General features: G+C 47.6%; 1 protein-coding gene across 1 annotated transcript; it reads left to right on the forward strand.

Annotated features, from left to right (window-relative positions):
- Positions 1 to 52,830: 52,830 nt before the first annotated feature.
- Pxylp1 (2-phosphoxylose phosphatase 1) lies at positions 52,831 to 111,162 on the forward strand. The gene is made up of 8 exons (XM_026385018.2): positions 52,831 to 52,875; positions 53,332 to 53,433; positions 70,790 to 70,846; positions 80,013 to 80,145; positions 93,667 to 93,825; positions 94,715 to 94,841; positions 103,678 to 103,817; positions 108,915 to 111,162. The coding sequence occupies exons 4-8, from the start codon at positions 80,067 to 80,069 to the stop codon at positions 109,850 to 109,852; spliced, it is 1,443 nt and encodes a 480-aa protein (XP_026240803.1). The 5' UTR covers positions 52,831 to 52,875; positions 53,332 to 53,433; positions 70,790 to 70,846; positions 80,013 to 80,066; the 3' UTR covers positions 109,853 to 111,162.
- Positions 111,163 to 123,162: the final 12,000 nt, after the last annotated feature.

Consider the following 123,162-nt stretch of genomic DNA (forward strand, 5'->3'; position numbering starts at 1 on the left):
GGTCATCTGCATCCAGGACTGGCTCCTTTGTGGGCCATCTTTCACTAAGAAATGAGGACTCCAACCCCTCACAATCACACACACACACACACACACACACACAGCAGCAGCAGCAGGTAACAGGAAGCCCGGTTCTATGGTGACTGATTTGTGTCAGGGCAGCTGACTCTGCTCCCCAGGCCTCACCCCCAGCCACAGCCCCTGAACTGACAGAGGACCTACTTTGTAGGAAGTTCCCCAGTGCACAGGCCCTTCCAGTTAAATCAGGATTTCCAGCAGGGGAGGGGGCAGGGTTGTTTTTCAACCTCCTCTGGGGATTCCAGCCTGCAGGGAGGGCCAAGAACCGCTGCACCCGTCGCCTGGTTAAGGGGTCTCCGTGGAGAGGTGGTTGATAATGGTGAGAATGCACAACCTAGACCAGGGACCCAGGCCCAGCCCACCCAGCATTTCCAGAGAAGGGAGGACCCAGCGGGATCCGATCACCAGCATGCTCAAGTCCAAAGCCAAGGAATCCTGCCAGCCCCTCTTTCTTCTTTCCAGTGATGCCAAGCCTGTTGCTTTCAGGGAGGGGGGAGGACACCAGCCACTTCTGTCCCCATGCTACGAAGATCTCAATGCACTGAGCATGGCCCTCCTGCTCCCTGACCTTGAGACCACAGTTCTTGACCTTGAGATCATAGTTTTCTGTGGAGAGCTTCCCGGAGGCCACTGTGATGAGCAACTGGAATAACGTCAGAATAGTAACTAAAGAGGAGACTGGGAGCGGCTTGGTCTTGAATAGGCTGTTTCAAATAAAAGAATTTGAGCTGGCAAGAGCTTGATTGCTAGCATTTCCAAACCTCCCTTCCTTAAGCAGGAGAACGCACACGGCCAATCAGGACCACATCAGCCTCCACTTCTCTGATTCGAATAAAGTAAGCCAGTGACAAGCCAGCCAACCGTAATGTGACAGCAGTGTCCCCACTGGCTCTGTCTGGCCAACCAGCAGGGCTCTTTCCCTCTGAGGAGCCCGGGGCAGTCTGCCCAGGCAGGAGGGTCACAGTAGGTTATTTCTCTCCATGTCAAGCAGTGCAGGGGCTTTGGGAGCACTGTCCCTGGACCTGGGGACCTTTCCATCCAAGGGAGATAAGACATTGGTGACCGATGCACAAGGATCTTATTGGAAGAGAAGAGCTACCTCTTAGCCATTACTTGAATTCAACAAATGGCTCCATCAAGCTCTGTCCCTGACCCCAGGGCCCCCACACACCTCGGTGGGAGACTGACGTGCACACAGGGCGGTGTGGTGCCCTTTGCCTGCTGATGACCTGAGGGACAAGGCCAGAGCAGAAAAGGCAGAGCAGAAGCAAAGGCTGGAGGTGGGGGGAAGGGCTTAGCACATGGAGGGAATGTTGGTGGGGACCAGCTGCGTGGGTAAAGGACACAGTGATGAAGGATGGGGGCTTAGAAGTCACAGCTGGGTGTGGTGGCGAAAGCCTGTAATCCTAGCAGCTTGGGAGGCTGAGGCAGGAGGATCACAAGTTCAAAGCCAGCCTCAACAATTTAGTAAGGCTCCAAGCAACTTAGTGAGATCCTGACTTAAAATAAAAAATAAAAAGGCCGGCGGGGGCGGGGGTTATGGCTTAGTGATAAGTACCTCTGGATTCAATCTCCAGTGCCCACCCCCCCAAAAAAAAAGTCACACTCAGGAGTGAGGGCTTGGTGTGTGTGTTAGTCACCTGGGGCTGCTATAACAAACTACCATTAAACTGGGTGGCTTATAAACAGCTGAAATTTTAAATATTTCTCACAGTTCCAGAAGCTAGAAGTCCAAGATCAAGGTGCCAGTGTAAGGGTCCGGCGAAGCGTCGGAGGAAGAGACCACGCAAGAGACTGGCTTCATGCAATTGGCAAGAGGGAGTTTATTGAACCAGCATGCTGGGGCTCAAGGCTCACTCAGGAAGGGAGAGCAGCCCAGAGCCCAGAGCAGAGGTCAAGCAGAGCTTAAGTACACTTTTAGAGGAGGGCGGGGGGCTTTGCATACATCAGAACAAATCATCATGAGGCACGGGAAAATTGAACAACAACTCTGAGACATGATTAGTACATTCATTGGCGGGAACAGGCTGGACAGGGGTGATTGGTTACTTCTAAGCGGGGTACACATTCAAACTGATTGGTTTTAGGGCCTAAAGGACTACGTGACATACTATACAGAGTCCCAGGTTATTAGACAACCAGTGGAAACAGTGGAAATATTTACTGGGCAGTTCCAGTATTGTCCTAACAGCTACAGGGATTATAGGTTCTGGGGGTAGGAGGGGAATTTTAACAATACCTAGTCTTTCACTTTTTAACTCAGGCCTTGCAGTTTAGAAACTTTTCAATGCCCGATCTTTTACACTTTAACTCAGGCTTTGCGGCTTAGAATCAGCTTAGAAATTTTACCTTTACACCAGCACAGTCAGATTCTGGTGGAACTGTCTCCCAGGTTGCTGGCTGCTGACTTCTCCCACGTGGCAGAGAGGGCCCCTTTTATAAGGGCACTAACTGGCTTCCTGGGGGCTCCGCCCTCCTGACCCAGTCACCTCCCACAGGACCCGCCTCCTGACGCCGTCACATTAGGGGTTAGGTCTGGACTTGTGAATATTCAGCTCCTCACAGCACTAGAGAGAGGCAGCGACCAAGGAAGCATCTTCAGAGGTGTGGGCAGCCTTGGGGCAGCCTGGGGGAAGCCGGGGAAGCCCTGGGCCAGCAGCGCTTCTGTCTTGGTGCAGCCTTGCTAGGGGGTCTAGGGAGCAAGCAGGGGTACAAAGGGGACCTGAGGAAAGGCCGGGAGGAGAGAAGGGAGGGCCGAATGGGGCCTGGGAAAAAGCTGAAGAGAAGAGGAATCAGGCCCAGATTCGAGGACACCCGCGATTTGCTCACTCACTCACACACACACCCAGGGACTATTCCCCAGGGTCTGCCACAGGCCACCCACTACTGCTGGTGCCGGACACTCTGCACCTCACGGAGCTCAAGTTCTGGTGAAAAAGACAGATGAGTCAGCCCGGTGGATGTGGACTAAGCCCCGCAGCTGGAGGCCAGGAAGGGAGGACGGAGTAGAGGCCAGGTAGCCACCTGGTGGGCTTGGTGCCATGTGACCACCAGCACCGGGATAAACAGAAAGCCCCCTTTTGGAGTGTTTGCTGTCTCCATAATGGAAGCCCACCATCGTCAACCTAAGTCCAATGTGACGGCATTGAAGACAGAGTTGGGAACCTCTACCCTGCGGTATCTGCACCATAGAGATTCGACAGATGTAAATTACCCGAAAAGCAAAGGTAATAGGGGAATGACAAAGTAAAATCATTTAAAAGTACTGAATTTCGAGTGTTTATTAACACGCTATTTTAAACATAACATCTAATTATAAGTTTATGTCATTTAACTTTGAATAGTGGCTGTAATCAGTGAGCAGCTTGAAAAATTCCTGAAGTCTGTTGAAAGCCAGAACGAGGTAGCGCCAGGATCCCTCTGGGTTGGTGGGCTCAGGACCACCCCCATGCAGTTCGGAGCATGTCTGGGTGCTCTCCTAAGCTTGAACACATTTCACTGGGTCTAACATGAAAGTGGCCTCTTTTCTATGGTGCCCCTGACAAGAGATGAAGAGAAGCTGGATTAGAGCAGAGAAGAGTGAGGGAAACCAGTCCTCAGTGAACCGTGACATACGCAGAGCTGGACCCATGTACAATCAGAAGTCTATCCATCTGACCGCTCCAGGGTGCCTACAGCACACACCACATTGCCAGACACTACTCAAAAACAGATGCAAAAAAAAAAGATATATATAATATATATTATATATATTATATATATTATATATATATATATATATATATATTAAGATGCTAGCAAATCAAATTCAGGTGAATGTAAAAAGGTTTATCACAACCCATGTAGATTTATTTTATGAGTTCAAGTTTGGCTTCATAACCAAGAAGTGACAGAATTTCATCAAAGGGTTTAAAACAGCCTCTCATTTATCTTAATCACTTTCTGGTGCTGGAAGAGAATATTACAGGCTGGATAATTTATAAGCAAGAAAGGTTCCTTTAGGCTCACAGTTCTGGAGTCTGGAAAGTCCAAGATTGAGTGTCTGAATCGCATGAAGACTTTATGCTGCTTGAACTCCCGGCAGAGAAAGGGCAGACTTGCATGTGATGTGTTCGAGCTTAGGGGAGCACCCAGACATGCTCCGAACTGCGTGGGATGGTCCTGAGCCACCATATGAAGCAAGATAGGAGGGGCAGCCTCATTTTAAAAGAACCTGCTCTCCTGGTAACTAATCTAATCCTGTGAAAGCAAGAACTCACTCGTGAGGAAGGCATTAATCCACTCAGGAGGACTCCACCCTGTGGCCCAGACACACCAGCTGTCTCCACCAGGCCCCAGCTCCCCACATCATTGAACCAAGCCTCAACGTGAGTTTTGGTGGGGACAAACCCTACCGGAGCCATAGTATCCATAGACATAGAAAAAGCACTGGCCACAAGTCAACACTGGTGGACGATTATTAAAACACTTTGATAAACTAGAAGAGGTAACCTTTCTTAATCTAGTAAAAGACATCTATAAGATACTTACAGCTAACATCATATTTAATGATGAAGTGTCCAATGTCTTCCTTTTCAGGTGAGGAAGGAGAAAGTCTGTCTACCGTGACCTCTTCCACCCAAGCTCATGCCGGAGGTCCGAGGCAATGTCATAAGACACACAGGAGCACTGAAAAGTTATGAAAAATGGAATAGAAGATATCACCCCATCATTACTTGTAGATGACACCATGGGACACAGAGAGAAGAATCTAGAAAAGTGTGTGCACTAATAAGGAATTTAGAAAGCTCACTGACACCAAGGTCAACATTTAAAAAGTGGTTATGTGAACATATGAGCGACAGTTTAAAAATCAAATTTAAAATAATGCCCTTCATAGTCACAAAAAAAAAGGACGATCTGATGAAGACTATGCAAGATCCTACACTGAAGAAAACCCCAGAAAATGGGGATATACCACGTCGGTGGGAAAACCCACAGAGTTAAGATGTCACTTCTCTCCAAAAATATCTATAAAGTTTATGCAATAATAATAAAGATTTTTTGTTTTCCTTTGCAAACTGGTAAGTGGAGTCTAAATTCATTTGAGAATACAAATCACCTAAAATATCTACAACTATCTGAGAAAATAAAAACAATATAGGGAGCTGCCGGGTTTCTGTTCATGACTAAAAGGCTCAGGGGTCACTCCAGTTGAACTGGGCTGACTGGGCTGCATGAAATAACCACACAAGAGACACAAATACCTTTTCCTTTGGGGTCGCTGTGACAGCTCCTCTGACCTTAAGGATCCGCAGAAAGAGAGAGAGAGAGAGCATGTGCTGAGCCCTTTTATTGAGAAGTTATTCAAATGAGGCAAGGGGTCAGGTTTCAGGGGGCTGAGTCTATCTTCATGATGTCCACTGTCAGCAGGTTGACTGACACCTGGGTAGGCCACACCCAAGGGCACAGTAAGAGGAGGGGACACACACAAGGCACTTCCATGGAAGATTCTATCCTAAACAGGGCAAGGGGTTATATTACAAAGGAACAGGTGAGCGTAGCTTCACCCATGGGGCTGTAGCAAGACACACCCATGCACGAGACACCGACCCTTGCACCCAAGAAGGGTGGGGAAAGCTCTACCACATTTCTGCGACTGAGCGCCTCAGCACCCAACCGGGGAGTGTGACTCAGTCATGTGCAAGGTTGATCTCCCACAGGGAGCCTTCATGACTGGAGATCTACTAAGGACATAATGATTAAGAAAGTGCAGCATTGGCTTAAGCATCAACAAACAGATCAGGAATGGAATACAGCCTAGAAACAGAACTTCATTTTTGTGGTCAATGAATTGCGCTCCTGCAGTTCAGTAGCGGAAAGATGGTCTTTTCGATATACGGTGCTCTATCACTGAATATCCGTGGAGAGAAAACAAGAATCATCACCTTGACCTCACAGCATAGACAAAACTCCAATCTGCAGTGGCTTTGAACATAAGCCTGAAAGACAAAACAACAATAAGGATCGACCTCCCAGAACACACAAGCAAAGCCTTCAGGGCCTCAGATTAGCAACCCTTTCTTAAAGAGAACTCAAACCACAGAGCAAAGATGAACATATTGAACGTCATCAAAACGGATACCTCCTGTCCATCAAAGAACACACTAAGAGGGGAGAGTCGGGCACCATGTGGAAGCAGAGTTAAAGTACACATAACTGGACCAGGGTAGCATTACTTTTTTTTTTTTTTTTTTTTTTAGAGAGAGAGAGAGAGAGAATTTTTTAATATTTATTTTTTTGTTTTCGGTGGACACAACATCTTTATTTTATTTTTATGTGGTGCTAAGGATTGAACCCAGCACCCCGCGCATGCCAGGGGAGCGCGCCACCGCTTGAGCCACATCCCCAGCCCCGCATCACTATTTTTAATAGCCCCAATTGAAACAACCCAAATAGGATCAAGAGCACGGGAAAAGAAATAAATAGTGGCATATTTGTGCAACAGGACAAAAATAGAATAATAATTTAACAAAAGAAACAAACCACTGCTGTGCACAGCGTGGACGGATCTGGTGGCAAGGCTGGGAATGAGAGGAACTGGACGTGACAGAATGCGGGCTTCCACTGGGGGGATTCAGGGACAGGCAAAAGTCATTGGTCGATGCCAGAGGAGTGTCACCTCAGAGGAGAGAAGTCTCTCTTGATTTGGGGGATGAGCATGAAAGGGTTTGCTGAAAAGTTCCACTTTTTTAAAAATCTTGGTGTTAGGGTTTGGGTAAGTATCCCCAAAAGTCCATATGTCACAAGCTTGATCCCCGGGGAAGGTCCATTGGGAAGTGGTGGAGACGTGAGGAGGGGGCATCTAGAGAGAGGTCTGTAAGTCATTGGAACTCTGCCCTCAAAGGGATTGCATGACCCAGCACCTTTCCCTTTTCTGTTTCTGCTCTCTGGACCACGATGCGGTGAGTTTTGCTCCACCATATCCTCCCGCCATGATGCGTTGCTTTGCCACAGGCCCAAGAACAATGGGGCCAGTTGATCATGGGCTGGAACTACTAAAACTGTGAGCCAAACCCTTTCTCTTTATAAGTTAATTTTCTCCAGGATTTTGTTATAGTGTCAGAAAGTTGTCTAACATTTGGTGATTTTTTTTTCATGAATAAATACATATGGAAAAATTCATCCAACTATATGCATAGAATTCATGTGGGGTTTTTGTGTGTGTGTGTTCACAAACACAGATTATTATTGTGTGTGTGGAAGGAAGGTGCTGGAAATCAAACCCAGGGCCTCATGCATGCTAGGCAAGCACTTTACCATCGAGCTACATCCCCAGCCCAGTATACTCACATTAAAAAAAGAAGCAGGAGGAGGAAGGAGAGAGTAGGATCTCCAAACTTTTGTTTTTCCCAAGTTATTTCCTTCTCACTAGAAATGCTTTGGATTCAGTGCAGTGTCTCCCTCCACAGGTCATGGAGCAGGGAATTGGTTCTACAGCAGAAAAAAGATGTGAGGGCTTCCAAGAACAAAGCATCCTGTTGTCTGCTGGAGACGCCTCCCCAGGGCTCTGTCCTGGAACCACTCACAGAGCAACATCTGCTCTTTGCCACCGGATCAAGTGGCCTCCCGCAAAGCCCGCCGTGCCTGCCGTGGGTTCTAGAATTGCACATTTCCATCCAAAATGTACAATCCTTCCAAGGATGACGGTCACGTTACACAGCAGCCTCTGAGGCTTCCACAGAGAGTCAAAAGGACACCGCTGCCCCTCGCTACAGAAACCTCAGCCTCTTGCTTTGGAAACAGAGGAGATAAGCTGTCTCTTTTTCCTTCTCTTCAGAAAATCTCTTGGCACGTCAATGGCTTTTTCTTTCTCCGGGTGGAAGCTGTCCCACCACGTCTCTCGACAGCTCCTCCAAGATTTTCAGATGAACTTGCCAGGACCGGCTTCAAGTTATTAGAAATTTAAAACAGAGCTGAAAAGAATCCTTTTCTTGTAGAAAAGCAAACCAATATTTTCAGATGAATGACATAATATTGGGGTTGGGGGCAAGGGAACAGGGATGGTGATGAATCGATAGAACAGGATTGGCAAGGGCTGAAAGTAGTCGAAGCTGGGTGACAGGATGCTCCCTTTATTAGGCTGTTCCTCCTGTTTTTATAGTTTGAAATTGTCTGTAATAAAACAGGAACAGATCATCCGCAGATGTATTTCTTTGGAAGGAGGAATATTTACATCTGATCACATGAGTGATCATGTGATAATCAGGGAGATTCTGTCTGTTGAAATCAACTTGCCACTTCTCATCAAGCTTTGAGAATGAAGATCAAACCCCCTGATTTGATCTCTGAGTCAATTTTCTCTGCCGTCAATGTGTTCTTGACTGACATATTTAAAGTTAAATCGTGCTTTACTTCTGTTTTTGATTGCTAAAGAACATATTTGGTTTTTATGTATTATTTTTTTTAATCTGGATTCTTCCAGATAAATAATTCAGTGTTAGTGTTTTAAGATTCTTTCATGTTTTTAATGTGTAGCAATAGTCGATTCCTTTTTCATTGCTGAGTAGCAGTTCATTGGACAGATACACCAAGGATGTGTTTATCCATTCACCAATGATGGACGTTTAGCTTGATTTTGGTTTGGTGTTATTACAAAAAATTTGCTAGGATCTCTTTTGTTAGGACACAAGCTTACTTTCTTCTTGCATAAATACCTAGGAGTAGAATACTGCATAATATGGTAGGTGTATTTTGAACTTTTTAAGAAACTGCCAAATTTTTGTGCCGAATTGTGTCATTTTACATCCCGCCCCCCCCCCCCCCCCGCCAGTAGCACATGAGAATTCTAGTTTGTTCACTCCCTTCCCGACACCTGGTGAGGTGATCAGCCTTTGTCATTTTAGGTGTGAGGTAGTGTTCATTGAGGTTTGATGATGAATGATGTTGGGTATCTTTTCATATGCTTATTTACATCTATATAGCTTCTTTGCTGAAACATCTATTCGAATCCTTGGTCTATTTTTAATGGGGTTGTTTGTTGTTTATTAAGTTTTGAGGACTCTTTACATATTTTGGATACACTTTCGTTAGCTTTGATAAAGTCCGGGTCATTAATTTGTTTGTTTATTTTTGCTTTTTATTGTTGTTGTTTTGGTACCAGGGATTGAACCCAGGGGTGTTTCAGTCCTGAGCCACATCCTCTTGTATATTTTTTATTTAGAGACAGGGTCTCACTAAGTTGCTGAGGCTGGCTTTGAACTTGTGATCCTCCTGCTTTGGCTTCCCAAGTTGCTGGGATTACAGGTGTGCACCACCATACCCGGCTAATTTGTTTTTTTTTTTTTTATGAACTATATACTTTAGGTGTCATATGAAAGAAATCTTTGCCTTACCCATGATCCTAAAGATTTCCATCTGTTTTCTTCTAGAAGTTTCTAGTTTGGGGTTTTACACTTAGTTCTTAATCTACTTTAAGTTGATTTTTGTATTTTGCCTTACAGGCATTGGTCAAAGCTATTTTATTGCATGTGGATTTTCAACGCTTGGGTATCTGGAACACTTCCAGCAGCATTTGCTGAAAAGACTTTGCTTTTCTCTACCCAGTCGCCTTTGCATCTTGCTGAAATCTTGATAGACCGCCGAGCCTCCTTCTGGACTCTTGGTTGCCTGTTCCTCTGCTCTATCTGTCCAGCCTGAAGCCAGGACTTTGCTGTCTTCTCTACTCTGACTCTGTGGAAACCCTTGAAGTCAGGAAGTACTAGCACCCCAACTTTGTTCTTCTTTATAAAAGTCATCCAGACTATTCTAGGTCATCTGTTTTCTGTGTAAACTTTAGAATCAGTTTGCCAATTTCTCCCCCGCCCCCAACCCTGAAAAAAGAAAACTAAAACCCACTTAGATTTCAGTAGGGACTGCCTTGAATTGATAGATCAATTTAGCAAGAGTCAACGTCTTAAGAATATTGAGTCTTTTGACTTGTGGGAAAAGGAGGTTTAAGTCTGCGTTCACTCTGTTCTTCTCTAATTTTTCTTTCAGAAGGGTTTAGTCGTTTTAGTGGACAAGTCTTTCACATCTTTTGTAAGATTCAGCTCTAAGCATTTCATATTTGTTGGTGCTCTTGTAAAATTTTTAAACAATTTGCTCCTCTGGGTCACTGGTTACTAGTATGCAGAAGCACAGTTGATTTTTATGTAAGATTTTATGTCTTTTAACATGGTCACACTCACTTCCAGTGTCTTTTTGTAGATTTCATTGGTTTTTCCACATGAATAATCATGCTCTCTGCCAATAAAAATAACCCTCCTCTCCATCACCCATCTGGATGCCTTCTCCTTCTCCCCTTGCTTTATTGCACTGGTGAGACCCTGTAGTGCACTGTTGAATAGAAGCAGGGAGAGACCATGTTCTTGCTTTTCTCCTGATCTAAGATGTATTGGTTTAGACTTTTAATAGATGTCTTTTGTTGTTGTTTAGTCTTTTTGGTACTGAGGATTGAACCCAGGGTGCTTAACCACTGAGCCACATCTTCAGCCCTTTTTTAATTTTATTTACAAACGGGGTCTCTCTGAGTTGCTCAGGGCCTCACTAAGTCTCCAAGGCTGGCTTTGAACTTGTGATCCTCCTGCCTCAGCCTCCCGAGCCTCTGGGCTTACGGATAACTTGCCACCATCCCCTGCCTCACAGACGTCTTGAAACAGATTGAGAAAATTCCCTTTAGAAGAACTGCTGTTCGGGGCTGGAGTTGTGGCTCAGTGGTAGAGCACTCGCCTAGCACAGGCGGGACTCAGGTTCGATCCTCAGCACCACATAAAAGTAAAGGCATTGTGTTGTGTCCATCTACACCTAAAAATTAAGTATTAAAAAAAAAGAAGAAGAAGAAGAATTGCTGTTTGCTGTGACTTTTTCTCAGGAGTGGATGTTGGATTTTATCATGTCTTTCTGAATGTGTTGAGGTGGTTGTTTTGTTTATTAATGTGATGGACTGCACTGATCAATTGTGACATGTTAAACCAACCAGTGTTATCCCATTCCCGGGAAAAACTCTACCTAGCAATGATGGATCACCCCTGTCACACATTTTTTATTGAATATACTAATATTTTGTTTTGAATTTTTACAGTTATGTTTGGAGGAAATATTATCCTGGAAGTTTCCATTCTTTGAATTTTTTTTGGAGGGGTCCAGCTTTAACATTATTATGGTTTTAATCTGACATGTCCACAAAGCTCATGTGCAAAGACTTAGTCACCCACCCTTGGCACCGCCAAGAGGTGGGGGTGTAGGGGGAGGAAGTGGGTCACAGGGATGTGTCCTTGAAGCACATTTACTCTCTCATTATTTGGGAATTTTCCAGATATCTTTCCGAGTGTTGATTTCTGATTCAATTCCACTGTGGTCAGAGAACATGACTGTGATATCATAGAATATTTTGGGTTTCCTCCACAGTCCTGGGCTCCGAACTCCCTCCCCAAAGCAGACTGTAGGACCCAGAATTTCTCGGGGTGGGCCATACACACCCCAGACACCCCCACCTTTCTGTCTTGGAGCTGGCCATAAAGACCTCTTCTGATCCACCCTCTAGAGTAGGTCATAAGACCCTCCTCAACCCAGAGGGGTCCTGCCCCATCCCCTGGAGGGAGGAAACTGTGCAGAGCACCAACAACAACCTAAAAGACAGCACCTGTGGGCTTCCCCACCCATCCATTAGCAAGCACACCCAGGCAATGGTCTCCATAAGCACCCAGGAGGATGGGGCTCAGAGAATTCTGGGGCAGCTAAACCCATGGAGTCCCCTGGAGGGTGTCATGCGGGGGGGGGGGGGGGTACATGAGAGCTCCGGGCCTCGTCCCCCGCCCTCGCCCTATGCATCTCTTCATCTGCAGCCTTCATAATATCCTTTATAATTAGCTGGTTTTCCCTGACTTCTATGAGCTGCTCAAGCAAACTAATCAAACCCAAAGAGAGAAAGGTGGGACCCCTGATCTATAGCCTGTCTGTCAGGAGCATGGATGAAAGAGCCCAGGGCTCAAGACTGGCATCTCCAGTGGTGGGGGAGGAGGACTGTCTTGGGGACGGAAACTTGGACCTGTAGGATCTGATATGGTCTCCAAGTAGATGGAGTCTGAACAGAACTGATTTATGGGGCGCAGCTGGTGTCTGCCACAGAACTGCTCCCTGGCTGGTGGGGAGAAGTCCCCACACACCTGGGGTCAGAAAGCGTCTGGGTTGACCATGCTACCAGCAGAGGAGAAATGGACGTTTTAAAACTTGAATCTCTTCAAATAAATTGAGAAATGTTCTGCACTTAAAATATAATGGACTGTAATAAATATTCCATGGGTACATCAGAAGGGTGGTTATTATGTTGGTTTTTATGGAATGAGCTTTAAATGTCAATGAGGCCAAGTTAGTTGATCGCTTACGTCTTCTCCACCCTTGCCCACTCTCTGCTTATTCTATCAATTGTTATGGACTCGTCAAATTTATGGAAATTCTTTTATGAGATGCATAAGTATTTAGGATTATTATGTTTCTTTATAAAAGACCCTCTTTAACCACAGTAATAGTCATTGCTCTTTAATCTGCTTTATGTGATATTAATATAGTTACTCCTGACTTTTGTTACTGTTATTCTAGATTTTATTTTTAGAGAATTTTCAGCTTCTTTTTGGTCAGCATTTGCATAGTTAACTTTTTCCATATTTAAAAAAATATCTTTCTATCTCTCTCTATGCCTTAGTATTCAAAGTGCATTTCTTTTGGCAGTATATCGCTGGGTCTTGCTTTTTTGTTCACTCTGACAATCTCTCGACCTTTACATTGGGGTTTCATACCATTTACATTTAGTGTGACTATTGAACTGGTTAGGTTTCAGTCTACCCAAAGGACTTTCCTTAGCATTTTTTGCAGTTTGGGTCCAATGATATTAATTCTTTCAGCTTTTGTGTATCTGAAAATTCTCTTGGTTTTGCTTCTATTTTTAAGTGATGCGTTCATTCAGAGGTAAAGGGTTCTAGATCTGTGGTGTCTTCTTACAGTATTTTGAAGATGTTCTCCCACTCTTGTATGGCTTGCATTGTTCAAACAAGAAATCAATTGCGTTTATCTTTGTTCTTCTTTTTTTAATATTTATTTTTTAGTTGTAGTTGGACACAATACCTTTATTTCACTTATTTAACTTTTATGTGGTGCTGAGGATCCAACCCAGGGTCTTGCACGTGCGAGGCGAGTGCTCTTCCGATGAGCCACAACCCCAGCCCTCTTTGTTCTTCATCACGTGACAGGCCTTTTCCCCCTGGTTACTGTTAAAATTTTCTCTTTATTCCTAATTCTGAGCAATATGACTGTTATGTGCCTTAGCATTGTTTCCTTCATGTTTCTTTTGCTTATTTTTTGGTCATTTATTTTCATGTTTGTTTTTTTCTGTCTCCCTCTCCCTTCAAGAGCTATAATTACACATACATTTAGGCTGATTAAAATCACCACACAGTTCACTAATGTTCATTTTATTTTTATAAATTATCTTTCTCTGTGATTTTCATTTTGAATAGCTCCCATTGCCTTGTGTTCAAGTTCATTAATCCTTTTTTCTTCAGTGTCTAATGCAGTTAACTCTTAATCCCAGAAATATTGTTTGCTCCTTCAAATTACCTGTGCATATCTAAATATACATCCATATTATATTTTATATCTGTTATTTGTGCTTTATCCGATATATGTCACACATCTCTTAATGATGGGGATATACTCTGAGAAATGGTCATTTAGTAATTTTGTTATCATGTGAACATTATAAAGTACACTTACAAACTAAGATAGCTCCATCACAAGGTGACATCATCTTATGGAACCACCATTATATACATTGACTTAAACAATGAATGAATGTGTTATTGTGTGTGTGTATATAAAGACACATAAAATCTTCCTACTTAGCTTTTTGAATATGTGTAATGTAGTTAGTAAAGCTTCTTTTTATGTCTAAATTTTGTCTGCTAATTCTAACATTGGTGTCAATTGTGGTCAATTTTGGTTGATTGAATTTTAAAAATTTTTCTCCTCATGGTGGCTGTGATTTCCTGCTACTTTGCATGCCTGGTCATCTTTTATTGTGAGCTATGCATGTAATTTGTACATTCAAGAATACAGAAGGGGCCTGACCTAACAATTGTTCACCTCAATGGTTTTCCAACTCTCTGGTGGTATGAAATTGTACCCATATGACCACTCATTTTTCCATTCTCAGGGCAGTAGTCAATAAATTACATGCTATATTCATCATTTTGTTATAAAAAAGACTTTGAGTTATATGATTTTGCCCAAGTTATATGATTTTAGGCCAATGTAAGTGCTTTGAGCCATTTCAGGTAGGCTAGCCTGAGCTGCCATATTGGGTGAGTTGGGTGTATGGACACATTTTCCACTTGCCATGTTTTTTACTTACAATGGGTTTGTGAGGATATGACCATTGAGGAGCATTTGTATTTTTGTATTCCTATAAATATTTGGGGGATTTGTTCTGGGTGTGCAATTAAGTGGGAAAAGTTCCATCCTTTTGGTTTTTCCTTAAGATTTGGTAAGCAGTGCCACAGCAGCATTTATTCTGAGGTTAATTATTTCCCATGACTGAAGCAAGACCTTTCTGAGATATACTCAGTGATCCAGTGAATTATGGGTTGTTATTTTTTTTCCCTATTCTTGCTGTGGGAGCAGGCTCCTGCCCTGCCCTGTGGGAGTGCGGTACTGATCTGTCTTAGGCTGTAGGTGGCTCTTTCCCAGGCCTCGGGTGGTCCTTCAAATGCACGTGCTCATCCACACTCTGCTGAATACTTGAGGTGCACCCTCTGGGGGTCACCAGGTTTTCCCTCTGTGCTGCTCTCCTTCAGGCTCCTTAGGGTCTCTGGACTCTGCTCCAGGTCCTCAGCTCAGAGAGACCCCTGGCTCCCCTTGATCCTTCTCTCTGCACCATGGCCTGCAGACTCTCTTAAGGCAGTGAGCCACAGCCATTGTTTGCCTCCTGCTATTCAGATATCATATGTCACTGTCCTTTGTTGCCAGATATATGATGTCTTCTTTCATATATTTTGTCTTTGTTTTGTCCTCTCTCTCTCTCTCTGTCTTTTTTTTTTTTTTTTTGGCTTTACACAGGAAGGGAATCTAGTCCCAGCCTTCCACTGTTCCCAAAAGAGCAATTCTCCATCAACCTATTTACAACATTGCCATGGCAATTCAATAGAGTAAGGGAAGATTTTTTTTTCAGCAAACAAGGTGAAAAAAACCAATGCACCATACACAAAAATTTACTTCTATTAGAAAACTCATGAAAAAAATTGCTATCTTGAGATAGGCAAAGATTACTTAGGGCAAGAAAAGCATGAACTATGAAGCAAAATGTTGATGAATTGAACTTGATCAAAACCAAAATCATTTTTCTCCAAAAGGCATGTTTTTTTTTTTTTAAAAGAAGCAGGTTGAATTTACTATCCGTGTGCCTGAAATTTATATCCAGAATATACAACGAATTTATACAACTTAGTATAAAGTTAAGCAAACCAATATCAAAATGAATAGGGTATTTTAAAAGAAGCTTCCACAACAATTTACAAATAAGCAGTAAACACACAAAAAGATGCTTAATACCATTAGCTTCCAGGGAATGTAAATTAAAAGTACAAGGAGAACAGCTAAAGTTTAACAAGCAAATTAAAAATGCTAACAAGACCCAGTGTTAGTCAGGATGTGGATCATTTGAAATTTAAACTCCACTGGTGAGATGTACCCTGGACAAACTACCTTACAAAGCCTGTATGAATGTTTAATAACTGAGTGTCCCCTTACCATACAACTGAGCCATTCAACTCCCAGATATTTTCCCAAGAGAAATGAAAGCATGTCCACAGAAAGACATGTTACACATATTTATAGCAGCTTTATTAAAAACATCCATCAATAAGCGAATGAATGCATAAGCAAAATATGGTGTTTCTATTCATCGAGATTTACTCAGCAGTAAAAATGAATGAACTACTGATAACATGAAAATACAGATGAACCTCAAAATGTGAAGTGAAAAGTCATGCTTAGAGAGTCTATTCGTATCATTCTATTTACATGAAATTCTAGAAAACATCAACTAACCTATAATTACAGTTCAGTCCTCACCTGGGGCTGGTGGATGTATTGCAAAGAGCATGAAGAAATTGGAGGTGGGGGTGGTAGGAAGCCCTGCGTCTTGAATGAGGTGCTGGCGCCACTGGTGTGCACACTTTAAACGGATGCACTTCGTTGTACACTGTCTGCTCTCATTCAGGATATCGAAAGTTACAAGACAAGATTCCTGGAACTATAAAAATGAGATGTTGGACTACCAAGAAGTCAAAAGTACACCCACACGAATGCACCAGAGAAGGAATGGAATCAAAGCAATGCCTACAAATTTACATAAAAGATGAAAACTAACCAAAATTAAAAGGATCTGCCAGAAAGAAATGCAAAAACAAAGAAAATGCACATAAAAGAAGGCAAAGTGTTTTTTACAGTTAAAAAAAATAAACATAAAAAGGGTTCTGCCAGTCATTGAACCAAATTCACACATTTAAAACAACCGTGTGAAAATAAAATGATAACAGAAGACAAACCACGGACGCAGGAGGTTCAGGGGAGCTACTCCGGGTGTGTCAATATCCTACAAAACAAATTCCTAACCCAAGAGTGTAACCAGAGATAAATATGAACACTTCATAGACAGGTGTGGTGCACGAGACAGGTGTGGTGCACAAGATGTGGACCTACCTAACCACAGAGCTCTGAAACACAGGAAGGAAAACTGGTGAATTGAGAAGAGCCGAGTCCATAATCCCAAGGGGTTTAACCACGGAGCCACATCTCCAGCCCTATTTATTTATTTGTTTGTTTGTTTGTTTGTTTTTAATTTTGAGACAAGTTCTCTCTAAGTTGCTGAGGGTCTCCTAAATTGCTCAGGCTGGCCTCGAATTTGCAATTCCCCTGCCTCAGCCTCCCAAGTGGCCGGGATCACAGGCATAGGCCACAAGGGCTTGGCTTCTGCCACTATGCTCTTTACCTAAGTCCCAGCTTGTTTCTCCGCATTGCATACAGGCCCCAGCACAAGCAGATCACGCACGCACTGCGGATAGTGCCCTAATCTGCCCGCCCAGGGGGCGTTCATTGCCCTTATTCCCATTTGCTCTCAAGAGTGTCTCGGTCCGATCCAGGGAAAAGCAAAGGATTCTTGGACTCGACCCTTAACCATGATCCTTAAAATGAAAAAAAAATAATAAATTGGACTTCTGCAAAATTTAAAACATTTACTCCAATTAAAGACCCTGTTAAGAGGATAAAAAGACAAGCTATGGAATGAGAGAAATATCTGTAGACCACGCATTTGACAAAGGACTGGTATTTGGAAAATATAAAGAGCTCTCAAAACTCCATAAAAATAATCAATTAGAAATGGACAAAATGGGGCTGGGATGGTGGCTCAGTGGAGGAGCACTTGTCTAGCATATGTGAGGTACTGGGTTCAATCCTCAGCACCACATAAAAACAAATACACAAAATAAAGGCATTGTGTCCATTTACAACTAAAAAATAAATAAAAAGAAGAAGGACAAAAGACATGGATGTTTCACTGAAGAGGATAAATGAGGAGTAAGTGCAAAAGAAAATCAAAGGAGGAATCACTACACAGGTGTCAGAATGGGAGCGTTTGCAACAGGGACAATATCAAACGTGGTGAGGGTGTAGAGAACTGGATCGCTCCCGTGTTGCTGATTGCCATGTAAAATGATGAGGCTTCCTTGAGATTTTGCAATCTCTAAAAAAGTTAAGCATGAAGCCAGGTGCAGCAGCACACACCTGTAATCCCAGCTGCTCAGGAGACTAAGGCAGGATTGCAAGTTCAAGGCCAGCCTTAGCTGCTTAGCAAGGCCCTAAGCAACTTAAACCCTGTTTTTAAATGAAATATATAGAAAGGGGATGTGGCTTAGTGTTTGAACTCCCCTGGGTTCAATCCCTGGTACCAAGAAAAAAAGCTAAGCATGAAACTACCACATACAGTGATTGCACTCTTGAGCATCAATGAGCATCAATTCCAGAAAAATGAAGAATGTTCACACAAAAACCCACACATGAATATTTATAGTAAGCGTTAAGTCATTATAGCCCAAACCTGGAAAGAACCCAGAGTTTCTTCAGTAGTAAGTGGTTGAATAAACTGTGATGCATCCATAGCATAGAATATCACCCAATACTACAAAGGAATGGATTGTTGATACATGCAACAACCTGGATGAATCTCCAGCACATTAAGCCACATGGGAAAAGCCAGCTCTGAAGGTTGCATAACATATGACTTTGGTGATATAACATAGTTTATATATATAACATTGTTTCATTTTGTGGAGCTGGGGATTGAACCCAGATCCTCGAGCATGCTATGCAAGTGCTCTACCATTGAGCCACATCCCCAGCCTTTTTAAATTTTATTTTGATACAGGGTCTCGCTAAGTTGCCCAAGCTGAACATGCCATTCTCCTACCTCAGCCTCCAGAGCTGTGATTATAGATGTGTGCCACCATGCCCAGCTACATGACATTTTTTAAATGACAAAATTATAGAAATAGAGAAGAGATTAATGGTGGCCAGGGATGAAGCAGAGGCTGGGTGGGAGAGAAAAAGGTGGGCTGTGAAAAGGGAGCATGCAGGATCCCTGTGGCAGAGCATCCCGACCTTGTCCTGTTGGAGTCAATGTCTGGGTTATGATGCTGTCCTAAGGCTCTGTCGGATGGGAAAATGGAATGAAGCGCACATAGGTTCTCTCTCTGTATGATTTCTTACACATAAATCTACAACTCAAAATTAACTACAACTCAAAATTTAACTCAAAATTACAAAGTTTAAATTGGCCAGGTAAGGTGGCACCCGCTTGTAATCCTAGCAGCTTGGGAGGCTGAAGCAGGAGGATCATGAGTTCGAAGCCAGCCTCAGCAACTTAGGAGACCCTGTCTCCTCAATAGCTACAGGAAAACTGCTGTGGAGTTGGGCTCAGGTGATCCTCACTGGCAAGGCCAGTTGTCATTGTACTGTCTTTGGATGCCACCACCACTGGGCCCAACTGCCCTGCCTAACCCTGTCTGTTGACTTTACTTCCTGAAGATTCAAGAATCTTGGGGCTGGGGTTGTGGCTCAGTGGTAGAGCACTTGCCTCGCATGCATGAGGCACTGGGTTCAATCCTCAGCACCACATAAAAATAAAATAAATAAAATATTATATCTATCTACAACTTTAAAAAAAATATTTGCAGAGGGCTCAGGGGTAGAGTGTTTGCCCACCATGCAAGAATGCCCTGGGTGCAGCCCACAGCACCAAGAAAAATTTAAAAATCTGTGCAGGAATATCCAGTTGGCTGAATCCCAGTGACAGGCTCAAGCCTCAGCTTGCAGGGGCTGCAAGAGAGTCCTCCAGCCTCCACACGCAGGAAGAGCCCTCTCTCCCACCAGTTACGTACTGGAGGATTCCCTACAGACAGAAAGCAGGTTCTGATATTGGGTAACCAAAAAAAAAAAAAAAGGAGAACATTTACTGAAATACTGAAAAGCACACAGAATACAGAATGCCCCCATCTCCGTCATTCAGGGACAACAGTGTGAGAGGTGGATTCGTTGTCCCTAGCGTTAGACCCCAAGTGCTTCCTCCAGTGCATGTGTGAACCCTCAGCCTTCTCTGAAGTCACTCTCAGCTCAATTTCCAGTTTCAACGGAATCAAGTCAGCCATCAGCCTGAGATCCAGAGGAGGATGTGACCGCGGTGACGATACGATATTCAATATTTGATGAGCACCTACTTTTCCCCAAATATGATTCTAAATGCTCCATGGTGTTTTATCTAATCTTCACAAAAACCCCATGAAGTAGATACTATTTTATACTCATTTTAAAAGTGCAGCAACTTGCCTAAGGTCACACAGGGAGTAAGTGACAGAGCTGAGATCTCGTCTTAACCACCAAGACACGCTGCCTTTTGGGGGCAGCTGTGATACCAGGGGTCTGAGGTGGATCCAGCCCCTCTGCAGGATGAAGAAGTGCTTTTCAAGTTTGCATTTGCTGGAAACTCTGCTCCTGTGAGGACAGGCCCCGATGCCTCCCTCAGCCCTGGGGGCGCGGGGTGTGGTGGTGGTAAATAATTAGCATCCGTACAGGGAATTGGCTCTTGGACTTGTTGAACATTCTCTTGGCTTCTCTTTTTACCAAAGGTTGGAAGCACATTTCCTTGAGTTTAGGTGAATGAATGGACGGAAGTTAAATGAGCGTTAATGGCTCTTTAAACCCTCCCAACCTGTTGTTTTATTTTTCAAAAAATTCACGCGATCTAGACCAGGCCTGTGGACACTCTGGCAGCATTTGAGCAAATCCTGGGGCTGGGAGCCTAGGTGCACCTTGCGGAGAGTAATGAACCAAGAACCACTGCACCCCAAACTCACGAGACAGCTACACTGCCTGCAGGACACTGGCGAGGCCAAGTCCCTAGAACCCCCACCCACCAGGCCCAGGGCCAGGGGACCCCATGGTGCATATCTGTGGGTTCTTGGGTGTGGGAACTGGTGTGCAGAGGGCTGTGTGTGTGTGTGTGTGTGTGTGTATGTGTGGAATGTGGTTTAGATGTGAAGCATCCCCCCAGGAGCTCAGGTGCAAGACAACATAAGAATGTTCAGAGGTGAAATGATTAGATTAGGAGAGGTGTAACCTGATCGGTGGATTAATCCCCTGATAAAGATTAACTGAGCAGTAACTGTGGGCAGGTGGGGTGTGGCTGAAGGAAGTAGGTCACTGGGGATGTGACTTTGGGGTCTATCTTTTGTCCCTGGGGCGTGTCTCTCTCTGCCTCCTGGTGTCCATGTCCTGAGCTGTTCCTTCCACCACGCCCTTCTGCCACAATGCTCTACCTCACCTGGGGCCCTGAGCTATGGAGTTGGCTGAAGAGGAGAGCCAAGGAACTGCCAAAGAAAAGTCTCAGTAACGGTGATAAAAGGAACACAGGGATTGAGTGTTTACTTGTTGTTTTATGCAAATAAGGAGGAGCCATGAGCTTGAGACTGTGCGCTCAGAGCCCCGCATCAGCACACGGGAGCTCAACTTGAAGACATTCTCATAATGCATTTAAAAATAAAAAGCTGAGCTCCCACCAATCACAGCCAGCCCATAAGCTGGTTGGGCACATAACGAGGGACCTCCCATCGAACCCAAATCAGGCGAAGGCCTAGCCGCAGTCGGCTTCATTTCCACATTCAGCCTGTAGAAACTTGCTGGTCTCCCTGCTGGGGTGGAGCTCCCCAGCCTCTTCCCAGGAGTCTGACAGTTTCCCCCAGGTGTGTCTCCCCAGCAGCAGACCCCGGGACAAGTCGCCAAGTGTGGGCCATGGGCCGGCATCTGAGTTAAGTGTAGCATGTTTTCCACGTATTCTGCTGCTATCTCAGTGGCCCTTATTAACTGACCCCAGGCCCCCTAGCCTTCCCTTTCCTATGTGCCGCAGTCTGGCTGGGCACAATTAAGGAGACACTTATCAAGCAGAAACAAACTTTATTTTAAAAACACACACACCAAACCACAGGAGCTCTTCAGGAATTCCCTCAGAGCCCAACTGCCACCACCGGCTTCCGGCAAGCCTCTCAATGCCCCCCCCCCCCCACTCCTCCTGCTCTTGAGGCTGATTGGCTGGGTCCCTGTGGGCAGAGCCAAAAAATGTCCCCCAATGAGCAGCTCCGTGGTCTGAAAGGGCGGGGAAACAGCCCAATGAGCATCACCGCAGAGGAGCCAATCAGCTGGCAGCTAGAAGTTTGCTGGGGCCGCTGTGAGCCAATCATCAACTGGCAGCTGGAAGTTTGCTGGGGCCCCTTTGGCTATGGCTCTCAACACCTATGGCTCCACTGGCTATAGTGGTTTTACAAACTGAGATGAGTGCCCCAAAATTTTAATTCCCCAAGTAACTTGCCTGCCCTTGCTAATCCCCCCGGGCTTCCCTTCCAACCTCTGCCCTCTCTCCAAGTGGCCCGCTGCCCTGGGGAACACAGGATTTCCTGCTCCTCGGAGCGTCTAGAAATCTGTCATGAGCTCTGAGTCCTCTTCTTCGTCTTCTCCATGACTTGGCACACTTTGTGTGTCCTTCAGGGTGGAAGAGATGCCTTCTTTATTTTTTCCCCCCACTATTACTTAGAAACCGCCCTCTGCTTTGTGCTAGTTTCTGTGCCTGAATAAGAGAGCCCTCTTTTCACGTGCATGTGCCGGGCCCTCAGGATCTCCACACAACTGTTCAGCCTTGGCGTTGTCAAGTTTTAAGTTTTCCTTGCGTCTGATTTCAAAACTCCTCACCCCAAACACTGGAGCAGGTTTGTGTTTTCTCCATGACAAGAAACATGATGTTACTTTCTTTCTTCCTAATTTGCATTCTATCTTATTTGTCAGGGCAATGAAATGCCCAACATAACTCATTATTGGGGACACTATCCTTAGGGTCACCCAGGAGACAGTGGGACTTGCACAGTTCTGAAAACTTGGGGAAACATCTCTGGTCTTCAGTGCATCTTGAGATTCCCATGGTCGAAGCAGTCCATTTGAAATGCATAGTATCATCTCCTCCTGCTCCCTAATATCTCATCCCAGAGAGTCCAGCCACCAATAACTGTGTATCAGCTTCAGAGGTCCTGATGTGAGGCTGAGATTCCACTCTGATCATGCATGGGCCTCATCACCATCACCTTCCCCTCCACCCCCAGGAGTCACCCAAGACGTCAAACTCTACTCCTCCCAATCATGAAGAAGTCAGCCCCAGTGGAGACGGACTCCTGGGTGCTAGGTTGTGTTATTCAACTTTCCAATACTATAACAAAACACTTGAGATAAACAACTGAGAAGAAGGAAAGGCTTATTTTTTTTGGCTTACGACTTCAGAGGCTTTAGTCCATGGTCAATTGACTCCATGGCTTTCAGGCCAGTAATGAAGCAGAACATCATGGCGGCAAGTGTGTGGGAGTGAAGCAAATCTGCTCACCTCATGGTGACCAGAAGCAAAAAGAGCAGGGATAGAACTGGATCTCAATGTCCCCTTCAAGGGCACTTCCTCAAAGACCTAACTTCCTCCCATTAGGCTCCACCTTTTAAAGGCTCCAGCACCTCCCAAAAGCTCCACGGGCTAGTGACCAATCCTTTAACACATGGGCCACTGGGGGTCACTCTCCATCTTCAGCTCGCTGTAGCAGTCAGTGTAAATAAACGCCCCTGACCCCAGAACTCACCTTTCTGGGGAAGCCCAGGATGGCTTCCTACAGGCCCTTGGGACTTCCATGCTGTGTGGGGTGTGGGAGGTCGATGTCACAAAGGAGAAGTGCCCAGAAGTTCATCTCCTGGGGGCGCCCTCTTACTCGGCGTCACTTTCGTTGGCATCCATTCACCAAATAGTCATGGCTCACTTGCAGCCATGAGCAGGGCAAAGGCAGGATCTTTTATTCCATTTCAGTCTTCATTACTAATATCTTTAACAGGAAATTACTAATAGTTATATAACATTATGCCATCGACAGTATCTATAGTATCTGGAATTCTCAAGTCACACGTCACACGTAGTGACATATAGGTTCCAGAGGGGCTAACATTTACAGGGGCCCACAGGATTTACAGAGACAGAAGTGAAAGCAAAGGCAGAAAAGTGACACCATTCAAGTCACTCAGGTGGTCAGATCAGATGACAAATGACCCAAAGAACTTGTTCGGGGCCCAGAACATGTTCTAGGCGAGGGTCCAGGTGGCGGGCAGTTTTGAAGTGGGCCATCTCAAGCAGGGAGATGAAGCTGAGCAGAAGCTCTGGGCCAGTCAGGAGTTTGGTTCCCATGCCCCTGAGGTATGTGCACCAGGTGGTCTGACAAGATGCCTGGCATGTGCCGCTGTACCGAGGTCTCAGGTGTCTCTTCTTCAGTGTGTTTCAGGTTGCAGGGGCTGTGTCACTTGGTGTGGCCTGGTGTGTTTGATGAGCTCACAGGCCTGGGTTCTCCGATTTGGTTTGACACCCCCCTCTGCATCTATGTGCTTCTGATTTAATGTGATAAGTTCCCAAGTGGTCACCTTTGATTAGCATGATTGACTTATTCATCAACTGGGATATGCAGCTGAGGGTTATTCTTTTCAGTGAGTTCAGTGCTTATCAATTTGCCCAGATAAGTTGCCAATGGAGGAGCTCAAAACACAGTCCTGCTTTATAAAATAGAGTACCTCCAGCCCTGCTGAGAGCAGGCCCCAGCCCGCCCTCCACAGAGCCTCCCCCCTACGGAGAACGAGAGAAACCAACAGCACAGACGTCTTCCTGCATAGAGCCACGACTTCCCGACACCTCCTGCAGACCCAGCCTAATGCACCGCCATCTAGGGACAGAGAAGAAGAAGGAGACGGTGCTGACGGTCCAATCCCAGGCGAGGGAAATCAATATTCCTGGAGCAATGTTCCTGGCACACCTTGTCTGGCCACCTGTCAGTCCCAGCCTCGGGTACTTGTTGGTGAAATAGGAGTGTAGTGGCCTGCTCAAGCTGCAGGTCACTCAGGCCAAATTTGGTGTGACCCAATGGTGACCAGCAAGGCCTGTGCCCACTACAGCGGCTCTGGGCAGCTAGGAGGGGATGATCTTGGCAGAACTGGTGTGAGCCTTCCTCACCTGCAGCCCCACGGGGTCCTCCTAGGAAAGGTGTGACTCAGAGAAGAGAAGGGGACACTCAAGAAATGGATCAACAACACTGTGGCCAACACCTGGCATTGCCCACTAGAGTATGTAAGGGTCCTAGACAGAAGAGAGAAGGGAGAGACACCACCTCCACCTGCCACCGCCATGTTCAAGTCAGCAGGAGTCACAGTCACTGGGGCTGGGGACCCAAAGGACTCCCGGACTCTTCGTGTCATTCTGGCCTTTTTGGCTGGGACTTGTGGACAGAGGTCATAAATGAGGCACTGAGGGCTGTGTCTGGCCGTGCCAAGGCCCCTTCTCAAAGCTCCTTCTGCTCAAGGCCAAGAGCTTACAAACACTGCGAAGTGAACCGTGCATTAAAATTTTATACACTAATATATATTTTACTGAACTTTTTAATAACCCAGGGAGAAATGGCTTTAAATAATTCAATATGGTGTTGGCCCCTAGCTGAACTATGCTATAAGTAACCATGTATAAAATATGACACTCCTATTGCGTACCTTAATATCATAAACGCTTATCTCCATAATCAGCTATTTGAATTCTAGGAACGCGTGAGTTACGGTTGCCATGGCGCAGCCTTGTTAAGGTTTTAAATGAGACATCAACAGGAATGGACACATAAATACGCACGTTCATCTGCTCGCCGTTTATATGGCACCAACTGGACAGTGAATGGCTTATTCATCAATAAAAGTTTTAAATGCTGTTTATGAAGCAATTCGATGACTGGAGGAAGTGTGTTCCCCAGTAGTGTAGGTTTTTTTTTTTTTTTTTCTTGGAACCAGCTTCGGGATTTTACAGAAAGTCTAGCATGAGGACAGAGGTCAGTCTCACCACCCTACAAGGAGGCCATTGTCAGAGGAGGGTTCCACCGACACATAGTAGGTGCTCAGTAAATCCTTGTTGGTGGAGTCCACAGGAATATCACCCCAAGTTCCACAAAAAAATTTACCTTTCCTTAAATTCCTGCAAGATTCTACAGCATAGAATCTTAATGGGAAGAAACCCTAGAGATGACCTAATCCAACCCTCTAAAAGCACATAGCAAAATTGAAGGACACACTAAGACTCAAATTCAATTGGCTAAGTCCCATGCCCAAGCCCCCAAGCTCTTTGCCCTAAGGGCGTGTCTCCAAACTGAACCCTTCAGGACTTTGTTACAAGTGCCAGCAACTAAATGTAAGTCTGTTGAAGCAAAAACTGCAGGGCTTCAGGAATAGCTGGATCCGGGCAGGGACTAAGATGATGTCATTGGGATTCTATCTCTTTCCATCATCTTCCAGCTCTATAATCCTTTGAGTTAGGTCATGCCTAGCAGCCTTTCTCTACCAGGTGGCCTCAAAGTTTCTAGGCTATATCCCAGCTAAAAACACCCTCTGTGTCCCAGCAGTAACTGCAGAAATCTCAAGACTCCCTGGTTCTACTTGAATCTCATGTTCATTCCTGAAGAGACCACTGTGCTCCGAGAGATGCAACCTGGGGTACCTGGGGTACCCAGGACAGGGTAGGGCTTAACTGCGGATCTGGAGAGTGGAGAGGGCTGGTTCCCCCAAAGGGAAATGGAGCCACTGGTCCCAGAAAGGGACAGGGGAACAGCAGAACAGCATCTCCTGACCCCACAGGGCCAGCAGTGTGCAAAGTCACGGATAAACCCAGGCCTTAGCCTGCAGTCTCCATTCCACTCACGGGAAGTCATTTTAAGACATCGACGTGACATGGAAAGGAGCCTGGAAGTGGGGGGCAAAATCATCAGGAGTTTTTAATGGACTGGGGTTGTGGCTCTGCGGTAGAGTGCTCGCCTAGCCCGTGCGAGGCTCTGGGTTCAATCCTCAGCACTGCATAAAAAACGAATAAATAATATAAAGGCATTGTGTCCAATTACACCTAAATTTTTTAAATTATCATGATGAAGCAGGTAATTCAAAGAGCCCCCCAGCTTGCCGCAGCAGCAGGACCCTCAGAGGGAGCCCAGTGCCGTCGCTGGTAGATCTGGGAAGCCCGTGTCCCGCAGTCTGAAATGACCTGCCTGTTTAAATTGTTCATTCTTTGCCCTTTTTATAAACCCGAACCTGGTTATAACTGCCTCGGGCAGGAACCTGCCCCTCTACCCTCCTCAGCCTTTCTTTGTGCGGAAGGATCTGAAGACCCCACTCACCCCTCAAGCCTCAGACACACTGCCCAGACTGGGTCCCACTGGAGACCAGATAGGGGGGTCTTCCGTGGGCTTTGAGCCCAAGCTGGGGACAACCGTTTTAGTCCTGGCACCACCTAGCCACCAAGCACCGCAGTCCCTGGATTCCTTTTCTCTCACTTTGTCAACTGGGCGAGAGGCCATGGATGTGAGGCCTCCCATCTCAATGAGTGCCAGATCCTATTAGAGATGAGCATGGCGATATTCTGAGCAGAGAGTGGAGCTGGGTCTTAAGCATCAGGGACCACCATGGATGGTTGTACCGATTGAGCACTGCCAAAGGCCCTAACTAAAGGGGCCCAGCCAGTCAGCACTCATTTGCTTTTCTGTGAACTTTGGTGCACAGTTGTCAGCCTGGAAGGAGAAGCACAAGAGCATCTTAGCACACACCCTGGGGCAAAGGGACTGAACGTGGGCAGTGGGAATAGGAGAAAGTAATGAGCCAGGACAGTTTTGGGGTTCAATGATGAAGCTCTAGGGATCCCACATTCCCCAAAAGCAGGAAACTTGTCCATCTGCTCTCTGATCCGCCACTGGCCCCTCCCTGCCTGCCTTGTGTTGCAGGAACTGTCTTCCACAGTCTCTCGGGTAGCACAAAGTTCCTCGCTGCTGGTCCAGCCTTGGCTACATGCTGTTCCCTTCAAATTGAATATCTTGCTCCACCAGCCCTACATGACTGCTGCCCTTAGGCAGCACCTGCTCTTGGAAAGCGTTTCCACCCCCACAGGCTGGGCTGTGACCCTCCTCTGCCCTCCCCCCAGCTCCCCTACCTCCCTGTCCTAAGGACCACACTGTGCTATCTGATGATGGATTCTCCCGGTCCCAGCCCCAGCTCTGAGACTGCAGGGGGCAGAGCCTCATCTCCAATCTCTGTATCCCCAGAGTCTGGCATGGGACGGGATGCAGCAGCTACAGGCCGGGTGCTCTCTGTTTCCTCAGGGATTTGAACCTCGGTTCTCACTGGATAATCAAATGACTGGTGTTGATCCACAGAGGACATGCAGTGACTGGCCAAAAGTCACTCTGCAAAAAGTGGCTCTTGGTCCCCAGCTCTTCCCAGTTGCTGAATGGAGTCTCCAACTGTTTTCCTAGGAATCTGGAATGAGCCCAAACCCTCCCAGGGTGGATGACATCACCACCAACCTCACTAGGGAGACCTCTGAGTTTTCAGAAGACTGTCTGGGTTCAAAGCCCCGTTCTGCCAAAGCAGCTTGATCTCTTCCGTTTTGGCTTCTTCATCTGTAAAATGGGCTAGGCGGAGTCCCCACCTTGTAAAGTCTTGTGAAGGTCAAGTAGGACAAGATGTGCAAAGTCTTAGCACACACCCTGGGGCAGAGGGACTGATCATGGGCAGTGGGAATAGGAGAAAGTAACGAGCCAGGTCAGTTTTTGTAACTCACTGCTTCTCAAACACTAGCATGCCTGTGGATAATTTGGGTTTCCTAGAATTGGGTGCTGTCACGGGGAGTCTGGAGGGGAGCCCCAGACTGCATTTCTGATGAGCTCCTGGGTGAGGCTGTGGGGTGAGCCCCAGAACCCCCTGGAGTAGCAGGACTGATAAGCAGGGCTCTGACAGTCCGGGCCTGGCAGAGTCGCAGTGAGTTATCTTGGAACCTGGGGCCTGTCACCTGATGGGACAGGAAGCTGGGAATCTGGGGGGTGATTCTGGGGTAGACAGAAGGGGGAGTCGGAGGAGGGGTGGGAGGGAGCCCTGATGACTGGTGTCCTTAGCTCTCCAGACTGGGAAAGAGGGTCAAGAGGGTAGGGAAGGCTGGGGCCGCCCTCCCACCCCCAGACGGGGTTTCCTGCACTACAGGTGCAAGTGTAGCTCCCTCCTCTGTCCTCAGGAAGGGGTGCTGGGGCCACAGAATGGCTGGGAACCACAGGCCGCTGTTCCAGCAGGTCTGGAAGAGCCCCTCCTCCTGCCCTCCATCCCAGTTAGGTACCCTAACTACAAGTAAGTTTTCTTTTCTTTGTTTACAGGCTTAATCTAAAACTTGAATCACATTGAAAGGCAAATATTGATGGCAGCTTAGCCAGCCCCTGTGATGTACTATGAGCTTAGCACCTTTCTTGTAAGCTTTCTGTTTCTCCTGGAGTTTCTATTTGCCTTTCTTTTCTCTTATCCTATTTGTTTACATCATATCCTCAGATTTTTCAAAATATCATATATTCTAATGAGTAAGAAATCATACTAAAATATTTAATTAGCAACTGACCCAATTTAATCAAATGTGTGGGGATGATTTATAAAGCAGAGAACAATCAAAATAGATAAGGCACTAGTCATGTTGGAAGCCCCCTGCTGTGCCACCATTAATTCCTTAGAGTCTGGGTCTGGATGAGGAGGAGGGGATCCTAAGAAGGGACTGAGCAGTGGAAGAAGGGGGGCTCCCCATTAGCTGCTATTCGCCAGCCAATTCAAGTGCTTCAGTTGGTACATCCTTACTATGCTTCAGGCCTGCTGCAAGCCGCTCCCCAGTCCTCCCTCTATCAGCTGCATGTGAACTGGCTGCTCTCTGCCTTGCAAGCTCTCTGTTCTGCTGTGCTGTCAGGGATCCCCCCCTCCCCGCCCTACATCCCAGGATTCATTCTTTGCTAAGCACAACACTCAGTGTGCCATTTGGCATTCAAGTCAGAGTATGATATTAAACATATTTAACCAAGAATTCATTCAAAATCACTGGGGACCATGTTATCAAGTTACACAGAGGTTCTGATACTTGAAAATCTCACTTTAATAAAATCAACATTGGTGAGTCTTGTATGTAAGGAACTTTTGTGTTGCAACTGCCTAAAAGTCTTCAAACCAGAGAAGTGGGTCATAGCACTGCATTCACAGACCAGAACTCCCAAACTCCTCTCAGGATGCTTCATGTACCAGGGGTGATGCAAGACCTACAATACGTCAGCTGCACCATTATCAAGCTGGTAGATGATTAACTGTGTGCCTGTTATTTATTCAAATCTTAAATGCAAACAGAAGTTTTAAAAACAACCCCACCCCATATCCCAGTCTCACAGGAGTCCTAAAGTGCCCAGCTCCCACTTTGGGCACCATTGCTTTATTCAACAAGTACTTACTGAGTCTCCTGGGCCCCTGATCCTTTACAGGAAGCTCTCTGTTAAGGAGTGACCTCTGCTCGTGCTGGTAGGACACAGACATGAAGGTTACAGGACATAGCAGAAAGGGGATCAGACAAGAGAATAGACCTTACAATCAGAGCGATCAGGATGAGATCAAAGCACAAATAACTGTAGGAGAACTAACAAAGGACCCCCCCCCCAGAGGAAGGAATGTCTAGACAATTATCTAGATGGACATACATGGTGCATGGATGCATGGTAGTCAGGTGGATGGATGGAGAAATAGATGGATGAATGGATGGATGGATAGAATGGGTGAAAGGGTGGATGGATGGATGGATGGGCAGGTGGATGAATCATGGATGGATGCATGCATGAATAGGAAGGTGAATGGATCATGGATGGATGGATGGATGGATGGATGGATGGATGGATGGATGGATAAGTGGATGGATGGATGAATGGATACATGAATAGGTGGATGGATGGATAGGTGAATGGATGGATGCATTCATAGATGAATGGACAGGCAGGTGGACAGATGGATGGATGCATGCATGGATGGATTCATAGATGGATGCATGCATGGATGGATTCATAGATGGATGCATGCATGGATGCATGGATAGATGGGCAGATGGATGGGTGGATGGATACATGGGTAGATGGGTGGATGGATGCATAGATGGATGGATGCATGCATGGACAGGCAGGTGAATGCATGGATAGGCAGATGTATATATGTAAGGATGGGCAGGTGGATGGATGCATGAATGTGTGGATGGATGAATGCATTGGAAATGGTGAATGGATGCATTGATGGATAAATGCATGCATGCATGCATGGCCAGGCAGATGTATGGGTGGGTGGATGGATGGATGGATGGATGGATAGGCAGGTGGATTCATACATGAATGCATGGATAAATGCATGGATGGGTTCATTCGTGGATAGGCAGGTGGATGGATGCATGAATAGGCGGGTGGATGGGTGATTGGATGGATGGACAAATTGATGAGTGGGTCAGTAAGTAGATGGATGAATGAAGCAACATCAAAGAAAGCTTTTGGGAATGAGGACATGGTCCTGATTGGGGCGATCATCCTTCCCCTAGACTGCAAGCATCTGAAGGTAGAGACAGTAGCTACATCGTCCTTGTGTTCAAGCACCTGAAGTCAATGTTCAGTAAATGTTTGTTGACTATGAGAATCAGTAAGAATTAATGAGCACCAGGCAGTTCAGAAAACTCAGCCAAATCTCTTCCCCTGCCTGGGCTTCAGTGTCTCCCTGTGTAAATGGAACGTGAAGACCATGTCATGGGGATTTAAAATGGTATTGGTGCTGCAAAATGGGATTGTGCTTCGGAGCCTGCTTCAGACCTCACTGTGTGATAGTCTTGGGGACCAGCATCTCTGTCCCTCCACTCCCTGAGGCAAGTCCCTGAACTCCATGTACATGGCCTATTCAATGCAGGGTAGGCATTGTTGAGACAATGCCCATTTGACAGATGAGGCTACTAAGGATCTGAGAGGCAAAGCAACTTTGAAGTCAGACAGATTAGGGTCAAAATCCTGGCTCTGCTTGTAAACTTGAACAGGTTGCTTCACCCTCTGAACCTGTCAGAGATAAAGATGAAATAAGTCATGTAAACACCCGGCACACAGGGGCCATTAACAGGGGTTTTCTTGGTTGTCCAAGCCAAGAGGTTGCAGTTGGATTCTGTTGTTTCTACCAGCCATGTTGATGCTCTTGAGCTAATTAATAGGAATGATGACAGTTATACTTGGGATATGTAAGAAATATTTCAATGACACATTTTGGAGCCTGTAATATTTAGAATAACTGAAATAATCCCAGAGCTGTTGCAGCCTTCCTCACCCCAGGGTAATGAGGTTCCCCAGTCCCTGGCTGCTCTGCCTCCCCTGATCAGCCCTATGTGCCATTTCTTTCCCCAGCCTGCCCCCTAGTGGTGAAGGTGGGCTAGCAGGCTCAGCATCCCATCAGCATTCCACTCAGTAAAAGAGGGCTCATGGCCACCTCCAGATGCCACCTAGTGACTGTTGTCAGCATGTAGTAGCAGGAAAGGTGTATGTCCCATGGAAATGTTTTATTAAAGTGCAGCGACTGGACCCCACTACCTGCTCCCTTGCTCTCTGACACTTATCTTCCTTGAATGTTAATTTTGTCATGGGTTAAAAGGGTAATACGCCGATCTCAAGAGAGTTTTGTGATAAATAACAGGTAAAACACCTGGTACAAAGCCACGTGTGGTGGCACATGCCTGTAATCCCAGCAGCTCAGGAGGCTGAGGCAGGAGGATCGTGAGTTCAAAGCCAGCCTTAGCAATGGCGAGTCACTAAGCAACTCAGTGAGACCCTGTCTCTAAATAAGATACAAAATAGGGCTGGGATGTGGCTCAGTGGTCAAACGCCCCTGAGTACAATCCCCAGGACCAAAAATTAAAAAAAAAAAAAAAAAAAAAGCCTAGACGCTCCATAAAACTTAGTTCCTTTCTTCTATTAAAATTAAATATAACGTGATTAAATTTTTGCCATCTGGCTTACTGGTTTCATAGCAAGTAAAAGGTCTGGGTAGAATGGGCCACAGGGTCAGAGGGAAAAGGGCAAAGGGGATTGTTGGGGAAATTCAGGGCTTGGGGCACAGCTGAGGAGTGCAGGTGAGGTGTCTAGAGCACATTACTGATCCAGGCCATGACCTTGAGGGGTGACCTCTGCTTGGGCTGTTAGGACACAGATGTGCAGGTTAGAGGGCACAGCTGAAAGGAGATGGACGTGCAGATGGGCAGGTGAATGGATGGATAGGTAGGTGGAGGGTTGGGTAGATGGATGGAAGGATGGACAAGCAGTGGCAAGGGTTCCAGCAGGACCTGAAAGGACTATGGGATGGGCTAGTCATGAAGGGCACATGGGGACTGAGGAGGGGGACTCCAATTTCAGCCTAAAAAGATTAAAGCAGCCTCTCTGGGCTTTGGCTTTAAAATAAGAATTTTTAATAGTTGCACAAGGGACTTTATCCAGATATTTATTCAGGTTTAGGATAATTGGTAGGGTGGAAAAGAACAGGGGTGTGGAGCCAGATCGAGATAGGGCCAATCCCAGGCTTTTCCTTTTGAACCGCACAAACTGGGGAAGTCATTTCACTTCTCTAAGTCCCAATGTCACCTCCTCTAGCATAGGTATGATAAACACTCCCCCCACAAAAGATGTTGTAGGCACCCAGCACGGTGCCTGGCACAGGACAGGTGCTTAGTAGAAAGCAGACTAGACCCAGGATGCCTGGGGTCCCCTGTTGCCCTTACCTGTGTTCCACCTACACAACCCTGGAGTTGCTGATTAGCTCCCCAAGAAGTGTCTGGAAGTGATTTGGGGTGAAAGAGGGAATTTCCCAGGAAGGAACAGCTGCACATATCCAAAAAGCAAAAGATCCAGCCCAGATCTTCCTTACCAGGAGGCAGAAGAAATGATGAGACAGACAGGCTTGTCCTGGGATCCCATGTCCCTTGAGGGGGTCTTCCTGCCTCTGCCCAGCCCCCAGGCACCTCACCTCCTCTTTTCCCCATTGGTCTCAGGTAAGGCAGGCCCAGCACCCAAAAGAGCTGAATTCAGTAGCCTCCCAGAAATGGGATCCTGAAGTCCAGGGGTTGAGGGTGATGGTTTATGGTGGCCTGAATCAAGGCCCTGAGGTAGGAATGACCGGACTTGAGTATGGAGGACTCAGAGTTGACTCCTGGTTCCTCCTGGTTTGGACAAGAGGGGGGTGAAAAGAAAGAAGGTGGGGGACAGTAAAACAAAAAGGAGGAGTAGATTGGGGGAGGGGAAGATCATCAATTTCTTTCAGCAATTGGAGAAGAGATGTATCAGAATTATCCGTTTCAGCTCCTTGTTCACATTCTGTTTTGTTTGTTTTTTCTTCTCCCACTGAAGAAACCCAGGTAGACATCCAAGGTGGGTCTTGTGGCTCTAGGACATTTTAAGGATCCAGATAGCTCCGTCTTTCCACCTCACCACGTGTGTGGCAGCCATCCTCAAAACCTCAGCATGATCCAAGGTGGCAGTGGAGACAGGCGTTGCCTCTCATTCCAGGTGATGGGAAAGAGGAAAGGGAAAGGTAGACCAGATGTGACTCCAAGTTAAGGAAGCTTATTTAAGGACCTCTCTGAGACGCCCACATGACATTTTCACTTCTCATTGGCCAGCAGCAGATCACATGACCACAACGACTTACAAGGGATGCTGGGAGAGAGGATCTGTATGGTGGACAGTCACGTGCCCAGCTAAGAATCAGGGATCTGGGCTGGGGATGTGGCTCAAGCGGTAGCGCGCTTGCCTGGCATGAGCGGGGCACTGGGTTCGATCCTCAGCACCACATAAAAATAAAATGAAGATGTTGTGTCCACCAAAAACTAAAAAATAAATATTAAAAAAATTCTCTCTCTCTAAAAAAAAAAAAAATCAGGGATCTGTGACTAGGTTAAAAAGGGGAGAATAGACACAGGAAGGCAGTCAGCAGCTCTTGCTGTAATCACCACTCCAAAGATGCCCAGAACAGTCCAGAAGGAAGTTGGACTTGGGAAAATGAATGATTATCAAGAGCTACTTTGCTCATGAGAGCACGCTGAGAGCGGAGATGGCTGAAGTCAGAGCCCTGCAGAAGTAACACTCAGGCATGAGTCGGGAAGGGAGCCTGAGATGAGGAAGGGACATCAAGTTGCCAGAGAGGTCCCCTGTGATGAGGAAGGAGCAGATTTCACTGGAGCAGGGATCCGACGGGAGAATCCGAACTGAGAGCACGTGGGTCCCCAGCAGAGTCAGGTTTTGCAGATCTTGACTCTGAGTGAGAGGAGAAAGGTGGAGCGGTAGCTGACGATGAAAGAAGAGATCTAAAGAGGCTGTAGGGGAGGAGAAGCTTCCTTTTCCTCCAGCCATTGGTTGGGTCTCTGCAAATTAGACTAACAAAATACAGATTCACAAGAGAAAAGCAAACCAAAGTCCATTTCACACAGACACATGGCAGCCCTTGTGACAGTCGCTCCAAGGGGTGTGTAGAACATCTTAGCAAAGAACAAAGACTGTGCAGAGAAGGGACAAGTCAAAGGAAAGAACTCGAAGCTTCAGGGTGGAAAATTGTAGGAAGACAAAAAAAAATGGGGAAACTAGAGGTAGACAAGGAGCAGCTTCGGCCAGGTACGTGATGGAGCTTCCTCGGGTTCCGTCTGCAGGGCCTGGGGTTGTCTGTGGGGATTGACCCCTGTGCTTCCTGGTAGAGGGGGAAGGAGATCCCTTTTCAAATTTATGTCCTGCTTTTGGGAGAATAGGAGGAGGAGAGGGAGCTGTTCATAGATCTGCTTCTTTTCAAGTGTCCTCAGCGTGTGAGGGGCAGGTATAATGGTCACAAGGGCAAGGTGGAAGGCCACAGGCAGTGTGGGTCAGAGATGCTGGCAATGGGGAGGTCTGCAGTGTGGCTGTGGGAGTGAGTGGCCTCAGGCAGAAAAAAGGTGACCATTCCCAGAAAATGGGGCCACTGAGCGCCCAAGAGGCTAAGGTGTGGGGTGGGTTGGCCCTGCGGGCAGTAGAGACCCCAGGGTGAGGATGGTGGATGGGAGGGAGACAGAAGCAGCGAGAGGAAGGAGCCCAGGAGGAGGGTCATGTCAGCACTGAGCAGGGGGAGAGGTGACAGGGCCCTATGGCAGGACCCCAAAAGAGAAGGTGCATCATGCCAGGTGCTTTGGAAAGGTAACATGAGGCGTAGAGACCCAAGGTATGAAGCATGAAGGAGGATGCTCTGTGGCCTACGCTGGCGAATCTGCAGGCAGCTGTGTCCTGGGGCTGCTCAGTGAAGGCAGCGGAAAGAGGAGGCCTCAGTGAGAGAAGAGAGGGAGTTTGTTTTCCATGAAACAAGGGCTCCAGAGGGCTCCGCGGGAGGAACCAGCTACTCCTGAAACACCTAGCCAGAGGGCCCCAGATCCAGCATGTCAGGGCTCCGTCCCTCCCACAAGCCAGACATAACTAATGGATTTTGCACTGACCCCTGATGAGCCAGGGGACGTCTCGAGCCTCAACAGTTTTCCCTGGAAGTCGTCACCAGTGGACTCCATGGGCCAAGGCCAACCCACTGCTTGTTTTTGTAAACGCAGCTTTCTTGGAACACAGCCACAGCCGCAGCCGTTCATTGACTTATCATCCACGAGAGCTTTCATGCCACAGGGACAGAGTTGAGCAGTAGTTGGTGTAGCCTAATAAAGCTAAAATATCTATTGCCTTTGCAAAAAAAATTTTTTTGGTTGAGTCTATATGAGAGATTAGGCATACTTGCTCTCCCGGGGGAGAGTAATGTCCTACTCTGAACTAAAAGTATTTTTTAAAATTTACTTTTGTTTCTTTTTTAATGTTGAAAAGGCATGATTCACAGTTGATTCAAAAGGAACACTAAGAATGAACATACAGCCAATGGCTTCTCACATGTGAATACATTAGGTAGCCACCGCCTGGATCCTAATAGAGCCCCAGAAGTTTCCCTTCTGCCTCTCCCCAGTAAATAGCCCCACCTTGAAGCTACCTGTACTCTATTAGTTATTTTTGACGGTTCCTGAGCTTCATACAGAGAGAATTCTGTATATACTGTGCATTGCTTAGTGCGTCTGCCTTCTTCCACTCATCTTACATCCAGGAGATTCCTCCTTTATAGGTTCCATTGGGTGATATCCACACACACTTAGTTTTTTTTTTTTTAATCTACTCTCCTACTGAAGGGCATCTGGGTTGTTGTCAGTTTGGGTGATAATGGAAAAGTTGTTGATAACACTTTTATACATGTCTTTTACTAGATGTATCTTCTCATTTATCATGAGAATATACCTGGAAATGGAAGTCATGGATCACAGAACCAATGTTGGTCAAACTGTCAAACACTTTTCCAAAGTTGTACCAACCCACACCCTGTCAGAGTTTGGATCTGAATGTCTCCCAAAGGTTCTTGGTCCCCCAATGCAGCAATATTTAGCAATATTTGGGGGCTTGGGGGAAGTGACAGGATCATCAGGGTTCTGATCTCCTCAATGGATTAACCTATTGATGTGTTCCTAATCGAATGGACTGTTGGAAGGTAGTGGGAACTGTAGGAGGTGGGGCCTCCTTCTGTGGGCTTGCCTTGAAAGGCCTTTTCCTCCCTCCCTCCCTCCTCTCCCTCTCTCTTCCTCCTCCCACCACTCCTTCCTGGCTTCTATGAAGCGAGCAGCTTTCCTCCTCTGTGCCCCCCACCATGATGTTCTGCCTTACCGCAGGCCCAGAGCAGTGAAGCTGCTGACCAATGGCTCAAACCATGAGCCTAAAGAGTTCTTTCTTACTCTAAATTTATTCCCTCGGGTATTTGTCACAGACATGGAAAACTGACAAATACACACCCCATCAGCAAACATGAAAACCTGAGGTAGTGGAGTGATGTGTCCTGAAGGTGCACTATCCCACATTACTGAACAATGGAGGAAAGTTCCAGAATCCATATATCTGGAGATCATGGCAAGGAGGTGGATTTGCCAACTTGGTGTGAATGTGGACTAACTGGATGTCATTAATGATATAAAACAGACAATGCCTTTCCGGGCCACCAGAGCCTGAGGAATCCAGGCCTGAGCTGGGCGGGGTCCTCAGGTCACTCAGACTGATGTATCTTAGTGCTTGGCTCACACTATCCACACTCACAGGAGATCCCTGTACCCTTTCCTTTAGGTGGAGATATATTCTCAGCAGTGGGATCCTGACCTGCAACCAATGTCTTCTGTTCCTTCTCAAATAATCCCCTTCCTGGGGACAATATGCTGAGAAGGTGAACTTGTAGCCATCTGGCTCCTTAGGAAACATGGGCTCAGAACCAGAGAGCCCTAAAATAATCTCCACCTGATGGCTGAGGTCCCTCTCTAGTGGCAGAACCACCAAGCAGGGTCACTCCTCCTTGAACAATGATGTGGTCTCTCTGGACTCTGGGTTCCCTCTCTGCCCATCTCTTCTCTACTGTGCACTTGTTGAGTTGGGTTCATGTCCCTGAACTAGCTACAGCCTCTGGTGCTACTCGAGCCACACCAGGAGTCATCGTTTGGGGATTCCATTCATCAGATCTTTGAGTTCTGGGGCCCTTGCTCGTGTAGCTGTGGTGAGAGTTTGCTTTAAGAGGGATTTAGTTTCCAGCCCTGTCATGTCCATCTGGGCTGCAATAACAAATTACCATATGTTGGTGGCTTATAAACAACCAAGAATAAATGTATTCCTTACAGCTCTGGGGGTGGGAAGTCCAAGATCAAGACCTTAGCAGATTTGATGACTGGTGAGGGTCTGCTTCCAAGTTCCTAGACAGACCTATTTTCACAGTGTCTTCTCTTGGCAAGAGGGGATAACTTGAGTCTCTCCACCTCCAATCAAGACAATAATTCCATTCGTGCGAGGGCTTCACCTTCATGACCTGATCCCTTCCTGAAAACCCTACTTCCCAACACTATCACAACAGGTGGAGGTAAATATTCAGTCCTCTTTGGGTCATCACAGCAAAAAAAAAAAAAAATAGAGATGCAGAAGTCAAGAGCTGAGGGAATTTGGTAGGTGAGGATTCCGATTTAATAGCAAAAGGAAGGAAGATCATTCAGGGTACATATAAAAATGTTAGGGCTGAAGTGGTAGAGGAGAAAGACAGAAAGGATCTTGCACATTTGAATATAAAAACACACTTGTCCATCTTGCCAGCATGTAGTAATTATTTGACACATTTGAAATTTGTTTCAGAAATCTTTGAGCTTGTAGGATGATGGATGGATAGATGGATGGATGGATGGACGGACGGACGGACAGTTGGATGGACGGATCAACCAATCAATGGATGGATCCATTGATAGATGAGCAGCAGTGAGATGGCTGAGTGGATGGATGGGTGAAAGATGGTATTGGAATCTTGAAGAACTTCCCTTTGAATTATGTTCCAGAAGGACTTCAGATCAGATATGGAGGTCTTGGTTTGTCAGCCCTGACCACATCCATCTCAGAGATGTTAGGGCAGAGCCTGTAGAATGGGAGAGGTTTGAGGGAGTTGTTTGATTCCACTGAAGAATGAGCAGCAAAGTTTACCTGGACATCCTGCCATAAGACTCCAATGTGTGATTGTCCAAATGATAGCTCAAGAACAGTGATGGAGGTGGTGTCTTAAGAAAGCAATCAAGATTTGAAGAACAGAGATTAGTCTACATTGATAGAAAGCTATATCTGCCTCGTATCTAGCTTCCTATTGCAACGTCTGGCCAACGTATTCAATACATACTGTAAATATGTATTGAATGAATGAATTAATGTGTGGATGGATGGATGGATGGATGGATTGATCAATGGATGGATTGATGGATGAGCAGTAGCAAGATGGTTGAATGGCTGGATGGGTGAATAAATGGCTGGATGGATGAGGGGATGGATGGAGGACAGAGAGAAGTATCAGTTGCTTATCTTCCACTATGGGTAGGATTGTTGTCATGCCCCCTCCTGTAGCCCAAGCCGGCAGAATCCACTAGAAAAACATAGAAGCCCTTTATTTAATCTCTTAAACTTCAGGGACAGTAATGCAGATTTCTTTTTTTAGCAATGAGGTTTATGTTGATGTAACAAAAAAATACAGATATGGGACTCAAATCTTACAGATTAAAAATAAGATTGAGAGATTAATAATGTATATAAACATGTAAAACTTCTAATATGTATTTATACAGCCTCTAAAAGAATACAACAATAAAAGTACAAATCAAAAGACAAACTCTGCCATTTAAATGGCCTTTGAAACATGTTAGGTTAGTAATAATGGTCCCTATATAATTAATTCATAAGAATATTTTTAGGACCTTCCTTCTTTGAAATTTCAAATAGATGCCTGTAAATGGGGGAAAAAAAGATTCCTGTACATCCGTTTGCCTTTACTGCAGATAATGTGCATCGGAGAAGCATTGTTTTTCATCTGCTTCATCCCCCACATGGTGACTCAAAGTTCATATGACGTAACTCAGGGTTCCCCAGGTCAGGACTAGAGTGACTCACCATGTGTCCTGACTCCATTCTGGTGGCTCCTGAGTATGGAAAAAGGACCCAGAGGTCAAGCCACACAGGCAAGCCATTGAAACTAGAGGGAGGTAATGTTGGGGAGGAACTCCTTGACTCGCCCCATCCACCTGACAGATCTTTTGGAAGAATCTCTGGAGAAAAATGGATGGGGAGGCTCTTTGTCATTTTCCAGGCCCTATGTAGTAATCCATGCTGTGACTACTAGGAGAGGATATTGGGTCCAGAGAAACTCTCATGCCCAGCCCAGGGCACAACACTCAATTGCTCAGAAGGCCAGGAGTCTCCCCTCACAGGGCCAATAGGACCAAAGCCCTCCCTGGGGCCTGCAGGGCTGCCATCACACACTAACTCTCTGAGTCGGACTGAGGCTGGTTGTTGGACACAGCCCACCCCCAGCCGATTGTCAGAAGCTGTCTCCATAACATAGCGCACATTATGGCATCTTGCTGCATCAAGCCAACAAGCAGAGAGTCCTCTGGCAAGACAGAAGTCACATCCTATATTGTAAAGAACTGTCATCTCATTAACTTTGCCATGTTCTTTGGGTTAGAAACAAGTCCTAGGTCCTGGCCACTCTCAAAAGAAGAGGAGTACACAAAGATGAAGTGAGATCATTGGGAGCCATATTAGAGTCTATCCCACCTCAGTTCATAATAGGTATCTAGTAAATATCAAATCCAATAGCAAAAGTTGACACTGAGGTGGGTGAGCTGTGAGATTCAAAATTCTTGCAATCCAGCTCTTGTACAATGTGAAATTTACTTTGTTCTTTTCCCAACTTCTCTTTGTGGCCAGACTGGTCTGCATACCTGCATTAGCTGTCCCAGGCTTCAGGGATTCCCCACAAGATGTGACCCCTTCACACAATTCAGGTCCATCAAGAACCTACAATCAGGGCTGGGGATATAGCTCAGTCGGTAGAGTGCTTGATTAGCATGAACAAGGCCCTGGTTCAATTCCCAGCAAGACCCCCCCCGCCAAAAAAAAAAAAAGAAAACCTATAACCCAGCCAGGAGTGGTTGAACATGCCTGTAATCCCAGGGGCTCAGGAAGCTGAGGAGGAAGATTTGAATTCAAAGCCAGCCTCAGCGACTTAGTGAAGCCCTAAGCAACTTAGCAAGACCCTACCTCTGAATAAAATATAAAAAGGGGCTGGAGATGTGGCTCAGTGGTTGAGCACCTCAGGGCTCAATCCCTGGTACTAAAACAAACAAAAAATCCTACAAGGACCACTTTTCAGAGCTTGTTCCTTACACATCAGGATCTTCTGAGCTGGTGAGTTACACCCTTACTTATTCCACGCTGGAAGTGATGTTCTTATTGAATGAGCACTTTGCATTTATGAGGTCTTGTTGCTGGCCAAGTTAATAATGCATCTAAAGAAAAAAGACATTGTGCAGTCGGGTAGACCTTATTAATATGATTCAATTTTAAAAGGGCTATTACTTCAGAGTCCTGATGTCTGGGATGCTGTTAAAGAACTAGCTTTTTTTTTAAGAGTCACCATGACAACAGAGAGATACCCCATCCTCTGGCCTGAATCAATTACAGACTTGTCTACATAGGGGATTAGAATGCATCCAATTTATTGCACATTCTTCTTTGCCTCTTTGTGCAAAAGCCCTGGCTTCTTGTGCAGAGTAAATAGGAGTCCCAATCCATCAATATTCACTGCTGAAGCCTTCGCCATTCATTAACAGAAACTCGATCAGCAGATGTCTATTGATCACAGAGTGCAAGGTGCTCTGGGGCTTTCGGAGACATCGCTATCTGAGTTGATAAGATCACTGTGGTGACAAGTCACAGCCACTCAAGAAGACAGGAGCTGCATGGAGCCAACCTGCACAGGGGACCTGAGACCTGCACAAAGAACCCTGGTGAAGAATCATGATGTCATGCTATGCAGGCTCCATCGTTCTGATCTGTCCCCACAGATGCCAGATGACAGGCAGGCCCAAGACAGGGTCAGGAAAAACTACCGTGGCCCTTAATTTTTATGCAAACTCAACCAACAAACTGCTGGGTTACCTTGGGCATGTCACTTAACCTCTTCAGCCTTTACTTTTAACTCCTACTTGAAATGCTGAGCCCCTGGGGTCACAGTAAACCAGAAAGCAAAGGAGTGGGCTGGGGGAGGACAGGCTCCCTTCTCAGCGTCTACAGAGGAAGACCAAGGGGTGGACCTCAGGGTGGGTCCCACCAGGATGGGCAGGAGGCAGAGGCAAAAGGGCCTTCTCAGGCTAGAGGAACATGGTCGACAGTGGGCACAGGAGCTTGGGAAGGAGGCCCTGCTGCAGGGAGCATTTCTGAAAGGAGTCCTGCTTTTGTCAGTGATCCTCAGACCTGCTCCTCTGTGGCTGCTCAGCTGTCAGGAAAGGTCCAGAAGCCCAGTGCCCCTCCACCACATGGGGATCCATGGCACTGTACCTTCTGGCCTCCCCCTGGAGTAAGGCAGGCTGTGTGATGGGAGGGGTGAGGCAGGGGGGATTTTAAGTTACCTGAGTGGGCAGTTCCATTGCTTCCTCTCTCTTCCTCCTTCCTATCTGCCACCGCCCCGTCCTCTCCACGTCCCCTCCCAGCCCCAGACCATCCAGCTTCCCACTGACTCAGCTCACCCCTCCTTTGCCATGGCTAAGAGTGGAGGGAGCCCCGTTGGCTACGCCTGTCACCTTGCCTGTGCTCTAAGCATTTATTTTGTGGGGAGTGATGGTCCCCAGTTGGGCTGGCCAGAGGAGTCATTCCTAGACCCCTGAACAGGACCAGGACTTCACCAGAGTGAATCAGCCAGGGTTCCACGGCCTCACTCTCAGGCTCTGCCTCTGATGAACAGGCTTCTTAAAACTTGCACTAGGGCTGGGGATGTGGCTCAAGCGGTAGCGAGCTCACCTGGCATGCGTGGGGCGCTGGGTACGATCCTCAGCACCACATAAAAATAAAATAAAGATTTTGTGTCCACCGAAAACTAATAAATAAATATTTTAAAAAAACAAACAACAACAACAACAAAACTTGCACTATGTCTCTGCCCAACTTCCAGATAGAGGTCTCTGGGTGTGGGCTTGGAATGCGTGTTTCAGCCAACATGTCTGGAGGCAGTGATTAGCCTCATCAGGAGTATAGGTAGTATTTGTCACCTGCTGTCCTGTATGTGTGCTGGTGGGGCCTGTCCAAGCTCTGCCAGGGATTCAGAACCAGGAGAGAGGAGGGGTCAGTCAGCAACAGGGCAACAGCTGGACAGGCCCAGCAAGGGAGACTGTTATGGTTTAGATATGAGGGTCCCCCCAAAGCTTCTGTGTTGATACAGGAATACTCAGAGGTGAAATGGAATAAAAAAGCAATACACAATTATATCATGCTTACCAGAAAGACTTTAAATATAAAGATAGATGAAAGGGAAAAGGCTGAGAAAGGATGTACCATGGAACACTAATCAAAATCTATATTCAGATCAAAAAGTATTGAAAAGGATAAAGACGTAATGCATAATGATAAGGGAAATTCATCACATGTACATACTCCTAAACATTTACGGTCTAAAAACAGAGCTCAAAAATACTCGAAGCAAAAGCTGAGCACAGTGAAAAAGAGAAAACAAAGCTACAATGACCATAAGAGATACCAATTCCTCACTTGGTAAATGCTAGAACAAATAGAAAATCAGTGAGGATCTGGAAAAATTGAAAAACTCTCAATCCTATTTGCTAGTCAGTTCATTATATACACAATACTCCATATAATAACAGCAGAAAGTACATTCTTTTCAGAGGTGCACAGACCATTTATCAAACTAAACTATAAGAATGGACCATAAAATAAATCTCAATAGGAATCAAATCATACAAAGTATGTTCTCTGACCACAACTGAATTAAACTAGAAATCTATAACAGAAAGATAGGTGGCAAATCCCCACATATTTGGAAACTAAGTAAACACATTATTAAATAACCCATGGCTCACAGGAGAAATCAAAAGAGAGATTGGAATGTATTTTTCACTGGATGGGAATGAAAACAAACAATATCGGAATTTGTGGGTTACAGCTAGATTAGTGGTTAAAAGAAAATTTGTAGCCATAACTGACTATACTTGAAAATAAGAAAGGTCTGAAATGAACGACCTAAACTTGTATTCTAAGAACTTTTGGAGGGATCCGGTGGGACAAACTAAGTAAGCAGAAGAAAGTCAATAATAAAGGTAAGAGAAGAAATAAAAGAAATTAAAACAACAACAGAGAAAACCAATAATAGACTAAGTGCTTGTTCTTAAAATACTGTATAAAACTGGTAAGTCTTCAGGTGCAGGTTATTACTGATATCAGGAATGAAAGAGAGGATTCATTATGGAGGAATCATTATGATCCTATAGACATTAAAACGATAGAAAGGGAGTGTGACAGACAACGTTATGCCAATTTGACAACTTGGTATGTTATGGGCTGATTTGAAATTAAGGCAGGCTCACCCCCATTCTGCTCAGACATCTCACCCTGTGCAGAATTGAACCCCCTTTTCTCATGAGCCCGCTCACATAGAAGCTGACAACCCACTTGCACCCTGACCACAATGTCTTTAAACTATGAAGCTAATGCAGGCTTGTTTCCTGAGTATATACAAAAGGTGCAAATTTCTGAGAAGTGTGTCTTATGATTGTACTTGCTTCTGCCCTGCCCCACACATACTTCTTTGTGGTTTTTCTGTTTTTGAAGCTCTTTCCCACCAGTGTTCGGTGTCTGATTTCTGCTCCCTTGGGCCTAGCCAGAATAAATCCTTTGTCTTTACTTAAAAAAAATCCAGAGTTTTATTTGGGATGATTTTGGAATAGCACCATAACAAGTAGAAAATAACAAATTATCCTGGATATAAACTAACAAAGCGCACTGAAGAAGAAACAAATACTTTGGAATAGTCTTATATCTAATAATGAAATTTAACTAACAGTTAAAGAGAAAAAAAGCATTTTCATAGAGAAAGCTCCACATGCAAATGGTCTTACTTGTGATTTCTACTAAATGTTTAACGAAGAAATAACATCCTTGCTACATACATTACACCTGTAATCCCAGCAATTTGGGAGGCCAAAGCAGGGAAATCATGAGTTCAAAGCCAGTCTCAGCAACTTAGCAAGGAGAAATCAAAAGCAACTTAGCAAAACCCTGTCTCAAATTTTTAAAAAAGTACTGGAGATATGACTCAGGGGTTAAGCACCCTGGAGTTCAATCCCTAGTACCAAAAAAACAAACAAACAGAAAACTATAGATCAATACCACTCATAAACATAGAAGCAAACATTCTTAACAATATTCCAACAAATCAAATCCAGCAGTATATTAAGAGAATGATGTACCATGACCAAGTGGAGATTAGCCCAGCAATCCAAGGCTGGTTTAATATTTTTAAATAATTAGCATATTTCATCATATTAACAGATAAAAGAGAAAGAAGTATGTGATCATCTCAACTGCATGATCTCAAATAAAAACATGTGGGCCATCTCTTGAGCAGGGTAAAGAGCTCTGACTGCATCCAACATCCATTAGTGATAAAAAAAAAAAATTCTCAGCAAATGAGGACTAGAAGGGATCGCTTCTCGGCCTTTTGGCTAAGATCAAGTGTAGGACTAGAAGGGAACATCCCCAGCCTGACCAAAAGGGATCTATGAAAAGCCCCAAGCTAACGTCATACTTATACGTGGTGAAAAACTCAAAGACACCCCCCATGGTCAGGAGCAAGGCGAGGATGTCACTGTCAGCACGCCAGATTAGCATTGCATTAGGTTTTAGCTGATGTAGCAAGAGCAAGAAATAAAAGACATCCAGATTGGAAAGGAGGAAATAAAACCAGCTTTATCAGAGGCCACACAATCATCTCTGTAGAAAATCTTAAGGAATCTGTAAAAAGCTATTAGAAGTGACAAATGAGTTTATCAAGGTTGCAGGACACCAGGTCAATAAGCAAAACTCAATTGTATTCCTATCTACTACCAACAGGCAAGTGGACATTGAAATTTTAGAACACTACCATTTATAACAGCATCCAAAATACAGAATCCTCATAAGTAAATTCAACCAAAAAAATATGTTGTAAGGCTCATTACAATAAAAACCCTCAAACACTGCTAAGAGGAAAAAAAAAAGGCCTGAACAAATAGAAAATTACATGTATCAGAAGGCTCGATATTGTTAAGATGTCCAGACTTACCAATATGCCTATGTAGACTATGCAGTCTCCATCAAATTAAAAGTATTTTGTAGAGATTTACAAGCTGGTTTTAAACTTTGTATGGAGATTTTTAAACCTAGAAGAATTAAAACTAGTCTTAAAAAAAGATAAAATTTCAGAATTTATGCTCCTTGATATCAAGACTTATTAAAAACCCACTATAATCAAGATAGATATATGTGTTTACCTGTATGGTATAGTTTACCATACAGATAAACACATACATCAATAGAACAGAATGGGTTTCAGAAATAGACCCACAAAGATAAGCCAATCAATTTCCCACAAACATTTCCCAGCAAATCAATAGAGGAGGAGCTGGAGATGTGGCTTAAGCGGTATCACGCTCGCCTGGCATGCGTGCGACCCAGGTTTGATACTCAGCACCACATACAAACAAAGATGTTGTGTCCGCCAAGAACTAAAAAATAAATATTAAAATTCTCTCTCTCTCTCTCTCAAAAAAAAATCAATAGGGGAAGACTAATGCTTACATGTGAGAACAATTGGAAATCAAATACAAAAATTTGAATCTCCACCCTAATCTCATGCCCTGCACACAAATTAACTTGAGTGTAAGAGATGACCTGAGGGTAAGAGCGAAAACTTTAAAACTTTCAGAAGAAATTAGGAGAAGATCTTAGTGGCATTGGGTTTGACAAATGTTTCTTAAAGAGCACACAAAAATCAAGAGCTGCAAATGAAAAAAAAATCAATAAATTGAATTTCATCAAAATTTAAAACTTGTTCTTCCAAACGCATTGAAGACGAAAGTGGCAAGCCCCAGACTGGAAAGAAAATATTTGTAAAATGTATATCTGACAAAAACCTGTGTCTAGAATATATAAAAAATGCTCACAACTCCAAAATATGACAGCTAACCCAATTAACTAGTCAGAAAACTCGAACAGCCACTTTGGCAAGGAAGATGAACAGATGGCAAATAGGCCATGAAAGAATATTTAGCATCATTAAATGTTGATGAAATGCAAATTAATGAGATATTGCTTTATGCCTACCAGAATAGCTAACATTGACCACACCAAATATCAGTGAAGACATGGAGCAACAGGAATTCCCAGACATTGCTGGTGAAGTGTGTCACATGGAATAATCAGTCTGGAAAACAGTTTGTTAGTCTATTAAGAAATTAAGCATTGGGCTGGGGATATGGCTCAAGCGGTAACATGCTCGCCTGGCATGCATGAGGCACTGGGTTCAATCCTCAGCACCACATAAAAATAAAATAAAGATGTTGTGTCCACCGACACATCATATCCACTAAAAAATAAATATTAAAAAATTCTCTCTCTCTCCCTCTTCTCTCTCTCTTAAAAAAAAAGAAAGAAATTAAGCATATGCCTACCACATGACCCTGCCATGCCATTTCTAGATAGTTACACAAAAGCAAAGAGAGTATGCACTTGTTGATAGAAGTATGCAAGTGTATATAGTTGGTATAAGTTCACAGTAGCTTTATTTGTGATAGTCCAAACTTGAAACAACCCAAACATCTATCAATAGGTGAATGAAGAAACAAATTGAGGTATACCCTTATGATGGAATAATGCCCAGCAATGAAAGTGAATGAAGTATTGATACAGGAATCAGTGTGGATGAATCACAAAATAATTATCCTAAGTGAAGAAAGCCAGTAATACAAACACACACACACACACACACACACACACACACACATGCACACATATATTGTTGTACATACTATATGATTTCATTTATAGAAAATTCTAGAAAATGACTCCACAGTGAAAGGAAGCACATTTGTGGTTTAGGTTGTAGTGTTGGTAGAGAGGACCAGAGTGGGCAAATTGAAGGAAAAAGGAAAGGAGCAGACACAGGGAAGGAGGGAGAGAGCAGTGTCTTAAATGTCTCCTAGGTTTCTAGGTTGCAGAGTAGAAAAAAGTGACAGAGGTGTTATTGTCTAAAAGACAGGGAACACCAAGTCAACTGGGGACATGACAGAGTGTGTGGTGCTGTGGGAGGTCCAAGAGGGACTACTGAGTCAGCAACGGAATGTTCTGGTTCCATGCTTGACAGGGAGGCCTATGCTGGATGTCAGAACCCAACTCAGCCAGTTCCCATGAATATTAAGTGGCCTGGAAATGCTGAGAGAAATAGCTACCCCCAATGGCTTTGGAATGCAATTTCTGAAAAATTCAAACTGACTGTAAGATAAGTTTGTTTGGCTTCTCTTTGGAGATACTGAGCAAGGGGCCCTGAAATGTCTAGGAGGCGTGGATTCTAACGGGGAGTCTTCTACTATCTCACTCACATTAATCTGGGGCATGTTGATTATTCTTTGCCCCTATATTCTCTGGGTGTAGATGTCTCATAAGTTAGCAATGACTTTCAGCACTTTAAAGCTGTTTTCTAGCTTCCATCTTTTCTGCTTGGGGTCCTAACTGGAAATCTGGGTGGTTCTCTGGGTCACATCTTTCTCATGAACCCTGAGCTCCAGTTGATATCTTCCAAGAGGACATGAGACTACAGAAATCTCTGCCTGGTTCCCAACCTCCTCTCATCCCTTTCTGATTGGCTGGTTGGACTCTCGGTCCATCCATCCATTCATCCAGTTTTTATAAAATACCTACTATGTGCCGGACAATGTTTTAGTTGAAACAGCCACTGCCCTCATTTTCCTTTTATGATTATTAAATGTGATTAGTGTGAGTTCATCTAGTGCTTCTTCTTTTTTTTCTTAGAAATATCTTTAAGTAGGGCTCAGACTTTAGAGAACAAAAGTGAATATTTAAACCCATGATTCATCGAATTACTGCAGTTTTTGTGATTTTTTTGGCTCAAGGTCAGGTTCAGAGCCATCTTTTATTTTTATTTAATGTGGTTATTTTTGTGTTCTGTTCTTCCAGATTTGCCTTTCTAATTAAATTTCACCCAGATAGATGGGGAAATGAGTTTGCCCTCCCTTGTTGCTCTCAGGAGGGGGAAGGGGCTTGTATAATAAGCCTGGTGGGGGTGGGGAGAATGGATCACAGCTGGGAGTAGGTAAAATGAATTATGCATGCATAAATAATAGAGAACAGACCACCCTGGAGCTGGGAGGCCTGGCTTGTGGGTTTTTAAAAATATACATATGATAGAAAGAGTGTAATATTTCTGAAAATGATCTTTAGCCTTTTGCAAGATACTTATCTTCTTGCAGCATTGGGGTGACCAGGGATAGGGTAGACATGTGGACAGGACAATTTTTTTTATATCTTAGTTTAATGTTCTCTACTACATGAATTGACACAAGATTATTGTGGATAATTTTTAATCTTTATTTTTGTGTACTTTGTATCTTCCCAGGTTTCTGCAATAAATGGGTACTCCTCCTTTAATTGTAGATATGAAACCCTTGGTAAATGGAATATCTAAATAATACTTACAATCTGGGTATTCCAGACACAACAGAAGTACCATGGGCAGGTGCAGAAATCCTGTTGTAAGGGCAGCACGCAGCATGGTCTTTGGAACTTAGAAACTGGTTTGAATAAATCACTCCATCCCTCTTCTGGAGGGCTCCCTAGAATTGTCATCTGTCACCTCAGTGTCTTTCCTAGATTCTTTATCCTCCCCCAAGGCAGGGGGAAGGGTGAGCAGAGTGAGCAGAATCCATTGTTCCCTCAGTCTACAAAGGAGGAAAAAGGAGGCTGTGCAAATATTTGCACATTTTTTGCTCAGTGGGTTAGAACTGACTTGAAGATGGGCACCTGATCCGAGCTGCTCCCAGTCCAGGCAAGGATCTTTTGTGTAAAGTGGCAGCAAGTACCACCTAGCAGACTAATCATGCCTTGGGTGAGCTGGGACTGTTTGTTATAAGATGGGTGGGGTTAGCTTTCAGTGACTTTAAGGGTTTCCCTGGAAGCCAAGAAGCAAGTGCAGAAAGGACAAAGGAACAGGTTGAAGACAGTAGGAGACTGAAGGAAGGTCGTGAGCCAGTGGCCCTGCATTTCCCCATCTCTGTTCTGTTCTGCAATCACCCGTGGACAAAGCTTGCTGCTCTACCAGATGACTAATGATGGTGACTGCTATTGTTTTGCAGGACCTAGTGTGCCTGGCACTGTGCTATACACGTTTGTACTGGTCAGGACTCTCTTGGTTGCAAAGTACAGAAAAATCTGACTTTAATTTGCTTAGGGGGAAAGTGGGGAATTCACTGGAACATGTGCTTGTAAAAAACAGCATCAAGCATGACAGGAAGCTAAGCTACCTCTCTCCACTCTGCCTTCCTCTGTCAGTTATGCTGTCTGGCACAGCCTCTCCAGGTACCAGCCAGGTGACCCCAGCTGCTTGGTGACATCCTACTTCAACAACTGCAGAGGAAGGAGATTTAGTGGAGACAACGGTCTTGAGGTGCTTCTCTGAATAACTGCTCCTATGGGAAGCTTCACTTCCCTTCACTGCCTCTCCTGCCCACTGTAAGGTTTATGGGTACCACTGAGAAACCAAAGAGGGAAAGAGAACACTCTAAAAGAGAAGGGGTCCTAGGAGTTCTCTCTATTCTGGGGGAATATAGAATGGGAGGGGCGGACTGGTGAGGAGGAGTCTGGAGAGTATGATGCCATATCCAATGGATCCCTGAGGACCATCTGTTACCTAGACTTAACCTTGGGGGGGGTGGCACAGACAGGAATCCTGGACAGGTTGAGGAGGAAGCAGAAAGCAGAGAGGGCCTATGCCCCACTTCCCATCTGGGTCTTCATAGGAGGATGTAGCAAGGTAAAATGGTGCGGCATGGCAAATTTGGCAGAGAAATGGTTAGAGATGGTGCATATGCAGTCTAGGGGTGCCCGATGGTTCTCTGTGGAGGGTGAAAGGGTGAGAAATTAGCCAAGAGAGAGTGAACCAACCCATCATGGGTCACAGTGGCTGGGGAACCACATGGATAGCGGGTCAATTCTGTCACACCAGAGCCAGTCCCAAGGTGGGCAGAGAGAAGCTGTTTATCTGCTGGAATTATAGCCTGAAAGCCTGGATCTGCTGCAGTCTGGTGTGGGCCTGAAGAGGTAGCACTCACGCATGAAAGTAAAACTGAGACCGAGAGTCCCTGAGACTCTGGGACTAAGACCAGACGTTAGGGTTTAGATGTGGTGAACTTGTGATCCTCTTGCCTCAGCCTTCCAAGTCGCTGGGATCGCTGACAAAGGTTGGTTTCTCTATGCTGGTGTGAATAGGGTTGTCTGTCATTTACAGCAGACAGCCTCCCGACTAACCTGCTTAGGAAAGAGGAAGACAGCGAACCAAAGGGTAGAACTTGGAATTAGTGCAGGACAATCACAACTTCTCCCTCCGCCCTTGAAAGCCAGGTAGGAGTCTACAGTGACACTTAAGAAGGCAGTGAGATTTCGTGCTCCTAAATTGGGACAGGATGTCAGTATTCAAGGCAGTAAGAAGGCTGAGGGCAGCGTTGCATCCAGGGAATAAGGTGAAAGGGGCAGGTTAGCCATGAAGTCTTCAGATGAGGAAGACATCCCACGTGGCTAGTGGATGGCAAGACCAAAGACCTAAAAAGAGCTGGGGGCTGAGAAGAGGTTTAATTTGGTGTGGGACATGTGGAAAGTTCTACGCAGAAAATCAGAAGTAGAAATATGGGTATGTGGATTTGAGTCCCACCGATGAGTGAAAGACGAGGTCCAACAATGAGATTGCACACATCGGCAAATGCTACTCAGATGGATCTTCAGTAGCTGACCCCGCTGGGCCGAGAAGCTGTGTATACGTGTTTGTGCGTGAGCGCGCAACGCTCCGGAGTGGCTGAACACTGTTGGGGACTGAGTAGCAGCGAGGTCTAGAGTTGACACAGGCCGGATGTGGTCCGCGCCGGAAGAGAAGCGTGGATAGGCTTGGGGCGGGGCGCGGGGGTCACGGTGGTAAGGATCCTGACAGTTGGGGTCCGCGCGGCACCCGGAGGACCCCAAACACTCACGCCCCCCTCGGCAATGAAATCGGCAGAGACAGGCCAGACATAGCTCAAAAGCACCCACATCAGGGCCCAGGGCTGGGCCAGGTCGGTCTCCAGGCCTTGGCGCGCGTCAGAGCACTCCCTGATGTCCTGCGAGACGCGCAGGACCCAGCGAGTCCGTGGCCGCGGTCTCTGCGCGCTGGTACTGCGTGTGCTTTCGCATTGGAGCGCTGACGACCGGCCGGCCCCTGGAGACTGCTTAGCCTTTCCCAGGCAGCGTCCTTTCCCAAATCCCTCTGCGCCCGCCCGACGATTCTGCCCGCCTGCACTGCACCGCTGCCTGCGGGGCGGAGCTCGAGGGTGCCCGGCGCAAGGCGGGCCGGGCCTGGGGCGCGGCGGGGTCGGCAGGGGGCGCTGCGGCAGCCCGCGCTGCCCCGAGGCCGATGCGCGCCGCCCTAGCCTCCCCTCCCGCTTCGAGGAGCTGGCAGCCGGCGGCGAGCCCGGCGCGCGGCGGCGGAGCCCGGGCCGGGCGGGGACCATGGGCGGTTAGTGCGGCGCGCGCCTAGGCCGGGCAGTTGCCGTTGGCGCTGAGCGGCGCGGAGGCGCGAGGCGGGCGGGCGTCCACGATCCAGGGTTGGGAGACTGAGGGGCAACGCGCGGGTAAGACAGAGGTGGGGGACACTAGCGAGGGTTTCCAAGCATCGGATCTGAGCCCAGCGACGAAGCTCCCTCCCCTGTCCCTGCGCCCTCCCCAAGTCCCAGCCGCAGACTCGCGCCCCCTCCTCAAGCCACTCTCCCGCGCGCCCCTTGTCCCAGCCCACCACCCCCTCCGGCCCGGCGCCCCTTCTCCAAGCCCCGGCGCCGTCTAACCTGCCTGCAAATCCCCCGCTCCCGCCCGAGCCCTCGCCTCCGCCTTCGCCTACCCGGAGCCTCCGGCTTCTCCCACCCCTGCTCCGCGCCTCTCCTGACGAGCCTGCCTCCTCCCGGTCCCCGTCCCCCAGCCCGCTCCAGCTCGGCCCCCGCACTCCTGCCGCCCGTTTCAGCCAGAATTCGAGCTCTCGGGATTCCCTTTCCCTGTCAGTCCCGAACCCGCTCGGGTCCAGGTAAGAAGGCGACCGCAACTTCTCGTCGGCCTTTCTGGGGTGTGGGGCTGGCACCTCCGGGCAGCTACCTGCCGCCCGCGCGGCAGCTCCGGGAGCCACGGCCCCGCCGAGGGACCGCTCCGCGCGCGCAGGTTAACCTCCTTGCATGCTCAGGTTGGGACTGTGTGTATAGACCCCATATTGCTTTTGCCGGAGAACTTGAATACATCGCGATTTTTTTTAAAGAAACCGGTTTTGTCACATGCAAAAAAAAAAAAAAATTAGATTTGCTCAGAGCAGGTTGCTTTTCTTTGCGGCTGTAGCTGACTTTCAAGTTATACCTGTGGAGGGGAAAGGATTAGCGATGCAGGAGAACGTGGAGCCATATTTTTCCGCTTCAGCTATAGGGTTGCAAAGGGCACTGTGGGGAACGAGGCTGTCCCCGCCTGGGTGGCCACTGTTGGTGGTAAGGCAAGGATGCTTTCGAAACATGCAACAAGTAAAATCATGAGGGGCGTGGAATAGATCGGGGTGTGAATGGGGAAATGTGGGATGGATGGCCCAGGGGTGGGTGGGCGGTCTGTGAGAGTTAAGCAACTTGGGGGCATTTGTTGCTGTTTGCAGAAGGCAGGAGGGTGGACCCCGAGTGTGCGGAAAACAGTGCTGAGTCCAGCCCACTCTTTCAAATGAGACGTGACTGCAGTGGGGCTTGGCAGCAGCTCCTCCTCCTCAAAGGTGTTGGTGCCCAGTCCGACATCTGTGGGAAGAGGGTTTAAAACAGATGGCTTGGAAAGCTTTGTCGTCCCTGGAGAGAGGTGGAGATGCATGGTGACAGCCTGGAAGCCAGTGTGTGCATCCGCCCCATCCCTTTTGGAGGCTTTCATTAAGTCTTGGATTAAATTAATTGCCCATTTTCAGAGAAGAGACATGTCAGGGGTACTTCTCTTTTAGGTATTGGCTCCTGGCCAGCCCTCCCTCACAGAGGCGTTGGGAGGCCACATTTGGGTGCCAGGACAGGGCAGCCACCGGGCTTTCAGAACACCAGCACTCTGAGCAAGGTGGAACTACCCTATCTGTAACTTTTTTTTTTTCCTATTAATCTGCTTGAATAGAAATTAACTCAATATTCCTTTACCACTGAATAGAAAAATCAACCAAGGGCTCACTGGGGTTCAGTAGGTTCCCTCTGAGTGTCCACAAATTTCTGTAGGCATCCTCTTGTCCTTTACTGTGATGAGCTGCTGACTGTCAGGAGCCCTACTGGCTAGGAGCACCTTCAGGGATGAGATAGACCCATCTCTGTGGCCCCAGGGCCCTGCCTGGCACCCCCTGCCTGGTATTTTACTCAGTGTTTGTTAAGAAATGAATTAAATGTGTCTTGAGTCCACGATCTGTGTTTTTCCATTGTGCTGAGTTGTTTTCAAAATGTTATCCTTTAATTCAACAGATTTAAATACAGACATGCGTGCGCATGTGCGCACACACAGTCTCACTAGAGACAAACTCATTTGTGTGTTGGGGGGGATGGACAAGGAGCTCAATCTCCATATCAGATTTTGACGGCTGTCTATAACCTCAATGGGCCTCCAGAATTTCCATGAAGGAAATCAGTTGCCCTCATCCCAGAAGTGGAGTTGGGAGGGCCATGGCCACCCTGAGGAGCTACTGAGGCCTCTTGCTGAGAGGTGAGACCACCTCAGTGTAACCTAAAGGACCTGAGCTGCAGCCTTAGCCCTCTTGGGCATCCCCCATTCCTGCCCACTGGGAGGACACTCTCAGAATTCTAACAGATCACTTGCAGATCCCCACTGTCCACTTTAGGCTGGGGTATATGAGTATAACTCACCCACTCACTCCAGTGGGTGCTCCCTACCCCAAAGTTGCTTCCTCTGGAGGGCACACTCCTTGCCCACTTCTATCAGTATAGCTTGCAGCATAATAGGGGTGGGCAGAGGCTGGTGCCTGGGGACTGCTTTGGTCTGTCAGGAGTGGCTGTGCTTCACGGCAGATGGAGCAAAGTCCATCTCTCTGTCTGTGTGAAAGGTCAGCAGTGAGGGAGTACAGTCAGAGCTTGGGCCAGGGCAGGCCAGACCCCCTTTGTTCAGGAATCTGGGAGGGACTAGAATTCAGAGTGCCATTTGGATGTGGGAACCTGCACTGCCCCAGGCTGTCATGAGCTTATCTTTCTTACCCAGACTGCCTCTGTCTTTAGGTCTGGCTTTTACCCAGAATTCCTGCAGCTGGCACAAATCTGTTTTCTAGAAGAGGTTTAATTGATGCCTGCACTTCCGTGAGTGAGAGAGAAAGGGAGGGGAAGAGAGAGAGGAGAGAGAGAGAGAGAGAGACTACTATCTCAAGGGCAGGAGAAAGGATGAGAGAATGTTTGAGGTCCTGAAAATCCAGAAGGGGAGATTCAGCCCCAGGATCTTTCTGGGACAAGGATCTTACTTGGTGGGTACGGAAGTGTGCCCACATTCTGGTGTCAGGATTACCATTAGGAGCAGTCACTGAGATAGACTAAATGGCCCAAAGTGCTGAGCCCCTGTTCAAAGCCAGCAGAGAATTGGGCTTGACCCGACCCAGTAGGAGGGTACTGAGCAGTTTTAAGTGTCTGTGAGGGGTGTGGTGCTTGGGTGGCCTGGGGTCTGACCTGGGGGAGCCACCTTGCACTTGAGATGCTGAGGAGAAAGCCCAGGGGAGTGTCAAAAGAAGCAGCTCAGAGGCTCTGTGCACCTGCACTTGGTGGGTAAAGAAGACATAGCCTTCTAGTAGGATGGGGGAGGGGTCGGCTTTTGATAGAAGCAGCTTGCTAAGGACCCTTCTTGGAGCTGTGAGACAGCCTCACTGGTAGCATAGGGATCAGTGCAGCCGCTCACCCTGCAACCACTGCAAGGCTGCATGAGGAGCATATGGGAGCCTAGAAGGAACTGCAGGGTCTGCTCTAGTCAAGAAGGCAGGAGAGCCGTGGTCACCTCACTGGACCACATACTCCCCACTCTGCACTGCACCCCTAGAGCCTGCAGGCTGCTCTGCCCTTTCTTGGATTTTGGTTGGGGAAGTCCTTGGCTTTGGTAAAAAGATCAATCCCTAGTGAAGGGGGGAGGAACCTCAGGATCGTGGAGGACGTTAATGATTAACGGGCTTGAGAAAAAAATGTGGACGGGCCTTCTGGAGGAGCTCCTGCTGCAGCAAGGAGGCAGTCTTCACCACTTCCTCTTGGCTGGGTTGTCCGTCCACACCTGCCTCTGTCCATTCCTGCACCCCTCCTTCCCATGCCCACCCATCCGCACATGGGTTTACCACCAGCAAAACCACCTGGGCTGGGCACTTGGCTGGAAGAGAGTTCTATCTAGTAATGGAGACTGTGGGAACTCAAAACTTCTCTTTATATTCGAGGTCACCTCCCACGTGGACCTTCATATTCCTGTTTGCAAGGCATCCCTTTGTCATCTGGTTGCCACCCTCTCTGTCTCTATGTGCTACCAGCTTCTTTAGGGAGAACTATAGTCAACAGCATAGAAATCAGAGCTTCAGAAAACGGAGTGAGGTAAAAATTACTTCATCTGGTTTTGACCTCCCCATCCCCTCCTCTCCCCTCCCCTCCTCCACTTCTCTTTGTGGGCACAGCCATCATTTCTACCAAATATACAAGTAGTTTGAACACGATTTGTCCTACCCCTCAATTACTTGGAGACTTGTGTCTTTCCAACCAACAAAACCACACAGCTTGCTTTCCTCAGCTTGCACCATTCTTGTATCCAGCACTGGCCATCAGAGATACCACAGTTTCGTTTTGAGCATCTTAACTACTAAATAAAATGAGACTATTGCTTGCTAAATATGTCACAGCAAATACAGGAATTAGAATAAAACATTTACTCCTGGATCCAGGAGTACCATTAGGTCCAAAGAGTCTTGATAACTCTTTATGCTTCTAAAATGAAAGAGGCATTTGGATCCAGGGGAACAGAGAAAGGTTATCAAATTATAGCAGAAATGTTTGGAAGCTCAGAAATAAGAATGGAAAGGTCTTACAGAAATAAACTATCATTTTTTGAATATCATGAATAGAATACAAATATATTAATTAGGACTTTTTTAAAAAGTATAGACAAAAATAGAAATTTTTAAAGTATAGATTAGTAAGTATAGAAATTTGTCTTTATTGAAATATATCAGTTGTCATACATTGTGTTTATATACTATCTGACCATAGAGGCAACTGTATGAGTTCATTGATGAGATGGAATCTGCGATCTCATTGGATTCTGGCAAGTGTGGATCTACCTAGAAATAGGGAAATGGGACCTCAGAGTGGTTAAATCCTTCTCCCTAGAAGTGAGATCTCTTCAGCAGAGAATCAGGATGTAAACTTGGATATTGGTGCTACAGTTGCCTGATAACCAGATGTGGTTACATAATTACTTGAAAATGGTCTCCTGCTTAGGGGTCAAAGTCGGTATTGGTTTTCTTTAGGGTACTCTGCAAGTCACACAAGCAAAACCAATGCATGTGCTGTACCCCCAGAAACCCCCTGGAAGGGTTTCTCGGGTTCCTGGGTTTCTGGTTCTCTTGATGCTACAGGGCCTAGGTTTGCTTGTGTCTTCAGCACAGTGATTAAGAGTAGGAACTCCAAAGCTAGATTGGCCTTGAATCCTGGACCTGCCATCTCTAGCTTGTATTCTTGTACCTTGTGACTCTGTTTCCTTATTTGTAAAACTGGGGTGATGGTAATACCTGCTTCTTGCTTTCTGGTATTGTGAAACTAAAATGAAATCGTATGTGACTGAACAGCACCCAACATATGGTCCATGCTTAAACACTGTTAGCTCCTTACAAATACATCGTAGGTGCCGGATGAGCACACTGAGATGATGAGTTTACGATAATACAAAGCAGAGGATCTCTTGTGTTCCCAGGGAAGGACGTCTATGACAGTGCAGAGTATTCCACAGTGCAGGCATTTGTGACAGTGCAGGCGTGACAGTGTGGGAGTATTTCCAGGCACTCACCTGGCTATGGGCCACATGCTCTGGCCCGCAAGGCTGGGGTATGACCTGGAAGGTGCTGACCATTATTGGGATGGGACATCCCTGTATCATGTGACCTTGCCAACTGTTTAAGTCAGGTACTCATTTTGATTGGTGTGTGTCTGGCACTGCTGGTGGTTAATGTTCCAACTGTCACTCTGGGCCACAAGTTGTTAGCAGGAAGCATGACAAGAGACCATAGACTCAGTGTTTCCTCACCTGGTGTGACAGTGCTATTAATGGTCCCCGTTGACAGAATGTTGCCCTGGCAGCTGTTTTACAGGGGCCCTTCTGCAGTTCCCTGAGCCACCGTCTCACCAGAGACCCAGCTTTTAGAGCAAGGAATGGTGGTTGTAGCAGCTCCCAAGGGTAGACTGGGGAGGAGCCGACCACCAGGCTTCTGTGTCTGCTGTAGCTGGAACCTCCTTGGCCCAAGAGGCTGTGTTGATTGGCGTGGGTCCACCGACTGGTCCTGGAAAGGGAGGCTCTTCCTCCGCAGACCTTCCCTGCCCTGGCTCCATGCATCCTCCAGGAGGTTGGCATGGCAGCCTGCCCGGCCGGCACCTGCCACAGCCGAGTTGGCACAGGGCCTGCAGCCGAGGGCTGTGGACCAGAGAACCCTCCTGTGGTGGCTGCTTGAGCACTTCCGCGCCTCATTGAGCATGGCTGGTGCACCCTCTGCCCTGTCCCAGGGAAACTGAGGGTCAGTTCTCTTAGTGGGCAGCCTGGTTATTTTTTATTCATTTTTAAACTACCGGGACTCAAAATGAATGAGATGGTATTCTACATTTTGATACTCGCCCCATGATTGGAAATAGAGAATGGCAAATGATGCCAGTGGTTGGTTTGTCAGGGGGAGTTGAGTTAAAGGGGGCTCCTTTTGTCTAGTTCCCCGGGTGCCCTCGCTTCTGTAGTTCCATTCGGCCCCTTGATATCCTAGGCCCTGTCCATTTTCGTCGCCAGTCTGTCTGTCTGCCTCTCCATTAGGAAACAGACCTGAAAAAATCAAAGCTTGGGCATTTATGGCTGAAGGTCATGGCATAGAGAGTTGATTTTTTTTCCCCTTTGGGCTCCATCTTCAAGGTGAAAAATTACTGTCTTTCTGAGAAACTAAGTATATTTTAGGAGATCACTAACGTCAGCAGGCAGGAGGATCTAAGCAAGCCAGCTCACAGGATCTCCAGCATTTCTAAGTTAGCAGCATATGATTTTTGATTTTCTCCTTTTGTGCATCTTGCTCTCGTGACTGCTGATTATCTAGAAGCAGCTGCATTCATTGGTGGTGTTTAACACTCTACTTAGAGTAAGTAATTGCAGTTGGCTGGGCTGAGGACAGTTCATTCTTTTTATTTGCTTTTTTTTTGCGGGGGGGCAGGGATGCCAGGGATTGAACTCTGGGGCAGTTGACCCCTGAGCCACATCCCCAGCCCTATTTTGTATTTTATTTAGAGACACAGTCTCACTGAGTTGCTTAGCACCTTGCTGTTGCCAAGGCTGGCTTTGAACTCTCGATCCTCCTGCCTCAGCCTCCCGAGCCTCAGGGATTACAGGTGTGCCTAGCCTTTTTATAGGCAGCAAATGCCAGAAAGGGGGGTTGGAACTCCTCACCTTGGTGCTGGCCCTCTGCCCAGTGCCACATCCCTCTGGCTCATGCAGCTCTCTCCCCAGCTTGACTGGGGTGCCCTGGAGGGCTGTGGCCACACCCAGCACTTCTCAGAAGCTTTGGCCTTGGAGCAGTAAATAGCGTCAGTAAAGGTTGGTGAATAAAATAAGTGATGGGTGGTGGAAGGGCATGTCCGTTATGTCATTATGGCATTATGTGTGTCATAAGGTGTCTTCCTAAAGCTCCCGTGTCAATGCAGGAATGTTCAGAGGTGGAATGATCGCATTATGAGAGCCATACCCTAATCAGCAGATTAGTCCATTTGATGGATTCATCATTTGAACGGACTCACGGGGTGGTAACAGTGGGCAGGTGGGGCGTGGCTACTGGAAGTGGGTCCCTGGGGTGTGCCTTGGGGATTGATATTTTTGTTCCTGGTGCCTCACAGTCTCTGTGCTTCCTGGCCACCATGAGGTGAGCAGCTTTCCTCTACCCACCTTCTGCCATGATGATCTATCTGCCTTGCCTCAGGCCCAGAGCAATGGCATGGGCCTGTCACCTTCTGAACCTTTGAAACCATGAGCCAAAATAAGCTCTTCCTCCTCTAAGTCATTCTCGCCAGGTGTTTTGGTCACAGCAACACAAAGCTGACTAGCACAGTGTGTTTGGCTGCAAGTAACCAAAAGTCCTGCCTCCAAGCTTCACACCAGTAGGTGTTTGCTTCTCTCCTGTGACAGGTGTCTGAAGGCCGGAGGCTGCTGGTGTTGGTTTTCAGCGACTCGTGCCTGGACAGACTGACTCTTCTGTTATGCTCTCAGCCCTTCCTTCGTGGTGCAAATGTCTGGTTCAGAAAGGAGGCGATGCTGGACACATTGGCTCCTTTTCTCAGGAAATCAGATCCTCCCCAATAGTCCCCCGCGTTTCCTGGCCAGAACCCCATCACGTTTCTCCCAGTTAAAAGGGCCAGGTAAACAGTCAGCAGGTACACCAAGGAAGGCTCCCTGCCTAGACAAATATGTGTCGTGGCCCAACCCTGTGGGCATCTGCTCTTTGCTCATACAAATTCCAGAGTGGCTGTTCCTCATGGGCGGGTGGAGGCTCCTAGGCTGCCATGCTCACGTACAAGCATCTTTGTGAGAACAGGTCCCGGTTGAGTGGCCTCAGTAGCTGGAGGTTAACCCAGGAGAGATGGCCTTCAGCCCCTGTCAAGTGCCTTCTCCCCACCTTCCCAAGTTCCTCTCCAGCCCACCCAGATCTGTCTATGGATTCAAATTAACTGACCTTGAAGCAAAGAGTTGTTCACTGAGCCCTTGGCTTAGACAAGCAGAAGCTCCTCATCCCCGTTCTAGGTCAAGTCCACTATAATAAACAGGACTGGGAGGGACAGTGCAAGAAGTGGAGGGGAGGAAGGGTGTGCTCCTGATGCCCACTCTCATTCATTGAGAAATATCTCCCACTACTTCCCGCTAATATGTGTCATCTCTTGGGTTTTGGTGCCTTCTCCTTCTTCAGTTGTTGTAGGTTACCGTGACAGGTGCTCCTCCGTCACAGTATCCCTGGTACCTGGTCCCCTCTGTGCCTTCCTTTTTCCTACACACACTTGCTGAGCCCTGAGGCTTACTCTGCTCTGTGTCATCTGCCACCCCCCCCACCTCCTCCAGCCCTGGGGCAGGCAGGTGGGGACAGTCCCCTGAGCCTCTGTAGTGTTGATGAGTTTTGTGGTATGGGTAGGCTCTGGGGAACTGAGGTTACCCAACTTTGGAGGACATCGCCTAGGCTTGGGTTCCAAGTTGGCCTGAGTTTAAGGATGAGCTGGAATTAACCAGGTCAGGAAAGCTTGGGGGCCAGGAGAGTGAACGAGGCACAAACCCTGAATCACGAAAAGGAGCACACAGCTGAGTGGCTGATGTGGCCACTCATCCAGTGACGCTGTGCTCCAGGGCCTGGGCGGGCAGCAGTGGACAAGGCAGGTGAAGACCCAGCCCCAGCGGAACTCAGGCCTAGGCTGCAGGGGGCGAGGCTGTGGAGGGACAGGGCCAGAGCCTGAGGGCGGATCATGGACCCTGCTCTGAAGGGTTTGCTGGTGGAAGCTGAGGAGGATGTGGGCCCTGTGGCTTGTGCCGTCACCTCTCATGCCCCGTCCCTGTGTCTCCAATTCCTGTCTGGTCCTTTGCCCAGGCATTACTCAAGCTGTAAAAATAGAGTCTGGCACCAGAGCACCAGCGTGAAGTTGGAGAGGAGAGCTGGAACTGTCACCACACATCAAGGGGCTTGCCAGGGAGGTTTTGATGGAGCTCTCTCCTAGAGCCCCGGGGACGAGGTTCTAAGTTGGCTTACGGTGCTTTTCTCACTTGGACTCATGCCAGTACTTCTTACCACTCTCCCAGAATGTGTCCTGATGCCCATCCCTGCCCCAGAGTCCACCCCCACCATGAGCACATTGAAGTGGACACTTAACCCTGAAACCTGCCATGTAGGGCTCACCTGGCCACAGATTGGCCTGCTTGGAGAGGCTGGTCATCTCCCTGGGGCCCATGAGGTGCTGGCCTGCAGTCCCTCGGGTACCTACGTCCTGTACCCAGTGGGTGACTTGGCCAGCACTGTGGTCAGCACCTCCTGAGGCATTCACAGGTCCCAGCAGTGCTAGGGAGCAGTGTTGCCCTCCCCTTCCCCAGGGACCTGAGGGCTGAGCCAGGGTTTAGCAAAGCTGTCAGCTGCCCCTGTGGTGATGAGTGGCCCCCAGGGTGGCTTCCTGCACTGTCCCTCCCAGTCCTGTTTATTATAGTGGACTTGACCTAGTATGGGGATGGGGAGCTTCTGCTTGTCTAAGCCAAGGGCTCAGTGAAGAGCTCTTTGCTTCAAGGTCGGTTCATCTGAATCCATTGACAGACACTGGCCCGTCCAGTGGTGTTCATGGAGGGTCTTCTTGGTCCAAGTGCTGTGGGAATGTGAATAACGCTGAGGAAGAGGAGCATCATTATCATCCCGAGTGTTTTCCAGGTACATCCGTTAAATCCCCGCCCCCTACTGCCAGCTCCATGAGGTAGGTGATGTCCACCAGAATATAACCCCCCTCGGGCCAATTTGGGCTACTAATGCCCAGCTTCTTGTAGGTGCTCAGTAAATATTTGTTGATTGAATAAGTAAAACCACCCTGTACAGAAAACACAGCTGCAGCTCAGAGAGAGGAAAGAACTTGCCCAAGCTAGAAAGTGGTGGAATAAAAGGTTTGGACCTTGGTCCCAGGGAGGTCCCATAAACTGCGACTCAGGGACCCCAGCCATCACTCAGCCCCGGAATATGGGTTGCTTGGAGGATAGCAGTGTAGGAGGGCCCCGCATAGTCTTGCCAGGCCTGTCAGGTGTATAACGACTCGTGTAACCAGTGTGACCCCCGAATGTCAGGGCCCAGGAGGTTGAAGGATGCCATCCCAAGGGTGGGAAGAACACATGGGAGCAGATCCCTCAGTAGCTGGAGGGTGACATTTCCAGAGCCACCTTTGTCCTGTCGGGCATGTGCTCAGAGACGGTTGGTGCTCCCAGCCACCCTCTACCCTGCTCTCTGATGCTTCAGTGCATGGGGACTGTCACCAATAGCACAGGGGGGCTTTGGGCCCTACCTCTGTGCCACTGTATGCGTTGACCCTCCTTGGAACACCTGTGCTTGTCGCCTGTGCGAGTCAGGTGGGCCCCGGACAGCCCCCACCCTGTTGGTCTCCCAGTTTCTGCTCTTCCCAACAGCCCTTCCTGGTCTTCCCAGTCCCAAGTGCCCCTAGGCCCTCCCCGCAGGCCCCGGAGCCCGTAGTCTGTGTAGTGCATTTTCTTCTGGTGTCCCCGGAGCCCTGGGTCCTCAGGTGGACGGGGCTTCTGTACCATCCCCTCCCTGCGAACCCCATCTGTTCTGCAGTTATCTGAATGACACATCAGGCTCCACGTGGCTTTGAGTTTTGAAAGGGGGTACTTTTTCCAAATGACTGGTCTCTTTACAGCTTGTCATGTGCCCTCCTTGTAAGATCTTGCTTAACTACCTTGTGAAAAATTATTATTTAAGTCAGGCATGGCGGCTCTCGCCTGTGATCTCAGCTGCAAGAGACTGCTGGGGCAAGAGAATTGCCAACTTCAAGGCCAGCCTGGGCAAGACCCTGTCTCAAAATAAGAAATAAAAGGAATGGAGATGTAGCTATGTGGTAGAGTGCCACTGGGTTCAACCCTCAGTATCACAAACTAATAATGATCATGAAGTTGCCAGCATTGTCTTCCCCAGTTTAAAACTTACTACTTGTTTAAGAAAATCCAGAACATGCAGAAACATGTAAGTGAGAAAATAAGTCTTCTCGTCTCCACCACCTTTTGAAATTGTGGTCCGCCAGCTTCCGTCTTGCAATTTGTTTTGGAGAAAAATCAAGATTACCTGAAGTCACAGCCATAACCACTCATGATACTTAGTGCGAATTTTTCTCTTTCCAGTGGTCTTTCCTTTTTTCTTTTTCCTCCCCCAATTGTTCCTTCTTAAAGTAGCAGTTATTTAAATTCATTTTTTTTCAAAATAACACCAGCTCCAAAATTCTACAGAATACACAAATATGAAGTCCTACTCCCTCCTCCGCCTCAAATTGCTCAGCCAAACTTTGGGACATATGTCCTTTATAAAATAATTGAGATCAAACTGTGCAAAGTGTTATAGCTTGACTTTTTGACGTTATAATACAATGTTGTTTGTCGTGTACAACTTATTATACAAGCAGAGCATTAAAAATAGTAAGTCCTGGGGCTGGGGATGTGGCTCAAGCGGTAGTGCGCTCGCCTGGCATGCGTGCGGCCCGGGTTCGATCCTCCATGCACCACATACAAACAAAGATGTTGTGTCCGCCAATAACTAATAAATAAATAAATATTTAAAAAAAAATAGTAAGTCCTTTACTCCTCACAGAGATGGCCACTATTAATCTGGCCATCTTTTAATTCTGCTAGATCTTTTTCTGTAAGTTTTCCTGTTTTCTTACACATGTTAAGATAGACAATGTAGGGCTTGGGCGTGGTGGTGCACACCTGTAATCCCAGCAGCTCGGGAGGTGAAGGCAGGAGGATTGCAAGTTCAAAGCCAGCCTCAACAAAAGCTAGGCCCTAAGTAACTCAGTGAGACCATCTCTAAATAAACTACAAAAAAGGTCTAGGGATGTGGCTCAGTGGTTAAGCACTCTGGGGTTCGGTTCCCAGTACCAAAAAAAAAAAAGACAATGTAGGTTTTACCTAAGTGAGCTGGTTCTGTATCTGTTATTACGTTGCTGTTTTACTCTCTGTTGTTTTTATTGGGGCTGTATCTCATGGAAGGTCATAAGCCCACCTCTTTCTTTTTAAGGCCGAATCATGTTCTATTGCATCAACACACTGCACTTTTCCGACAGTTCTCCAAAGGGTGAGCATTTCAGTTGTTTGCAGGTTTTACAGTGACTCCTAATGCTTTGTGCACACAAGGGAACATTTTTTTGTAGGGCAGATCCCAGAATATGAGCTCCTGGGGCACCAGGTGTGTTTGTTTATTGTTTTAATGGAGTTGACTTTCCTGGACGCAGAGGCCATTCCAGTTAACCATCTGTTGTGGAGAGTGAGTGAGAGAAATCTTCCCCTAGTAACTAACTTTCACTAGAGATGAGTGAGCTTTTTAATATTTTGCCAATCCAAAGGGTGATAAATGAGAAATGCTATCTCTTGCAGGGTGTGAGGTGACACATACCTATAATCCCAGTGGCTCAACAGGCTGAGGCTGGAGGATCCTGAGTTCAAAGCCAGCCTCAACAACTTAGTGAGGCCCTAGGTAATTTAGCAAGACCCTGTCTCAAAATAAAATATAAGGGGCTGTGGTTGTAGCTCAGTGGTAGAGCGTTTGCCTGTCACGTTGAGACACTGGGTTCGATCGTCAACACCACATAAAAGTAAGATAAAGATATTTTGTCCACCTACAACAAAAAATATATATTTAAAAAAATAAAGTAAAAAATAAATAAAATATAACAAGGGCTGGGGATGCGTCTCAGGGGTTAAGAACCCCTGGTTCAATCTGTAGAACCGGGGGGAAAAAAAAAAGGGAGAGAGAAATGCCATCTCGGTTTTAAATTTGCAATCCCCTGCCCCTAGTTTTCTGGCACACACATACATAAATGCATTGAAGAAAAACTCAGTCATGTGCCTGGTTCTCTCTCCTTTGTCCTCTGGCAACAGGTCAGATGTGTTTCCCCTAGCCATTGCATCCTTTTCAGAAGCTTGGTCGTTCAGCGTCACCATCCTGCTGAGCTCCAGCAGATCACCTGGGTGCTCCTAACCTTAGCTGATGTTCCTTGTCTCCAGAGGTCCTGGGGATGATAAGTAATGGGAAAGAAAGGAAAGCGAAGGAACACCCTGTGCAGAGCAATGGTACAGAGAACAGGAACCCAATTAACATCTGAAGTAGAAATTTGCTTGGGGTTCATCCCTCACCCGACTGGAGAAAGGGGGGTTCCCCCAGACATCTCCAAGAGCTCTTGCTGTACGTGGACCCCCTCTGTGGACTGTTGGGAAGCACGGCCTGCTCCCTATGTGCCCCTGTGGATCACGTCTGGCTCTCCTTGCTCTTCTTTGGATGGAGGGATTCCAGTTGTTTCAGAGCATTCATTTAATATGGTGGGAGCATCCGGGAGGCTGCGTGGGATTGTGGAAGTCGTGTTGAGCTGGCTCTGTGTCCCAGAGCCCACTCCAAACTTCTCACTTTTCCGCAGAATGACTGTGTAAAGCTGGAAAAGACACTCAGCTTCTTGGGTCCCCTGGGGCTTGCATAGTGCAGAGAACCAGGGGGAGAGTGTGTTTGGAGAGCACGGTGGAGCATGGGCTCGTGGGTACAGGTCAGGTCCAGCTCAGTATTAAAGAGAGTCCCTAAGAATTAGCGCCTTCTAATAGTGAGATCGGCAGCTGCCAGTTTTCAAAAATGCTCCCACAGGCAGTCGGCCGCTCTGGGCCGAGCTTTGCGCAGCAGCGCGGACTTGCTCCCGAACAGACAGGCGCCAGCCCTGCTGTCACATGCCTCCAGATCCATTGCAGGAAGCAGCCAGAGGGTCAGGTATTCCAGGGTGGTCACTCCATTATGTAATGACAGTCCCTAGAAATGTCATGAAGGAGATACAGGGTGACTAGAGAGGGTGAGACAGGATTCGGCTCTCGTCAGGGAAGAGCCAGGGCAGCTTCCCTGAGGAAGTAACCTCTGCGCAGGGATTGAAGGATGATCCAGGAGCAGTAAGGTAGGATTGGAAGGACAGAGGAGAGGCGCATGCTGGCCAAGGAAGGCAGGATGGCAGAAGTGTTCAACTCTTCCCTCCATAAGTCATGATTGAGCCCCTGCTCTGGGTGCTGGAGACGCAGGTGTAGAGGACAAGACTGATAAAGTCCCCGAGGAGAGTGGCAGAGAGCCTCGACATAGCAGATCACCCCGGTGTCGTTTCACTACCATCCTCGTCGTCTGGAGGTGGACTAGGCTCAGCCGCTGGTGCCCTGCAGGTGTCTCACCCAGATACTCAAGCCATAGCTGCTTTGGGATTCTCACTCACATGACGATGGCTGGGCTGCAGAGACACACAGCTGGGAGATGGGACAGCTGGGGCCACGTGGGCATCCCTGTCTCTGGGTGGCCTCCCATGTGGCTCTCCAGGGTGATGGCTTCAGAACATCAAGTGGCCTGTGAGGTGGCTGCAGCATGTCCCTTAAGGGAGGGGCTCTCACCTCCATCCCTCTTCTAGGCAGTTCCAGAGGGTCACAGATTCTCCATCCTGGGTTCTTTCTCGTGGGGCTTGACTCCCCTGTGGGCTGACTCCCCAAGCACCGGCCCAGCAGACTGTCTGCCCTGACTGGGTGGACACGCGTGGACACAGGCTCTAAGTCCCCAAGGAGCAAAGCTCTCCTGTGAAGCCGAGAGCTGTCGGGAGTGGGAGTGAGGTTGGACCAGAAGGGGCCCTTGGAGGCCGTGGGCAGTGAGTGGTCGGGTGTCATCGCTGGAGCATTGCGGGCAGCTGCTAGAGGGCCAGGGAAGAGTGGGGAAGACATTTCTTTGGGGAAGAAGAGTTTGTGTTATGTTTTAAAATCCATCTGTTAGAATGATTTGTCTTACAAAAGAATATTCCCGGCTCTAAGTGAGGAAGCTGAGCTCTTCCCCGGATTGAGTCACTTGTGCCAGGATCAGCACTGTGGCAGTCTGTGGTCGAGTATCACAGAGATCACAGAGTTAGTGGGCAGAGACACCCCCTGTGACCTGCACAGTTCAGTCAGTCACCCAGCGCAGTCCAAGCCGACCTCCCGCTGTGGCTTCCTGCACTGCACATAGTAGTGCCCCCCCCACCCCGTGACTGACTCAGCAGGAGAGCTCTTTGTGGGGTTCACTGTGAACACTTAGAAACTCAATTTATGAGAACAAGTACTTGCTCGTTTATTTTGTGGAAGCCAGTGACTTAACAAGGATCAACTGCTGCCCATTGCTTTGAATTCTGGACATCACTTGTGTCGACAGCTTCTTTCTCATTAAGTGTCATTGACCTTGAAGCTTGTGTTTCATTGCCACTTTGACCTAAGCTGGAACTCAGAACAGTGTAACTGCTTCACTGGCAGGGACCAGGTAACAGTTCAGATTCCAAACTAAGTGGCTGTGACTCCAGGGCCCAGTGCTTAGCTCTGTTCAGGCTCTCCTTCTCGCTTGGTTAAGTGCAGAGAAGCCACAGATAGTCTGGAGAGGGTCAGGGCCTCCTCAGGTGTCAGCATGGGGAGAGCCCCTAGAGATCCCTGCCTCCACCCCTCCCCTGTCTCCCCAGCAGCTGGCTGCCTGTTGATCACCTCCAGGGGCATGGGAGGGCTCGTCCTGTGCTGACCACACTGCCTGTGAGGCAGCAGCATTCCAGAACATTTTAAGGGCACAGAGTTCCTGCTCATGGGCACTGGCAATGATAAGGACCCAGGGAGATGCTGGTGCCGGCTCCCTGTCATGACTGGGCCATGTGCAGTGAGCACAGGGGTTTGCCAGAGCTCTACAAGTGAGCTCCTCACCTGGAAAAGACTGCATCAGACAAAACACCTTGCAGTGGCCAACACGAGCTCTCCTGTCCACGGCTCTGCCACCCCTGTGTCCACCCAGAGCAAAACCCCCATCTCTGAGGTACTGTCAACATAGACCCTCAGGCGTCAGAAAACGTAAGTGGCCTTGCCAACCCATGCACTCGCGTGTCCCTGATTGGCACTGTACATCTGTGATTCTGAGGAATTGTTAATTTTTTTTTTTTTTGGCTTTGAAAAAATGTGACTTTTATCACCCAAACCTTTATTACATCCCACTTTGCGTTTCCAATTTTACAGCCTGCCTATTTAATCCCTTTGTGCTTTCCTTGACATTTGAAGAAACTTTTAATTGACACAGTTTTGCTTGCAAAATAAAATCTTAAAAAAAAAAAACAGTTATATTTTTAAAGTGCCTTTGTGGGGAGTAACTCATGCCAACTGTGTGTCCCCCTCTTCGCTGAGGCACTCGGAGTTGCTCTTGACATTCTAAATTAAGAACGCTTCCACAACTTAAGAAAGGCGGTGAGGCGGGACCCACGCAGACTTCTTCCAAAATGTCAGGAAAAAAATAACCCCAGGGAATGCGGGCGTGAAAACGCTGGCGTGTGGAAGCCGTGTTCGGTCTCTTCTGGCCCCGAGAAACCACCAGTTTCTTCTGGAAAAAATAAAAAGAAGCCACAAGGGAGAGCATGGTTGGAATGTGCAGTTCACAAATAAAAGGGGGGAGAAAAAAACCTTTAATATTCCATGAACTTAAAATTGCTAAATCTGCAGATTATTGGCCTCGAATCCTTTCTGGCAAGGAATCGTAGCTAAATAATTCAGGGTGCATATTTTAAAACATGTAGGACGTGGGATGAACGGTCTGGCTGAGACAACGCATGCAGGTTGCCCGGAACCGCTCTGGACTGAGCAGCTGACCACACCTGAGCCGGCGGCTCTGCTGCTTTTCAGACATGTAATCATGACTGTGTACATGTTGGTTGCTAGATTGCTAGTGCCAGGGCCTTCATCAGATCAGTGAGCTTCAGAATGATTTTTTTTTTTTTTTGAGTAATTGTGCGGGTTGTCACAGAAATCCCTTTCTTCCCTTGATCCTAACAGCCCGATTGCATTCAGACCTCCATCAGGAGGTGAATCTTGGTTTCACCCATTGCTGTGGTCCTTTCCCAGTGCTAGGTTTGGGCCTGGGCATGTGATCCTCTTTTGCCAGGGAAATCTGGTGGAGGGGCTTCTAGGAGAGAGGAGATGCATGGGACTGCCCCTTCTGCCTCCAGGTACGGCTGCGTTGCCTGGGAGCATGGCCACCATCTGGTGACCCTAAGAGAAGCCAGCCTGGGGGCCGGACAAGCACAGAGGGTTGCCAAGAGCACAGAGAGAGAAGGGTCTCGGCTTCCTGATGATGCCCTAGAGTAGCTCAGGTACCAAGCCTGGGGCTGCTCTGCGCCTGGAGAATGTCGATGGGCCTCTCTGGGTGAGCTGGGGTGCTCTGTGGTCGGAGCCAAGAGTCTTCATGGGTGTGTGAATTATGTAAATCAAAAAAAGTGAAGTTCACAGAGAACAAAGGTGTCCATGATCACGTCACCTTTTTATCAGATCTAAAAGGGACATTCAGCCTGGGCAGTGACGAGTCCTCTGCCTCGTGCAGCTCATCACATGTGTCACTTTTTTCATCACAGGTATGGACAGAGCTGTGAAGGGGACCTGTGTGCCGTGGTGCTGATGGCGAGCTCTAGGTACGGTGTGGGTTGGGCTGCTTCCGAGAAATGAGACAGCGACCGCTTTGACAACTGGTGAAATGGCTTTTTTTTTCTCGTAGAACAGTTGCGGTTGGTGGGCATTTGAGAAGGGTGGTGTTGGGCCTGCAGGATTCTTCTCGGTGGTACCCTAGGGTGCCATCTCCATCCCTGTTGTTTAGAGCTGGCTCAACCCCGTTTCAGTGTTGCAGAGTGTGCAAAGCGGGTAGAAGAAAGGTCAGGGTGGGCGGGGGCAGACAGCCGCCTCTCCATCTGGCATCGCCAAGGAGCTTCCGATCACAATTCATTGGCCAGAACTTGATCATTTGCCCACAGTTAGTTGCCAAAGAATCTAGGAAACATCATGTCTAGCTGGGTGACCAGGCCTCTCGCTAAAGCCCAAAGGAGCCAAAGGATTCTGCCCATGAGAGGACGGAGACTAGACAATGGGGACAGTGGCATCTGCCACATAGTGTGTCTGAGGAAAGAACATGGTGGGTGGTGTGAGCCTTGTGGCCCAGGTTCCCTTGAGCCAGCGCCCACCTGTCCTGGTCCCTCTTCAGGTCAAGGACTTGAGCCAGGTGATGTTTAAAATTCTTCCAGCTCTGACCCTCTCTGGCATTTCCAGGGGGCGTTCTGTTGCTGAGCTAGGGGAGAGGGGGCACTTGACCCCTAGAGAAGTCACTGCTGACACTTAACGAAGAGCCCGTTATCAGCTGGGTTCCCTGCCATGTGCCTTACACGTGTTGACCCCGCTTGCCCTCACACAGTCTCTGAACGGCCCCATGATGGTGCCCATGTCATAGAGGGCCCACCATGGCCCATGAGGGGGCAGAGCAGGGCTCCACCATGCCCCCCAATCTTTGGGCTCGCCCTCAAAGCTGAGTGGGAAGGACTGGGAAGTGAGGAGGGATTTGTGGGGTGTGGCTGGGTCCCAGCAGGTCCTGAAAGCAGGGCCCAGACCACCGGGGCCCAGTGCTCCTGTGACCAGGGGCTGCTTGGGGATCAGTCTGCAGCAGTGAGCAGAAGCGCCCTCCCACACTGGTTCCTTCCTACCCTAGAGGTGGCCATCGCCACTTTGTTTTACATGGGACGGTGACTTGGGTTGTATCACCTCTCAGAGTGCCCAGGTGGGGGAGGCACCCGGAAGGTCGGTTGTGGTGCCAAGTGCAGTGTTGAGGGGGGGTGTGCTCGAGGCTCCTGGGCCTCCTTTAAGATGCTGTTGTTGCTGGGAGCGGCAGGAGGCTCAGGGCTGCTCCTCTCCAGGCTTCCTGCAGGAGGCCAGGTGCTGGGAAGAGACAGAAGAACCCTGGCCCTAGGACATGAAGGTCAGTCCCTCCATCTGACACTGCTCGGTGGCATGACTGCTGAGACCCCTCCTCTTGCTCCAGCCTACAGATGAGTCAGCTTTGTGCCTAGAGGGGACTCCTGGGAGGCAAAGCGAATCGGTGAGAATGTTGTCTAGTCCCACGGATGGCAGGACTCTTTGGGGTCAGTGGGTCAAATGGCCTGGGTAGAGGGAGTGAGGCCCTTGCAGCCCACACACGGGTGGGTCCTGAGCCACAGGCGAGCCCTGGCCTTGCAAGAGCTCACCCACATAAGATAGAGGCTCCTAGGCCAGCCCTGTGGGGCCTCTGGGCAGCTGGCTGTTCCCAGGCCCAGCACTGCCCTGCATGTGTTGCTGGACAGTTGTGGCCTCGCCTCTTCAGGAAACCTCCCGCTGCATCCTGACCTAAGTGTGGGCTCTGCTGCCCCCTCCTGCTTCCCCCTTGGCCTCTCTTCTCAAGTACCTAATGATCGTCTTGCCCATGTCTTCACTGACCAGACTGTGAACTTCCCTTTTTTTTCTTTTAGTTGTTTAACCTTTTAAAACTGTAAAAAAAAGTGGAAGACCCGTGGAAGCAGAGAGGAGCACGTGGTGAATGCCGGATCCCTCATGCAGCTTCAGCAGCTGCCCACATCCTGTGTCCGTGTCCCTCAATCTTTTTGTCTCCCTGCAACACCCGCTGCCCTTGGAATACTTTAAAGCACATCCTAGATCTTGTATCACTCTTCCACAAATACTTTACTGGATTTCAGCTATGACCTGCAAGATGGCCAAAAAAAAAAAAGTCCCCTGTTGTGTGTCCTGGGTCACTTGCGATGGTTTCTGACACCATGTGATCTTGAATCGAGTGAATGAATGAATGAATGAATGAATGAATTGACTTTTGCTTTTAGAACCAAGCCTGTACATTGGCTGGAGACCCTGGAATGTGAATGCTGTGAGTTCATGTCCCTGTTAGTAGGGACAGACAAGGCAGGGCACCAAAGACAGCAGAAAACAGTTTTATTTGGCTGCAGCCAGGTTCAGAGGGCACAGCTTTCACTGTAATCAATTAATCCCCTGAACCCCAAGTTCAGGTAGTTTCAGAACTGTATACCCAGCATGTAAGGGGAGGGGCTCAGAAGTTCACATAAAAGCAGCTTTTTCTTTCACTGTTCTGGGCAAGTTAACCCTTCAAGGACAGCACCTGAAAAGGGGAGAGCTTCTTCTCCCCTTTCTTTCCTCCCCCTGCCAGCTGTTACCATGGAGCCCAATGGGTAACTTCTCTTATCTTAGAAATGTAGGCATCTCTGTGAAGCCCAGCTCAAGGCCAGAGGCCTTGTTAAAGGATTTGTCTTTTTTTTTTTTTTTAAATCACACTTTGCATTTGCAAACACACTTTTACAAACTACTCTTCTGGATGAATTTTGTGAAAAACTAGTAAGAAAGTGTTCAGCACATGGAATGATGATTTCTTCCAGGCCAGTGGCCAAGTAAAATAGAGCAACAAGAAAATTGAACTCTTTTGCTGACAGTCCTAAAATCAGCCATGGTGAAGATTTCTGGAGAAGCCCAGTTAAGATTTTCTGTGGAGAAGGGGGTGCCACTACATCCCCTCCTCCCAGGTGCCCATCCCACTGCCTTGGATTTCCAGGAAGCTCTGAAATCCATCCATCTTCATCCAACCTCAAGGTTGGTTTATTCTTAGCCAAGCATCTTTGATTTTGCAATTAAACTCCACTCTGAGATGACCCTGAAGAGAGAGGACTAATAAGATGATGCTTTTACCTTCGCTTGGTTCATATTTAGATCACAATTGCATTATAATAACATTATTGTAATGTTATATTTATTTAGGCCCAAATGATTATCCCCCCCCAATCAAAGCATAGAAGACATCCAGTGCATTTTCTTTATTAAAAACCATCTTTCTATTCCCAGAAATGGTATTTTTACTGTACAAATGAAAGATAATTGAGTGCATATTTTCTTTCAAGCAGTTGTGGTCATGTTTGAAACCCTCAGTTCTGTCCCTTCGAAGGGGACCCTGAGATCAGGGTCTGTTGCCTGATGTGGCATTTCCAGTTCTTAAAAGGTTAAAAAAAAAAAACTGGGGGTGGGGGAAGGCCAGAACTTGGCCTGTGGAAACCTCGGGTGGTGGAGTAGTAGCTTATAAAAGTGCCTTTGACACATTTCTTTTTCTTTTTAACTCAGAAGTGGTCTTTACCGTAACGTAACGGGAACTGCTTATTAACTCTTACTGTTTCCGGAATTATATTCTAAAATCTTTTCTTTTGCTACTCAGATTTCTTTTGCTACTCAGATTTGTAGGGAGGTGGGATTGAGTTAGCTGAGTTTTCTGTTTGTTTGTTTGCTGTCTAATTAGGAATTCAAAGTAATTATTCCATTTCTGAGTTTCAGATATTTTTACCATGTGGGTTTAGTACGGGGGACTAAAGCTGCGTCCAAAGGCACTGACCATGAGCCACTGTTACAGGTTCAGCCGGACACAAAACGGTCATTCCCACAGAGGTCTTTATGGGAACTGGGACATAGAGCCTGTTGAACCAAGAGCATCTTTTCCCTGGAAGGTGATGGGGCTCAGAGCTGTTTGGGGATGAGGAGACGAGGGAGTTGTAATAGCTCAGTACCTCCTACTGCAGGTGCAGCCCTGAATTGTCCCACAACTTCTTTTTTCTGGGCTGTGAGTGGGCAGACGTCAGGCCTGACTGGACCTAGAGTCCTGGCTGTGACTGGTATGGCCTGCCTGCGTGTGATGGGGACCCAGAGAAGCTGCAGTCCACCCTCAGGGTGGGCACAGAGCTCCCCAGCAGAGACTGCAGGAAGATGGCAGGCAGGGGAACCAAGGATTTCGTGGCTGTTATGAGTGTCCACCTGGCGTGGGAAAGGGAAAGGAGCTCTGGGAACTATGTGCACTTCTCTGTGGGTATTTCCCCACGGAGAAATAGTCCCAGCCGCAGGGCCTGCACTCTGGTAACCACAGCAGACAAGCACACAGGCACATAGGCATGTGCACACCCTCCCCCTTGGGGTCCCAGCTCCCGCCATCAACACAGCCTCCTTCAACTCCATGGGAAGTTTGCGTTCTATCATAGTTATTTTGTCTTGGGGAGGGGAAAAGTAATAAGGAAAATCATGACCTTCATCGCCAAGCTGGGACCGCAGATCTGGAGAGAGACAGTGGGCTGGTGATTCTTGATTTTGGGGGGGTGGGGCCCAACACACTGAGACAGATGTTCCGGGCTGGAAAACCCAGGGCAAGGTGAGACAGGACAGCTGAGTCACCCCAGGAGAGACCTGCATGGAGCACGGCCACCAGTGTGGCTGCAGGTTTGTCTGCCTCCCTTGAGGGATGGGGCTGGTGACAGGGAAGTGGCCAGGGTTTGGGAGAGGAACCCCAGCATGGAACAGAACCCACAGTTGAGGAGAAAGGGTGAATTTTTGTGTTCAGAGAGGCAAGCGGTCTGAGTGGCTGCTGCAGAGCTGAGACCCACACAGTCCTCCCCGCGCCTGTCTCCATGTCTGCTCCTCCCACCTTTCATATTCTTGTCTCCAATCTTATTTAAAAGTCAGAATCCCACGACTCAGAGAAGCAAAGTCAACCGTGTGTCAGGAAAGCGCATGGAAAATAGGCAATGAGCCGGGATTGAACAAAGATCTGCAGGTCTCTGGAGTCTCATGGTTTCCACTACATTAGGGCTCCGGGGAGTCACATTCATGAAGAAGCATCCCCAATGGGGTAATACCCATGCACTCTGGCTCCTGTGCTGGACACGCATATGTGCACACGCGCGTGCGCACAAGGACATCCTCCCCTCAACACTCTCTGGGTTTCTGCCCGTTCCTCTTCTGACTCTCCTCTGACATTTTCCAAAGACCAAAAGCAGTAGTTACATGATCCCAGCCATCTGGTCATCCCAACATACCCTAAGTATTTTACATCTAGACTAAATACAGCCTCTTTCCCAAAAAGCACTCTGCAGATTAAAGAATGTCATTAAGATGGAGATTTGCATGTGGTGGCCACAGATGAGGTCACGGAGATCGAGATCCTTACCGTGAATTTCCTGGTGGAGATGTGAGGCATTTCCTCCCTATCACATCAGTTAGTTTTTACTTTGTATCAAATCCCCAAAACCTATTGGCTTATAACAGCAACCATCGTGTTTGCTTTGTGAAGTCCTCCTAGTCTGGGCAGACTCTCTGGATAATAGTCTACTATGGCTTGGACAGAGCTGGATGGTCCAGGATGGCCTCGCTCATGTGTGTGTGATGATTGACAGGCTGTTGTTTGAAGAAAGCCTCAGCTTGGAGTGCTTGCCCACACTCCACATGGTCCCCCACCCTCCAGTAGAGGAGCTTAGGCATCCTCATATGGTGGTCTCCGTGTTCCAGAAGTAGCAAAGGAAGACAAGCCCTCAGGCATATGTACACTTCAAGCTTCTGGTATTGTTCCATAGGCCAAACTGAGAGTAGGTGTAGGAGGAAACTATGGAAGGCCACAGATGTAGCAAAGCATAAACAACCAGAGGACATTACTATAACAAATCCACCATGCAATAAGCCTAAGATTTAATTCAGCAAAAAAAAAAAAAAAAAAAAAAAAAAAAACATTCTGCCTGATGCCTACCTGGGGACAAGGCTGAACCACATTGTGGTTAAACCCACATGCAAAGGGATAGCGAGTCGAACCCTAGCTGACTAGCTCCTGCCAGTCACTGAGGTGGTAATCCCCGAGGAACTAGAGGCAGGAAGTCACTGAAAGGCCAGACGTGGCCCAGCAGCAGAAGAGAGGTGCTCAATCTCCTGTGTGCAAACAGAGCAACCAGGAGGCAGGTGTGGCCTCTGAGGTGACAATGCAAGAGACCCCACCTAGACTCAGAAATCTGGGTGGGTGATTTCCCACAGTGACTCCCAGGTAAGACTTGAGCCATCGCTGCAGAAGGAGGGATGTGAACAGGAATGTGCAAATATTGAGTGTTCACACACCCAGAGGGACCACAAGAGCTGAGAAACTTCCACTCTAAACTTTTATTTCCCAGGAGGAAGAAAGCAAGAGCAATGACCTGAGGACTCAAGACAAAGTGGTCATACCCACTGTCTCTGGAATATCTTTGCTATGGTGGGGACTGTACTCAGCCTGAAATTTAGTCCCCTGAGGTAATTAGTCCACTTTTCTAGATGAGGAAACAGCCTTAGAGAGGATGAATACTTGACTGAAGTCCTGGACCTTGCCCTTTCTCTGCCTCTGGCTGCCTGTAGGGTCCCCAAATATATAGCAGCAAGGGACAGCCAGGCCTACAGGTCCATCCTAGGGGTAGAACTTAGAAAGGCCCCAAAGGCCAGTTCCCAGGCAGCAACTCTAGGAGATGTCCATGCAAAGGAGAATGAGAATGACCAAAGGTGGACATTCAAAAAGAAGGTGGCAGAGGAAACCATGAAGAAAAGCCAACATACTTGTTTGTGGTGGCGATGCAGAGACACCAAAAGGGTTAAATTTGCTCTGAGCCTTTTCCCTAGTCTTCTCTCTCCCCATTCTTCACATTAAAAGGATCACTGTGTCAGGAGGTCATTGATAGCATTTGAAGAAACTGCTGCCCCTTCAAGAGCGTGAGAAGCTGAGCTGGGCATGTCCAGGGTGAACTCAATCTGTGTTGATCAGCAGATTGTGGCCAGAGTGGGTGGCATGTGGGAAGGACACTGTAACCCATAGAGGGGAGCTCTAGGGGCACAGGGAGCTCCTTTTGTGCCTGGCACCACCACTCTGCCTTGTGCCCTTGGGTTCCTGTTTTCTATCTGTATGTGCACGCCCACCCTGCAAGGGGTGAACCAGGCAATACCCAGGGCCAGGTGGCTGCTGCCTCCCACCGTGCTCAGTGAATGGAAATGCATGGCTTTGAGCTGTAGGCTCTCTGGCCAGAGAGGGCCAGGGGCTCCTACTCCTGGGGGGAAGGAAGGTGGTGAGCGACTACACCACCTTTCCTCGGAGTAGCTTTGAAAACCCTGCAGCCGGACGTTTGCAGGCCCATGTGCCACTTTGGCATCTGTCCTCTGGGAGCTCGTGGTCAGTGAAGCCTGCCCAGGGTAGGGGGCAGAGACCAGTGTGCCACTCAGGCTGTGCTCCCTTGGTTTACTGATGCATGAGGAACCAACCAGGCTGTATCAGGAGCCAGAGTCCCTGGGGTTGACACTGAGATTGGGGTTCGTGGGCACCAAGGGCTCACCCTCTGAGTGGCCACAGGAGGAAACCATGGTCAGATGAACCCGTATTCTGTTTCTTTACTGTGATCTCAGCCTCTTGGGGTGCAGTGCAGACACCCTGGCCTTGGCCCTCACTGAGCCTAGATCCTGCCCAGCCGCCCTCTGGATCTGTGGATGTCCTTACCAGCACCTCCAGGAGGCAGCTAATAGGAGTTCAAATTTCAGAAACAGAAAATTTTATTTGGGGTCCCCAATATATTAAATCATGGGCAGAATCGCCAGGGTAGTTTTTTTTTTTTTTTTTAAGCCTGAAGTGTCAAACAGCTGGTGAAGCAGACGAGTCCCCTCCCAGGCCTAGAGGAGACTGTCCCCAGAAGGAGTTGCCAATCAGTCTGGGTGCTGGGGCACTTGATTCTTGGTCAGGGGTGATAACTAAAGGGACAGAGGCAGTCCCTATTTAAAGATGTAAAGCAGGATCTGTTGGTAACAGAGTTGTCAGATGCTGGCCATAGCGGCCCAATGATGAGGTACAAATGCATTTTCTTCAAACTCTTAGCAAATGTTCTCTTTTGGTACAAGCTTTGATAGGTCCCTTTTAAAATGAGGTGTTTTTCAAACTCCCATGCAGGGCCCCTGGGGAGAAGCTCTGGCTCCTGATTCAATCCGGCAGATGAGCTTGTTCAGAAAGCAGCTTAACAAGTGCCCACGCCACACAGGCCACCCCGCTGTGCCATTCAGTGGCCTTTAGTATATCCGTGGAGTGTGTGAAGTCCTTGCCACATTAGCAGATAAGCTCTTATCCCATCTTGACGGCCAGGGCTCTGAGGGGCACTGAATAACTGTTAGAACCTTACTGTGGTTTCAGAATCTTTTCTAAAGAGACTGTGGTTTTCAAGTTCTCCTGTGAGAACCAGAAAATAAACATAATGTATAAGACCAATAGAGTAAGACCACAGTGCTCTTCACTGTTTTCCCAGGCAGGACACTAAGGATCTCATTTAGCTACTTTTTTTGTTTTTAATTTCCCTTTGCACTAATGTGGTCAGAGAAAATTAGAATGGGTGGGTTGGGGCTGCAGGAAGACCCCTCCTCAGTGGTCTCCATGGTCCAGGATGAGGGAGGTCTCTGATTGGCAGATGGGGGTCGTTAGTGTGGAGCAAATCCTTCAGCACACCCCAGCCACCCCTGAAAGCTCAACTGTGAGACACATTTCAATGATGGATGTTCAAGTTGATGATTTCATTTAAAGACCAAGGTCAGATTAGCCAAATGGTCATCCAAAGAGGTTGAGGTTTAAAGGTTAGTGGTTGTTACGGGGTGAGGTGGCATTGTCTAGCACATTGTAAATACTCGACAAGCATACCCTAGATTTGTCTTTGGAAATGTCATGTCTCTAAAATATCTCACTCCCTGTTGATGTCAGATAAGCATTCATGAACTGGCCGCCTCTTACCAACTTGACAGGAATATTCTCTTGGTCTTATCTGGCGACCAGAACTTAGGATAGAACATGTGGTTGTTCTCCAGCCAGGGCATTGGCCTCCCTGTCAGGGGACAGGGCTAACTGGTTTTCAGCTACAGACCTGGTTTTCCACACTCGACACCTGTTTAGCGATCGCCTCTGCTTTTTCCCCCCAGGACTGGTGCTCCATGAAGAGGTGAAACCATGAAGAGAAAATAGAACAAATAATAATGCTTTTCCGAAATCGCTTCTTGCTGCTGCTGGCCCTGGCTGCACTGCTGGCCTTCCTGAGCCTCAGCCTGCAGTTCTGTGAGTACAGGGCAAGGCCCAGTGAGGGAGGGTGAGGGCCATGAGCTCACTGGCATCAAACTCAGGCTGCTGGGCAGCGGAGGCTGGGCGTGGGCAATTCTGTGTGACAAGACAAGATGTTGCAGGTGAGGCCAGTCCACCGTCCTCCACGTCCTTCAGTGGCATCCCTGTATCCAGTCTGTGCCCCAAACCTGTGCACACTACAGCTCTCCGCAAGTAGATGTCCTCAAGCACAGACCTGGCCCTGCCACCTCCTTGACGGTGGCCCTTCCTGGTGGCCCTGCAGGGGCCTGTCTGTGCTTGCTGTTCTCTACAAGTGCCAGCCTCCCTGTGTGCCCACTCTCTCTGTCCTCAGCAACGGGTGCTCTTCCTGTACCCGGCCCTGGGTTCTTTCAGAGCTTGCCTCCTCTCCTCCAGGAATCTTCCGTGGGCTCCCAAGTGTTTGCTACTTTTGTGACGTACATCCAGAAGCCCTGAGTCTGTCCCTCCTGTCACTAACCAGGCAGTATCAACATTTTCCATTCTTTTTTTTTTAATTTTTTTTTTTTAGTTGAACATGGACACAATACCTTTGTTTTCCTATTTATTTATTTTATGCGGTGCTGATGATCGAACCCAGTGCCTCATGTGTGCAAGGCAAGTGCTCTGCCACGGAGCCACCACCCCAGCCCAGCGTTTTCCATTCTTGTGTCATTTCCTTCTATAAGATTGTCCGTTCTTGATAGCAGGGACCCTGTCACGTTTGCCTCTATATCCCAGGAACCAGCTTTGCCAGGCACATAGTAGGTGAACGTAGGTTGGCTGGATGAATCCAGGCCCACTCTGGGAACAAGGCTGGCCCTCATTCCCTTTCTGAACTAAAAGCCGAGCAAGCGTCTGTCTATGCTGGGAATTGTGCTTTTGCCGTCACCTGATTTATGTCTGTTTTACCACCTCAACATATGAACAGAAGACCTGTCCTTTTGGCACCTGTCACCACCCAGAACATGTTTGTGGGGAGGTGGCATTTTGTCTCATTTTCAGTGACAGAAAGAGGAGCCAGTGGGTGGGATGTGGTGAGTTCCTGTGGGGAGAGTTGGCATCGGGAGTAGGAGGTTTGCAAAGAAGAGGCTCCGAGCAGTTCTTCCCGATTTACCTCCAGCGTGACTCTGTGCCAGGCGCACCTTGGGGACACGTGACAAGCTATTTCTAATAGTAAAGAAAATTTAAAATAACTTATTTCATCCTTCCAGAATTGGAAAGGAGGTCAAGAGAATGTGGGCTCAAGAAGTTTAAAAATACTCCAGATGGTTAATGAGCTGCAAACTATGAATCCTTTCCAAAAAAAGGGTGGTTTGATTTTCAGTAGTTCAATTGTTTATAATTTCTCATTAAAAAGTTTCCACCCTTTGGTCAGAGAAGTGGGATGTTACAGTCAACCCAGAGTTTTACCCCAAGACCCGATAGGTTCTGAGAGGTGACTGTGGGTGACTTGTGTTCTCTGGCATGCGCTGGTCCTCACGTCACTGAATGGGCCTGTGTGTGTCTTGCTTATATAACTCTTCTGAAAGTACCTCTGTTTCAGGAGAGCCAATTTTCAGCCACGCTTTTTTAAGGAAAATTTTTGCAGGGTAAATTAGCCTGGCTGGCTCTAAGCTCTTTATTCTGGGGTACGTCGGAGTTCAGAAAGATATTAAGAAATGGACGTTCTTGCCTCTCTTCTACTCCTAGGTAAAGTGTCACTGGAATTTTCTCGTTTCTATAGAAATGAAGTTCAGTTGCTTTATTTGTTTGATTGCTTTATTGCTTCCTTATTATTACGGCGTAAGAAACTGCACTGATTCATACTATGAAGATTTTACTTGAGTAAGACTGTCTTTTTTTGTTCTTACCATAAAATGTAGGGAACTTTTGCTTTATAATTCCTTTTGACTAATTTTTGAATTTTATACTAGCCCATATAATAATCTTAAATAATATGCTTAAGGCCATAAACTCTAACGTGGTCTTCTTATTGCCTGAAGTAAGCAATATGGTTTTATTTTCTGAAATGATCGTCTATTTTATTTCCTCTGGTTGGTAGTTTTCCTTTTCTGGTGTTTTGAATACAAGAAAGTTAAGACCCAGGTTACGATTCAGAAATTAGGTTGCTTAAATAAGTGCTTCTTCCTCTGGGTACGGAAGGAATGCAGTGAGCCCACATGCATTTATTAAGTGCTTACGTGGGTTTGACGTTGGGGGGGGTGGTTAGTAGGGAAGGGACACACAAAAGATTAAGCTACAGTTTATAGTCTCTTGAAATAGGTCCATTATATGCTAACAGTCCTTAATCAAAAATAATTTGTTCTGTGTTTCCAAGTTCTTGATGTTATCGCAGTTAAAATTCCCACAAGTAGAAAAATGACTTCTCCAATCGCGGGGCTCCTACATCACAGCAGGGAAAGACGGTCAGGCTGTGAAGACTCGTGAATCATTAGTTTAGTTATGTTTCTGCTTCTTCTGCTCATTTATAGTCCCCCCACTTCCCTCCTCTGCCCCAGCATTTCCTTGACGCTTATCTTGTGCTTGGTGCTCCATGTTCCAACTGGCATTCCCAAAATGGCGGTGTGACAGGAGCACACAGGCTCTTGAATTCCAGCCTTGGGTTGGAAGCTCAGCTTCCCCGCTAAGCATCTGGGTACCTCATTTCCTTCCCGTAAAATAGAGTTAACGATTGCTGTTTTGCAGGATCCGTATGAGAATGAAGGATTTTGGAAAAACCCTTGGCTCATGGAAGCCTAGCCAACATAAATCTTTTAAGCAAACCACACTCCCATCGTAATGCACTGTCATCAGAAACTAGGGCTCTTGGTGTTCCAGAAGGCTGCCAGAGCTTCTGTTCCTTCAGCCACGAGATGGAGGGGGAAGCTTTTGAAATATGTCATCCGTTTATTTATTTTTTATTAGAGCGCATTGGCCCTGATGGGGGTTAATCTGTACAGAGCACATGGTGTACGTATCTGGGGGTGGTCCTCTTGGGCAGGGCTCTGATTGATCAGAGCAGGTTCAGAGGGAACGATTGGAGGTGGACTGGAGATTCAGATCCCAAGTGGAGGAGGCGAGGGTAGCCTACAGAAGTGAAAGACCAGGATATCTTCAAAATCTGAAGTGCCCACTCTGCAAGGGGTCAGACCTGATCTGCGTGGCCCAGGTGAACGTGGAGACAGGTTTCTCTTAAGCGTGAAGTAGAATTCCCCGAAGGGGGTGCCCCACAAAGGTGGCCTGGGTGCTGTGTTCTCCATCACTGGAGTCTGCAAGCTCTGAAGGGTTCATTATGAGGCAGGTCATAGGACCCGGTCCCATTTCAAGTCTCTGAAATCTGAGATTGTGTGAAGTTTAGTATGTGCGTCCCTGGAGTTTCCCTCCTGGGCAGGGACTGAAGTCCCTCAGGGGCCACAGACAGCTCTCTGGAGTGTCAGGAGCAGACATGCAGAATGCCACACACTGGGTGCCAGGGCAGATAGGAGGCAGGGGCACAGCTAGGTGGGAAGAAGTGTGAACGCTGGACCCAGACTGCCCAGATGGAGTCCCTGTCCTGCCATTCATCAGCCGTGGGAGCTCAGGCAAATCATTTACCCCCTTCATGCTTCAACTCCCTCCCGTGCAAAGTGGGGCTAGTGATTGTCCCAACCCCATGAGTTGGCAAACTAGCGTTTTTAAAACCTCTGGCACTTGTAATCTCAACGTATGTGTTTGCTGAGCCAAATGAATTATAATCGTCTGTGGCAGAGTGTTCTGGGAGGATGGAGGACAAGAACTCAGCAAGGACTGGGGAGTCAGGTGGCATCTCCACTCCTCCTTAAGCAGGGTTGGAGTTGGCCAAGGGTGATTCTGGGGAAGGGGGCCCCTGGGCCGTGCTGGGGAAAAGGTGGCCGTAGCCGGTGGAGCTGGGCCTGCAGAGATAGAGCGGAAGAGCTTCCCCTGTGTGTGGCTGTGAAGCTGGGCCAAAGGCTAGGGCCTCCCTCCCACCACCACCTGATGTTCTGGAGGCTTCAGGGATCACTGCAGCAGGGGAGTCCCCCTCCAGCTGGTGTCTTGGGGGGCCCACAGCCTACTTCTGTGTCTTCCCGAGCTGGGCTCCTGAGCACCTGGATCAAATCTGCCTGAGGAGCTTGTTTGAAATGTCTGTTCCCAAGAAAGCAGGTCGTGCCCCTCCCTACAGAATCTTGGTGGGAGTGGACCCCGGGGAGCCCCACTTTGGGCAAGCTCCCTGGGTGTGTCTCAAGTGCGTGAGAGCACCCCAGAGGAGCAGGGTGGGGGTGATGTGGGGCGATGCGACCCAGGCTGTTTCACTTCTGCAGCAAAGGGACAAGGGTGGCTCGGGAGGTGCTGCAGGGGCCGAAGAAAATGCCCAGCACATGGAGGGAGGTAGAGCTGGTGGCCTGGGGCCTGGGTGGGGAGGCTGATGAAGAGTGCTCAGGACATGCAGACCAGCAGGGCAGGGCTCTGGCAGTGGTGCAGATTGAGGCCACCCAGGAAGCAGGGTGAGCCTGGGGAGATTCCTGGGGTCGTTGGAGGTACCCAGGGCCAAATGGGGGCCATGTTCTGCCTGGCAGGGTCTCGGGTCTGAGGCCTAGAAGAGACGAGATGCTGGCAGGAAGCACTCCCCGAGGACTTCGTGTTCACTGTTCACAAAGCCCAGGCTGGAGAAGCCCAGGAAGCTGCTCCAGCCCGGTGGCCTATGAGCTTGCTTGGCTTGGCCCAGCCTGTGTTTCCCGAGTTTTTAAATTTATTTACCAATTTCACATAAACTTGCAAACCCCTCTTTAGAAAACCAGTCTGCCCAGCAACCTGAGGCCCCTGCCTCTTGCAGGGGGATCTGGCCGCTGAGGAGGGGCTGCCCCTTTTCCCACAGTCCTGCCCAGGCCCTGTCAGCATCTGACGTGGCGCCCGTGGTACCAGGTCCACGTGGTGCCAGGTCCACGTGGTGCCAGGTCCGAAGGGCAGGGTGGGGTTAGTCACAGAAAGAGGCAACAGAGGAGAGGCCAAGGGTGAAGCTCTGGGACACAGAGGAAGAGAGGTCACTAGGGAGGGAGATGGCTGGGGCCCGGTAGGCAGGAGGACAAGGGAGGCAGGTAACCTTCCAGAAGTTCTCAGGGGGACAGATGAGGAGTCCCACCATACCCAGCTCTGAGTGAGTGTGTGTGTGTGTGTGTGTGTGTGTGTGTGTGTTTTCTCTACCACCTCTCTTACTCACAGAACCAAACCTATCCCTGTGGCCTTCAGCCCCATTCCCTGTCCCTCTCGAACTGTGTTTGGGGTCTGATGTCCACCAGGAAAGAGAAGAACGGCATTTGGTGGAACAGCGTATAGCTTAAAAGGAAACCGCCTCTGAGCTGGGGAGCACTGGCATACAGCCCGGCTCCCTCCACCTGGGCGTGCTCTCCACTGGGGACCTTGAAGGACTGTGATATATGGCTCTAGCATTTTGTTGAGGCACAAATTTTGATAACGACAGCAGAGAGTGAGCTTCTTGGCTGCAGAGGGTGTCAGGCCTTGCCACCAGCCCCAAGGCCCTGCACCCTTGGCTCCTGTCCTGCGTGCCTTTTATTTTACGGAGGAGAGCGCGTACCCTCGTGGTGCGTGTGAACCTGCAGACTCATGAAGACCTCCATGTGCCTTCCCAGCAGTGTTTGGGTGGCAAGGCTTCAGCAGGCCAGGGCTCTGCAGGGCAGTGTACCAACTGAGGGCCCCTTATCCAGAATTCTTGGGACATAGAAGCATTTGGATTTGGAATATATGTGTACACGCAATGAGATATCTCCGGGATGAGAGCCAGCGCATTTTGGATTCTGGATTTCCAGAGATCAGAGATGTTTGACCTTTACCCTAAAAACCACAGTAAGGTCCATTCATGTCTCTCTCTATTTCTGTCTGTCTGTCTGTCTCTCTCTCTGAGCCAAGAAGAATGAAGAATTGAAAATGAGAGCTCTGTTTCTGACCCAAGAGTCCAGTCAGAGCTCATCCATCGTTATCACCAAGGCTTAAATTTGCTAGTTGCATTCATCTTGCTCCTTTTCATGAAGATGTCTTCTTGTTTGGATTTCCGGCTTCACTTTTCTTCCCTTTGCTCCCTCTCCTCCCTCTCCTTCCACTTTCTCTTTTAACATCTCTCATAATTCAAGGGAGGGGAGAGACACTTTTAAGATGTTTACTGCAGTGTCATTTGTAGCAGGAAAAAGAGAAAAGGTGACCCATGTGCCAACAGTGAGTTCTCGTGCGGCTGTAACCCCAGGGTTCCTTGGGCCGGTCTGTGTGGCCTTCGAGGTTGTCTGGAGAGGGCAGAGTCTGAATCCCCAACAGGAGTCCACGTGAGGCGGGTGCCAGGAGGGTGCTCTGGGGCTGTCCTGCCACCCTGGCCCCTTGAGGTGTGGCTGCAGCAGGCCTGGCAGACCCCGCCTCTGCCTGGGGCCACGTGGCCCCTCTCTGATGGCTGCTCAGCTCCTGCATCACCTCTTGCCTCTCCTTAGTCTCCTCTTTTCCTCTGTGTCAGTGGAGGGGCTGGAACCCAGCCAGAGCTCAGCGTCTCACTAGCCCCAGGTAGATTACAGAGTGTAGGGCGGCTTGTGTCCCCACAGACCTGTGGTGCAGGCCACACCCACCTGCATCTCCCCTTTGACCCTTTACGCCTTCAGGGACAGTTGGCATGCCAGTCTCAGTGAGGCACAGACCTCTGAGACACAGAGTAATCTTACTCCTCTTGGAAGGATGAGGAACAATGTCCTTGGGCCTCAGTGATTGTCTGTCACCATTGCACAGACCAGGGACAGAAGCTCATGTAACCCCCAGCAAGACACTCTGCCACACCCAGACTCCAAAATGTTCAGTGTGCGTTTCTCTGGGGGCAGGCTTGTGGGTGATATTCCTTTTCTTTTTATACCTTAGCATTGACTATTTTAGGATGAACTCATGTTTAAATGAAGTGTCAAGATCCCTTTTTAGTGTGAAAAGGGAAAATTTTGTGGCGTCTCTTCTCAAGGGCCAACTGAAAGTAGAAACCTGTTTCCAAATACATCGTGTTGTTAGGTTGAACCTAGGGGCTTCTGTATTGTCCCTTATGGTTGCAGGGGTCCTGTGACCCCCAGAAATTAAATCCAAAAGACTCTACACAATCCACTGTCAGGGACGAGGATCAGTAGCTTTTATCAGATTCTCAGAGGTGAGAGCAAGGGGATTTGGGACCCAAGCAGGTGAGTGACAGGGGTCCTTCCTAGTTCTTTCTCAAGGCCTGTTCTAGACATCTGTCATTTCTAGTTTTTGTCATGATTTGGATTCTTAAATATTTACATTATCTAATCCAATGACCTGTTGGGTGGAGGCCAGTTACCAGAGAATGTGAGGGATATGGGGTCTCCTGACCTGTAAGAAGCCTCCTACAACTGGGGCTCAAGCTCAGACCACCATAAGGAACCCTTCCCCCGACCCTGGGAATAGGTAGGCTTAGGTCCCAGTGACAGACGGGCAAGGAGTCAGGCAAGCAAGAGATAAAGGCTTGCAGATAGCTGGGGTGAGGAACCCTTGGTAGGATGTGCTCAGTCCCCAGCCATGGGACTGCCATGGGGTTCACCGTTTGCTACCAGGCTCATCAGTCCCTTGCTACAGTCTTACCCAATTTGGTTCACCCTGAAGCAGCACTAAGAATGGGGAAGAAGCCAAGAGCAATGGCGCAGGCCTGTAATCTCAGCTACTCGGGAGGCTGAGGCAGGAGGATCGCAGGTTTAAGGCTGGCCTCAGCAACTTAGTGAGATCCCCATCTTAAAAAAAAAAAAAATGAGGAAACAGGAAAGGTTGGTGTTCTATCATGGCCCAAAGTGGACAGGTCAAAAAAAAAAAGGCTAATTGTGTACTCAGCTATCCTCTATTAATCTTGTAAAACCAAGCATCTCAAAGTCTTCAGATGTGAACTTGACTTTCACACTTCGCCTGGGTAACTGATTCCACCCCAGCTGAATGACTGGAGGCAGTAACTGGAGTGTGGTCTCTCTGTTGTGGTTCTGGTTTTCATCTGGCAATTACAGCGGCCGTTTTTAGATGCAGCCCAGGTTGGAGGCAGGGTGGGCATTTAAGATAATCTAGCAAGCTGAGGAGCACCAGGGGAATTGTGGGAATCGACTGTTGGAACACATCATTTTTCCTCGGCAGACCGACGAGGGGGAGAGAATTCCACAGCCTTTTGGAGTATTGTGAGGAGGAAACGGGGGACAGGAGGTGGCAGGACAAGGTGTGTTTCAGCTGGTGGGAAGGTGCTATCTCAGGTGAACTGAATGGACTTAAGGGAGTCAGGAAATCTAAGACCCGGGTGCCCGGGAGAAGGGGGACTGCTCATGGTGCCTCCCTGAAGGGGCCGCAGGCTCAGCACCCCTTCCCGATCCCGGGTTGAAGGGAGCACCTTTCAAGAGCCTGTAAGGAACAGGGATAATGTGCTCCAGTGACAAACGTAGAGAGGGCGTTTCTAGGTCCCTTACCACGTTCCATTCACAGGTGGCCTCTCGGGACATCCCAGCCACCACCCTGAGGTAGGTTTTGTCACCTTGTCTTACAGATGAAGGGAATGAGGCAAAGAGAGGCAGAGGTACCTTCCCCAAGTCACAACAGCTAGGAAGTCACAGCCCCAGGCCACCTCCGTGCGGTCAGACCATGGAGTCCTGGCAGCAGGGAAGCTCAGCACTGAGTTCAGTGGAGTCCCAAGGAGGAGGTGGTTGCAGCCCCCTTAAGGAGGTGACCAGACTGGGGCTGAGGTCCCAACAAGAGCAAGGTGGGCCCTGAGCCAGGAAGGTACTGAGCAGTAGTGGGGCTGACCTGGGCCCCGGCCGCTTCTTGGCTGTCGTGGTCAGTGGTGTGACTCATGGGGCAGCACGTCCCAGAGACGAAGTTGAGCCAACTTTCAAGTCTGTCACGTTCGCATTCGCTGGGACACCAATGGTCCCTGATGCTGGACTTTAATCCACCAACGCTGCTTTACATCCAGTTCTCACTGACCATTCCTGCTCCCCAGAACCAAGTGGTCTGTGCAGGAGGTGGCATGGACAGAGAAGGCCCTTTCCCCTGAAGGTTTAAATGCTTCCTGCTCCCTCTTTCTCATAATCAAAGAAAGGAAGGCTGGATGGGCAGGTGCATAGATACCAGGCTTGAGCAATTAAAAAACCTGGGCTTGCAGGCTGCAGGACCCTGTGTCCAAGGCCACTGTCTGGCTGATGGGGACTTCTCCTGGGCTGCAGGTCAACGCTGGAAAAAGCAGAGAGGGTCAGTTTAGCTTATATCCTCCTCATTGCAGCTACAGGAACATCTGCTAATACTGCTCACAGATGCACCCTCTGTGTATCTAGTGTGTGGTGTGAGGGGGGCCGACATGGGATGCACTTGATTTATAGAAGTTTACCAGTTTCTTCTGAGAGCGAGGGGCCCCATGCAGATGCCTCACAGATTAATGTTCTCTGCCATTTCTTTGAAATTGAGACCCCGTTGGCATCTTTATCCACAAGCTTTAGAGATAGGTAGACAGGGTGAAAGTGAGCCTCAAGAGCCTCACACATGGAGAAAGTGTATGCCCGTTGGTCAGCGTCATCAGCAATGTTTCTTAGTCTGGTATTCACGTTGGCCATGGTAGCACTGTGGCCAGGGCACTCATTTAGATTCAGAAGATTATTTTTTCCCAGATACAACATGGGAACTCATCCTTCCCATCTGCTGGCTTGGCCACCCTCACTCCTAACACCTCGGCTCCCTTTTTCTTTCCTGGTGACATCTGAACTCTGGTCATCTGCTTGGGGTCACCAGAGTTTCTGATTGTCCCATGGGGCAGCTGGAGGAGCCAGGGACATGGGCAAGGCCTACTGGCACAAGCAGCATCTGGAAACCCAAGCCCCAGAGTTCCATCTCTCCCCGGCCTCCAAGTCTGTCCCTCGGCCCCTTGTGTCCAGTGAAACAAGGCCAGGCCCAGAGGGCTCATGTGGTAAAAGGCACAGAGCCAGCCTCCCGTCCACCTGGGATCAGCTCCTCCAGACTCCTTCCCAACCTGGTGCCCTCAGAGGGCTGCCTATGTGTCGTCCCTGCTTGGGCCAACTGGACCAGGTCTCCCGGGGACTTGAGGCATGTCTTAACCAGCTTGCTGCATAGCCCACCTGCCCCTCCTGTTCTCCTCGCCACCAGCCACACTTCAGCCTTGTGGGCACAGCCCAGGGGACCTTCTCCAGGAAGCCAGTCTTGGACCAAGCCCCCTTCAAGGCTGCCCCTCACACTCCCACATTAGGTGTCAAAGTGATATTTCTTCAAAAGCACAGAGCGCGGCTCCTGGCCTCAGCCCTCAGGATGTTGGGTCTGGTGGGTGACCAACTGGGACACCCCTGCTTACACATGCTGTGGTGTGAACCTAGTGGCCACAAGAACTGGGTGAGCTCATAGAAGAGGATGTGGGTACAGCCTGGAGATCAAAGGTGGGCTTCCTGGAGGAGGTGACTCCGGGATCAGTGGTGGAGTTGGTAAGATACAGGGAGAGGGTACAGTTGCCAGCAAATGGAGGAGCATAGGTGAGAACAGGCTGGGGAGGGGGCGGCTCTGGGCAGCTCAGAACAATGAGTTCTAAACTGAGGGGTGAGGTAGAGATGGCGCTGGAGAGACTTCTTGTCTCACCCCTACTCCTATGCCTCGGAGCCGCCTGAGAATACCTAGCATTTGAGGTCCCCTCAAAGGGCCCCATGTGGACAGACACCATTCCCTGGTGGGGGACTCAGGAAGGCACAAACAAGACAGGGTGAGCTCAACAGTGTGAACCAGTAGATGGGGGCCATGAGCCCAGATCAAGAGGAAGCAGCTGAAGAGATCTTTCTGGACGGAAGGTCTCCTGATCATTACTGATTTTACCTGTGGCTTCCAAGCCACGCTGCCTGGAGTCATGCACAGGTCATCTGGGTCCAGTCACCATGGTTCCCAAGTGGCAGCCCCAGTAGACCTCAGCCATGTGCTTACAGAGAGTCAGGGACACCGGGAGCCCTCACCCCTCTGTCCCGTGCCATTCACCTGATAGGGTCTCTTCTGCTGTCTCTTACCCTCCAGGTGCAGAGGGAATGCACCACATTCCATAGACAGTAGAGGCCAGGGCTGACAAGCATGTTCACCACAAGGGCAGCCATTAAGGGGCCATCACGGGGCATCTGCTGTCCAATAGTCCCCAACTCTGGCACTGACCACTCAATAGTAAGTGAGCTCCAGACCCTGAGCTGTGTTGGCCTTTCTAGCTCCTCCGCTGTGGAAAGAAAGTGGTCCTAGGAGCGGCCAGGGCTCTACTTTTGAGCTGAAGACAACCCTGTAGCTCTTGAGTGTTGCTTTAGCAATACAGGGAGACATGTGAAAAATAATAACCGAAGCCAGGCAGGTGGCGCACGCCTTAATCCTAGCAGCTCCAGAGACCAAGGCAGGAGGATCACTAGTCCAAAGCCAGCCTCAGCAACTTAGCGAGGCCCCAAGCAACTCAGCAAAACCCTGTCTCTAAATAAAATATATAATAAAAAGGTGAGGATGTGGCTCAGGGCTAAGGGCTCCTAGGTTAAATCCCTGTTTTTTTTTAAAAAAATGTTTTTTTAATTTAAAAAATACTATTTATATGTAAAATACACGAATGCATGTCACCTGTACCTACCATAAATATGTATGTATGTGTGTGGCGGGTGTGTACAAATACAGACATTTGTAGAAAACTAGGAACACTTTTCCTACATTCCTCAGAGAAGTCACTGTGTGGGGATGGACATCCCTCTAGACATTTTTCTGTGCATTCACAAACTAAACAAATGCCTGAATATTCACAAATTTAGTTTTGTTATTGTTGTTTACACAAAGAGGATTCTATCAATGCCCAGTGACAAGGCTCATTCAGTTCACTTAATTTATCTTGGATTCTTTCCCCTGCTCTGTAGCCGGGGCAGAGTATTGCATTGTACAGGGTGTTCAGACTCATTCCCTCTGCAGAAATGTGCAGAAACCCTGCAGTGAGTTTCTTTGGCCATACATCCTTGATCGTGGGAATTGATACATTTGTACAATAGATTCGGAGGCACAGAATAACAGGATGGGGGCTAGTGCACGTTTGTAAAGCATATGCCAAATTCCTTTGGCAGGGTGGCTCCTGTTTCCACCCTCACCCGCAGTGTGCACAAGCATCCGGCTCCCCACGCCCTGACTGATACTGCATCTTATCATCAAAACCTGACTTTCCAGTCTGATGGGGGAAAAAAATCATATCCCATGGGTTGTTTCATTTTGTATTCCTTTACTTACAAACAAGCTTGTGCATCTTTTCATATGCTTATTTGCCATTGGTACTTATTTTCCCGTAATTATCCTGTTTATATTCTTCAATGATTTTTTTTAGGGCAATACTGATTGATTGATTGATTTTCTTTCTTTCTTTCTTTTATAATGATTTTTTTGAGTTGTGGGGGCTCTTAAGTACTTTGCTGCTTTTTAAAAAATTATCATTAATATTATTATTCTTATTATCATCATCATCATCATCATCATCCTCATATCGGTACCAGGGATTTGTCTGTTATACATGTTTCAAATATTTTCCTCTCAGTGTGTCATCCATCTTTTAACTTTTGCTTATAGCATATGTTGGCAAAGGGAAATCTTAAATATTTATGTAAAATAAGTTAGGGAATTTAAACTGACTTGGACTCGTGGTTGGTCTCTGCCTCAGCAGTTGCTCAGAAATATGTGTATATTGCAGTGATTGATAAACCTTTCAGGAGCTAAACAGGTCCATGGATGCCCTTATTTGCATTCATTTCCCTCACAGGGTAGATGCTGAAAGTACAACTGTTATTGTGCAGGGTGTTCTAGAAAAATCTGTGATGCAGCAGGATGTTCCCCGAACTTGGAAGGATTGGGGACCACTGAGACAGAGGCTGTTCATGGAGGGACAGGTGGCTAGGGAACCCCGAGTCACCATTCACATCCACCAGCGCCCAGAAGGGAAGAGCGAGCCTCTGCTAGTGTCAGTCTCGCCTCTCAAGGGAAGGGAGGGCAGTGCCCTATCACTATCGTTCCTGACTCTGGTCACAGGTCCACACTGCCAGGGGGCCGGGACCCTGTGATTGATAGTTCAACCAGACCACCAGGGGCAGGGGCTCACTGACAGAAAGAGGGGAGCGAGGTGGACAGGATGCCCCCTTGACACCGGAAGGCTGTATCAGGGAGAGTGAGTCTGGAGATGGGAGAGTGAGCTGAACCGAGGCTCCACCTTCCACCTACATCCGCCCTCACCCTCCTGTAAAGTGGTCTCCAGGAGACCAGTGTCCTAGTGGACACCTGCGACAGTCAGATGGCATTAAGTGAGGAGGTGAGGCCAGTATCTGTCACTCAGCAGGCCCTCACCCAACCACGGGTCTCCTCATTCTGAGAGGAGGATGGGTGCTCACGGTGAAGTTCAGCCCCACCCTGGGCTGCTGCTGGCCTTGCCCCGTGGTGACTGCATCACCGTGACCTGCTCTGTTTTCCCCGCAGTCCACCTGATCCCCATGTCAGCAGCTAGGAACGGAGCAAGCAGCAAGAGCCGAAAGAGAATCATGCCTGACCCGGTGACGGAGCCCCCGGTGACAGACCCGGTTTACGAAGCCCTTCTGTACTGCAACATCCCTCGAGTGGCCGAGCGCAGCATGGAAGGTGGGCCTGGCTGTGCCCCCGACCTGGCCCCTGTAGGCAGGACCTTGATACCTCATGGGCACCCTGTGGGGACAGTTCTCCAAGCGTGCAGCACAGCAGTAAGGAGCTGGCCTTCCTGGGCTTGTAGCCAGCAGTTGCCACCAGGCCATGTTCTGTAGCGAGTTCCGCAATCTTAGCCTGCCCCACTGTAAGACAGGCTGGCCAGCGGGACCTGCACGGGAGATGCTGGTGGGAGCCAGTGACCTCGATGAACAGCACACCGCTCAGGAGTACCCTCCAGAGGTGTCTGCCATTATCACAGTCTTTAGTGGGCAGGATGGAGCAGTGCCCCCCCCCCAGGCTCCCAGGCTTCACCCACTCTCAGCTGCTCTGCTTTTCAGGGTAGAACCAGGGTGGACTTCAGATGCCCACCGGATGCCCTGCTGGTGTCTAGCCATAAAGGTGTGGGAGAATGCAGTTCCTCCAGCAAGTTTTGCTTTTCTGAGCGTGTATCAGGCTGGTGTGGAATGTTTATCTGTTTGCCCTGTGCCCTGTTTCATGGAGGATTTAAAGCAGCAGCCTGGTTTTCAGGATTGCGGTGGGCCTCCCTGTCTCTGCGTGGGAGCGAGGCCACATGAGTAGTCATGCCCACATCTCACCGGCCTTCAGTCCCCAGCCACATCCCCTGTCCCACCTCTGAGGCTCTTCAGCAGCCTCCACCCAGCATAGCAGCCCCTCCCACAGCTCAGGCCCCTTGATGGCTGCTCTGTGACCTCTTGGTGGCCCCCCTGCCGCCTCCCTCTCATTCCCAGCCCAGGCCTGGCCAGGTCCCCCCACCAGTCCTCTTTTAAAAGGATTGACACCTTTTAGAAGTGTCAAGCGTTGACTGGACCCTGTGCTTCTCTCACAGGTCACGCCCCACATCATTTCAAGCTGGTCTCCGTGCAGGTGCTGATTCGCCATGGGGACAGGTACCCACTGTATGCCATTCCAAAGACAAAGCGGCCAGAAATCGACTGCACTCTGATGGCTAACAGGTAAAGACTCCTTTTTCAAAAGTCACTTGCCACAATCTGCTCTGTCCTGTTCAGTGGAGAGTTACAGGAGCAGGGAGCCTGAGCTCCGGCCCTGCATTGAATGTCATCACTGTACAGATGAAAGGACTGAGGCCGCAGGAGGGAGCATCTCTCTCAGGTAGCCCAACAGGGACACTGAGGCCTGAGCCTGCCAGTTCTGAAGTCCACCCTGCCATGCTTCAGAGAGCTGGGTGGGGCCCAGGGAGCTGTGTGGCTCAGGAATCCTGGCCCAGCTCAGCTGCTCCTTTGGTCTGGGAGCTCAGCTTCTCACCTCTGGAATGGGGACGACTCTGCCCGGCTGGGCTGGGGGGTGTGAGCAATGGCACATGAATGTGAGGTAGTGTTTCCACCATTTTTTAAAATGTTTTTTAGATTTTGACGAACCTTTATTTTTTTTTTATTCATTTATTCATTATGCGGTGCTGAGAATCCATCCCAGTGCCTCAAGCATGCTAGGCGAGCACTCTACCACTGAGCCACAACCCCAGCCCCGTGTTTCCACCATTTTATTTTTCCCAGGAATAGAGTCAGCCTGGTCTTGGTTGAAAGCCCTTAGGATAAAAACAATTGAACAGAAAGTGGAAATTGTATATATGGAAATGGCACAGGTCTAAAATTAGAAGCCTAGTTAGCAATAAGGTGATGGGCCTGGCCTCCACGAATGTGTCTGGGCACAGAGCATCTCTTGCAGGGTTCACTGAATGAGGTCAGAGGGGAGGGCTGGAGGCAGGCAGGCAGAGTGGGAGGCATTATTTGGATGGAGGTTTCAGGGGTGGGGCCAGCCGGGTGGAACTGTGGGTCCCCTCCCTGCAGCGGGGCTGTTTTTCAAAAGCGTCCTGAACCTGGTCTTGATTCAGGTTCACTCTCTGCGTCTCAAGCCCTCTCACTGGAGTGTGGGGAAGATTAAGTGAACCGTTTTAGGTATGGGCATCATGAGGCACTTGGGTGGTCTTCTCTGTCATCCTGGAGGTCACAGGCTGGCAGCCTGGCTATTCGTATCTTCTTCCCTGTGTCCAGCAAAAGGGAGTATATCCCATTGTCTCACGGGTTGGAAAACACCCTGGGTGAGTCCAGACCACGTCAGAGGACAAGTGGATGCCGCTGTTCCCTCCACGCTGAGCCCCTACTCTCTTGCCCTTTCCCAGGGGGCTCCCCCCGATTCCTCCCCAGCCCCTCCCTTCATGCCTTTGCATTTCATGCCACTTCACTGCCTGGTCCCCATCCCCGCTTGGCCCACTCTGACAGCTCCTTCAAGGCCCTTCGAGATGCTTCCTCCTCCAAGAAGCCTCCCCAGCACCTTTGGGTGGCTCTGTGGCCCTGGTGGGGCCATTGAAAAGAGGGGTAAATGGCATAGGTGTCAGAAAAAGCAAAGCAAGAGTTAAATATCTGAAGCCAGTCCCTCGCCTGGCCTCGGGCTGGGGCAAGGTGGAGGCTCTCATTGTGCTGGGCATTGGCGCCAAAGCTCTGGCGGGTGGAGGAAGTTGGCACAGGGAGTGGCTTATCTCCATCAGGCACAGCAGGGTTTCTGTGTGTCAGCAGCTGGCACAGCCCTGCCCTTGCCCACTGGCTGGACATCAGTCCTTTGATCAGCCAGGAAGGAGGTGGACCGCGAGGCCTCTAGGCCGGGCCTGTGCAGGGCAGCCTTGAGGGCACTGTGAATAATAATGAGCTTCTCCCCCAGCCGCTCCCAGCATCCATTTCCTTTTTCTTTCCTTCATGAGTGCATTATAGCTCCACACAATAGTGGGGTTCACACTGACAGATTCATAAATGCACATAACATAATTTGCTGCACGTCAATCATTAATATTTCTCTTTATCCTTCCTCCTCTCTCCCCGATCCCTTCCTTTACCCTACTGCTCTCCCTCTTATTTATTTATTTACTTATTTATAATTTTTTAGTTGTGCATTTTAATTACACATGAAAGTAGAATTCATTGTGATTTCATCTCACATGCACCTAGCATCATTTGGTCGGTCTCATTCTACAGTTCCTCTTCTCTCCTGCTCCTCCTCCCTCCCGCCATCCCCTTTCTCTATTCTGATGGTCTCCCTTCTCTTTTCATGAGATTCCCCACTCCTTTTTTTTTTTTTTAAAGAGAGAGTGAGAGAGGAGAAAGAGAGATAGAGAGAGAATTTTTAATATTTATTTTTTAGTTCTCGGCGGACACAACATCTTTGTTGGTATGTGGTGCTGAGGATCGAACCCGGGCCGCACGCATGCCAGGCGAGCGCGCTACCGCTGAGCCACATCTCCAGCCCCCCACTCCTTTTTTAATCTCTTACTTTTCTCTAGCTTCCACATATTAGAGACAACATTCAACCCTTGACTTTCTGAGTCTGGCTTGTTCCATTCACATGGTGCTCTCCAGTCCCATCTTCTTACCAGCAATGACATAGATTCTTCTTTATAGCTGAGTAGAGCTCCACGGTATAGAGGTACCACATTTTCTTCATCCACTGACCAGCTGACAGACACCCAGGCGGGTTCTATAACTTGGAGATGTGAACTGTGGCTGCTCTAAACCTGGAATGCAGGTCTCACTGTAGTGTGCTGATTTCAGCTCTTTTGGGTAAATACCAAGGAGTGGGATCCCTGGGTCTTCCCCTTTCTCTAGCTGGGCTTTGCATTCCCAGAAGGCAGAATTTAATTAGCACAACGCAGACCAGGGGTCTGTACCTAGACCAGTTAGCTGTTGCTAGAAGGTCTCTGGGGGCTGCTCTGCAGAGAAGGGTCCCCTTGGTCAGGGCCGCCTTGCAGAGGGCAGGGTGTCCCCTGTGCGTCAGGCACTGTGCAGCTTATCTTCCCAGCATGCTGACTGTCCCTGGATCACCAGGACCCAGCCCAGAGCTTGGCGTGTAGCAGTTATTGGACTGGGTGGGTTGCAGAATGAGTTCAGGACCTCAGTGAGAATCACAGGGAGTGGGGCCTGTGATGTGCATCTGTCGTGCGCCTGGCGATGGGTTGAAGCCTCAGCCATGGAATCCCTGGAGGCCTTTGCAACGAGTTTGACGATGGCAAAATCACTTCAGCTCCTTGGGCCTCTGTTCTCCACTCTGGAAAGCAGGGTTAATGATACCTCCCATACAGCACCTGTGAAGTCCAATGAGACAATGGGATAAAGCATTTAGGCTAGTCCACCAAGCCTGATGAGTGGTCACATGTCATTGCCCACAGCGGCCTGGGACCTTCTGGGCCCAGCCTCTTTCCTCCTCTGCAGTACACTTGGTCACCAGACCAGGCCATGTCTCAGGGCCCCTCATGCTGTTACCACAATGACAGGGCCCTCAGGTGGGGTCCTTTCTGGAGCACCTACTTTAGAGGCTCAGTTCCTGTGACCGCTTGCCTGAGATGCCTCTGTCTTCATTTCCCTTTGCCTATTTTCGTTTTATTGACCATCCTTTATTTGTAGGAGCTATTTTAAGTCCTTTGTGGAAGAGGGCAGGGTGTGCATGTTTAGTTCCAGTAGCCCCCCACCTCACCTGAGGTCCCTCTCCACCAGTTTCCATTACCCGTGGTCAACTGCAATCTAGAAATATTAATAGAAAATTCTAGAAATAAACAGAAAGGCCACATGCACATAACATTTATTAGGGTGTATTGTTATGACTATTCTGTTTCATTGTTATTCTTGTTAATGTCTCACTATGCCTAACTTATAAATTAAGCCTTAACATAGTGGGTCTGTACAGGAAAAAAAAAAAAATATATCATCCACAGTTTCAGGCATCCATTGGTTCTCCTGGAACCTGCCCCCCTCAGACAAGGGGTGCTACTGTACCTAATGTCTTTTACTCAATTCCATCTTTAAAGACACACATACGAGTGACAAGCCAGCTTGCCACTGGAGACACATACAGTGTGAGGAGGAGTCCCAGTGCAGGAGACCCACAGTGAGCCACCGACTAACTGCCCGGGGTCTGTGGATCCGGTTCTACAGCTGCCATTTCAGCTCACAAATTAGCGACTTAGTGATGTCCTCAAGGGCAGTGAGCCTTGCCTGCAGTGTGTGCATTACTCCCACACGTGGAAGGGAATGTCTGGGCCAGCGGGGAGCTCAGGCAGGCAGGAGTGGTGGCCCGTCCATGCCAGTGCCTCAGAGTTTCCTCCCACATGGACACATCTGTGACTCTTAGAGGTTTTGTACCTCTTTGCGAATGCCACACACTTTATGACAGGGGTCCCATCTCATCCCTCAGAGTACTATGTTTAGCCAGCATGAAAGTATTCATTATTCATGTGCCATGTTTAGTTAATTCCTTTTTTTACATTCAGGAATGTAAACCAAATGTGCTTTTGTAGATCTAAGGTGGAAAAACATTCAATTCAGTCCGCAATTATTCAACACATTTTAGTTCTGTTCTCCTAAATGATCTGGAGAAGGGGTCGCAGGTGGAGGGAGTTCAAGGAGCCAAGGCTGGACCCAGGAGGAAGGGGAGGGTGGGCTTCAAAGTCACAGAGGTAAGGCCATCTCTGCCCTTGGGGCCTGCTCACCTCCAGAGAGACCAACTTAGTGCAGGTGTCTGGTGACCCTCTCTGAATGACAGCCAGCTCAGGTGGCAGAGGCAGCGAGGAAAGAAGAGAAAGAAGTAGAAGAGCAAGAAATGAAATGGTTTGAGTGCCCGCATTTTGGAGCATGAGCCAAAAGAGGGCAGCCCATCTCCACGGGGGCAGGGAGAGGAGAGCAGCTGGCAGGTCAGGGAAGGCCATCCTGGGTCAGCAGCTGGAAAAGTGTGCAGGAACAGGTCAGGTAGCTGCTGACAAGAACCAGCCCCTGGGGCAAGGACATCAACCGGTGCACATTGGGGGTTGCAGGACAGGGTGGCATGCTGGGGCCCTCAAAGCGAGGGTCACAGGCCTGAGTGTGGAGTGCAGAGGGGTGGAAATGAGGCTGTCCCCGATGCTCCCCGTGCCAGTAGAGGAGAGAAGGCATGAAGTGACCATGCTGCACAGCAGGGGTTGGAAGCAGGTGGCAGGGTTAATGCTGTTAAGGGACAGTGGTCCAGAGGGAGTCCCTGGGAGCGGGTCCTGCCTTCCAAACACAGCCTCCAAGGCCTCCTCTGCCGTCTGACCTCCCCTGATGCCACAGCTCTCCCAGCTCTCCCCAGGAACCACATTCATTGCACAAATAATGATGGAGGCTGGAACTCAGGGAAGGGCCTCAGAGATGGAGGGGCGGGCCTTAGAGAAGGGCCATGTGGGATCGTTAGACGGATAAGCAGGGGGAATTGTGTTCAGATTCTGATGAGTCATCTACTGGTGTCACTGCACCTCCCTGGAATAGAGAGCATGGAAGAAGGGAGGAGGGAAGGGAAATTGTGACTTTGGGCATCCATGCTGCGAGGGAGCCATCTTCCAACATTCAGGTGACACCATCCAGTACTTGGGCGCTCGGGAGCATCACCTTGCTGCGAGATGGGGTCACTGGACAGTGTTGAGTATGTGGGTGGCAGCTGAAGCTGCGGGCTTGAGTAGATCCCAGGGAGAACCTGCAGAGTGGGGAAAGGACCAGAAGCAGGCCTAGGAAGCACCATTATGTAATTGGCACTGAGAGGAAAAAGGCCCCCCAGGGGCGAGGCTGAAGGTGTGCCAACTGGGGAGGTCGGCAGAGCACAGGAGAGCAGAGGCGTGTGTGGCCATTACTCACATCAAGTAGATCAAAAAGGCCCGGAAAGCCAAAGACAGAAGGGTACACTGGGCTTATTTTAGAATTTCATTTTGTTGAGATTGTAAATAATAATTTTTTTAACTGGCATAAATATTAAAAATCTGATGTGAACCCCTTCCTGTCCCCAGCCAGGTGGGTTTGGGGCATGGCTTTCTGATAACAGCGCTGACTGATGCTCTCACTCTTTCCTCTGAGCACTTGAACATTCTGTGCAGAGCTCAGAAATGCCTCAGCATCCACTGAAGCAGAGCACGATCCCTCCTGAGAGTATAGATTGGCCATGGGGCTCTGTCTCGAGCTTTGTGGCATGAATAGGGACGAGCAAGGCACATAAAAATGTGAAAAGGACTCAGAAGTGAATGATTTGAAGGCTTTAAATCAGAGCACTGTGGATTGTTTCAGATTTCGGTATGAAGGCAGATTTCCAATGAGACGGCAATGAATTTTTGCTGAAGGAAAATGCATCTGCTTAGATACTATCATTTCTCCATTATTCAGGACAAGTCTGGGCTGTAGTAAAAAAGAGACTCAAGAATATATTGCCTTAGCCAGGCCTCAGTGACTCATGCCTATAGTCCCAGCAACTTGGGAGGCCGAGGGAGGAGGAGTGCAAGTTCAAGTCTATCCTCAGCAACTTAGGGAGGTCTTAAACAACTTAGCAAGATCCTGTCTCAAAAAATTAGAAGGGCTGGGGATGTAGCTCAGTGGTAGAGTACTCCTAGATTCAATCAATCCCCAGTACCCACCCCCCCTGGAAAAAAAAAAAAAGGCATTGCCTTAAATAATAAAGAGTTCATCTCTTTTTTGGGTGAAGATATGAGATAAATGTTCCCAGTCATGTACCTTGGCTCTACCTGGTCATCGGGGCTCTAGGTTCCTTCCAGGTGTTGATTCTACCATCCTCATGTACCACTGGCACTCTCACCCACGATGGCCTTTGTTTTTAAGATTTCCATCAAAATCTGCATGTTTTAATAAACACTACGGGAACTCATCATATTCGTCGCTACAGATCGTGGAGGGCTTTGTGTTCAGGGTTGGTGTTTGCATGAGGATGAGACACTTCACAGTTGAATCCATCCCCATGTGTTTTTGTCACATCTACCTTGTGCTCAGTGTCCTCTGGGCTCCATAGAGCTGTAGCAAAGGGAGGCAAGGCCAGGGGGTCAGATGGGAACACGTCCAGGGACTCAGTTACCTAGTCCTTCTTCTATTAAAATCACTGAGCCACCTGTTATCTGTTTTGGAAGTGAAGTTTTTTCCCCTCCGAGAATCTTTGTCTTTCCATACAATAAAAGTAGTAGTGATGGATGCAATTAGATATCAAAGCATCGTTAAGCAACCAGAGGCCCTGAAAACCTGGGGCATCTCAGCAAACATTCAGTAGTGAAATTCCCCCATTGCTCAAATTGGCAGCAAAACTGTCTCAGATCCTCAGAAATCACCAACCTGAAATGATGAGCCGGAGCAGAAACTTGACTCCTGTCCGTGGTCAGCCTTTGTTCCTGTGGATCTGCGTATGCCCCTCATTGTCAGTCTGGGCATTTCATTTCCTAGTTTGCAAACATCTGTGTGCTTTAACTAAACTCAGGAAAAATGAAATTCTCTCTGTGATTTTATGGAAAGGCATAATTCCCTGAAGCCATGCAGGATGATTTATTAGACTCTTCTGCATGTCAGGATTGATATTCTCTCATTTTAAAACATATTTTTAAAAGATGGGTTTTTTTCAGCTTTATGTTTTTGAAAGATGATACACTCATTTTGGCATCAATATTTAAAGCATCACCAAAGTTAATTGGGCTTTCAGACAGCAGGGGTTTGCTATTAGAAAGCTTTATCTTGGCTTCTCACTGGTCCCTATGTAGTTTTGTTGTGAACATCTCTTCATTTTTGTTCAGCTGGAAAATGTGGACACATTCATGGGCCATTTCATTATTCAAAGAAAATGTTCATATGCTCATAGGTCATTCATTATTCAGGGGAAGTGACTTTGAAAGGTAAATTATATCTTCACTGACTGTACAGAAATGTAGATCATCTCAGACCTCATATACAAACTTTTTTAGCTCTTCCTCACCACTCCACATTCCTATGTGCAAAATGCATGTTGAACTATAAAGAGCTACAGAGATCTTGGATGTCTCGTTCAATTTCCAGAGGTCAGAAAAAGTAAAGGTTAGGGTCAGCTAGGTCAAGGTTGGGTGGACCTTCTAGGAGGAAAGGACTTGTAGAAGGGGTACAGTGGGAAAGGATGGGGTGTGCTGTGTTCTGGGGGCACCATTGGCCCTGTGTGGCCAGGGCACACTGCTGGAGGGAACACGGCTGGGCAAGTGGGGAGCCGCAGGTGGGGCCAGAACAGCCCATGCACAGCTCTTTCCTGAATGTGGCAATGTGGAAGGGCAGTGACCCGGCAGAGGTGCCTTTGAGGTCCATCCCTCTGGTTATGGAGAAGACCACAGTGAAAGGGTACAGTCAACCTGCAGGAAGGCTGGTGAGGGCCCATTGCCATCCAGATGGAAGCTGCCTGAGGCCAGATCCCAGGGATGCAGGAGAAGGAGACAAAGAAGCACCAAGTGGAAGGATCTGGGAAGTTGGAGGGCAAGTGACAAGGGAGAGAACAGGACAATCCCTTGCCTGGGGCAGGGCTGCTGCGTAGTTTTGAGTGGTCTCCAGGGAAGGCCAAGAGCAGCCCGGTGGGGACAAAGCTGGAACAGGACAAAGACAAATCCCACAGGGCCACCTTAGGTGCAGTGAGGGGCTCGGGCTGACCTTCCAGAGAAGGTTCCCATGGTTGAGTCATAATGAAATTGCAATTTAAAAGTGACTGACCCAGCAGCTCAGGAGGCTGACGTGGGAGGATCATGAGTTCAAAGCCAGCCTCAGTAACTCAGCAAGGCACTAAGCAACTCAGCAAGACCCTATCTCTAAATAAAATATGGGGAGGGTGTGGGGCAGGGTTATGTGGCTCAATGGTTAAGCACCCCTGGGTTCAATCCTCAGTACAAAAAGAAAAAGAAAAGTGACTGAACCAGACCCTGTTACTGGAGGTGAGAAAGGTGTGGATGTGAAGTCTGGGCTGTGTGTGACGCACTCTGACCGTCAGTTTTCCATGTCTTCTCTTTAGGAAACCTTACCACCCTAAACTGGAAGCTTTCGTGAATCACATGTCCAAGGGATCAGGATCCTCTTTCGAAAGCCCCTTGAACTCTATGCCGCTCTACCCCAACCATGCCCTGTGTGAGATGGGGGAGCTCACGCAGACAGGTACGTGACCCCCCCACCCCTCCCTCATCCACATAAGGAGCCGATACTCTGGGTGAGGTGCTGTGGGGCTCAGAGGGGAATCAACCCTCACCTCGAGGTGCTCCCAAGACTCCCAGGTAGCTTATAAACATCTGCTTTCTTGATATTAAAAATGACTATTCTTACTGCAAAAGCGATGCATGTTCAGGAAGAGAATTGACAAGACTTTAAAACCAAAAGAAAGCACCAGAGTGTCACCAAGGAAGCAGACCCTGAGTGGTAAATTTCTTCCTGTGGGTGTGTGTGTGTGTGCACGCACGCACAGAGCAGTATGTCACTAACACACTCTGACCCGCTCTGTGACATCAGAATATTTGACGAGCATCTTGTCCTGTCATTTAATGTTCATCCCGTGACCGTGATGGCCGCACACTGCTCCACCCAGGAGGGGCCGTCGCTTACCTGACCAGTCTCATGTTCTTACATCTTGCAAATCAAACTGCTGCTTGAATGTAGCAGACCTCAGGGAGCCACGGTATGGCGATTCCCACTGCACGGGGAGGATGTTTGGGCTCCTCACAAAGCCACCTCTGCCTCTATGGCCTGGTCGTACCACTGTACAGTCAGGTCACCATCAGGGGAGGTCACTGAGTTAGCTGCAGGGTAACATTTGCTGGGAAGTAAAGGAACTGATTCTCTCCCTGGCAGTTCAGGGTCCTGGTTCTTCAGTCTGAGACCTCAAAGGACCTTTGTGCAGCTACCAGCCTCCATGGGGATATGGAGAGGCCTGACACCATGCTCTGAACCCTTGTTCTGTCAGTATCTTGGGGCTTCTGTTTAGATGGAAGGAGGGTCTTTGTCCTAGAGTTGGGACTGCTGGGTTTTGCCAGATGTTCAAAGCCACAGCTCTTGAGGGAGTGACGGCAGGTGACAGAGGGGCAAACAAGGCTCTGGAGGACTTGCCTTAGCCAGAGAGTTGGGTTCAAAGCCTTTGGCAGTCAGTACCACGTGCATGACTTCTGTGTGAGTTTAGAACAGGGCTTCTCATCCTGCTGGATCCACTACCCCCTTTCCTTCACAAATATTTTATTCTCCCTCAAATATCCTGAAGTGAAAGTTCTAAATAATATAGCCCTTCTAGATACTCAATTTTTTAAAAAAAGTTCTCTCAGGGCCCCAGCTGTACCAAGCAAAAGGAAACTATGTTCTCTGTGTCTATCAAGTATAAATGCTTGGGAACTGCTACAATAGGAAATAGAGTAATCAAGTGTCCTCCCTGAATATGCCTTGGTGACCGTGACAGTTACAAATGCAGATGATTGAGACCTCATGTTAGTTTGTGGATTCTCTGACAAGTTCTGATCAGAACAAAGTACAGACATCCCTTAATTTACATCTCCTCTCTGGAAATTCAGTGGATGTTAACGTTACACAAAAGTCATTTTATGTTTGTAGACACAAAAAGCCAGAGTTATATTCTAGACTAAAATGTTTGAACAGGTTTTCTCCAAGGGAGTATCTTGTGGTACATTCAGATGTTGTGTGGGACAGAACAGTTGACCCATGTGAAGAGTGTCTAGCCCCCTGTCCCCACCCACGAGGTCCCAGGAAGGCCCTTCCCCCATATTGTGCTGACTCTAGCCTGTGGCCCTCCCTGAGGACAGGACCTCGCTTGCTGAGAACTGCTGGTTACACTGTCTAGTTGTGAACATCAGAAACCAAGTCAAGTGAAAAGTGAAATTTATTATAAGAATTCAGGGGTGACTCAAAGAGTCCAAGGGCAAGAATGTGTCCAGACCTCCAGAGACTGGGACTGGGAGTAAAAGGCTGTCTCACCCCTGCCTCTCACTGTGGCTTTTTGCTGGGTGTCTGCCAACTAGTAGCAGTAAGAGCCACACCCAGGGATGAATGTACAAGGCCAAAAGCTTGAGAGAGAGACTCCACTGAGGTCCAAGGGGGTCAAGATGACAGAATAACTGTGCAGAGAGCCGAGGGGGCAGAAGGCCCAGCCTGAGGATCCAGCCTGTGGCCCAGGCTAGGCACAGGAGGAGCTCACACACTTAGAGGCAGTCATTCATTTGGACTTTTCTTCTCAACTGATGTATCATCATCTTTGTTCTGTCAATGAGCATTACTCTGGGAATCATTTTTTCAGGACCATTTACTCCTGTTCCTTCATTCTCTTTAATGGTCACTTTTATCTTCTATTTTAAATATCTTTAAAAATGCATGGCTGTCGTAAGAGTCATTTTTTCCTGGCATATTTGTGGCACCCCACAGTGACTGCGTCAGATGGCTCCTCGGCGCCTGCTCTGCTCGATAGGCCCTGGTGGTGACTGAGCTGGCAAAGCCAGTATGAGCAAGGCCCTCTCTGTGCCTGTCCTAAAGGGATCCCTGGGGCTGTGTTACAGGGCTGGGGCCTTTCAGGAAACTAAGGCAGCACAAAGGTCCCCCTTCAAACCCTGATTCTTGCATTCAAGTCAGAAGGAGTTCAGACATGCCACTCAGAGAAACAGGAAAGAATTTATTGGAAGGGAGGGGCAAGGGAGAGAGTGGCTCCTCTCAGAGAGGAGAGGGACAATGTGCCTCTCCTGCCCTCCAGTTTTATTGGGGGACCCAGAGAAATTTCCAGAGAGTCCCTCCTAGGTTCACCTCTTGACCTTTGGCAGCATGTGACATCAGACTTTCAAGTCACACTGTCATGACAATTCTAGGTCACTTTGGCCATGCTGACCAGTTCTAATTGTATTCTTTTTGTGTGTGTGTGTGTGTGTGTGTGTGTGTGTGTGTGTGTGTGTGTTTTGTGTTTTTTTAAATTGGTTGTTCAAAACCTTACAAAGCTCTTGACATATCATATTTCATGCATTAGTTTCAAGTGAGTTCTCCCATTTTTCTAATTGTATTCTTAACCATAAATTCTTACAGATTTTCTGGTTAGGAGGAATTACCCTTATCTTCCTGAATTCCAGGATTTGACGGTAACTTGGGTTTCTTTTATCAACATTATCTCTGGCCTGAATTTCTCCTGCGGGTAACAGGTAGTTTGCTGAGGAATGTGACAGATCCTGTCCACTTAGGCCAGGCAGGGCTGCAGATAAATTGCTTCTTGGAAAAGAGAGCATGTGGGGGTCGGCACAGGGGGGCCATTTCACAGAATGATTCCCTTAACCTCATGTTCCCCCACTCAAGTCTGTCTGGCCCCACTTGAGTGGCCACTCAAGTCAGTCTGGCTACTCCAGAACAACACACATGGAGAGAACTAGAAGCTGGAAGAGAACTGCAGCTGGAAGCTGCAGGTCTTAGGCAGTCAACACAGGCCTTGAAGTCAGACCTGTGAAATGGGCCTCCTGTTCTCTTCCCAGCGGGTCTAGCAGTAAATTAAATTAGATAATATGTGTATCGAGTGCCTCCCAGGGTTCTAGCCTGTGGCAGGCTCTCCAAAAGTGCAGCTGATGTTGTCACAGAGGTCCCACAGCACAAGGTAACAGGAAGGAAATACTAATTGGAGCTGGGAGAGGCAGAAAGGCAGTAGATGGAGCCAGGTGTTGGCTGGGGGCCTCTCTAGGCATTGAAAGTTGTATGTGGAGGGGAGAAGCCCTAAATGACTAGAACTTCATATTTCTGCATGAAAATGTAGGGGAAAGCACAGAGCAAGGGTTAAGAGCACAAAACTGGGGCCACATGGGGCCCTAACTTTTGTCTGAGTGGCTCAGGACTTTCGTTTCCTCATTTATCAAATAAGGAAAATGGGAGTAATGATGTAATATGCCTTCTTTATTGGGTTTTTGTGGAGGTGAGAAAGCCCCAGCACACAGTTAAGTACTCCACCTTGAATATACAATCTACTCAGATTTTTCATATTCATCATTCATGGTTTGCCTTTGTTTGCAAACCATTTTGCAGATGCCCAACTCAGGTCTCTGGGGGAATTCTGCTCTCAGTGCTCTCCATTCACAGGGGGACCCAGAAACCTTTGTGCTTGTGGCCGAGCTAATGCCCTTCCAGTCCAACACACTGCCCCTGTCTCAGGCTTTCCAGCCTAAGTTGCCTGGTCTTGGCTGGAGTTGTCCAAACTATTTGGTATCTAAATAGTGACGTCACTGGTCATGGGGCCCGTGTGTGGCTCATGCCCTCCGAGGGTTTACACCCATTACTGAGATCACGTTCCCTCACATCCTGCGGACTGGAGGAAGGGCTTGCTTTTGTCTTGGGCTGCCTTCCCCTGCTTGAAAACAAATCTTTTTCATTTTTCTTTGAAGTGAATTTATTGTGCCATGGCATTGCAAAACGAAAATGATACTCAACTGTCAATGTAAAGTCCATGCTTCTACCCATGTCCCATCCACTCTCATTTCTGTGTCCCCATCATTCCTGGGAAACCCTTGGTGTTAGTTTCTTGTCCACCCTTGCAAAGTCTCTGTATGCAAAATGCAGCCTCTGTGTTTTCCTTCTTTTTTTTTTTTTTCTTTAAGGAGCACAATAAACATACTTTTTTTTTTTTTTAAGGAGCACAATAAGCATTCCTTTTTTAAAATATTCTCCTGGATGTCTGAAAGATCATTCCAAATCATACAGAGCACATCCTTGTTGATGAGCAGATCTTGACAGAATGTCCCCAACAGGTTAGCAGAGAGCCTTTGGTTGGGTAGTCTGAGAGAAAGAGTCAAGGAGGGAATGTCTGCTGGCAGCGAGGGACAACCAGCAGTCGTCTCCACCTGACAGATTCTGGGGAGCCATCCCCACACACAGGACTGCTGTATCCCAGGCAGGAGGGAGAAAGCTGTCCTTGGATCATGCCAGTCACAGCCTAGATGACCCCCGGCTGGGCGATTAAGACTGTCAGAATGCTGTGGAAAGGCGCCAGCCCAGCAGGAGGGAGGGAGGCAGAACAGAACGTCTTGTGCTCCCCCAAAAGCCATGCCCATTCCACTCAACATCCCCCATCCCCCCGCGATGAACCCTCATTACCAGCTGGTGTGAGCCCGTTCCTGCAGTCCCTGCACTGTAGGGACACATGCTCCGTCCCATTGTCTTACATTCCAGATCTCCCCTCGCCACCGCCACCATTCCCCTTGTTAAGCTGGTGGTAAGGAAGGCCTTTGTCACCCTGTGTTTCAGGAGTCGTGCAGCATTTGCAGAATGGCCAGCTGCTGGGGGACATCTACCTAAAGAAACACAAACTCCTGCCGAGTGACTGGTCCCCGGACCAGCTTTACCTAGAGACCACGGGAAGGAGCCGCACCCTACAGAGCGGGCTGGCCTTGCTCTATGGCTTCCTCCCAGATTTTGACTGGAAGAAGATCTATTTCCGGCACCAGCCAAGTGTGCTCTTCTGCTCCGGAAACTGCTATTGCCCCGTGAGAAACCAGTATCTGGAAAAGGAGCAGCGTCGCCAGTACCTCCTGCGGTTGAAGAACAGCCAGCTGGAGCAGACCTATGGGGAGATGGCCAAGATCGTGAACGTCCCCACCAAGCTGCTCCGGGCTGCCAACCCCATCGACTCCATGCTTTGTCACTTCTGCCACAACGTCAGCTTCCCCTGCACCAGCAGCGGCTGTTTCGACATGGAGCACTTCAAGGTGATCAAGATGCACCAGATCGAGGATGAGAAAGAGAGGCGCAAGAAGAGACTGTACCTGGGGTACTCGCTGCTGGGCGCCCACCCCATTCTCAATCAAACCATCGATCGGATGCAGCGCATTGCCGAGGGCAGGAAGGACGAGGTCTTTGCCCTCTACTCTGCCCACGACGTCACTCTGTCACCAGTTCTCAGTGCCTTGGGCCTTTCGGAAGCCAGGTTCCCGAGGTTTGCCGCCAGGCTCATCTTTGAGCTCTGGCAAGACAGAGAAAAGCCCAGCGAACATTCTGTGCGGATTCTCTACAATGGAGTCGACGTGACATTCCACACCTTCTTCTGCCAGGACCACCACAAGCGTTCTTCCAAGCCCATGTGTCCTCTTGAGAACTTGGTCCGCTTTGTCAAAAGGGACATGTTTGTGACCCTGGACAGCAGTAGTACTAATTATCATGATGCCTGTCACAGGGAAGGAGTCTAAAGATACATGGTACAGCCTACATTGGTACCGAGGGCTGGCAGGGTTCTCTTCTACTTCTGTCTGTTGGTAAAGGTACGAGAATATTGATTTTTAAAGGTGAAAACTTGCGTTTTGGAGCCACAGAGGCGGTCCAGGCTGAACACTAAGCACATGTTCTAAGTTGGTACGTGAGTTACTCAGTACACAATAGCCAGTACACAGGAAGAAGGAGGTACTGTTTCATAGCCAGACCACTCCGAATGCCAGGTTAATAGTCACTATCCAAAGTTGCCAATCAAAGTTTGTATTCCTTTGGCCTGCCGTAGAACCAGCAAACCTTAGCCAAATTTTCTTAATCTTGGACACTTTTACCTCGTCCTTGTCCAATGAAAAATTTCCAGAAGGGATTTGTCTAAAACAGGGGTTGGCCAATGTTTTTCCATAAAGAGGCAGAGAGAGAGGCAGAGAGTAGATATTTTACACCGTGCAAAAGGCCACACATCTTCTCTGTCACTTCTCAACTCTGCCCTAGCAATGCAGAGCAACCAGAGACAACACAGAAAGAAGTAAAGTGTGGCTGTGGGCACAGGCCCTACAAAACAGGCGGTGGCCCATGGTGGCTCACAGGGTATAGTGTGCTGACCCCTGATTTAAAATCAGGCTGTACTATAATTGCACTCTCAGCACTTTGAGAACCAGCTGAATACCAAGAATTATTCGATGGTTCCTCCAGTAACTTCTGCTAGAAACACAGAATCTGGTCTGACACTATAACAAAACATCAAATCTGAACAAACCATAGAGAAATGACTAGAATAATACTTGATGTTCATGATGATTGTGGTACAAGATAGTTTTAAGTATGTTTGAAATATCTGTCTGCTGTAGTCTTTTTGCTGTGTATGCTGAAATTTTTGTATTCCATTTAGTATTTTTATAGTCTGGGAAAATATTTTCTAAGACCAGTTTTAGACACGCTCTTATTCCTATAGTAATATTCAATTTTCTCTATCTGCTTAGTGGTTGGAAGAAGGCCAGAAGCTGAATTCAGGCACTTTTTTCCAAAAGACTAATGATGGCTCATTCCTTTTGACAAGTCCTAGAATTGGATCAATTTTTAAATCATTTTCATCAGTTTCAAATGGCAAATTCCAATTGATTTTTAAATACGTTTTTAGAACTTTGTTACTAGATAATTAATCTTTCTAAGGTATTTTATATATTAGAAGCAATTATTATTAAATCTGTGATTTTGAAATAATGGTGCTAGTTCTCTTCAAAGAAATGTAAAGTCCAAGTGAGATCTCCAGTGTCAGTAGAATTCCAGCCCCTTCTTGATTTTGTCCAATGTTGCATTTGAACACATCTGTTTCTATAAATAAATTTTTGAAGAATACTTTTCCTTTGCAACTAGTGTGTACCCATAAGTCACTCAAGTTCTTTCCAAGTGAGAAACAATATTTTTAAAATGTATCTTACCTGCTGTGTTTAGTGCTGAGAATCATATCCTCTCTGGAGCATTTAAAGCCTCTTCAGATTTCTTGCACCCACTTGCAATATATCTGAATTAGACCTGCTAAAAGACAACTTGAAGATTTAAAGATAAAAGCAAATTAGAAGACTTTAAAAAAAAAAAGGCAATTCTTGCCAGGCATGATTGTACCCGCCTACAATCCCCGTGACTCAGGAGGCTGAGGCAGGAGACTGCAAATTCAAAGCCAGCCTCAGCAAGTTTATAAGGCCCTAAGCAACTGAATGAGACCCTGTCACAAAATGAAAAATAAAAAAGGCTGGGGATGTGGTTCACTAGTTAAGTGCCCCTGAGTTCAATCCCTGGTATAAAAAAAAAAAAAATCAATTCTTAACATCTGTCAGTAAAAGTATATGTTTTGGCTATGACAATATCAAAAATGAAGGTAATGTTTATCTCCTGTGACTGCATTAAAATATGCTCCCCAGTCTCAGTTGTAAGCCACGTCATTCCATGGCAAAGACAGAAAACACTGACCTGAGGTTGAGGGGCGTAATCTTCAATTTTGAGGCCACAGTCTAATGGCTTAATTCATGACAACTCTGGGTATGTACATGTATATATTTACCTTTCTTGGTTTTATGATTAAAATCAATACATGCATACTGGAAAATAATCAAACAATACTGAAAAGCAACTGCAGAAGTGACATTTTCACTTGTCAGAGGGGAAAGAACAAGGCTCAGACTCCCACTGTGGTCTTTCAACACACTGTGGAAACCAGGTGTGTGCAGGTTTTCCCCACACAGCAAGGAAGCAGTCAGTTCTGCCGCTGGGTGTTCAATCCTGTCCTCAAACTTATTACCTGGCGATGGTGTCAGATCCCGTGGGTTGAGGGTTCAGTTCCCAGGACCACCCCACACACACTGCAGATGCCCATGGCAAACCTCAGATGGTTTTACCTGTGCTTCTGACTGACCCACTATAAATTGGGGCTCTCACCATCCCCCTTCTTGGATTCAGTTAATTAACACGCTCAAGTGATTCACAGAATCCAGGGAAGTGTTTATTGATTTATTATTAAGGACATTACAAAGGCTACAGATGAAGAGGATGAGGTAAGGGGGAAGGGGCCAGGAGTTTCTGTGCCCTGTCCTGGCCTGCCACCTTCAGGAACCTCCATGTGTTCAGCTATCTGAAAGTTCCCCAACCTTCCCTTCCTTTGAATTTGATGGAAACTTCTTTGCATAGGCATGACTGATTAAGTCACTGGGCACCAGTCATCAATTAACATTCAGTTCATCTTCCCTTCCTGGAGGTTGGGGAGTGGAGCTAAAAGTCCCAACCCTCTAATCATGCCTCGGGCTTTCTGCGGAAGCCATCTAGGGGCTGCCCACGGTCAGCTGTCTCACTGAAGTAGGCAAAAAAGAAACTAATGCTTTGAATATTCCAAGGGCTTTAGGAGAAAATGGGGACAAAGACCAAATATGTATTTCACAGAATTACATTCTCTAGTTCAACCTCCAGAAATAACACTATGAATTGTTTGACAAATATTTTCCTGGAAATTTCTATATAAAAGCAGAAATATATATAAGTTAAAAATAGGAACAAAACCATTTTGTAGTCTTCTATGACTTGCTTCTGTTAAAATATATATATATTTTTTTCATTACCTGGTTTCCTTTAACAGTACGTCTTAGAAGTCTTTCCCATTGACTTGCTCCCCTTAACAGTGTATTAGAGGTATTTCTATGTTGAAGTAGCTACGATATAAATGAGACATATTTTTAAGTCGCATTAAAAATGCATGAAATTGAAATTTAAAGGCATTGTATTAAAACAGGACCATAAGGCTTTGCATAGAATGAAGCAGGGGCCAAAAGCCTTACTGATTTTCTAGCCCAAGTGAGCAGTTTTCAGTGGAGCTACAGGTACCAATCAACAGGAATATTCTTTCTCTAACTTCCCTTTGAACAGGACTGAAGAACTTAATTATAGACTATCAATAATTAATAGCCTTTCAAATAGACAGTTAAACTGACATGGGGGTCTTCGTGGGTGTGGCAGAATTAGATTTTCTGGAAGATGTAGGCGATTCCTTTTCCTGGAACTCTAAGGCCGATGGAGGGGGAGCAGGGTAGCACAGTTGTTTTTCTCTGACTCTTTAGGAAGCCTCTGACCAGCCAGCAGTGCTGACCAGGCTGGGTGCCCTAGAGAGTTAAAACACAACCACAAATAGACAGCAGAAACAGCTGGGCTCTACTTGGAAGTCCTGGCTTTACTAGCATAGAGGCCAGCACAGAGGCTGGCCTGGACACCAGCTCCCTCCCAATGCTCAAGGCCACTGACCTGAATGTTTGGATTGTGTTGGTGGCTCTCAGGAGCCAGCTCAGATGAGTAATAAGAGCTTCTGCTTAAGAGGAACCGGCTAAATTCATCAGCATGGCTGGTCAGGCCTTCCTGGATTCTGACACCCAACTGCCAGCTAAGACTGGCCTCCATGAGGAAGAGGTGTGGCTGGGGAAAAAAAGCGCTTTACTTACACTATTCCATTTAATCTTTGCAATAGACCTTCCAGATAGAATATTTGCTGGTGCATATCAATGAACACCAAAACCCAGTGAGGTGATGGCAGTAGTGTATTTAAGTGGTTAGAATTATTCCAATTCTGCATGAAGCCATCTGTGGCTTGCTGATTTTGTTAAGGACTACTTAATGTAAAAACTTACCTAGGCAGTGGTGTTATATTCTTCTCAACCACTAGGGGACAAAATCAAAGACCGGTTTTGTTTTCAGGGCCCTTTTGCATCTGCAAAGGTGGTTTGGGGATGTGTTGTAATAAATAGGTTGACCAGCTGTCCCCGTTTGCCCCACTGAGGAGTTTGCACAAATGCAAGACTTTCAGTGCTAACACCTGAAAAAGTCCAAAGCAATCTAGAAAAAGCTGACGACTCTAGTGTTATATGTTGAGACAAAAGTCACGTACTACTGTAGGGCTGGGATTGTGGCTCAGTGGCACAGCACTTGCCTAGCATGTACGAGGCACTGGGTTCGATCCTTAGCACCACATAAAAATAAACAAAATAAAGGTGTGCTATCCATCTACAACTACAAAAAAAAAATTCTTTTAAAGAGGTACTACTATGATTTCCACAGTATAGAAAGGGGAAGCATAATGGAGTCTCTAGTCTGAGGTGCCACATAGGCAGCAGAGCTGAGGACTCAAGCTATGTCCTCTTAACTTGAAGGATCATATTCCTAAGCAGGATGTATGATATGTGTCTCTGAACCATTACAGTCTATTTGGTTACATGCAACAGAGACACCTGAATACAGTGGTCTAAACAAATAAAGCCTTTCATTTCCTTCCATGGCTCCATGACGCCATCAGAAACCCAGATTCCCAAGGACATCTCACAGTTCAGAATGGGGGTCCCTTGGCAAAGAAGTCTTGCAAAATATTAACACTACTTATTAATGCTGTTCCAAATTAAATCAGCACCACTTACTAAGGAAGAAAGGGGAAAGCAAGTTCTGGGTAGAGAATTGGCAGTGAATGCCTCTCTTAAAAGCCACCCAGGACAGCTGGAGGTGTGGTAGATGCTGTCCCACCCAGACCCCCACTTCAGGACTTCTCGCCTTAGTTGCTGGCAGTGTGCAGCTGCCAGCCTTTTAGGGAATTGCCCTGGTGAAGAGAGCCATCGGCGGAAGGAGGCGTGCAGGGATTTAAAGGCCTGGAGACAACCTGAAGCGCCCCCTGCATCAGAGTTCTCTGGGGTGGGCTGAGGCTTCTGCCCCACGGTGCTTCCTGCACAGTGGTGGCTCCGAGCACTCCTGGTAAACTTCCTGCACACACACCTGGGAACTGACCTGCATGGAGGACAAGTAAATCCTAGGAGACACACCTCTGCTCACCTGGCAGGAAACTGGAGTATGGCAGGGAAAGGGCTAATGTACCTATTGATGACACATTTCTCCTTTTGTCACTGCCTTTAAGAGGTCTACCATTTTTTTTTTTTTTAAGAAAGAGTGAGAGAGAGGGAGAGAGAGAGAGAATTTTAATATTTATTTTTTAGTATTTGGCGGACACAACATCTTAGTTTGTATGTGGTGCTGAGGATCGAACCCGGGCCAGACGCATGCCAGGCGAGCGCGCTACCACTTGAGCCACATCCCCAGCCCCTAAGAGGTCTACCATATTGTCTAAGCTAAGTACAGCTGGCCTCTACAGCCACAGATTCTGCCAACCTCAGCTTCCATCAACTGTGGATCAAAATTATTGGGGGGAAAATGTCCTGAACACGTGTAGGATTTTTCTTGTCACTGTTCCTTAAACAATGCAATATAACAATGGCTCACATTGTAGTAGATACTATAAATGACCCAGAGATAATTTACAGTGTGTTGGGGAATATGCATATTTTATATGCAAATGCTATACCATTTTATATGAGAGACTCAAGTACCTGCAGATTTGGTATCTGGGGGTGGAGGAGGTCCAATCCCCTGTGGATACTGAGAAGTGACCATCTGCACATGTGAAGCAGTAGGAGATATTTTGTTCTGGCCAGTTCTCAGTTAACGACAGAGGCTTTTATACCAAGACTTACCACTTATTGAACACACACCATGGACTGGACACTGGCTAAACCTTCAACTGATACAGCTTGCATCTCACAGTATGAGTGACCATTGGAAGTAGGCCTTTATTATCCTCATCTTACAATAAGGAAACTGAGGCCCAGAGGTAGATGGGTACCCAGGATCACACAGTCAGTAGGAATTGGAAGACCCAGGGCCAGAACCCGATCATCCCAGACTACCAAGCTCTCCCAGGCCCCTCTAGCGCACACTTCCTCTCCCCCATGACTCCATGGCCCCGGCCCCACAAGTGAATAAGTGAAAATTGACACTGAGGCTACAGTGAAGGGTCCATTCCACTCTAGAGAAAGATCCCTTTCCTGCAGCTTTGTTATGGATGTTCATATTTATGGCTCCTCCATTACTTTTCCCACTTCCCCCCCCCCAATACAACATTTCCAAGAAAGTAGGATCATCTTAACAATGGATTATCTTAGTCTGGGCTCCCCTAAAAGTAGAGTCTGAGGGAAAAAAAAGCTTAAGTGTGGGTGATCCCCTAAGGAATATGATCCCAGAGAGCAGGAATGAAGGACAGGGGTGAAGAAGAGTTGGAGGGAATGCCATTGAGTTGACCACCCCATGGGTGACTGGCTGCTTCAGCCCCAGGACCTCCTGAGGAGCTCCTGAAGTATGTCTCAGAACTATTCACTGGGGGAAGAAAGGGGAAAACATTTGCCTACTGGCTCCATCCACAGCATATCAGAGAAGCCCCAGGGAAGGAAGCAGGAGATTCCAGATGCTATCAGATTAAGGTCTGTGTGGAACTGGTCACCCATAGCAATGGCTGGAAAGACAGAGGACTGGAAGTGGAGTAGAGATATGTTTGACATGCAGGGTGAACCAGCGTTTGCTGAGTTTTAATGTGCTGGCTCATGAGAGGGATTAAAAAGGCAGTTGGGGTGAGACCAACTGGACCCAGTGTGTGTGTGTGTGTGTGTGTGTGTGTGTGTGTGTGTCCTTGCTAAGCTTGAAGATCATGTACACAGGTGGAGATAAGAACTCACTCCTTCTGGCCACCAGAGGGAGCTTCAGTTTGCTGGGAAAGAAGCTGCTTCTTGAGTGGTAAACAAGAACAGAGAAAGTAGAGGGTATTTGGCGGCAGCGGCCTGAATGAGCCAAGACTGATGGCAACCAAGAAAGGGACATTCTCATCTACTTAAAGTGAGGTTCTTAACCAGGGCCCGATAGATGGGCCTCAATTTTGCTTTCATTATAGTGTGGCTTTAAAGATGATTGCTTGCCTAGGAAGAGTTAATAGCTTTCACTGGATTCTCAAAAAGAATCCAGCACACAAAAATGTGTTAAGAATGAATGCTCTGGGAAGAATCTCAGCAAACACATTCAGATAGGCAAAGCCTCATCTGGATTCAAGCCTCATTTCTCCATCCTTCCCATCAAGCCAGGGTGGCAGGAAGGTGGCTAAGAGAGAGAAAAGATTAAGTGGCTGTTTTGTGTGTGAAATTTCCAGACAGGCCTAAGGAAATTAACCTGGGTTTTTCTTGCCTGGAAGCTACACTTAGCCCAAGATGGCACAAGATCTCTAAGCTGAGATGGACTCATTTATCAGGACCTTTGTTTGGGGCAGGAAGTATGTGTATGTGATCACAGATAGCTATGTGGTTTTGTATATTCACACACCAGTGTGTTCACCAGGTGTCTTAGTCTGTTTCCAGCTGTTATTACAGAATGCCAGAGACTAGGTGATTTACAAGGAAAGAAAATTATTTGATTTGTGGTACTGGAGGCTGAAAATCCAAGATCGAGGGACAACATCTGATGAGGGCTGTTCCTGCATCCTAGCATGGTGGCAGGCATCACATGGTGAGAAGGCATGTACAAGAGAGCAAGAGGTCAAACTCACTTTTATAACAAATCCACTGGAGATAACTAACCTGCTTCACAGAAAACGACATTCATTCTAATCACCAGTGATTAGTCCCACTTCCCAAAAGCATTGCATTAGGGGTTAAATTTCCAACACACGAAATTCGGAGGACACAAGCAATAGCATAAGTGTAGGTATGTGAGCAATGGGCTGTGAAGGAATGGCCTTTGTTTGGGTCAGTATGTATGCACCTCAATGTTTTGTGAATGATTTGCACATGTGTGCTCACCCATGAGTCCTTCAGGTCTTTTAATGAATTGAGACAGATTATGAATAAGAATTTCACTGGATAAGAATATCCGCAGAGATGCTGCTCTCACCAGAAATCTGGGAATTCTCCATGCCTCTCTCCCTGATCCCTTATCATCCGCTCAGTCCATACCACCCCATCATCACCTTTCCATCACTGCTCCCTGGACTACTGCTCAGTCCTAATGGCCTCCCCTCAACCCTTCTGGGAAGCCAAAGTGGGGTCAAATGAAGTTTGGGTCACAAGCTGCCTTCCAGACACCAACAATGGCTTTTCTCGGCCTGGGGATACGGCGCATCTGCTCCTGCGACTCGCGGGCTCTTTCGAGGTCGCAGTGGTGCTCACTGAGGCCTGAGCCCTGCTTCTCGGGGCTCCCAAGGCCCCGGCCCTGGACGCGTCAATCCCTCCGTCTGGTCCTGTCCTACGCCTCAGGTTTGGCCTCAGAGGCCTTGTGTCCTCGGGAACCTACAGCCCTGCCCATAAGTCCCCATCGCTAGGATTAGCACAGGCTGCGGTAATGGCCGCATCACGGGCAAAAACTGTCCGTCACGTCCCACTCGATAACCCCTCCCCACCCAACCCGGAGCCAGAGACACCACGATTCCGAGTCGGGCACGTCTCTCGCCCACGCAGCAAGGCCACGGAAACGCGCCTGCGAGCGGGGAACAGAAGGAACTACGACTCCCAGGATCTTCTTGAGCAGGACTCCATTTCCCAGAAGGCTGCGCGGGGCGTCAGCCCCAGAACGGCCTGCGTTTTCGTAGACGGAAGGTGGAGCGAACCTAGCGGTGGAGGCGGTTTCTGGAGGGTTGCAACCGTACGGGCTTCTGCGGAGTGTCTACCTCCAGGGGTCGCTCGTGAGTCAGAGAAACCCGGACTTTGGAAGGAAGGGACCGGCCGCTTCCGATCTTAGCTGCGAGGCGTCGCGGTGCCTTGTGGCGCACGAGGCTTGCCCCAGTGTCTCCCCGCGGCGGGTGCAGGCTCCCTGCGCACCCACAGGCGTCTCCAGCGGGTAGAGGCCGATGGCCGGACGGCTTCGGGCCTCCCTAACCCCAACGCATTTCCTGTTGACTTCCTAACTCAGACGCCCATATCCCACGGCATTTTTTCCCAATTGTAGCGGTGGCTGCAGGAGGCTTGGGTGCAGGCAGAGGGGACTGGTGTGGAGAGTAACTGGGAGGAAGCAGATCTGTGGTTCCTGTTCAAAGAACACAGATTTCCTGGGTCCTCGGTCCACTCAGGTCATATTCTCAAATGCCCGGGTACTAGAGGTTGTCAGCCTTCTTCCAAGACCTCCAGACCCAGTTTCACAGTCTCATTCCTCATACTCCAGCCTAAGTAGGCCCCTGGGCTATTTTCACTTTTCTCCTTGCTCAAAGCCTCTGGCAAGGAAGAAAGGAAGGAAGGAAGGGAGGGAGGGAGAAGAAAGGTACTAGATTGTGAAATAGGAAAGTTGAGATACAGGGGTGAGAGAGTGAGAGGGAATGAGACCTATCTTCTCCATCACTGTATCTCAGGGTTTTTGTTTTTGTTTTTGTTTTTTTAAGGGAGAGAGAGAATTTTTTTTAATATTTATTGTTTTAGTTTTAGGCGGACACAACATCTTTATTTTATTTGTATGTGGTGCTGAGGTTTCTTTATGAGAAAGACAACCTATAGTAATTTAGTGTCTATCTAAATATTTTAAACTGTGCACTCATCCAATCCCTCCTAAAGAGTGACAACCACTAGCAAGAGTGTACTCTATCAGACAGGTACATTAGGTACAGACTTTCCAGAGGTTAACTTCCTCTGTTAGCAACAACAACATGGCTTTTCCTCCAGTGTACAGTGGATTTGCTTTATGAATATTTCCTCTTTTGTCACATAGAATATTAAAGGACATATAGTCAAAGTTCAATATTGAGTAAAACAAATGCTCTTCATTAAGGATGTTCTTAAGTGAAACTGACTTCCCCACCCCCCATCCTTGCAAGTATACCATCCCTCCCTGAGTGGAGATCCCTAAGACGCTTCTAGGGCATCTATGATATCAAAATCTTTTCCACAATAATATTAGTTATTTGCATTTTTCACTGTATTGACATTTAAAGTGGTGGTAACAGCGCTGGCGTTAGTGGTTGCAGAGGAGACAGCAGGAGAGGTGCTAAGAAAGAATGTAAGACAGGAAAATAATTAAATATTTTCACTGTGGTTTTGGTGAATACAACATCTTTATTTCATTTTTATGTGGTCCTGAGGATCAAAGCCAGCACCGCACCCATGCTAGGTGCTAAGAAAGAATGTAAGACAGGAAAATAATTAAATATTTTCACTGTGACAGGGCCTCACTAAGTTGCTGAGGCTGTCCTTGAACTTGTGATCCTCCTGCCTCAGTCTCCTGAGTTTCTGGGATAACAGGTTTTGGTGAATACAACATCTTTATTTCATTTTTATGTGGTCCTGAGGATCAAAGCCAGCACCGCACCCATGCTAGTCCTGAAGATTGAACCGATTGCCTCATATGTGCAAGGCAAGTGCTGTGCCACTGAGTCACAACCCCAGCTCCTCATTGTGATATTAATTTGTATTTTAATATTGGCTGATGATGATATTCAGCATATTTTTATGTGCTTATTTGCCATTCTTTGGTAAAGTATCAAATCTTGTATGCTATTATTTATTGGGGTATTTGTTTTTCTTATTTATTAAGTTTTAAAAGTTCTTTTTATATTCTGGATACAAATTCTTTATCAGATTTATGATATTTTGTCCCAGGCTGACATGTTTTACATTCCCCTAGCAGTGTCTTTCAAATAACAGATGTTCTTAATTTTGATGAAATTCAATTTACTAATTGTTCTTTAATGCACTTTTGGTATCATATCTAAGAACTCTTTGCCTAACACCAAGTCACAGAAGTTAGCTCCTATTTCCTTGAGGAGGTTTATTGATTTAGGTTTTACACTTAGGAATATGACCCATTTTGAGTTAATTTCTGTATGTGGTACAAGGCGGAGGTAAAAATTCATCAGTTATTGTATATGGGTTTTTAGTTTTCCAGCAACATTTGTTAAAAATGAACATTGTCTCTTTGCTGAATTGCCTTTGTACCATTGCCAAAAGAAGTTTTCTGTGTACATGGATCTATGTTAGCCTCTATTTTGTACCATGATCTACTTGTTTATCTTTATATCAGTACCGCATTGTCTGAATTACTTTACGTTTGTAATAGTGTTTGTCTTATGATTTTTTTTTTTGCAAAGTTCTTTGGACTGTTCGGGGTCCTTTGCATATGCATTGGAAGTTTATAATCAGCTTACCTGTTTATACAAAACAGCCTGCTGGGATTCTGAGATATTGGATCTATGAATCAACTTGGAGAGAATTGACTTCTTAACATCATTGAGTCTTCCAACAAATGAACATGTTATTTCTTCCCATTTGTTTAGAATTTCTTTACTTTCTCTCAGCAATCTTTTAAAGTAGAAGTCTTGCATATCCCTTTCAAATTTGTCTTAAATATTTGACATTTTTGGTATTATTATAGTATGTTTAAAAAATTCAATATACAATTTTTCATTACCAACAGAATAATTCAGTTCCATATTTAGCTCTTGTATCATGCAGCTTTGCCAAACTCACCTTCTAGCAGTAGTTTTTTTGGGGGTATATTTCATTGGATTTTCCTATATAGATAACCTCATCATTTAAAAATATAGCTGGAATTCTTCCTTTCTCACTTGAATGTCAGTTTTTTTTTTCTTGCCTTATTAAAGTAAGCAGAATCTCTGGTATATCATTGGATAGAAATGATGGGAGTGGTCATCCTTATCTTGTTCCTTATATTAAAAGAAAAACATTAAATCTTTTTAAAATTATGTGTGCTGTTAAATATAGGTTTATTTTGTGGATTCTTTTTTATCAGAATGAGACTGTTGTATTCCTAAGGTTTTTATTGTTGTTGTTTTTGAACTAAGAATGGGTATTGGATTGTTATTATTTGTTTGCTAATATAATGATGTGCAATATGTTTTGAATGGCAAACCAGCTTTGAAATATTAGCATGAATCTCATTTAGTCATGAGGTATTATTCATTTTATATATTATTGTATTTAATTCATTTAAATTTTGCTTGGGAAAAAAAAAATAAATAAATAAATAAATAAAGTGGTGGTAAAATTACAAGTGCTGGCACCTTATCAGGAATCAATCAGTACAGTGGTGCCTATGATGTGACTATATTTTTCACTGGTATACTTATAAGGGTGGGGAATAGGGAAGCCAGTTTCACTTAAAAACATTTTTAATGAAACTGTAAAGAGTATTCACTTTATTCAATTTTGAACCGAGTACATGCCTTTTTAATAATCTGTATGACAAAATGGGAAATATTCATAAAGCAATTTCATTGCATACCAAGGCCCTATGTCTTGAGGTAAAGTAATCCCGTTGTTTTGAGTTGCTAGCTAAACTAGACCCTTTGACTTAAAAAACTGGTAAGAGATGTCTTGGATGTGAGTTTTTAGTAGAATTTTTCTAAAAAGTGAACAAAGTGAGGTCATCGCTAGAAGGAAACCAACTGACATGATTTAATGCCAAAGACAAAATTTGGACTTGCAAGAAAAAAATTAGAATTTTGAAAAGTATCTGCCACTATAAGCTTGACAGCTTCTTAAAAATTAAGACTTTTTGCGAATGAGTTTAGTGAGTTGAAAATTGAATAATGAAACATGCAAGTATTTAGAAGATCTGTATAATTCATTGTGTTAGATATCTTTTGTTGCATATCAAATTACCTTAAAACAATCAAGGTTTATTATCTGACAGTTTCTCTGGGTCAGGAATGTGTGAGCATTTACCTAGTAGTTTCTAATGCAGTTACAGTCAAGATGTCTGCTGGACTGTCATCCTCTAAATGCTTGACTGGTGCTTACCTGGCTATTGGTAGGAGGCCTCATTTCCTTATTGGCTGTTGGTAGGAGGCTTTAGTTTCTCACCATATGGACCTTTGTATAAAGTTTTGAGAATCTTCACAACGTGAAATCTGTTTTACCCCAGAGCATGTGATTCCAGAGAGAAGGAGCAAGATGAAACTCTC

Source organism: Urocitellus parryii, chromosome 2 (assembly GCF_045843805.1).
Source record: "Urocitellus parryii isolate mUroPar1 chromosome 2, mUroPar1.hap1, whole genome shotgun sequence".
Lineage (NCBI taxonomy): Eukaryota > Metazoa > Chordata > Mammalia > Rodentia > Sciuridae > Urocitellus > Urocitellus parryii.

Bases quoted from the DNA above. Each gene is read 5' to 3' on its own strand.
- Pxylp1 (XM_026385018.2), top strand. From the start codon at position 80,067: ATGCTTTTCCGAAATCGCTTCTTGCTGCTGCTGGCCCTGGCTGCACTG. The intron at 93,826-94,714 runs GTGGGCCTGGCT...CTTCTCTCACAG, and splicing joins GGCCGAGCGCAGCATGGAAG to GTCACGCCCCACATCATTTC. The intron at 94,842-103,677 runs GTAAAGACTCCT...TCTTCTCTTTAG, and splicing joins TGCACTCTGATGGCTAACAG to GAAACCTTACCACCCTAAAC.